The sequence below is a fragment of the Vespa crabro genome, chromosome 6, assembly GCF_910589235.1.
Source record: "Vespa crabro chromosome 6, iyVesCrab1.2, whole genome shotgun sequence".
NCBI classification, from domain to species: Eukaryota; Metazoa; Arthropoda; class Insecta; order Hymenoptera; family Vespidae; genus Vespa; species Vespa crabro.
The window spans coordinates 5,473,240-5,611,688 of record NC_060960.1 but is presented as its reverse complement, the minus strand read 5'-3'; the positions used below and the strand labels follow the sequence as shown (position 1 = coordinate 5,611,688).

The window sequence follows — 138,449 nt, the reverse complement described above, 5'->3', positions numbered from 1 at the left end:
AAATGACAGAGAAAAAAAAACAAAATCAATTTTATTGATTCATCGTACAATAAACGGAACAAGATTAGTTTAAATATAATTGAAAAATGAATCTATAATATACCATTTACGAGACGTAAAAGATTATCTTTCATATAAAATATTTTAATATAATTTACTTTAAAATATTAGAAAAAGTAGGACGCGTTAACTTACTTTTTGACACTATCCATTATAGTCATTTTTTTTTTTTACATATGAAAATTTATATTATTTTTGCATATTCATTTATTCATTGTATTATTATATATTAAATATATATATATATATATTTATACTAATTATATATGTATATATAAGTATTAAATCATTGAACATATTATTCTACTCATTTCTTTAATTTTTGTGCACAATTGTGTCGTTAACTTACTTACCGATGCGACTGTATATACATATATTATATATATACAGTGTCTGTATAGATATATATATATATATATATATATATCGTTATTATCGTGCTTTCGAATGCCTCCGCTTTTACAATTATAATCAAAGATCACATTGATTCGTTTATTGTGCTCGATATTTTAAGTGCGATCACTTGATACAACGACGACTCTTCAAATACACATGGAGACACGTCAATTTGTCCGAGATATATTCGTCTCCTAATGCACGATATATATATTATACGTTTTCTATAAGTATAATTTTATTAAGTACGAAGGGGTTAAATATGATAGTGCATCATAATCTGCAAAAACGAGAAAGAAATTACGAAAAAAAAAAAAAATATCAAACGTATCCCTTGACACATACACACATTTTAACCGACGAGAATTCCGGAGGAAGTCACACGTGACACTAGAATCGCTAGAGAAATCTCAGGAAGAGACGAGAAGAGGAGACAGCTAGTGTGTAACGTCGCTCTAAAAAACTAGGATTCTACGTGGAGAAATTCTTATTTCAGGCGAGTATCTCTTCAATCTATGTTGTTAATCTACGAGACAATTAGTATTTATTAGTTTGTAATTATTTCTTCTTTTCTTTTTCTTTTTCTTTTTCTACTATTTTTTTTCTTTCTTTTTTCTTCTTTTTTTTTTTCTTTTTTTTTTAAGTATGTTATATATTCAACATGTGCATAATAACATACATACATTTGTTTTACATAATTAATATTTATATCTCGAAGACGGTGATCGATTGTGACGTCACTTTTTTGACGTTAGATCTTTATTTTGTTCATCGTCTTGACGCTGGGATATTAATTAACACGTGGTTTTGACTCGATTGCAACGACCAATACGAGTATACTCGTCTATTTGAATTTTGCTCGTTTGGTTAAAAAAAAAAAAAAAAAAAAAACAGGGAAAAGAACGAGCATTCCCATTAATTTTATTCGTATTAAAGCTTGAAATTACGTTAATTTCATACACATGTGGCTTGCATTTTTTGCGCCAAACGTTAATTTATGTAAGATATTTATATTTCGCGCGTTATCGCGCTTTCGCGCCATTTTTCATTTGGCAGCGATAATAGCGCACGAGTTTCAACGTATTTCCGTTTTTCGAGGTTAGCGAGGAACAATGTGTTTTGCGATGACGATTTCGTTCGTAATTTTTTACGAATTTAACGTCGTCTCCGTCGATTTGTCCTGTGTATATGTTTATTTATTTATTTATTTATTCTACTTTTTTTTTTTTTTTTTTTTTTTTTATGCCTCCCCCTTCAACAGAAATGTGAGCGCATTTGACTGTTACATTACTCTGTAAACCGTCGTCGAAACGTTAAGACGTACCTTTTGTACGTTTTACGTGTTCAGTCGCGAGGTTGCAGTGAAAAGAAGAGTATAAGTGTATAAATGAGAAAAAATTAATGGAGCTGTCCGTTTTGAGAATTACCAGTCGAAGATTACTCAAGAAATGGCATATCAAAGGTGAGGCTTTGTTTGTTTGTTTTTTTTTTTCCCTTTTCAAATAAATAATTTTATATTCAACATATTTTTTAAATATTTATCTCTTTCAAGGATTGAAGAAGACCAAAGGGCATTTTTTTTTTTTTTTTTTTTTTTAAATTTCGCTTTTAGTATCGGATCATGCTGCAAAGTTTTTGTACTATTTTGTGTTGTTTTTTATTTTTATTTTTTATTTTTTTTTATTTATTTTCTTATTTTTCTCTCTATTTACTTCTCATCCTTCTCTCTACATGTACACTATCTTCTTCCCCTCGCAGTTTCTCGTATAAAATATAACAATTCGAGCTAATCATAAGTTAATCTCGGGTCGATAAAGTAGACAGTGACTTTTCCAACTTACTTCGCACATGTGCTCTCGTTTTTCATGTATTTTATAGCTATATATATATTATTATTATTATTATTATTATTATTATTATTATTATTATTATTATTATTATTATTATTATTATTATTTGTTTTTTTCCAAATAATTCAGCAACACTCATGCACTTTGCACGATGATCACTTTGCAGAAATGATACACATACACGGATACACATACACGCGGATAACACAGAGAAACACGTATTCAAGCAGCTAATCTTTTTTACCTTTCTTTTTTTTCTACCTTTCTATTTCTATTTATCTATCTATCTACCTATCTCTGTTTTTTGGCTCACTGTCTGTTGCAAGATCAAAGCAAGCAAAAGAACACGAAGAATCAAATGTGAAACAAAAGGCACACCGTGTGCGTGTTAACCGAAGGTTCTTTCTCTTTGCCGCAATATCTTTGGCTTTTGTCGATTTCAGGGATGGAGTAGGAGGTGGAGGAGGAGGAGGAGGAGGAGGAGGGGGTGGCGAAACCTTCGGAGGATTATCGGGGATGCTACGTCAGATACTCTCACCGTCGCCTTCACCCGAGACGGGAGAGGCCGGTATGACGGCGATCGGTTGTAATTTTCTCCAGGCAAATTCGATCTTTTCGAATCAATCGTCGATGATGCCATCGACCTTATCCTCAGCGACATTGCAAACGATACCATCTCATCTCTCGATGATCTATCCGGATCAAGGTGGTCTTCTGATGGATCAGTCGCAGCTCGTCCTCCCGGAGTCCCATTCCTGTCCTACCTGTGGCCTTGAGTTTCGTAGCGCTCTGAAGTTAAATTATCACGTGAAAACGAGTCACCCAAGGCCGCCGGAGTACGAGCAACAAAACGTCGAAATTACGGCGAGATACTCGTGCTCCGTCTGCCCAAGGAGTTTCTTCGTTCTTGCGCACCTAAGAATGCACGAGACGACGCACGAGATCGCACCACATTCCTCATCGGTGTTAGGTGCATCCTCGTCGAACGTGCCTACCTCTCGCGGTGCAAATTCTGCTACCGGGTTGATGTCCGGCATGTCCGTCGTTGTACCTGCCGGTGCTGCTGCTACAAGCAACGTAGAGAAAACCTTTGGCTGTGATCGTTGTCCAGCAAGTTTTCGATACCGTACACTATTGGAACGTCATAGAAGGATGCACGAACTCGGACAAGAGAAACCTTACTCTTGTCCTAGATGTCTCATGCGTTTCGAGACACGTAATCTTTACAATCATCATGCTAAAACTCACAAGCCTAGCATCGATATCAACGACAGACTCGCAGCAGACAGCAATGCCGTCTCTTTAACAGATCCTACCCTTACGGTTACCGGGACTAACCCTTCTATTGTCGGTTGTCCTCCATCTACAACGATTGTCGCTGCTAATGCCAACAAATCGTTGACAACGGCCTCTTATCCTTGCGACTCCTGTTCGAAACAATTTGCCACCATTGAATCCCTCACCAGTCATAAGGCTGTACATAGATCCAGGCCATTGGTTTGCGATGTTTGTGGAAAGGGTTTTACTCATCGCAAATATTACGTCGTTCATCAACGCATTCACACCGGCGAGAGGCCTTATTTATGCGCTATGTGTGGTAAATCATTTACTCAAGCGTCCACCCTCACGGTTCATCGTCGATATCATACTGGAGAACGACCATATACTTGTACGCTTTGTGGGAAGGGATTCGTTACGAGAACTATCATGCTCAATCATATGAAGAAACATTGAAAAGGATATTCTATCTAAAGAGTTGTTTCTCGTGATAGCTTATAATGAAAATAGCGCATTGAGGATCTCTTTATTATATATATATATATTTCTATAATATATATGTATATATTTCCATACATACATACACACACACACACACACATATATATATATATATATATATATATATATATATGTATATGTATATGTATGTATGGAAAGATAAGGAAGTTCAAGGTAAGAAAAATTAATGAAGAGATTAATTTTGAAATTATATTTAATTTGAACGTTTCTTTTATATTAATTACATATTTAAAGTACCTGGTATTATTGTTTTTTTATATAGCAATCTTAACTTTATAAGATAAAGTTATATATAGACTGTAACAGGTTGTAATAGTTGTAGTGCAAAATCGTAAAAGAATTAGATAATTATTTAATACTTAGATTATAGTGTAAATATGATCTCTGTGATATCGTTTGAGATGCCTCTATTATATTATTATACAATCGAATGAGAAATTTTTATCGTTGAAATCGAGAGGCATATATTGAAATATATGTTTAGATAAAAATGAACAACAAAAAAAAAATAACAAAACAGAAATATTAATGAAGAATGCAGAGTAATATACATTTAGGTAATTATCTCGCTCGAGTTTGTTAGTTACTCGCGAGAATGGTATTTCGTACCTGTATAGGATATTAAAATTTCATTTGTAGTTTAACGTGCCTAAGACATGTGCCTAATTTTTCTTATTAATCTTAAAACAACATGTGCATTAAAACTAAGAAATATATTGGAAGGAATACGCGTTTTATGTACGCAACTTATGAGATTAGACGAATCGGGAATTATAGTTTTAAATGCAATTTAACTTAAAACGTGCAATATATACATAAATATATAAATATATATATATACACGAATTTAAGACGTTTTTAGGTTTAAACCGCGTAGTAACATGATAGTCGAAGAAAAAAGTAAACTGTCGGCAAATTTAGGTGCTTTTCATGACTGCAAGCGGTACAGATCTTACCGCTATAATACACTAAGTGGTTACAAAATGTAAGTATAAAAATGTTTATACATTTGTACCTAATTAATTGATATTTAGCGACTGCAGGAACAAAAATGATATAATTATATGTATATAATTATTTATATATATATATATATAATCTGTGGTGAATTATCGTTAAAAACATTTTTCATCGCCAATCGATGTACCTTTTATGTCGGATTAAAGTTATCGTAAATGTTATATCGTAAATATACACGAATATGTATTATTTATTAAATTTAAGTTCGTAATATGAAGAGTTATGAATCATAAATTTTAATAATAAAAATAGAAAAGGAAGTGTTCTACTGTTAAAATGCGCGTCGGTAAAGTCACTTGCGATTATCGACTAATGGTAATCACTCGTATCTAGGATATCTACTATATCAAAGAAATGAAAAGAATTTTCGTTTTATTTCTTCAATCATCGTGTGTTATATATAGTTTTATATATTATTTAACACTATTAATAAATATTTTTCAGTTTCGTGATAATAGATGGCTAAACAGATCTAAACTACTCTTTACGATGAATAAATAAATATACAAGATAACGTAAGAGATACAATTTCTTTTCCTCGATTTGTAAATAAGTATTTTTCCATATCCTCACGACGTACACAAGTTTTAAATGCGGGAAGAGAGACACAGGTACGCACAGAGAGAAAGGAGAACTATTATTGATTAAACACAAACAAACAAAAAATGGTATAAATTATCAAAGCTTTTCATAGTCCAATGATGAAAACGATTTCGTGTATTCGGCAACCATCCTTGTAAATATCCTGCTTAAGACGTAAGACTCCCTTTAAAGAAGAAAAGTCAAAAGTACGAAAGATTGATGGAGAACGAGATCATTGATTGATTCCTATTTGTGTCTCTCTTCTTTCCAGATATTTTGACTCAAAGATCACGATACATCATCAGGCTCAGGAACAACAGCAATGCGGTATCAACGAAACAAAAAACGTCTTTAGCCCTGAAAGCAGCAACCCGTTGATCAATGATCCATTGGACGTAGCGAAGATGGAAAATGCTGAAATAATGATGACCGAGGAAACAATACTTCGATGCACTTTCTGTGGCGACGTATTCGTGGACGAGCACACTTTAGTTTTACATCTACAAAGTCATGAACAGGTACCGGACGAATCGTTCGTTTGCGAGCACTGTGGTTGCAATTATCCAACTTCACTGGCACTGATAGAACATCAGGAGGAACACGCGATACCGGAAAAGAACTATAGTTGCGAATCTTGCGATTACGTCACTTTACATCGACCTAGTCTCGTTATTCATCAAAAACGTCACGGTCCTCAGTTAAGGTATCAATGCGAGATCTGTGGCCTTGGTTTCACAACACGTAATAGTTATCAAGATCATCAACTTTTGCATTCTCGCGAAAAACCATTTCAATGTGAAATTTGTAACGCCACATTTCGATATCGTCAGGGTCTTAGATTACACGCTAAACTACATCAGCCCGATTATGTTCCACCTCAGAAGAAACATCATTGCGAATTGTGTAATAAGCGTTTCTCTAGGAAACAAGTATTATTGGTGCATATGAAGACTCATGGTAACGTAGGACCGTCCAATGAATACGTCTGTCCTATCTGTGGTAAAGCTGTCTCCAGTAAAACTTATTTGACGGTACACTTGCGTAAACATACCGGTGAGAAACCACACGTTTGTGATCTTTGTGGAAAAGGTTTTATATCACAGAACTATTTAAGTGTTCATCGACGCACGCATACGGGCGAACGACCTCACAAGTGTACGCACTGCGAAAAAAGATTCACACAACGTACCACTTTGGTCGTACATTTGCGTGGACATACCGGAGACAGACCTTATCCTTGCACTTATTGTCACAAATCCTTTGCCTCAAAGACCATGTTGAATTCCCATTTGAAGACTCATGCAAAACAAAATGCACGGCAACAACAGGAACAGCAACGAAGGGAATTGCAACAACAACAGTATCAACAACTTCAACAACATGAGCAACAACAAGCTCTGGATACTGTAACGATTTTGTTGCCGAGTTAAAATAATACTAAACGACTGGCTCGAAATCTTGTCTCATAATAATGATTAGATAAAATTTCATTATCTAAGCTTTCTCTTATTTTAACGTTATTTTTCTTTGAATCGTTACATGTTGAAAACGTAAATTTATTCGTCGGATTTTCACTGTAGGGACCACTTGAAAGTATAGTATTGATACTGATACAAAATAAGTTTAAAACATAATGTTATATATTTATATTTATTGTATTTTATTTTAAATTATTTAAAAAAAAAAAAAAAAGAAAAAAAAGCAGCAACAATTTTTACGTGCTATGAGAATCTTTAAGGAAAAAGATAAGTAGTAATCTATGTGATGATTATCATGAAGTCTATCCAAGTTATTGTCTTTTTTTTTTTATTGAAGATTATTTATTGTATTTCTTATTGCGATTAAGAAAATAATTTTGACTTGATGTTAAAACTTGGCCTATTCCAAGTGTTGAGCCGTCCATATTGTCTTTAACTTTTAATTATACAGTATTTACCTTTAATACTCAATTTTGCTTCTAGTTATCATATTAGATATAGAATCATGTGTACTCGTATTTCGTTCCTACTTCCATAGCTATTAATCAATTATTTTTCAAAGCCACTTTTTTTTATTCTATCGTCAATAGGAATGTTTGTTGAATAAATTTTTCTCCTGAAAAATGAAAAATTATAGTGCCTTATGATCGTGAATATTTATATTTATAATGTCGTACATTTTTGAATGCACGAATAGATTTAAATTAATAATATTTATTTTTATTTGACAGATAACTTCAATTGATTAAATTCATTCATAATTATTAATAATTATAATAATAATAATGAAAACGTATAAATTATTTGACAAAAAAATTTATCTTAATGTCAAAGTACACAAAATTTCGAAGTGGCGAGAAAAAAGAAACTATTAGAAAAATTTCTTTCCACAGATAAATATATATATATATATATATATATATATATATATATATATTCATATATATTTTGTATATGACCTGCTTTTATGTAAAGAAGATCATGAATAAAATTACATCCGTATTCTTTTCTATTAAATGATTATATACCAAAGAAAGTTCCTTATCAATTAAGATTTGATAATACTTTCGACAATTGAAAGTAACATGTTTTTTATAATATTTACAACAATCACAACAATCAAAAGAATCCATATTATTATTATAGTCTCTCGAAGAAATGGAAATACTCTGAAAAGGATTTAAGATTCATCATCGATTGAAGACTATTCAAATACGTCGAAGTAAGTAATAATACAAATTGTATATTAAGGATAATATACACTGACCGATATAATAATTTAACGAACCGAATAATTATCTTCTTTGAAATATACAAGAATTTTCACTCATTTTTACAGGCATCCATCTAGTGATATTTTAAGGGAAGGGGCGATGATGGGGGAGGGGAGGGAGATACAGAAATAATTAATAAAAGTAACATTTAAGGCATCGTTAAGTCAAATCAATAACTATTCCGTAATCCACTATCAATCGATTTTCTCGTCTTTACAGGTATACAAGTATTGCAACGACAGTACGAACGAGATCATCACGTCAGCAAGACGCAAAAAATGATAAATCTACGATCATTCTACAACAAGGAAACACTAACGACTCTAATTTTACGTATCAATGTGAATCCTGTAATGAGGAATTCAAGACGGAAGCGAATTTGTTGGTGCACCGAACTGAAAGATCGATACTTAGAACACGAGAAGCTTTGCGTATGGCTGAAAAGAAATACGAATGTGACAATTGTGGTGAAAAGTTTGTTAAAAAATTGTTATTGATAAAGCATCGACGTACACATTGCAAGGATATAATCGAACGAAAGAAACAAAAGAATCGAGAAAAGATAACGAAATTAAAATCGAAGCAAAGATCGATAGCCGAACCGAGTTCTGGACCGATTGAATGTAACATATGTCATAAGGTATTTAAGAAGAAAAAATATTTGAACGTACACAAGACACTTCATGGTGCACCACACATCTGTCATGTTTGTGGGGCCAAGCTTACGTCCGAGTATTATCTCAAAATTCACATCAGACGTCACAACAAGGAGTTCACTGAGTTCTGTAAGATCTGCAACAAAGGATTTTATCTGAAAGCGACCTTGAAAACTCACATGAGTGTTCACACCGACGACAAACCGTGCACTTGTGAAATCTGTCATAAATCATTCGGCAATCGAGTTTATTTAAGGAGCCACATGAAAATTCACAGTCAACCTGGTACAAGGAAGAAGTACAAGTGTGATATTTGTGGGTTCGAGACTTTCTATAGTTATTGTTATAAGGAACATCTTTGGACGCACACGGGCGAGAGTCAAATTGCTTGTGAAGTTTGTGGGAAATTGATAAGAAGACAATACATGAAGACCCACATTAGAATACACACAGGCGAGAAACCTGAGATTTGTGAATTTTGTGGGAAAGCGTTTAGTTCGAGAAAGTATTTAATCAAGCATCGACGTACTCACACCGGTGAGAGACCGTACAAATGTAAAATTTGCGAGAAAAGATTCACACAACGTGGCACTTTAAGTGCACATCTACGCAGACACGACGGCACTAAGTGATTTATAATCGATCTTATTATTAGGACAGACAATGGGAGATCTTACAATATTTAAACAAAAGATATTTCATTTATACACATTTAATTATAATTCGAAGTAAAGTAAACAAAGTATTCATCGTGTATTTGTATAAATACATGGACTTAATTAAAAACACCGACCAATTATCATACTTAAATTATAAACATATTTTTCTATGGTCTATTCAGGAAAAAAAAGAAGAAGTTTCATCATTTATATTTGTAAATCCTAGTCGATAGACCTTGTAAATAGTTTAATAATATTGATAGCAGTCTCGAATAAATTATAAACGTTATTTATAATCCATAAATGATTTCGTATTAATATTTCATTTTAACGATACGCTATTGTAAAGGACAAAGTGCAAAGAAACAAATTCTGATAACGTTTTCAAAAGGTTGGTGTATAAGTGTTATTTTGTTCTTTTTTTCTTTTCTTTTTTTTTGTTTTTTATTTTTTAATTTTTTATTTCTTAATTTTAATTCGTAACAGAGGAGACGTATCAACTCTTGAAAAAGATTTCAGCTATAAGTACAAGTTTACTTTCTAATGTCGATCATCAAGAAAGGTGGTGTTATTTATTCATTAAAATACATGTCAGAAAGAAACATCTATTATCTCTAGATGCCTGCTTTGAGAATCTAAATCGTTATTGGAAGAAACAGACAGAGAAAACGAACGGCAGGGAGAAAAAAAAGAAATTTTGAACAAGAACATGTCGACTTTTCCCTCTTTATTTTTTTTTTATTCACCACATATGTTGACGTATATTATCTATTGCAGGTGCAACAGGACAAAACACGGTGGATGTACAATGGAACTATCTAAACACGAAAACGATGAATTGGAGAATATTGAAAACGAAGAAATTATGATGAACGATCCTTTGAGATATTCAACGAAAACAAGAAAAATATATTGCAAATCGGATATACAAAGAAACGAAAGGGATACACGTTATCATAGTAAGTGTTCATCAAATCGAAAATATTCGACCATTTATCAATGTGACGTTTGTGGTAAGAAATTCCGAAAGAAGTTTCAACTTCACAAGCACAAATACGAGCATGAGAATAAATCCGAAGAAAGTATGGAGTACGATAATCGTTGCGAAGAATGTGGTAGGGTATTTCTTAACGAGAAGAAGTTACATAAACATATGATTAAGGCTCATCAACAGGAAAAACCATATCAGTGTGCTCTCTGTGGTAAATGTTTTAAAACCGAAGAATTTTTGAAGACACATTTGAAACAACACAACAAACGTTTCACTTGTGATATATGTGGTGTCTCCAAAGTATCGGGATACGATTTGCGTTTGCACAAAAAGAAACACAATCAGGAATACGTAACTCATTGTGAGATTTGTGGTAAAGGATTTTACACAAATCAAACGTTAGAGAGACATTTGTTAACTCATACCGGTGAGAAACCATTCATTTGTAAAATTTGTAATACTCCTTATGCTAGTGCGGCTTATTTGAATATGCACATCAAGTCCCATGGTCAACGGGAGAAACACAAGTGTAATATTTGCAATTTTGAAAGTTATTGGAAGGCAGCTTTGAAGGTACATCTGAAGATCCACAGTGGCGAAAATCAAATAACATGTGAGATATGTGGAAAATCGGTATCGAGTAAAACCTATTTGCAAATTCACATGCGAATACATTCCGGTGAAAAGCCGCATGTTTGCGAAGTATGTGGAAAAGCATTTAGTGTTAGGAAATATCTCGTTGTACATTTGAGAACGCACACAGGAGAAAAACCTTACGAATGTAAAGTCTGTCAGAAGAGATTCACTCAACAAGGATCATTAAATTCGCACATGAAGTCGCACAATGAGAATAAATAATAAAACCAAAGAAACAATATCGAATTAGTAGTATGTATTTTTAAATAATAAGAGACTCTGCTTCACTCATGAATGTTGTGCAAATTGTTAATGTAAAATGTTGTAATATGTTAGCACGACGAACGGTTTCTCTTACCGTCCATATTATATCGTTTATAATCGGCTTATCGCAACTAATTAGATTTGTGTATTAAAAGGCACTGTTTATTATTATTATTATTATTGTTATTATTATTATTATTATTATTATTATTATTATTATTATTATTATTATTATTATTATTATTATTATTATTATTAGTATTATTATTATATATTTTTGACAAAGTTTGATTTATTAGTTAAATTATATTTAAACAAAATAACAATTTATGGAAGTAAACTTTAGATAAGATAATGAAGTTTCTGATTATATTGTTGATTACATTGTGCCATATTAAAAAAGTACATTCAATTTTATTGTTGAAACACAGGAAATACGTTGACAAGTTCGGTTTCTTTACTACCAACATAAAATAAATTTTTTTACAAAATATTCAATTAAATCATTAGATCAATGTAAATAATTAGAATCGTAATACAAAAGAATCATACTTAAAATGAATGAAAAATTACAATTACTTTGTATGGTGCTTTATTTATATACATATATACATATATATCATTTTGTATATACATACATTATGCATCTAATGTAGATATTATAAGTCACAAATTTTATAAAAAAAATTTGTGTTCTTTAAATATTTACTTTTCTCATCCCACTCCATTTTTTTTTATATATATTCTTCGTTATTATGTGATTTGATAACGGCCTTCTATTGAAACGATCTTTTAAATAATATTTTATAAATACTCGTTTGATGCATATTGCTTTTTTTACTCGAATGCATTATATTAGAAAATATTATTATGATATTAGATAATTATATTTACCCTTATGGTGCTTTTTCTACAAGTAAAAAGAATCTATGATATGTTTTGTAATCAATAGAAGTTATGAGCGAATTATCAAAAAAAAATATATATATATACATATCTATATGTTTTTCTTCGATTTCGAAACCTCTAATCTCATTATCTCTATCCCAATTAGTATTACTCGTTGTAATCAGGTAAGTTTTTGTTGTATATATTTCAATTCGATAAAACTTTTGTAATAAAGTAATAATTATATTTTCAGATTTAGACTATGTAATAAAAGGAAGTTAACTCGTGAAACTCGATACAACATCGAAATGAAAGTTCGAAATTCTAAAAGTAAAACGAGTATCGACTGATGTAATTGATAAAAAAAAGACTGTAAATTTAATCTAAATAAAAGGTTTTACATTGTAACTTTTGATAAAGTTAATAGTTCAAAGAATACTATGTGTCCAAATGGTGACAACAGCGAGTACGATAAAGTCATAAAAAAAAAGGAGAAGAAAGAAGATATATACATACATATATTTATATATATATATATATATATATATATATATATATATATATATAAATTAAAACGTAAGAAAAAAAGTTATGTTCCCTAATCATATCCTTAAAAAAATTATATATATCCTTAATGATCATCCCAATGTTGAGTTTGACCATCCAGAATTATAAACGATCAAGAGAAAAAGAAAAAAAAAAGATATCATTATCGTTAATCGACTGACCCACGCAACTTTTATTTTTATTCCAGATGTGAAAACTTATTGGGAAAAGACGAAGATGTTGAAGAAACAACCAAAGATACATTACCATTAAAGTCCTTCATAAAGAAAGAAATGACGATAGAAGAAAACGATTGGATAATAAATAAGGATACATCGATGAAAAAGATAAATGAAGATGTAGAAGTAAGAGAAGAAGAAAAAGAAGAAATGAGTAAGGAAAATGTCGAGGATCGTACGGTTACTTCGTTGGAGGAATCAGAAAAACGTTATTATCAGTGTAACATATGTACTAAACGTTTCAAATTGAAAAATCTCTTCGAAGGACATTTAGTTGCACATAGTGATGCTAGGCCTTATCAGTGTGATGTTTGTGGTAAATCCTTTAAAAGAACTAACACTTTAGCGGTACATAAAAGAATACATACGCGTGAAAGAAATTATGTTTGTGACGTTTGTGGTCGAGCTTTCGTCCAAGCCTCACAATTGGCGACTCATCAGAGACGACACTTCGAGAGGTATACAAGATATTGTGAAATATGTAACAAGGGTTTCTTCACTAATGCTGAATTACATGGTCATATGAACGTGAGGCATGGTGCGAAGGAACACGTGTGCCATTCCTGTGGCAAATCCTTTCCCAATAATCATACGTTGGTACGGCATACGAAGGTACACGATCCTAATTTCAAGCCGGTTAAACATCAGTGCGAATTTTGTGGCAAGATATTTGCTTATAAAAACTCTTTGGTCGTACACGTTAAGTCACATACCGGGGAAAACAAATACGATTGTCATCTTTGTGGTAAATCAGTTTCATCGAAGGGTTCACTTCAAGATCATCTTCGACTTCATGGTGGTGAGAAATTACTCGTTTGCGATGTCTGCGGCAAAGCTTTTCATAAAAGGACCACTCTCGTCGTTCACAAGAGAACTCATACCGGAGAGAAGCCATACTCTTGTGACACCTGTGGCAAATCTTTCACTCAACATTCCACCTTGGTTATTCACAAGAGATATCATACTGGACAGAGGCCCTATCAGTGTAATCTCTGCAACAAATCTTTTGTCTCCAGGGCACTCTTGAATGCTCACAATAAGATACACGTGGTCAACGTTATGATTGTTCAACCAACGTAAACGTCCTAATCATTTTCACTAAAGTGATACCGAAAAAGTGTGAAACTTCGTCGAAAAGGTGATCAATCCGGATCTTCTTCTATATTTATGGATCCCGAGCGATTTCTTTCTTTTTTCCTGAACAACGTCTTGCATTACGTACAATATCATTTCTTTGATTAGGAACGTATTATCCGTCGGATAATATAAGAAGAAAATCACGAATATTCATTTTTGTAACATTCGTAAGCCCTTTTCAAATTAGAGAAAATAAATGTTTTACAATACGAAGTGTTGTTAAAAGAAAAGAAAAGAAAAAAGAACATTTTAGATTGAAAGAATTTGTTGTAAACGATTCAACGAACTTTGTAACGCGATATGACTTGGTTCCTACATTTTCTAAAAAACATTGTGGATTTCTCGATTGATGTCCACTTTAACAATTTCTATAACATTGTAACCGTAGAATAAACCCACAGCTTAGTATGATTATCTATAATCTCAGTTAAAATAGATTGTTTCATTTTGCTTGTATTAATTTGTGTCAAATAATGTCGTTCAGATGGCACGATTTCTTACGATTTGTCAGATACCAGAGAGTCGCTAAGAGAGAAACAAAAAAAACATATACAGACCATCAGATAGCGGAAAGAGATATGAGATACTGATGTGGCCATTTGAATTTTTACATTTCAGGTATCACAACCGGCTATCCTTTTCCGAAGACTATTATCCGATGGTAATGTTCGCGAAACTCGACCTGGTAAAGAAGGACGCGGAGCCCGAGAGGAGATCAACCATAGCGAAGTGTCCGGAAGAAGGTGCGAGCGAAGAAGCAGGAAATAATTTAACGATCGGTGCCATTGATGATGATGGAGAACGAAAGGTGATAAAACAGGAGGTTGACGCTGACGACGAAGAGGAGGATCTTTCTTTGACGTATAACTGCAAGTTATGCGGCGTTTTCTTTGCCAGTCAAACTCTTCTGGATAATCACGAGATCGAGCACAAGGGTAAGCGTAAAAATACTTGCGCTCAGTGTGGCCGAGTATTTCGGACTTATGTGAATCTACGAAAACACATGAAGAAGCATAACGGTCGTAAGGGGACGCGTAAATCGAGTGGCACCTCGATTGTTAGCCGATCTACGTCTTTGAAGAAGGTCAAGAAAGAAAAACCGGAGTTGGAGTTACTATGCAAGACATGTAACAAAGTTTTCCGACACAAGAGCAATTACCAAAAACACTTGTTACGACATACCGTAGGTGATCTCACTTGCAAACACTGCCCGAAAAAATTCCGCCTCTTTCGTGATCTCACTAGGCACGAGAAGACTCATTTCTATCCGAGTTACATGTGCAAACAATGCGACTACGAGACTACAGTGTTAGCCGCTCTCAGCATTCATATGTTACGGCACACGGACAAGGCCGATCTACCGTTTAAGTGTAATGAATGTGACAAACATTTCCGCAAGGCTATCGATTTGCAGGAACATTACAATATTCATTCCGGTGACAAGCCGTTTGTTTGTCAAGTCTGTGGAACGGCTTTCTATCTGAGAAGACAACTTTCAGCACATTGTCGTCGAATGCATCCAGAAATGAAGGCCAATAAGGTTACAAGCACTGCTTGTGACATATGTGGTCGTGTTCTTGCCACAAAGAGGTCATTATTCCGTCACAAGGAGAGTCACAATCCGACTAAACTCTATCTCTGCGATTACTGTGGGAAAAGTCTTAGCAGTGCTGAACATTTGAAGAAACATCGACGAATTCATACCGGCGAAAAACCTTACGTATGTGACATATGCGGAAAGGGATTCACCGATTCGGAGAATCTCAGGATGCACAGGCGCGTTCACACCGGTGAAAAACCATATAAATGCGATCAGTGTCCTAAAGCTTTTTCACAGAGATCGACTCTAACAATACATAGACGTGGCCACACTGGGGAGAGACCTTATGTCTGTCAGATCTGTCATCGTGGTTTCTCCTGTCAAGGTAATCTCACAGCACACCAGAAGTCTACTTGTGTTTAAAAATAAACAAATAAATAAATAAAATATCTATACTCGATCAATAATGACTTTTTTTGCGATGATCAATCGAATTAGATTTTTGGTGTCTCTGTCGTTATCTGACAAGTATGTATGTGTGTACGTTTGCGTATATATGCAGTTGAGTATATGTATGCGTATATGTGTTCGCTAAACAAAGTTTAATTTACTTATCGATCAAATGGATTTTCTCCAACTAATTTTGTAGTTTCGTTTTCGATTTGTATATTAATTCGTACCTGTATTCATTTTTCCTCGAGTTTCTTCACTTTTTTTTTTTTTTTTTTAATGTACGTTTCGAATTTTTGCCGTTATTTTTACTTTGTAAGACTGTGTTCCACGGCTTCCTTAATGTGTAATGTTCTATTACTCTCCTTTTGTATATTCGTCACAAATCTAACAATTATTCTTTTTTTTTTTTTTTTTTTTCAATACGTTATAAGTTCATACGTTTTTTAAAAGCGATCGAAATGAATTTGTAAATTATTTAGATATATCAATAATAATTATTTTATTATTATTATTATTATTATTATTATTATTATTATTAATATTATTATTATCATAGCTTAATAAAATAAGGATTATATATATACATATACCGAAGCAAGCGAGTATAACTTATCATCTTATAGATTTTTACTCGCACCAGAGAAAATGCTTTCATTATGAGAATAATCGATCTTCTTGAGTCTTCCTTAAGAGTGTGATTCATCGATCATTGTATATATCAGAGATCAAAGAAAATTTAAATGCAAAAGAGAAAGTGTAATGAACGAATGAATGAAAGAATGAAAGAAAGGAAGGAAGGAATAATTACGCATTTTAATCTGGGAAGAAAAGGAATTGTGTTAATTGAACTGTTTTGTGTCGAATTAGAATCCCTTTAAAATTAGCTAAGAGTAAATGGAGAATATCTCAACATGCCTTCAATCACACAACGAAGAGTCAAATGCGATACGCTTGATTATATTCAAAGAAGAACTTTGATGAAATAAATTCATACGAATCAATTGTATCATCTTATACGTCGTAATTGATTTTAATTGTTTATTAATGGATTTTATTTTTTTTCTCCTCTTAGGATATTTACGAGTTAAATAAAAATTCTCGTTCGTGATAGTAATCAGTTGAATGTGTGTTAAGAGCGAAGTGTGTATGCTTTTAGTATAGTTGATAACTCGAAGCAGTTACAAGATTTTATACCATTATATAAATTTGCGTAATGTATGATAAAAAATGTGTGGATAAAGAATGGCACTAAGGTATCGTATAAGTGAGTGAAAGTATTCGTAAATTGATATGCTTGAATGTATATACAAAAGTTTAGATTTTATCGTTAAATAGTTATGATGATTATGATTATAATGATGATGATGATAATGATGATGATGATAATGATGATGATGATAATGATGATGATGATGATGATGATGATGATGATGATGATGATGATGATGATGATGATGATGTAAGGTATGTGACAGTTAATCGAGATAAATAATAATGCAAAGTTAAATAAGTTCTTTTTCGCGCCTAAGTAAAAAAAAAAAAAAGAAAAAAAAAAGAAAAAAAGAAACCATGAATTAGTTTGCATTGTACTTAATATTATTTTATCAAAAAGAACTGTGACATTTCAAATTCGAAATAATTTGTATGATCAGCAAGTGATCGAGAAAAAAAAATTTTCTTAAAGATCAATCGTTGTCTGGTCAATTAGAGATTTTCAAATTTTTTCATTAGCTTTGTATAAAGTAAGTTATGTAAAGTATACATATATATATATATATATATATATATATATATATATATATATATATATATATATATATTGAGAGAAAGAGAAGAAAAGAAATTGTTAAATAAATTATGAAAATCTTCTCAGACCAAGCCCAGAAGGTTTATTAAAATGAACATTGATAAATCCTAGGAATAATTCCTTATAAGAGTAAGCTTCTAATCGTTCCTACGTATTGTATTACGATTGTATTCATCTTTTTTTTTTTATTTCTTTTTTTTATCCTTTTTTATTTACTAAATTGATTGGATGTTTCAGATAATCGATATTTATTGAGGACTAATGAGAAGAAATGGAGAGAAGTATGTAATCACATAATGTTACTGTAGAGAAAATAAGAAATAAAATTGAGTATCGAAAGGAATAACAATATTTTCCATTACTCGTGAAATTGTCAGGAGGAAAATAGACAAAGGAAAAAAAAGAAAAGAATAAAAATAAAATTTCTAACAATATAATGTAAAAGTATACTTCGTTTCATAAATTATAAATTATTAAAAATTTATTAGAAATAATTGAAACTATTAGATGAGAATATAGATGGACGATACAAATTTCGACATCCAAGAAAATATCCAGGCAAGAATGATTTGAATAAAAGTAAAAATGTAGTTTTCAACAATTTTCTTAACAAAATCGATTCATTCTATACTGAAGGAATAATCATAAACTGATCAAAAAAAATATTTCTATTTATTTAAATACATAAATTTATCAGAGAAGATATTTTGTTTTATAATTTTCTTCATTAATTTATATACGAAATTGAGTAATTCCTTTTATAGATTTTTGTCTGAAGTTTTTAGAGTAATAAATAGAACGGGTAGAATTTTAAAAACAAAAATGAATTTCTTCAAAGAAATGTTAATTTTTTTTTTTTTTTTCAGATACTCACATATAAAAAAAAAAGACTGGACGTAAAGGCTAAATAAAATAAATCGTACCCGTACATACACGAAATCTCGATTTCTTCTTTAATATTTTTGCATGTTGAGATGGATCTTTCTTTCTTTTTTTTCCCCCATGTAACTTGAAAACATTCATTCAATTAATGATATTCATACTTGTTTCAGAGAAAAATGTATCAGAAAGCAGAGAAAAAGAAGAAACATTAAAATAGAAGAAACATCGAAAAAGGAAGAGGAGGATGTAAAGAAAAAGGATAGGGAGGTTGTGAAGGAGGAGAAAGAGGACGATGTGAAGGAGGATGAGGAAGAGGAAATACATCAGGAAAGTACATTTGTGATTTTCCAGTTTGTTAATACCGGCGAACCGGTTACAGATTCATCGATAAAAAAAAGGACAACAACGGATCCTTCAGCGGACATTTGCAAAGAGAACGTCGAAGTTGATGTATTGGACAAAATACGGAACGTTTGTCCATTCTGTGATAAACAGTTCAGTAACGAACAAAGTGTCGAACGGCATGTTATGGTAGTCCATCAAAGACAGTACAAGTGTGACATGTGCAAGAGATCTTACAATACGCAGGCTGCTCTAGATATTCACAAGGTGATACACAGGCCGGATTATTTTTTCGAGTGTATGGAATGCCATGTGAAGTATAAAAGCGAGGGTGGTTTGAAGAGGCATTACATACGTGCCCATGATAGGAACAATCCAATTTTTATTTGCGAACAGTGCGGTAGAAGTTACAAGTTAAAGATAGATCTAACAAATCATATAAAAAAGGCTCATCCATTTGAGTTACAAATTTGTCGATATTGTGGTAAAGAAGTAAGAGATGTCAAAGGGCACGAATATATTCATCAAAGGAAGGCTCGTAAGAAGCTTTACAATTTTCCTTGTCATCTGTGTCCTCAAAAATTTTGTCATAGAAGCCGATTGGATAGACATTTGTTGCAACACGAAAATGGATTCAAGTGTACCGATTGCGGTGAGAATTTTATTGGAAGTAGAGAGCTTAAAAATCATAAACGTTTCAAACACAGCAGACCAAGTAGTTCTACATGTATCTTTTGTCAAAAAGTATTCACATGCGTTAGCAATTTTCATCAACACGTTCTAACTCATGCCGGAATTAGACCATACAAGTGTGACATCTGCGAGGAAGACTTTACGCAACGATCCAGCTTGTTGAGACATCGTAGAAACCATCCAGGACCTCTTCCACCATTGGCATTACCTAGTCCACAAATTGCTGAACTCGCAAGAAGTTACATGCAGAAGTTTCAAAACGGTCAGATAGACAAAACGATTCATTGAACGCGCATGCACGTTTGAAAGTTTTTCTCTATAGAAACGTGCTTGAATAATTTATTTTTCAGAGAAAAATATATATTTTTTACTCTACTTCTATTTAAATTTTTAATCTATATAAAATGTTCATTGTATGTGTGTAAACGCGTTCGCGCGCGTGCGTAATTGCGTTTGTATGTGTGTGTGCTACAGTGAATTGACTAATAGTGAGATAAATGGAAAAGAGAAGAGCTTTCATCTTTCCCCTTTTTCTTCTTTTTTTTTTTCAAGTCGATAGAGATTGAAATTCTTTATAATAGAAAGTTTTTTTTTTTTGTTGTTTCATAAAAATACATTTAAAGAGTTACTAATTTTTTTTTTTTTTTTTTTTTTATCCATTGAGTCAGAGATTCTTTCAAAATTGTTAATTATGCGAAGATAATCTTCAGCAATTTATAGTTATAATTACAAAAATATTTTCTGATGTACGAAAAGTAAAAAAAAAAAAATGGAATATTTTAAATCTAGCAAAACGGATAAAACATTTCGCAAGAAAATCGATTGATACAATCGAAATGATTTTTTACTAGTCTGATTAATAATTAATAAGTAACAAAAGAAATGAAATATATAATTTAATTATTTCTATTATAAAAATTGCAATGATTTTCCTTCACCACAAGTGCTTAAACGAAGATATATAGTATTAAAATGATACTAATTATCATGTATGATTATATATAGCAATGGTTATGGTTATTATATGATCTATATACTTTGATATATATATATATATATATATATATATGTGTGTGTATGTATATATAAATATTTCATAAAATTATTCTGTCCTTTAAAAGGAACATATACGTATAAGTAATTATGTATACGCGCAAAAATAAAATACGAGAATGAACGTCATAAAATGTTATTTTGTGTATGAATTATATGAATTCTATTTGTGTTATATATTGTTTAAAGATGTATACAATGAAATAAAATTAAATGTGTACGTATTTATATTATAGATTGGCGATAATACATATATGATAAAAACGTGGTGATTTTCTTACAAGCATATTACATTTCTATATGAATAATAAACCTTTTTAAACGTAAGTTATTCTATTACTACTCTGAAATTGTATAAGAGTATTATATATATATATATATATATATATATATATATATATATATATATATATATATATATATGTGTGTACACAAGTACAAGAAGTACCATATTCTACAAGAAAGTTGCAAATAGTTGTGAGTTCATTCATCGCATGGTTAAAAGAAAGAAATAATTGTGATCATTCGATTCTAATCACGTTTCATTGTTTTAGGATGACCAATAACAACGATCCCTTATACATCCAACCACGCATAACGATGACGGTGGTTAATGAGCCATTCTTCGTAGCATCTAATCAAAATGGAGTACAAAATATTGGTGATGATAATATGTTAGAGCTACCTAATGCATCGTCGAGTAATATCGCAGCTCAATCCGAAAGGTAGGAATAATTGATTTATGGTAAATTTCTTATTTTCTTTTTCTCTTTTTTTTTTTGTTTTTCTAAAGAAATAGAAAATGCAAGCTAAGATTTTTATTAATTATTGCATGCTAGATAAGATAACAATCTCTTTTAAAAGAAGTCAACACAACACAACGTAAATCAGATGGGTTCATTTTAAGGATTATCATTGATTGAAAAATTGGCTTTGAAATGTTTCTAGGTATAACTCGCTCAACTCACTCGGTCCATCTTTTCTCACAGTGAAATTGGGAGACGACTACTTTCGCATACCGAAATCTTTGAGCGTTTTTATGATGAAGGAACCAAACCCATACGAAAATGATTCAACGGACAAAAATGTAGTGAAAGAAGAGAACGGGGATAGTGCTATGCAAACGAGAAGTAAGCAAAAACTTAAGGAAGAAAAAATTAAAGAAGAAACCGATACTACGGATGATTTGGATGATACTCCTCTTGATTTTAGAAAAATGTGTGAAGAAAAGAATCCGAAAGCAAAGCCTGATAGATTACCTAGATTAAAAAAAAAGCCACATACTTGTGAGATATGTTACCTTACTTTTGATCGCAAGAGTAAACTAACAAGTCATATGTTCAAACATAGTAATTCGAGACCACACAAATGTCGAATCTGTTCGAAAGGATTCAAAACCGGTGCTTATTTATCAAGACACATGGAAATACACGACGAACCGGCACAGTTGCATGCTTGCACATTATGCGACTTCAAGGCCAGAACAAAGCCATATTTAAAAATTCATTATATTCGGAAACACACGGAAGATTACAATTACAGTTGCGAACAATGTGGAAAAATGTTTAAAGTTCAATCGGACTATACTACGCATATGAAGGATCACGATACTGAGTCTTGTGTTTGTGATATCTGTGGGTCTTCATATCCAAGCAAAAGTTCTCTTTACTTTCACAAACATTACAAACATAAGACCAAAATCAAGGAATTCGAGTGTTCTACCTGTAGGAAGAAATTCAAAAGTCAAAAGAATCTTGATAATCATGCTGAGTTACACAAGATGAAATACGTATGTGAACAATGCGGGATGGAATTTAAATTTAAATATGGCCTAACGAAACATTTGAGAACACATTCCGGGGAAAAATCTTATCTCTGCGCGATTTGTGGGAAAACGTTTGGCTGTTTGAGCTCACAAAAGATACATCTGCTCACTCACGTCGGCGAACGTCCTTATGTTTGTGACATCTGTGGGCAAAGTTTCACACAGAGATCTCCAATGATGTTGCACAGAAGGAAACATCCTGGTGCGCATCCACCTCCACCGCCGATCAAAATCACTAATCTTTTGCACGGTGTACAAGACAAGATCATCATGAATAAGAATATAAAATAAGATTTGTTATCATATCCTCTTTTCTCATATCTTTTTCAAAATGAGATAAGAGCACAAAGAAAGTTCATTGTGTATGTACGTTTAAGCTTACTTGTCTTCAAAAATTATTGTGATCGATTTATTGGCATCGTTATTGGTTGAGATTTACACGAAAAAAGAACGAACTAAAAAGAAATAACTCATCATCAATCACTCAGAAAAAAATAACTCATAATTTCAAAGTACAAGATGTTGAACTTTACTTTGAATATTTTTTATTATTATTATTATTATTATTATTATTATTATTATTATTATTATTATTATTATTATTAATATTATTATTATTATTATCGTCACAAATCTGTTTGCGCCTACACTCCAAAATTCTAATATTTTTTAACTAACTCATGAATTTAATTCATGAATTTTTATACTGCTATAAAATATATATTTTATATATATATATATATATATATATATATATATATAAAATATAATATATATATATATATATATACATACATACATACATACATATATACATATATACATACATACATACAATGCAAATTTATTTTCTCTAGCTTATAGAATAAAATGAAAAAATAAGATATATCTAAATAAAATATATTTCTCTGGGAAGATGCAATGTACAGAATAGATTTTATGTGATATGTATTCGAATTAAATGTATACATGTATGTTTTTGATAAATGAATATAATATGTATTGTTATCACAAAAATAATTCTATTATCGAAAGTCTTCATTGTTTTTTTTTTTTTTTTTGTTCTTTTAAGACGAACGTTAAATATACCTTCGTATGTAAATGATAAGTCGATATAGGATAAAATTTTTGCGGAAATTATATAATTTGTGATATTTGCTCGTACCCTGCCATCGATGATAAATTTATTGTAAATATATTGATATCTATACAAAATATAATTTTGTAAATACTCCATATCCAAACTTTTTAGTATTTAATATTTAAATTATTGTTTAGAGAAACTATAAAATATAATAGGAACTAAAATATAATAGGAACTCTTTATTTTATTATATCAAAATATTGAAACATGATTATTGTGACCTTTACAGTGCATTCGAATATATCTATATTTAATATTACAATAAGATTCAGAAAATAGAAAGACTTATTACGATTACCCAAATTGCAAGTGAGAAAAGTGTTCATGAACTTCGGGGTAATTCGAGTTGGTATATTTCTTATATCTAAAATTATTAAATTGATATAAATCCTCTAACGTAAGAGCATTTATATCTCTTTCTCTCTCTCTCTCTCTCTTCTCTCTCTATTTCACTTTCTCCCACCCTCTCTCTCTCTCCCTTTCTTTCTACAATATATATATATATATATATATATATATATATATATATATATATGTATATAATATATTAGCATATGTATATATATACACACATATATATATATATATATATATATATGTATATGTATATGTATATGTATATGTATATGTATATGTATATAATATATTAGCATATGTATATATATATACACATAAATTTATTGTATTTGTAAAAATGTTTATTTATAACTAGAATTTGTTTATCATGTATACAGATAAATTAATCGACCAATTATATATTTTTTTTTAACAAAATTGATATTAATATATCATGATTTTTTAGGTTCGCGGTGCAAGATTCCATTCGAGCAAAAGTATCCTCGTGATACACACAAAGCTGATGAATATTACTTAGTGCCAATAACGGTGAACAATCTATCAACGATTGACGGACAAGTAGTGAAATTGAAATAAATACAAATCAGTGTATAGTTTCAGATATGTTTAATCCATTTGATAATTACAACAATCTTACAAAAGTGAAAACAAAAGTGAACGATGTATTTATATTATTTTGTGATCGTTTATTGAAAAACAAGAGGACATTGAAACTTTACTGAGAAGAGATCGAAAAAAAACTGATTGCATTTTATCAGAAGATGTACCTGTTTAAAGATAAACCAAGGATGCTTAATGAAAATATTTATACTAATAAGATGGTAAACATTCCATTGTTTATTGATTGGAAACATAAGATCTTAAAAAGGGAGCCCTCATTTTAAATGAACTTTTAAAAGTTCTTTCATTCTCGATAAACATGTGCTACAATATATATTAAATTTTTTGTGCAACACGTGTGACCTAAAATCCTTTTTGGTGCACAAAACAGCACATAAATCAGATAAACTGATACGAGAAAATGCAATATTGTTGCAAAGAAAAATTTTGCTAGACCAACGACAAAAGAGAAATTAGACGATTTTGTAAAATTTAAACTGTTAACTTCAATTAAATTGCCATATAAAGATCTGATTGAATATACTATTAGATATAATTTTTTAATTATCTTGTAAAGATCATTTTTTTTATTTCTTTTTATTTTATTATTCTTTTTTTTTTTTTTTTTTTTTTTTTATTACTTTTTTATATCATATTATTTATAACTGTTCGTCGATCAAGATTATTTTATGTTATATAGTATACAGATCTTTAGCATCATTGCTTTTGTTTATCTACTAAATTTGATACTGTTGTATAAATTACACAAATACATATTTTATATGGATATCTAATTCAATACTGGATTTTGGTTTTATTCATTCGTGTGTTTACCATCAAGTATTACTTTATTAGTTATTGAAGTGAACATGAACAAACTTAGAGTAAAAATAATCGCGTTCCTCTTGTTTAGATCTAATGAAGAAGATAAAGGCAAAATAGTCGGAAGAAAAAATTTCGTTGAATGTGCCAAAATGAAAAAGAAAATAAAAACATTATGAGATGATTGAAGAAATCGTCAAGAAAATATAATCAAAGAAATGAAGATTTGGAAATTAAGAGAGAATTGATTTCTTGTGATATCTTTAAGATCGAAATATTAAAAATATATGTTGAATCATGATGATTTTCAATATGACGTTTATGCTAAGAAATTCAAACGTAAAAACAATATAGAGAAACTAAAAAGTGAGAGTACATGAGGAGGCATCGCTATTTATATCTATTAATATCATGATTTTATCACGATTATATTCTTTTATTCTTACCTGCAGGTGAGTTATTAATAAATCCCTAAACTTTCTTCTTTGCGAAGAAACAAAAGAAAAAATCTGTTAAAATCATGAAGAACTATCTACTTCTAACAAGTCAATTTGCAGGTATACTTTAGACGAATATATTTGATTGAAAATTTGCATTAAGGCTGATTATATCAAACATTTGATAACTCACAAGAAAGAAAATTTTATTTATTACTTCTGCGATATCTAACAAATTGTCATTGTATTTTCACAAGAATCAAAAGCACAAAACAAATTATTTGAAGCATCAGTGTTCTATTTGTAAGAAGAAACTTCAATATCAAAAGAATTTGGAACAGTTATCTGTGATAACAGGAACAACGATACACGTGTTAGAAATGTGTTAGAAGTGTGGATTGAAGTTTACATGAAAAACAACATTGAAGAAACGTATTAAAACATTCTAATGAGAAATTTTATTTTTATCACATCTGCAACAATGAATTTGCAAGTACAACAAGCAGAAAAGTTTATTTCTTAACTTAGTTGGGTGTCAGATCTTATTTTTATACCATTTTTGGAGGAAGGGATTTTACAAAAATTAAAAAAAGAATTAATCTGATTATTCTGAAGCTCCAACATCGGTGTTCATAAGGAACATTATAGAGATCAAGACTCAAGAACATTTAATGCATAAGAAAAAGAAATAAACTGAAGTGATCATTCTACCACAGAAGTTTTTTCAAAGAAAAGAACAATTTTTTTTACTTTTATAGTTTTTTTTTCTTTTCTCTTTTTTAAATTGCGTTTACTTGTTATACCTATGTATGAGAAAACTTCAAGATTTATATTCTGACTTTGATAGTTTAAGTATTTTAATGTGCAATTTTCGTTGTAGAAAAAAAAAATAAAGAAGAGATTAGCACATTTGATATGTTTCATTAGACCTTTACTTCTACATATACTAAACATGTACTTTATTAATTTAAGAAAGTCGACATAATTGATATTTTCAGAATATAAGAAAACGTCCTTTTAATGAGAAGACAACTGCTTATTTCAGGAAAATGATGCATTTCTAATCATATGACATAGCAATCTATTTAAAATAACGTATACTTACACTGATAATTCTTGTTTTAGGAAATCGATTCAACAATTAGACAAAAGAAGTATGGTCAAAAGAAGAAATTCAGCGATACGCTCAAGATGGAATGTTAAAAAATTCTTGGACGAATCACAAGCTTCCTACTCAAAGGATTCTCGTCTTAAAAGTATCAATTTTCGATATGAACGCAAAGCAGCGATGAAAATATTGAGGTCATCTAGTACATTGAAAAAGAGAAGTCGTGTGAAAGAAGAAACCGAAAACGATAATAAATCGCAATCAGGAAATAATGAAATTCGTACAAATCAAGAAATTCTTTACAAGAAACGAAACGATGGTAATTATACGTGTGACATTTGTCAAACGATATTCAAACAAAAAAGCAAAATATTACGACATATAATGAGTAAGCATAGCTTTCATCGGCCATTTAAATGCAATGCTTGTGGTAAATCTTTCAAGTACAAATGTGATTTGAAGGCACACAGACTGATACATCAGGATTTGGATACAAGTTTGCTTCACTGTTGCGACAAGTGTGACTATCGTACAAAAACTAAGAACAATTTGAAGTCGCATTACATAAGAAGACATACCGACGATTACAAATTCGCATGTGAACATTGTGGCAAACGTTTCAAAATGGAATGGGACTTGAAGTTTCACATTGGTACTCACAGTAGTTCACGACATATGTGTGACATTTGTGGAAAATTTTATACCAGTGATTACTCCTTGTACAAACACAGAAAGGTCGCTCATTTGAACGAATACAATTTTCAATGCGACGTCTGTAACAAAAGGCTTCTAACTCAGGAAAATCTCAACAATCATATGCGTCAACACGACAGAACATACGAGTGCAAAGAATGTGGCAAGGTCTTCGCAACGAAAAGATATTTGGCTACGCATACGACCACTCATACAGGTGTTAAACCTTACGTTTGTCAAATTTGTAAGAAGAACTTTCGTACGTCTCATATGAGGAATACACATTTATTAACACATTCAGCGGATAGACCCCATGTCTGTGATCTTTGTGGACAAGCTTTCAAAAGACGATACTACATGATCGAACATCGAAGGAAACATCCGGATTCTCATCTATCTTCGCCTCCTATGCCGTTTGCAAAAAATAGGAATACTTTCGAAGCCAAGATCGATTCTAAATCGGACATTGTAACTTAACAATTTAATAATGTTCTTCATTGATGCTGCTTCCGTCAATAATATTTATATTATTTAATGAATCGACATAGAAATGAGAATTAATGGATATATATGATAGATTTTGTAATATAAACAATACAGTTGTACATAATTACATTACATAGTTACAGTACTTTTCATATAGATATATATGTATGTATTTATATTGATGTGTGATGATACACATATAAGTTAAATATATATATATATATATATATATATATATATATATATATATATATATATATATGTATTATATGAGTATAATTTCTTAAGAATTAGTGACCGATTTTGAAAAATGATTATAACGAACAGAAACTACTTACATTTTTTTGTTAAACGATCCCATCGACAATTATTTTGCACAATTGGCTCTTATAATCGCGGAGTAAGTAATGCCTCAATATGTAATCGACATCATATAATTTCACAAGATATTAATCATTATTTTATCATTCTGTTTTAGAGACCGAAACTTTGCTATGGAGAGTTCAGAAATGGATAAACTTGGCCAATCAGTTGAAGAAAAGGATTCTCTTATATTGCTAGAACATGATTGTTCCAGCATCAAATTAGAATATCCATCTATATCAAGAACAGTGGAAAACCAAACAATGTTATCGTTGTTATCGGTGAAGAAAGAAATTGAGGAACATCGTGTTGTTGTTCAAGAAAAAACAATTATAAAGTATCATAATTGTGATCGTTGCGGAATGAAGTTTCCATTAAGAACGATGCTGAACAGACACAGATTGTCCCACAATGTGAAACATTCTATACCAAGGATCAAATGTTCAAGAGAAAAATATGGATATCCCAAAACATCGGATTTACGAAAATACAATAAATCTGTATTTGGGCAAGTTGAAAAACGCGAGTACACTTGTAATCTTTGTAATTTTGCATGTGGAAGAAGCATCACGTTGACCGTACATTTGAAAAGAAAACACAGAATAAATGAAGTTAAATCTGTTGCGAAGAATCGAAAATGTTCTTCCAACGAAAGTAATTCAACCAAACGAAGATCTACAAGAAAGAACAAAAAGATTTATCACTTTTGCGATATTTGTGATTTTGAGTGTAAAAAGGATGAAGTTCTGGCTGCACACGTGGCACAATGTCATCGAAAATCAGAGAAGAGAATAGAAAATTCATCGAGCAGATCAAACAAATGGAATTATAAAATAACAAAAGCTAAAGAAGATAAGTACGATCGCGAGGTCCAAGAAAGTGCATCAATGTTTTCTTGTTCGTGTTGTACGTTCCGTTGTAAAAAGAGATCAACTATGACGAGTCATGTTGCAAAGAAGCACAACAACAAAGTTAATCTCGAAGAACGTTGTGATATTTGCGATTTCAAATGCGCGAAAAAGAGTACACTTTATTCGCACAAACGTCAACACAAAATTGAAGCCTTGAACGAGGTTTATGCTTGCAACGAGTGTGACTTCAAGACGATCAAGAGAACGTCTCTTTATTCTCACATCAAGAGAAAACACAAAACTACGAGATCATGTACCGGTAATGATCAACCCGAATTGTTCTATTGCAGTCAATGTGATTACAAAAATAAAAATAAGTATGAACTGAAGGTTCATGTAGCCAGAAAGCATACCGACGATTTTAAATTTTCTTGTGAAACATGTGGAAAGAAATTCAAGGTCAAAGGTGATCTTACAAATCACATAAGATTCAGTCATCGAGAACAGCCGGTAATTTGCGACGTCTGTGGGAAAACTTGTTTGAATAGCAATTCTCTTTACGTCCATCAAAAGTTTGCTCACTACAAGGCAAAATACGAATGTCAAGTATGCAAGAGACGAATGGTGAGCCAGGAGAATTTAAATGAACACATGATCAGGCAACATGAGAGAAAAGAGAACGTTGTTTGTGAAGAATGTGGCAAAACATTTTCTAGAAACAGCAGATTGAAGGTTCATATGAGGATTCATACTGGAGATAAACCTTATACTTGTACTATTTGCAGCAAAGCTTTTGCACGTAGAACTGCACTGAAGCAACACCTTCTCATACACACCGGCATGAGACCATACGTGTGTGATATTTGTGGAAAGGCTTTCACTCAGAAACCTGGATTGATTAGCCATCGAAAATCTCATCCTGGATCTCATCCACCTCTACCAAGAGTTCTCATCGATCATATATTAAACGACGTTATGAACAATTGAGACTGATCTCAATTTCGATTTTTCATTAATGGAATTCAACGTGTTTCAGAATTAATACTTTTCATGTGCTTTTTCAATACAGACAAATCGCACAATTCGTGTTTCTACAATATCTCGTTATTAACCCGTTTTGAAAGACGCTGATAAAAAAGAAAAAAAAGTGTCGAAAGGGAATACGTTAACTTTATTGTCATTTGATCATTATTAATGTTTAGATAGATATACGTGTATAGATATCTTTTTACTTGAAGTGCAATGTTTAAATACTGTTAACAGGGTTCATTGGGTTTTGACTGTTATACGTTTTAACAGTTCATTTGTAATCCTTCGCAGATTTTCTATAGTAACTTTCTATCTTTATCTGTCTTACAATTTTTCTCGATTATCGATGTTCTTGGCATTAAAAAAAGTAATATTATATTTTATATCAATTATATCCGTATTCACACATTCGTAAACTGATGTATGGAATTATTGAATATGAAGAATCATTCACAAAATGATAAAAAAATAGCTGAAGAAATAATATATGTATATATATATATATATATATATATATATATATATATATATATATATATGCAGTAAACTGGCGTTTTTCACTAATTAAAACAATGATTTTTGATATACAAATATTTTTCTGGGTGTATATTTATGCATGTATTATATACCAATGAAAATTAAAACTTCTCCAAATCATTTCAGATACGAACAATTAATTTACTAGTTACTAACGAACACCTTTACCTTGGTAACTTAAATTTCATCTTTATTATTACCATTGTATTAAAATATAAGTGACTTAAATAGAAAAAATCATGAACTTTGAATATATTAAAGGTAAAAAGATCCTGTTATGATTTTAAACGTTTTTCTAATAATTCCTAAAGTAAAAGAATATTTATGCGTTATTCAAAATTTTTCTTTAATCTATTCGACGTTAGTCTGACATTGACTTATAATTTTCAGGATTCTAAACGGAGATGGACATTTTGTGTACGGCAAAGAATCGATCCAAATGCAGCCATGGCAAATCGTCGATTTGGATGGCTGTCTCTACTACGCATTTGTTCCAGCTAAACAAGAAAAGAAGTTAATTGGAAGAAAAAAAATTAATTCGAAAACTGATGAGATTAAGAAAGAACTTTTAGAGGAATCCCTACGAATATCAAACGAAAAGGATCTTTCATATACCGAAGAACTTGATACATTTTGCACAATGAAAATAAAGAAAGAAGAATTATCGGTGGACGAACAAGTAATTACAAACGATCAAGAAATTTACGAGGAGGATAACAAAATGTATGCTTGTGAAGAATGTAATATATGTTTTCCCGTAATGCAAATGTTAAAACGTCATAAAAATGCCGTACACGAACAAGCTCAGAGATACAAATGTAAGGTTTGTTTCAAGATTTGTCGTAGCTTGATAGCTTTCAAAATGCACGTAGCCTTGGAACACAAACCTGAACAAGAAGAGAACGTCGATGATCTAGAAAGCCTAACTTATACGTGTAATTATTGTAATTACGAGAGCACAAATAAATCTACTCTCTATTCTCATATTAGTAGGAAACACTCGACTCGCCGAACCGGTAGAAGAAAGACTAGTCGTGGAATACTCTCGGAACAGGAAGAATATGCTTGTGACATATGTGAGTTTAAATGTCAGACCAGAAGACGTTTGAAGGAACATCTTGAACGTAAGCACGCATCGGAATATAAATATGATTGTGAGTTTTGTGGCAAGAAGTTCAAAGTTAAAGGAGACATGAGACTGCACGTTCGTTTCAAGCATAAAGAAGGCCCTATAGTTTGCGACGTTTGTGGTAAAACTTGTTCCAATAGTAATTCCTTGTACGTCCACCAAAAGTGGGCTCATTTCAAGCCCAAATACGAATGTGAGATTTGTAAAAGAAGAATGGTAACACAAGAAAATCTTGACCAGCATATACTCCTTCAGCACGAACGACGTGAAAGTTTCGTTTGCGAAGAATGTGGAAAATCATTTTCTGAAAATCATCGATTGAAACAACATATGATGACTCATACAGGAGATAGACCCTATGATTGCCATATATGTGGGAAAGCGTTTGCTCGTCGTACTGCTTACAGACAGCATCTTCTTATACATACAGGAAAACGGCCATATATTTGTGATATTTGTGGTAAAGCCTTCACACAGAAACCTGGACTGATTTGTCATCGAAAATCTCATCCTGGTGTTCATCCACCTTTACCGGTCGTACACATCAAACACATACTTAGCGATTTTATGAAGAAGGATTGATGATTAACAAAAAAAAAAAAAATAAATAAATAAATAACGGTTCATCGTACTTAATTTTTTAAAGTTATAAATATTTGACATGGTTCTTGAAGATTGGAATGTTTAAAATAAAAAAAAAAAAGATTGAATCTATTCCAAAGCAATATGAGATTTTAACGTATTAAAAGATTTTTATCAATGACGAAAATAATTGATTTTTTAATTATATATATTATGCGATTAAAACTAATGTTTTTCTTTAGTTGTTATTTTCAGTTTCTAAGCTTTTGTCGTGTTTTATTAACTTAAAGAAATTTAAATTAAAAAGTTGTAAAAAATAAAGATACAGTATTGTTTGATCATCCAAAAACTTGATTAGGATTCATTTTGATTTCCGGATTAATTGCAATAATATTACTTGTAAATTTGACGATCTATAAAATATTTTAATTAATTCATTGTAAATTTTATGATGGCAAACAATTTTGTCATGTTAATATCGTATGTTACTATAGTAATCATAGCAAGTAATATTAAAATAAGTTGAAGATGTGTTTTTAATAAAGTACACTAATAGAAAGATTCAAAATTTACATTTTTTAACAATAAAAAAGATTAAGTTTTAACAATTTATGTCAACGGTAAGTAAAATCTATATAAATATAAATAATATTTTATTACAATTTTATAATAAAACCGATACTAATTAGTTTCAAGAATGTTACAGCTTATTTTCTTTGGCATTAAAAGTGATTGTTTCAAAATGTAAGTAACTTTTTAATATTGTATATCCATCTTAAAAACATTTAAATAATATTTTGAACAAATTTTATTTCAGAATGACCGACGGAAATAATGAATTACTTCGATGAAGATAATATTTCAAGAATTTTACGAACTATGAAAAAAAAATATGCGGATTTGAAAGACAAAACATCGCTATTATTATTGTCACGTGTAAAATAATACATTTACTTGCAATTATCTGTCGTATTTGATTTGTTTATTACCACACAAAGAAACAAAAAAATGAATGAATATTTCTTTATTTTATTAATTTAATATAATACCTAATATTTTTCAAAAAGCAGTCTCGCAGCCCTTAATTCAGGGAGTGAGATATATTCAATTATCCATATCACGATCTTCGTGAGTTATAACTATAAAAGTAAGTAATCACCGATTGTTGTTGGAATGAAACCATCATAAATATGTTATTTCTTTTCTGTTTTAGAGACACATCAAACCAGATTGATGATAATCAATCGAGAAACACAAAATTACTTCAAAGTGATATCCCAACAAGAGTTGATACTTCGCAACGTATGAAATCAGAAATAACATGTAAAAGCAAGAAATCGGAGGATATATCTAATGGTGATTGTATAATAAAGTTGAGAAACAAATGTCCTTTAAAAGAACGTAGACTGACGTTAGAGAATCACAATTACGATTTACGTCAAACAAAGGAGACTTCAAATGTCATTGACAAAATAACAAGAAATCAAGAAGCATTGACTTGCGTGACAAACGACTTCAGATGCAACAAGAGATCAACTATGATAGCTTATCTGGCGGAGAAACACAATGGGAATGGTAGAACGAGCGAAGATGGGAACTGCAAGAAAAAACGTGAATTCGTTTGTATCGTTTGTGATTTGGTATATGCAAAAAAGGAAACATTGAGATCACACTTTGTACGAAAGCATACTCAACATTATTGTTACATCTGCAAATACTGTGGCAAACAATTTAAAATCAAGAGTGATCTTACGACTCATACGAGACTGATTCATCAAGAATCACCAGTGATATGCGACGTCTGTGGAAAAACTTGCAAGAACAGTCATAGTTTGTATATTCATCAGAAACATGCTCATTACAAGGCAAAGTTTGAATGTCCAATGTGCCACAAACGTTTGGTAACCAAAGAGAATCTGGACCAACACGTTTTGACTCAACACGAGAGAAAGGAGAAGTCTGTTTGCGAAAAATGTGGCAAAACTTTCATTGAAAATTATGATCTCCGTAAACACATGAGAATTCATACAGGTGACAAACCCTACAGCTGTACTGTTTGTGGTAGAGCTTTTGCTACTCACAGTAGTCTTAGTCAACATCTTCTTCTACATACTGGCGAACGAATTTATACCTGTGATGTTTGTGGCAAGTCTTTCGCTCAAAAGGCCGGTCTTATATGCCACAGGAAGAACCATTCAGGAACTCTACCACCACTACCTGTTATACACATCGATCACATTCTAAAAGAATTTAAGAAGAAATGAAAAATCGATAGATATATCCGTTTCTTGTCTTTCGTAGACAACTTTTAGTTAATAATATTTTATCTATATTGTCAACAAATCTACTAGTATTAATATATCATATTTTTATATACTATAAACGTAATTATGTTCGTAATTATGAACATTTGTGATAGTTCGGAAATTATTCTCCGAAAGAATGCGATTTATTAAAAAAAAAAAAAAAAAAAAAAAAACGTGTTCTATGGAATGTTCCAATCATTTTTTGATAATATTTCTTTCATCATAAATAAAAATTCATGCGTTTTATCAGATTGTATGACATTAGAAGCTGATGAAAGGAATTCATGAAACCGAATTTGGTAACATGAGTTTCTTGGATTATGATTCTAGTATGAATACACCGATTCTTGTATGAAAACTAGGCGATAACACATCGACGATGTATCTTTCGATATTAAAACTTACTCACATGTGACTTCGACTCGACACGTACACCTACATAAATTAAAAAAGAAAAAAAAAACAAACAGAAAAAATAGGATAATCCCTGATATTATCACAATTAGAAAAAAAAAAACTATTATAGTTAATTTACACATTCGACATCACAAAACCTGATAATAATTGTTGTCTTCTATACTTTTATAACACATTTAATCGTCGATGTTTCAGGTATGATCACGAGCCTACTTACGACCCTCGCGGTATTTTCATCTACGATAAAGAAACTGTGGTAATGAGGAAATGGCAGATTTTAGAGTTCGATGGAAAGCCATATTATGCATTTGTACCGGAGGGTGACGTACCGTTACCAGACGAAGATATTCCTGAAGAATTGGAAGAGGTTGTAGAGAATGAGGAAGAATTGATGAAGGAGGGAAAGGAAGAGGTAAATGATTTGGTAGAAGACGAGGAAGGTAGCAAGGTACCAAAAGTTGAATGCCTTTATAGCGAAGAAAATTTACAATATGATTCGATGGATGAAAAACTTTACGAGGAAGGAAATATTTTTAATGGGAATTACGAACAAAAGGAGGAAGAGATAGACACAAAACCGATCGTACTTAACGGAAGTAATGGGGTAGACGGTAGAAACACTGTAGGAGATTTGTATCAGGTGAAACTTCAAGGTAGCATGGTGACCATAGAAAAGCTTTTTTCTACAGATATCAATGTGAAATCAAACAATAATTTTCAAAGCGAAGAAACTTATAACAATAATGCTGAAGACGAAGGAGAAGTAGAATATCTCGAAAGCGAGATCTTAGGATCTACGAACGATACCGCATCTCCAACGAAAAATCGCAAAAAGGTTTCGAATACTGCACTGAAGTGTAAACTGTGTTCAGAGATGTTCAACTCGGCAATATCCTTTCGAAAGCATGTTGCATGGACTCACAAAAAGAAAGTGTGCATACAAGAGGACGGTGCTTATATATGCGCCGTGTGTGATTATAGAACATTGAAAAAAAGCTTGTTCGCGGCACATCTTGAAAGAAAACACGAAACTTGGTCGAGAAAACGACCAAACAATTTACTCTTTCCCTGTGCCGCTTGTGGATTTGTATGTAGATCCAAACACTCGTTACAGTCTCATTTTATAAGGAAACATACGGATCGATATGAACATCAGTGTAAATTTTGTCCGAAAAAATTCAAGGTCAAAGGTGATCTCACGAATCACGTGAGATTCCATCATAAGGAGAAACCATTGAATTGTGACGTTTGTGGAAAACTCTGTCAGAATAGTGGTTCTCTTTATGTTCATCAGAAATGGGCGCATTACAAGCCAAAATATGAATGTCATATTTGTAAAAGACGAATGGTGACCCAGGAGAACTTAGATCAACATCTTTTAATGCAACATGAAAAGAGAGAAAAAATCGTATGCGCGGAGTGTGGTAAAACATTCACAAAAAAAGATTCTTTCAAGAGACACATGGCTGTTCATACCGGATGTAAACCACATTCTTGTCTGATCTGTAACAAACCTTTTGCAAGAAGATCGCAATTGAGACAGCACTTGCTAATACACACAGGAAAGCGACCATTTGTTTGCGACATTTGTGGGAAAGCTTTCACTCAAAAACCGGGTTTAATATGTCATAGAAAGACACATCCTGGCCCACATCCACCATTACCCGTGATGCCAATCGCGGACATCGTTAAGGAATTTACTGAAGGATACGTTCAAGAGATCAATGCGCGTGAAAACGACGAGAGAATAGTCGAAGAAACATAAAGTATCTTCGTTTTAGCAATTAGGATCATTTAATTATATTAGTTCGGGTTTATCAATCGAAATTTTCCATTATATCTCTTTTTATTTTTTTTTTATTTTTTTTTATTTTTTTTTTATTTTATTTTATTTTATTTTTTTTTTTTTTTTTTTTTTTTTTTTTTTTTTTTTTTTTTTTTTTTTTACAGGATAATCAAACAAGGCACATGAAAGACCTAATAAAATGATTTATTTCGAATTCAATTGATTAAAAGAAATGCTTTTTCTTTTTTTTCTTCTTTTTATATATATATATATATATATATATATATATATATATATATATATATATATATATATAAATATATTTACACGTATATATTTTAAGATTTTCAAGTAATATTTCTCTTACGATCCTTTCCTGACAACACAGTGCACAAAGAGACACGTGCTTAACAACTTTTAAGTTAGAAAAAAATCTATCAGACCTTTTAAAACGCTGTTACACTTCAGATAATAGTGAAGAATAACATTTTGTAATTGTAGTTAACATATTTGAAGATAAGTGTAAATAGATATGTAAAAGTCACAACCTACCGTATTCATTTTATAGTTCTCAAGCAGACTTTTAACTAGAATAGCAAAGCAAGTTAGATATCAACAATTTGAAAACTGTAATTGTAAGATCAGTGAACATTACCTGACGGCAACGTCGTCATTTAATCGAGTCTTGGTTTTTTTTTGTTACCGTAACATAATAATAATAATAATAATAATAATAATGATGATGATGATGATGATGATGATGATGATGATGATGATGATGATGATGATGATGATGATGATGATGATGATGATGATGATGATAATGATAATGATAATGATAATAATAATAATAATAATAATAATAATAATAATAATAATAAACGTCTTCTCCTGTTAACATAGTTACGTTTGACCAGAGTATAGTTATGTAAAAAAATAGGACATTGTTCGTTGGCATAAACGCATTGTGAGCCCAGACTTTTTTTTATTAAGGATCGCGATGATCTGAGAAAGACTTTTAATTTTCTTAACGCGACAAATAAATAGATTTTTAATGTAGAAGAAGAAGAAGAAAATGAAGAGGGGGAACAAAAGAAAAGAGAGAAAAAGCACTTTATTCTATTATAAAATAATTTTGGTGCCACGATAGCGATAAGATTACAATTTTCCAAATCATCGAATATTTACGAATGATCGAATGATAAAATGATGATAATGATGGTGATATACCTTTAATGTCATGTATGTGAAGTATGTAGACAAATTAAAGATGTTAAATTTCTAAATGTAATAATAATACATATAGCAACTCCCAAACCTTCCAAAAATCAGCGTTAACAGATAAAAAAAAAAAAAAAAATAAGAAAATAAAAATAAAAAAGAGTAAGTAAGAACTAAAGCAAGACGTTATTATCAGAGACGTGAGGATCACAAATGTCCTAAAAAAAAGATTGAGACTGTTTCGTCTGTTATAGATTCCTCATCGATCGCAAAGAATAGAAAGATACGAAATTGTTTCGTAATATAATTGAAACTAGTAATAACAAAATACTTCGCTTGTATGTTTTAGAGTATCCGATCCATTGAGCGTGGACATTAAATCCGCTCATCTGTCTTCGCTGAAACTCGAATACGACGAATGCAACGAAACAAGATCCTTGAAACGAACGGATAACGAGGATAACACTCGAAAGGAAACGTCTGTTTTCTTTGTAGATCGTTTCAAAAATGAAACGACTACATTGAATATCAAAGGGTCATCAAAAAAGAAAATAAATAAGAATGTTGAATGTGATCATTGTCAGCGAAAATTCCTGAAGAAGAGTAACTTGATAGAACATTTGAAACAACATAAACATAAATGTACCGATTGTTCGAAGACGTTTAGCCTTCGACGTTATTTAATCTCTCATACTGAGAGGATTCACCGTCGTCAGATTTACGAGTGTAGCGTTTGCGAATACAAAAGTAATAACAAAGGTACATTGAAGAATCATTATATTCGTCTACATACCAACAGTTATGATTATTCTTGCGATACTTGTGGCAAACAGTTCAAGATCAAAAAGGCTTTGAATCATCACGTTAAACAGAATCACAGTGGTGCACCACCTATCGTATGCGACGTTTGTGGACACTTTAGCAAGAACCTTCATGCGTTGAAAGCTCACATGAAGTACAGACATTATAAACCTGAGTTCGTGTGTCGTATTTGTAGACGTGGCATGACGACTCGTGAAAATCTTGAACAACATTTAGCTTGGCACGAGAACAGAGAAAAGGTTCTTTGTCCCACATGTGGAAAAAGATTCCGAGGTCGTGATCTTGATTCCCACATGCGAATACACACTGGTGTCAAGCCCTTTCCCTGTCCAGTTTGTGGTAAATCCTTTAGAAGGCAAACTGCTCAAGAACAACACGTTCTTATACACACCGGAAAGAGACCATACATTTGTGATATTTGTGGACAGGCCTTTGCACAAAAACCAGGCCTAATTTGTCATAGAAAAAGACATCCTGGTCCTTTGCCACCTCTACCAGTAGTGTCTGTTAAAAGTATAGTTACTGAGTTTACCAGGGAATATACAACAAAAAATACGATAAAGATAGAATGAACTTCATCCTTGAATTTTTATTGTGTAATCAACTTCGACTTTGATCGATTAATGCCGCCTCTTTTTTTCTTACATCGAAGAAAATAAGATTTTTTTAGAGCATATATCATAAAAATCATTTAGGATAATCATTTTTGTGAAAGTAGATTAACAATATCAGACTCGTTGATATTTTAATATTAGTGTAGATAATAAGTTCATTTTGTTACTACGCAAGATCAATAAAAAATCATTTCACGAATGTCTAGTAAGTAAATCAATTTATTTCATATTTTTATAAATAATACACCGAGCGATGTTATTGTGATTAATTCGATATACACTATTATTAATTTAAAAATATAATAATGTTTTTTTATAATAATCTTAATGAACCATATTTTCTAGTTCTTATTAATTCTATATTCAATGAAGATAGTAATTAAAAAGGTAACAATTCATACAATTTTCTCATCCATATTTAATTGGCAGGTACATATATATATATATATATATATATATATATATATATATATATATATATATATCAAATCCATTATCATTTTAATTATTGGAACAATCAAAATTATATTCAACGATGATGATGTCACATGTATATTATATGTCTCTTGTTCCAGGCAACAGAGGAAGAAATCGCGAGGTGTACACGAGTGTATCAAGTGCCGTGCACGTTTCCGTCACATGATGAAATTAGTTGAACACTTGAAGAATCTGCATGGTATTGAAAGAGCATTCAATTGCGACGAATGTGGAAAAGCCTTTCGTAGTCCAATGAATATAACACGTCACAAATTGATCCACACCGGTCAAAAGAAATTTGCTTGCGATCTTTGTAATTACGTTTCTAATCAAAAATCAAATTTGGAATCTCATCTTCGAAGACATAGAAAGGATTACGTTTATAAGTGCGAAAAGTGTCAGAAAGGATTTTTTGATAGGGCAGACTATGAGGAACATTTTAACGTACACGTCAAAGATAAATTTTATCAATGTGAATATTGTAAAAAAATGTATTCGTATAAGAAAAATCTGACTAGGCATTTGAGAACTCAACATACGAATTTGTCCTGTAACACGAATGTTTCAACTACAGCTACGAACAAACTCATTGGCAGAGTCAACTTGACCGATCAAAAGTTATTGAAAGATAAAACTTCTAAGTTGATCACAACAAAATATCTTTGTGATTTGTGCGGTAAAGCATTATCCTCGCATAAGAGACTATCTATTCATAGGCGTGTACATACTGGTGAAAAAATAGCCACTTGTGAAATATGTTCTAAGAAATTTAGTAGTAAAGAAAATTTAAAAATTCATTTGCGAATTCATACTGGAGAGAAACCGCACGTTTGTTCCGAATGCGGTAGACGTTTTACGCAAAGGACATCTTTGGTTATGCATCTTCGTTATCATTCGGGAGAAAGACCATTTAAATGTCCTGATTGTGATAAGAGTTTCATTTCCGGTACGTTTCTTAAGAATCATCGTAAGGTACATGACAAGATTTCCGCCGATAGTAAAAAAATCCTTGCAAGAGACAACAGCCATTTAGAATTGAACTCGTCAATTTCTAAAAAGAATATAATATCATCTAAATAGGGACAATTTAAATAATATTTTTACATATTAGAGACAATTACATGTATTCTTTATTTATATTAGTATTAAATATTTCCTACGATCTAACGTCTTGTTTAAATTAAATAGATATGTTTCTTTCCGTAATCAATCGACCGATTGATAAGTGAGACGACGTCTAATACACTGTAAACGTAAGTATCTACGTATCAATCGAAAGAATTCGATTAACTCTGCGATTATAATACAAATATTGTAAGTTTTATTTCTATTCATCATTAAATCCAAGCTAGCATACGATCTGATTAGAGTAAGATAATGTATAGTAATGAAGTGTTGAAGATGATACAATAGAAACTCAAAGATCCCATCCTCTAAATAACTAATGTTGCATTTTTACAGATACGAGACGAACGAGAAAGCCTGCGAATTCTGCGAACAAAAATTCCACTTCGTAACAAGACTGGTGGCTCATCTAAGGATCGTTCATGGGATTCATCGACCATTCAAATGTATGATCTGTGGGAAAAACTATCCCCAGCAATTCATGCTAAATGCTCATGTAAAAAAATGTCACACGCCGAAAACCGTACCATGTACACAATGTACTTTTATGGGGGTTGATACGAGCGACGTGGAGAGACACAAAAAGCGTCATCATCGAGAAGAAAAGTTTACCTGTGAGATATGTAGCGAAATATTTACCGAAAAAGTTGCTTTCACCTCTCATACGGCTATGCACAATTTTATGGAGTATCATCAGTGTAACGCATGCGGTGGAACATTTAACGACGTTTACAGGTATCATATTTATTTCTTTAATAAAAAATGAACAATTATTTTTTTAGAAAAAATATTTGACACATATCTGTTACTTCTTCTAAATCCAAGAGAAAGTGCGTTGTAAATTTATTGTTATCGTTCTTTCAGCTTGAAAGAACACAATCGTTTGTACCATTATGATCCCAGCAGTGTGATAGCGGATGACAATCTTCTGCAATCGGATCATCAAAGTTCAGAACATAAATGTGAAATTTGTGGAAAAATTTATAAATACAAATCCGTGTTGAAACAGCACAAAGTGAAGGCTCATGGTGATTCGTCGAATTACGAGAGACGTCGTTATCTTTGCGCTCTTTGTGGCAAGGAATTAAAAACAGCAAAAGGTCTCGAAATTCATAACAGATCGCACACAGGTGAAAAACCATACACTTGTGAAATTTGCGGCAAGTGTTTCGCTTGTGAAACTCTTTTAAGGACTCACAATGTTACACACACGGGAGAAAGAAAATATTCATGCGATCAATGCGGTAAAGCATTTACACAAAGATCCACACTTGTCGTTCATAAAAGATATCATACGGGTGAAAGGCCCTATGTATGTTCTCAGTGTGGTAAGGGTTTCGTTACTAGAACGGTTTTGAATACTCACATGAAATCGTGTCGATAAAAAATTGTATTCTTGTTGTGATATAAGAAAATTCGACTCCTCGATTTACACTTCCATGTCTATCGATTTTTATATCCACATTTACACTTGTACGATTAATTTTGATATGATAATATAAAAGTTCTTCCCAGGTGGAAACGAACGATCGAACAACGTCCATATTAATATAAAGTTTTTTTTATACATCGTGTGTGTAAAATATATATATATATATATATATATATATATATATATATTGATTTGTACTAATTAAACTAAAATATTAATTATACTTAAAGATAAAACTATAATACCAAAAAGGTAAGCAAGGTGCAATTTCTTCATAATTTTGTATAAATTGAAAAAAAAAATGAAGAATTATATAAATTTTATATATTGGATATAAAAATGATCTTTGTATAAATTGTATTAAAATTTTTTTTAGGCAACCCTTTTTATCATTAAATTATCTAAATTGAGATGGTATTTGGCTGTACTTTATTCTCTAACGTTAGAAATCGAGAGAGATGTGGATAAATAGATCGGGGATCGTTACAGAGACAACATTCAACGTGTGATTAATAGTACATAAAAAATGAAGTTGGATCTTCTATACGAAAGTCAACTTCTTGCTCGAGCATCTTATGAACATACTGATAGTTTACATCGTCCAATATCGCACGATTCCTGATATTAACGATACGTGGCTTTATGTGAATCGTACGAAAATCTATAATGAAATAACGTCTTAGTTCATAATTTCACGTAAATCAATGACAAGGATTGTACTTACAAGTTTTGCGTTCCACTTGTAAATGACAAATATCACGTAAAGTATCAAGACTCCTCATAATTCCATCATATTGCAGTCTAATTAAATTTTTACACTGAACAAGCATGGAAACAAGTAGATCATCTAATAACTCTCGATTATTCTTAAGTTGCAACATCACTTCAGCTGAAAAGAAGAAAATTAATTTCTTTTTTATTTCTTTAGAAATTTAATTAATTATTTTTATAACGCGATACCTAAGGTGTTTGTATAATGAGAAATGAGTAGTCCAACGGTGCCTCGAAAATTACGAGATCTACTTTGGTCCCAAACATATCCACTGAATAATTGAAACTTAGCAAGTGGAACACTAGGAAGCAACAGGTAGCACATGTCCTCATAATGTGAAATATTTACTGAAAATCAATCTTGAAAAACTAAATACCATATACATACGTAAACTTTAAATAATAGATTCATGTTATCTAGAAATGATAACTAAAAGATAAATACGTTCATTTATAAAAACGTATAAAAATTACGTATAAAAATGTTCATTTTATTTTACAAGATATACCTATTGTATAAGCGACTGTTAAGTTTGGGCAAGCACGTGCTAGATTATTCCAAGAACTATCGGTAACAGTATGTTGTCGAGAATCAGAATCACGGATGGATATGTGCAAAGTTTTAAGAACTTTTGGAGCTCCATTGGCCAAAGCATTTAAAGTATGATCCGATATTGCTGGATAATCCAGTTTCAATAGAGTTAATGCATGAAGACGACCTAATAGACGTAAATATCTAAAATACAAAAGTAAAACATAGTAATTTTATATATGGGTAAAAATTGTATAGATATATATTTTAATACCTAGGATTGCTATGAGGAGTTTGCCATTGTCTAAATGCACCACGAAGATCCAAAGATGCTAATCTCTCACTGCATCCTCTTGCAGCAGTTCCTAACAGACGCAAAACATCGCTTACACCAAAATTAGCATTTAGTAAACTCAAAGTTTCAAGATTATATTGGCACCTAAAGAAAGATATTCTTTTCTTAATTTCGATCAATTGATAATATTATAAAAACTCTATTACATTACCCGAGAAAATTTGCAAGAGCATATAAAAGTTTGCCCCTATCTCCCCATTTATAACTGAAAACCCAATTAGTTAATATAAGTTCTTTCAATTGCACATTTTTGGCTCGTACAACCGCAAGAAAGTCTGCGCCTGCTTCTGCCTGAATATTACGAGCAGCTCGTGTTTCTCGTGGTAAAATGTATGATCTTGACCAAGCAAGTTCTAAACTTCTCATGTGTTGTCCATATTTAACCTATAAAATCGAAAAGAAGTTCCAATAATTATTTTAAATATGCTGCTTTTGACCGACATTATCAAGTAGATAAAGAGGAAATTAAATTTAAAGTTAAATGTTGACAAAAAAGAGTATACATATACAATTACATATACATATAAATTTCATTTGAAATGATTAATAAATTTTTATAATGAATGCATATAAAGGAAATAAAAACCTAGAATTGTCATACGTACAGCCAATTCTCCCGCCAAAGGGAAATTTCCTCTAAGATCACGATCAATTAGGACTGTGACCGAACGCCATAGAACAGGCGAAGAGAGCGCTAAATTCCATGATCGACAAACTTGAGAAATACTGGCACGATCCCCCCGATCAAGATGACTGAATATTTGTATTAATATCAGCTCCGGCAGCTGATCCCACATCTCCCAGATTCAGCTTGGCCCGTCTTCATCTCTTCTAAACTAAAACGTCCACCATTGCAACTTTGTATTTTCTCGTTAGATTTCATGGCCTTCACGATCCTTTTTTAATTTTTTTCTAAACATAAGACGAACGATTCAATGATTCGTGATATATTTCAAATCGAATCAATAATAATGATATCGTTAAAGCCGTTCACTACTTTTTATTCGAAGCGTGTGTAACTTCAATGACAAATATGGACATTATATGAACTACGAATATAAGAGGTGAACGTTGCCCCAGCCATGCGTCTATCATATCGGTCTATAAACTTGTTTGGTTATTCTCCTTTCAAGCAATAATAGGTTTTGTGTGGGTAGACTAAGTATTTTAATAAACTGTGGACTCATTTTTCAGTTTCTCATAAGTATATATTTCTTTGATGGTAGGGTACGTTTCATAATGATTGACGAGCTAGGTACGCATCTGTTTCACGACAAAAGCATAAAGAATAATAAATATAATTAACACATATGACAATTAGTATATAAATTTTCGAATTAAAAGAAATTATCTTTGAAGTTAACTATATCTTATCTAATTGCTTAAAAGTATTATTGGCAATCTAAAGCATTAATACTTTGGTGTATAAACAGAATTAGATTGTAAAAATTTTGAAAATATATTGAAATATGCAGCCATTCGCTCGATATTACTAGCGTTGCGTGATTTATAGATTATTAGATTTCAATGCATCGCTAGTACTATCGATCCAGGTCTCACTACGTGGAAGTTGCTGCATGTGGAGACCCACGGACTGACGGTGACTCTACTCTAAAATCCGCGTACCACGATACCGATCCGTGATACCTTTCCGCTTCAATGCACTGGCTTCTTAACTAACAGGGTATGCGTAGTTTAGCTACTACACACCTCTTACAGATAGCTCCACCATTTGCACCGTCTGCTTCAGACATAACGAATTATTAAGCACATCTGAATTCGTGCTTTCCGAATTTCGAACAAACAAAGCGCACTCCTTATAAATACTAATCGCGTCGCGACACTCACGTGTGTGTTATAATTACGTAGATTCTACTGTTAAGCCGAAATTCGCGAAGTACCCCCATCGAAATTTCGAAGAAAACAAACGAAGTCCACGGTAGGACCTTTAATCGCGCTCGAACACCCACGCGAGTGTTAGAAAAACGATAACTCTACTTTAAATTCGCGTTTTCGATTCGAACAATCAAACGTAATATAATCGCGCCCGAGAACACCCACGCCTGTGCCCGCCGACACGCGCGCCAGTGTTCTTCCTATCCTTCCCGTATTCGCGTAAAAATCGATGATGAATCCTGCCATGCGATGTATCATCCGGCCGCTGATGAACCTATCCCTCGATGATCTATACTGTAAAAGAAAAAGATAAAGAGGAAATAAAAGAACAAAAAAATATATAAAACAAAATAATATATATATACATATACAAAATACAAATAGAAAATAAATATATATAAATAGATAAAAGACCTAGAAAAAGAAAAAAAAAAAGAGAAGCAGCATGCACAATCCCATGGGTCCTACCTAAAGCTTGTAAATTATAATTAATAAAAATAGATTAAAAACATATTTAAAAACATAAACACATAATTAAATACATAATTAGAAAGAAACGACATAAATAAATATTAAGAATACATAATTAAAAGGAAATTACATATTAATAACATAATTGAAAACATAATTAAAAATGAAAAATATGAGATAGAAACGAGAGCCGGAGAAAGAAAAAAGAGCCCCAGATAGAGAAGAATATAGAGAGCCCCAAAAAGATAAGACAAGAGAAACAGAAATTCTATATGATGCTGAGACAGCAACCCGCACAGAAGCCCTCGCCCACAGGCCCCACCCATGGGTCCCACCCGAAATACACAAAGGATAATTAATGAAAGTGAATAAGAATAAATAGAAATAACAGCAGACAAAAAAGTGTGATAGAAAAATTTCCTTCTCGTTTGGCTAAGAAATTAATGTACAATATATTTCTGTTAAATTTCTTCTTTTGAGGTATTATTAGCTATAAAATGCATATAAAATGAAAATATGTTAATGTTTAATTGGAATTAGTTTGAAAAGATACTGGAAATGTAATACAATATGCAGCCATTCGCTCGGTAATACTTGCATTTAAAAATTTACAATTAGAATTTGCAAGTATTAACGATCCAGGTCTCACCACGTGGAGGTTGCTGCATGTGGAGACCCACGAGCTAACGGTGACTCTACTTTACTCTAAAATCCGCGTTTCGCGATACCGATCCCTTATGCCTTCCGCTTCGGATATTTAGGGCGACTTAGCTAACAGGAGGTATATAGCCTCAGCTACAGGGACCCCACTTACAGAGAGCTTTACCGTTCAACACCCTCGCCTCAGGCATAACGGATTATTAAGCACATCTGTATTCGTGCTTCCGAATTTCAAACAATCAAAGCGCATTAATCGCGTTCGCGATACTCACGTTTGTTATAATTACGTAGATTCTACTGTTCTATCCAAATTCGCGAAGAAATCTAATCAAAATGTCGAAGAAATAAAACGAAGTCCCCGGTAGGACTTCCAATCACGCACGCGAACACTGACGTAGTGTTAGAAAAATGGTGACTCTAAGTTGAAATCCGAAGCGTACCCCGAATTTCAACACTAAAACGAAGTCCATGATAGGACTTTTAATCGCGCCCGGACACCCACGCAAGTGTTCGGAAAACGGTGACTCTACTCTAAATAAATTAATCGAATATTCGAGCAAACAAAACGAAGTCCCCGGTAGTACTTTTAAACGCGCACACGAACACTCACGTGAGTGTTAGAATAACGGTGACTCTAAGTTGAAATCCAAAGTGACATATGTTAACCGGTATTTAGACTTTCCATGATATTTGTCGAGATTTCCGCCCCGCTACCAAACATGAGGATTATCATAACATCGGCTAGCTATGTACAGCACTACAAGGTAAACCGTTCGCGCACCCCGAATTTCAACACTAAAACGAAGTCCATAATAGAACTTTAATCGCGCCCGGACACCCACGCAAGTGTTCGGAAAACGATGACTTTACTCTAAAAAAACGCGTTCGCGAGGTAATCTAATCGAATATTCGAGCAAATATAAACTAAGTCCCCGGTAGGACTTTTAAGTCGCTCCCGCGTTCATTCACGTGAGTGTTAGAAAAACGGTGACTCTACTCTAAATACGCGTTTTCGATACGAACAATCAAACGAAGTTTAATCGCGCCCGTGAACACCCACGCCTATGCTTGTCGACACGCGTGCGAGTGTTCTCCTATCCTGCCCGTATTCTCGCGTAAAAATCGATGATGAAATCTGCCATGCGATGTATCATCCGGCCGCAGATGACTCTATACCTCGAGGATCTATCCTGAAAAAGAAGAAGCTAAGGAGAAAATAAGAAAAAAAAAAATATATAAAATAAAACAAAATATATATATAGACTATAAATAGAAAATAAACATATATAAATAAATAAGAGAGCTAGTGAAAGATGAGAAAATAGAAGCAGCTCTGCACACTGCTGAAACAACAGTCCGCTTCATCTCATGGGTCCTACATAATGCTTAAAAATTAAAATTAATTAGAATATATTAATAACAAATCTAAAAACATAAGAACATAATTAAAAAGAAATAACATAAGTAAATATTAAAAAAACATAATTAAAAGGAAATAACATAATTAAATTCTGAAAAGACCTAATAAAAAGAAATAATATATTAATAACATAATTAAAAACATAATTAAAAACGTAATTAAAGAAGAAAAATATGAGTAATAAAAGAGAGCTGCTGTAAGATAAGAAAATAGAAGTAGCTCTGTATGCTACTGAAACAACAGTCCGCTTCATCTAATGGTTCCTATCTAAAACCTGTAAATCATAATTAATAAGAATATGTTAAAAACATAATTAAAAAGAAATAACATAATAAAAATCTGAAAAGACATAATGAAAAGAAATAACATATTAATAACATAATTAATAATATAATTAAATAAGAAAAATATTAGATAGAATAGAAAGCTGCAGAAAGATAAGAAAATAGAAGCAGCTCTACACGATGCTGAGACAACAACCCGCACAGATGCCCACACCCATGTCCCCACCCGAGACTAATAAATCATAATTAATAATAGTAAATAAGAATGAAAAATATGAAATAGAAAAGAGAGCCCTAAAAAGAGAAGAAAAGAGAAGCAGCTCTATAAGCTGCTGAGAAAGCAACCCGCACAAAGGCCCACACCCATGGGCCCCTCCCATGGGTCCCACCCGAGATATATATAAAAGATAATTAATGACAGTAAATAGGAAAAAATAGAAATGATACAAATAGTAATTATACAAACGATAAAATACTGAATTTAATTTGATTAAACTTAAGAAAAATAGAAGATTAATTAAAAAGAAATGAAATATTCTGAACACAGATATAAATAAATATTATTCTTTCTGAAAGAAATATTATATTTATTAATCGATAATATATGATAATATATGTACATGTTCTCTATAATGTTGCTAAGAATATCCTATTGTTTAAATATTAATTAATTATTCCTTCACGTGTTCGCGATCCCACGAACCGGACCTAGCTGAAAAGAAATAAAGAAAGAAAAAATAATTAGTATATATGTATATTAATCATACGAACGATAAAATGCTAAATTTAATTTGATTAAACTTAAGAAAAATAAACGATTAATATAAATAAATATTATTCTCTCTGAAAGAAATATTATTATATCTATTAATCGATAGTAAATGACAATACATATATATGATTTTTATAACGTTGCTAAGAATATCTTATTGTTTAAATATTAATTAATTATATTTTATGTATATCATACATTATTTAAATGTTAAGATAATTCTGTTTATTAATTATTCCTTCCCATGTTCGCGACCTCACAACTTAGAGCTAGCTGAAAAGAAATATGGAAAATGAAAGAATATGTATATATGTATATTAATTATACGAACGATAAAATTCTGAATTTAATTTAATTAAACTTAAAAGCTAAGAAAAAAAAATATTAATTAAAAAAGCATGAAAAATTCTGAATACTGATCTAAAGAAATATTATATTACTTTTACATTTCATATATATGTGATTTTAATATAGAACTCGATTTTATTAAAATAAAATTATGAATTGAATTGAACTTTAGAAAAAAAAATGTGCAACATTTATCAATCGACTTTAATGTAAAATTTGATTTTGTTAAACTAGAATCTTAAATGCAATTAAGTTTTAAAAAAAAGGTTAATGTTAAAAAGACATAAAATATGAAATAATCTTATTCGCGTACGCGTGGCAATGTGAGAATATTATTTACGGAAAGTTACTTCGTTTCAGTTTTTTAAATTTACACCCTTACACCCATCACCATAAGAGCATTTTAAGTGACAACATGGTAAAATTAAAGTACAGCTAAGAGTCATTCTCGAAAGTTTTTAGTGAACCTTCGAAAATAACTTAATAGCCTAATAGTTGCCCTCTTGAGCCACATGTTGTGAGGGCCTCTTCGGTATATAACCTCTTCTTTGCTTCGTGCTTCAACCTGATTGATTATCACTCTAAAACTGTAACGACAAAATTTGATTCCAAATTCTAAGATATGAAAGATAAAATCCTTACATAACCCTAATTTACCTGAAAAAAATATTTATTATTATTAAATCAGAAATTGATCATTACATTTTTGAAAGATATCTATTGGCTAAACGTAAAAAATTGAAATTAATATATTAATCGCTGAAAATCCTGAGCTAAAAATTAATTAATTTATCATCTAAGCCTACGGACTATGACTCTATAAGTCTCTTTATTTTTTAGCAATTATTCTACTCGACTTTTTTCTTTCAAAAGCAATGACTCTATCGAGACTTTTCTTTTATTAATTCAAATTGATTAAATATTTAATTCGTTATTATTTAAAAATATAAAGAAATTCCTTGAACGCTCTTTTCTTACAAACGATAGTTTTAATTATTATAAAGAAATCATGCACGGTATCGTTTGTAATCAAGAGACTATTCATCGCAAATATCTTCTTGTTCATTCTTTATTAAAACTCATGGATAACGATTCTTCGATATTATCGTGTGAGAAAAATATTTAAAAGTGAATTAAAATATTACAAATTTATAATAATTATAAAGGCGTTTGAACAAGAACGTATCCTGATCTAATAAATAAATTAAAAAATAAAAAATCATTCACGAATAAATCTCCGAAGAAATTTACTCGTGGTCACTCAATGCTCTTCTAATAATTAATTACAACCAATCACCCATGCCAATTCGGACCTTTCGTCCTCGACATGATTGAGTGATCGGAGGGACTTAAAAATTCACTCACAACTTAAGAAGTTCTGCGATGGCTCCAAAACACTCGTTCGCGGTTTAAGTCGAAATTGTTGATTAGGTAGGTCGACACCGAAGTTGATCAAAATCCTCTTCAATGATGCACTGACTCTATTACGCGATAAATAATTTTTAACGAACGGTCACTGAATTTACTTCGAGAAACTATATTGTTTTTGGTAAATACAGTCGTGAGACTCTTAAAAAATCAAAACGCTTTGCAAACAAACACTGACTCTAACGATTGCATTGCACGCAATCGATACAAATACACATGTTTAAAACGCGAAACACGAACGAACAAACACTGCTTCTGCTTTGCGATGTTCTTATTCCAGCGATACAAATATTCGATTACACTAATGCTTCGCAGGCGATTGCAATGCTGTTCTGAAACAAAAAAATAAAAACAAAATTATTAATATCACTGTATCAATAAGAAACTGTCAAATTTAATCAAAGCACCGTTTATGTTTATGTTTATATGTGTAGGCACAAGACTTACAAACCCGAGATAGAAATTTTAAAGTATTGGTAGCTTATATCAAAATTATTTTAAGTTTCTCGAGCGTATCTTTCTTTATAATCTTTAAACGAATCTACCATTGTTTAAATAATGCTTTATTGTGCTCAATGTGTGTTAAGGATTGTTTAATTAATTAAGAAATTACCGAAATTATTAATTTATAATTTCCGCGATTAGAAATAGAGAGTAACGATGTGCACTGAACGGAGTGCAAAAGAAAACTAACTCACGAATCATTAAAGTTAATCGAAGGACCTTTTATGTTTATATTGCACAAGGCCAACAACTCCGAAATTACATTTTGAAGTATCCGTATTTTATATTAAAATTATTTTAGATTTTTTTCTTTATAATATTTAAACGAATCTATCATTGTTTAAATATTTCTTTATTGTACTCAGTGTATGTAAAGAATTGTTTAATTAATTAAGAAATTACCGAAATTATTAATTTATAAGTTCCACGATTAGAAATAGAGAGTAGCGATGTGCACTGGTCGGAGTGCAAAAGAAAACTGACTCGCGAATCGTCAAAGTTAATCTAAGTACCATTTATGTTTATATAGCAGGAGGATAACAACCCGAGATAAAATTTTAAAGAACTGGAATCTTATATCAAAATTATTTTAAGTTTCCCGCTCGTTTCTTTATTTATAATGTTTAAACGAATCTGCTAATGTTTAAATATTGCTTTATTATACTCCTTGTACGTTAAAGATTGTTTAATTGATTGAGGAATTAACGAAATTATTAATTTATAAGTTGTCGCGATCCGAACTAACGAGAACCGATCTGCAGTGGTCGGAATGCAAAGGAGAACTAACTCGCGAATCGTCAAAGTTAATCGAAGGACCGTTTATGTTTATATTGCACAAGGCCAACAACTCCGAAATTACATTTTGAAGTATCCGTATTTTATATTAAAATTATTTTAGATTTTTTTCTTTATAATGTTTAAACGAATCTATCATTGTTTAAATATTGCTTTATTGTACTCAGTGTATGTAAAGAACTGTTTAATTAATTAAGAAATTACCGAAATTATTAATTTATAAGTTCCGCGATTAGAAATAGAGAGTAACGATGTGCCCTGAACGGAGTTCAAAAGAAAACTAACTAACGAATCATCAAAGTTAATCGAAGGACCGTTTATGTTTATATTGCACAAGGTCAACAACCCCGAGATTAAAATATTTCAGTTTAAATATTTTCGCAGAATAAATATATTCCTTCTCGGAATAAACATATCATCCAACATTTTTTTTTCTCTTTTGCCGCAAATTTCAAAGGGCGGTACAGTACGAAACTTCTTTTTTGCAAAAAATGTTAAAAGCAGCATTTACACCACAACAGCAACAGACGTAATTCTTGACTATTTTTTGTGGATAAGATCTTACTTTAAGTAAGAAGGTTTAATCCAGTATCTCACTTCCTCAAATTTGTAAATTAATTTTTTTATTTGTACATAAACTACTCTCGAAGTATTTTTAGCATCTTCTTTTCTCAAAAATTCCAAGAACCAGGATCCTAAATTAATCCTTCTTATTTAAAATACGATCTTTTTGATAAAATTTGATCATGAATTATATCTAATCTCACTGTTGGCGTAAACTATTAAAAACACAGTTGTAGTGAACAGTCTTAAGTACCACCTATCGGTTTAGTGTATACGACTTCAGCGACAGGTATGGACAAAATATGAACTACAAGCGCAATAGGAAAACATTGTCCCTACTAAGCTCTATTATATCGATGTATAAGATAGTGTAGATTATACTCTTCTCACGCATAACCTAACAATCGAGAAACAAGGAGAACTATAATCGAAGAAACAACATTTTTTGACACGATTTAAAAAAATAAATAATTCTTTTTCAATTGTTCGAAAAAGGCATCTCTTCTTTTATACCTTTATCTTTAAAATGAGATGTTGTTCATCAAAATCATTAGAAAACAGCACATCATTGTTGACATAACCATTATAAAACTAAAGGTGATGGAAAGCCTTATTAATTAAATACCCTATTCAAATAGTTGTTTCAATTAATTAAAAATGCAAATCTATCACTACAAGTAAAAGAAAAAATAATAAGAAAATTATTAGGTTAGAAAATAACTGATCTTATAATAAGAACATTAATTAGTATAATTCTCATCAATTAATTATTAGATAACATTTTTCAACAGTGAAAATATTGAATATATTTGAAAATATTTAATATATAAAGTTTAAAATTGATACATATGATAGCCTTGAGGTACAAAGGCCACTAAGAGCATAATAAATATGAATGCATTTTCAAATGTACTAATCAGATGGCATTCAATTGAATAGCGGGAAAATCAAATTAGCAAACGATACAATATAACATTTCTCAAGTAATTCTTTCGTGATAATGTAATAGTATAATATGTATCATCGAATTTTCTAAATTACTTTATACTCTAATATGTTACTCCTTTAATTTTATGAACCAAACGTCGTTATTATAAATGACGTAATGTTTTTGATATGAATTAAAAGTAAGAGAAATAATTATCGATTCTACTTCACGTTTATTACATAACTTGCGCTATTATAAAATCATTAAAATAAAACAAAAAATGAATAGGATCTGAAAATTTAAATAAGTTTTTCCGTTAGTCGAATATGCAATTATGTAATATCAAAAAAAGAGGGAAAATATAGAGAATAAATATATATTTGTTGTTTAAAAAAAGTAAAAAAGTTTTATAAATAACCACTTAATAAATATATATATATATGTATATATATACATATATATATACATATATATATATATATATATATATATGTATATAAAGACTATGAATACAAATGTAATTATCAAAAAAGTGTGGAAATTACGTTATGGCGCGATACTATCGGAAGAACTCCAAAATGACGCGTATAGAGAAGCAAACGGGACAATGCACGCAGGACGGAAGTGAAAGACTACTCGTTGCAAATGGCAGACGTGTGACATCTTATGCTTGTTTTCGTATTCAACGTGTTGTAAAATTATCTTAGTTTTGAAGTCTCGTACAATCGTATCTAAACAAAAAGTATCGACTTCAACAATTAAGGATAATTAAGAATAAAAGAATAAAATCTAAAGAGATAATGGCAAAATTAGTGAATGTTTGGCGGGACGATGACCCGGTCGATCTGACGCGAAGACAAATGCCGTTGATCGTTGATGAAAATCTCACGGTGAGAATATTTTACTTTAACATTTATTTCTTTACAGCTTCAATTATGAAATTCGAAAAATATAAATCCTTAGGAAACTTACGTAATGGCATTAATGATTCTATGTGTGTGACTTAACCTAAACATTGGTCGAGGAGTGCATGTTCAATTTATAAACGATTAAGTCTCATAAGACTTTTGACAAACTTGTTTTACCTTTTTTATTGTAATATTCATTTATCAGTGGTTTTACTGCTATTTCAGACTTTCTAACGATATGAACTCTACTCCAAACGGTATTACGCATTTACATTTATTCGAATTCGTTCGATTTGCTTTTGTTTTACATTTTTAAAAATGATGCATATATGTAATGAACGAGAAGTTTTATGTATTTGATGACTACAAATTATTACGTTACTATCTTTTTTATCACTTAAAAAATTTAACGAGTCAGAAATAAAAGAAAGGCATGAATTTTATTTAAAAAAGAAAAAAATAGAAAATAACTGATCTTTATTGTTATATCAGAAAAATATAATAAATCTATTTCATGTTATATGTAATGAGATTGATTTAAATGTTAGTTATTTTAAGAACATCTATTATTGTTAATAATCTATTTAGCAAAATTATATGAGATAATTATGTTTCATTTCATTTCAAATTGGGAAATTTAAAGCTTTTTTGGTATAATTACTTTTTAATAGATACAATTATATATCTATAATTGTATAATCATAAAAATATATTTGCTGTTTATAATTTTTATAATATGAATTTGTATCAACATGACATTATTTATTTCAATAGATGATCATGGATGTAAATGGCTTAGGAGCAATCTGTGCTAGTCCTCTTGTCCGTGGAAAACAATTGGATGAATTCACTAGGAAGTTGGATATGCTTACGAAAGAAGAAATTAAAGCATCTTTCGAAGTTACCTGTAAAGATATGCTAACTATTTTAGGACAAGCTGTACCATGCGTTGGTTGTAGAAGAAGGTAGTATATATATATTGAAAATATAATTACCATATATAATGTAATATAATATTATGCAATATCTATATCTAATATAATATATATAATACTATTTCTGTTTAGTGTTGAAAGATTATTTGATGATTTAATGAAATCAGGACATCCTGCACTAGATCCATTGATCATTACTCCAGATGGTTTATTATCAATAAGTGATGATATTTTGGAATCACCTCAATTACTTTGTACTATGTTACAAGGACACAGGTAATATAGTCATTTTGTTTTTAAAAATATAAATGCTGTTATTGTGTGTGTGTGTGTGTGTGTGTGTGTGTGTGTGTGTGTGTGTGTGTGTAAGTGTGAGTGTGAGTGTAAGTGTAATGTGTGTAATATATGTGTATATATATAACAAGTACTTTTTCAAAATATTTCAGTGCAAGATTGAATAATTTAGTAGAAAAACAACCAAGAAATAAAAAATCGCGAAGATGTGTTTTACATTCTTTGGAAATACAACGCATGAGACCACCTCCAAGTGCATGGAGAGAAGTTTGGGATTGCATGGAGTTACCATGTAGACAGGAACTTGCTTTGATTGAAACTGATACTCTAGATGCCACATTAGATACATATTTACGTAAACATAGGTACGTATATGTATAGAAATATGTAACCGCGTATATTTTTATTAAGTACGATCTTAACATTAATTGATATTTTAGATTTTGCGCCGAATGTCGAACAAAAGTCCTTTTGGCATCGTCTATTTTAACAACAGAACATGAACCAGCGAAAGAAACAGGTTATGTAGCTGCTTTATATTCTGGTATTAAACGATGTATACCGGACCGTCATGTTCATTTACCAACTAGTACAGATTATATCAGTACACTTATTGGTCGTGCTCAACCAGAACTTATGGGAAGGTATAATTCTATTACTTTAACAATATTTTTTTAATATAAAATAAGAAATTTCATAGTTTAATATCAAACAATGATTTATTTATATCTTAGAGAAAGACATGCGAAAACATTAGAAATTGCTCAAGAAGAAGTACTCACTTGTCTTGGAATATGTGTTGCGGAACGTTTACATAAAGTCCATCGGCGATTAAGAGAGGAAGAAACAGTTTACAAAGTATTAGCTGCAGTAGCAGTTGATGCATTGTCTAGAAATTTTCAAGTAAATGTTTCTTTCTTATTACTAATTTATTATTATTTGTTATTTGACACATTTTATTTTTCTTCTAGATGGCAGTCGAAGTGAAACAAGGAATTTCACAATTAGAACTTTTGTATGAGGAATTAACAAGAGAAGAAATAGCTAAACAACAACGACGAGAAAAATTGAGATTAAAACGAAAGAAGAAGAAGGAACGCCGTTATGAAACAGAGGAGAAAGAAAATTCATGTCATGTATGATATTATATAATTACCATTATTTGCTTCTTTTTATATATTATTAATTTTATTATATAATTATGTATCAACTTTTAGTGTTCTAATGAAAGGAGAAGTGGAAATAGTGAAACATGTTGTATTTGTATGGAAGTAAAACCTACAACACAAAATATCGATCGACATAAGGTATATGCAACATAGCAACATGTATTTAATTACATATATATTACCTATCCCTTGTTTATTCTTATAGAAATTTATTTTTCAGTTACAAGTTTTAGATCCAAAAAATAAAGGTCCACCGACATGTAAATGTCCTGATTGCTTAAAAAAAGCAAAAATACCTAGTATAATACAATCTCAAAGTCAAACACAATTACCATATTCGACTAAAAAAATTTCAAGCCCGCAAAAAAGTAGTTCCAAGAAAACAACTTCTGAATCAAAGACGAAAGTTAGTCAAAGTCAAATAGAAGAAACTAATTCAGAGATAAAACATTTTTCTGAAGAAGAATTATTTGAAAGTTGCGACTCGTGTAAGGTAACTATACTTTTATAGGACTTATTAGTCTGCTTTTAATTAAAACGAACGCAACTCTATAAAATTTAATCATTAAACGTAGGACTTCTCTGATAAAACTGAGGATGAACAGTGGCATAATCTCGATGATTGTAAAGATCCTGTGACCAAAGAATTAGTTGGTGCTTGGATAGGTGAACCAAGCAAAAGATATACGATTTGGATAGAAATGAAAAAACGCTTTGAATTATCTATGGCTGATAGAAAAAGTCGTTCATCAAGTGAACAATCATCTCAGGATTGTGGTTATTCATCTGAACATAATATTAGTAGTCCATCTATTCCTAGTACACCAGAAGGTTCTGAAGTAGCTTGCAGTGATGGTTGTTGTAATCATGAAGGTGATTGTCATGATATACGAACATCCGATAAACTTGTTCATTCCAATTCTAGTATTTCTTTGCTAAAAGAAAGAGGTGGAGGTCCAACACTTACACAAATGCTGGAGGTCAGTGTAAAAAGAAAAGAAAAATAAAAGAAAAACTTATTATCATTGATAATCATAAGCGATTGTTCATAAACATTATTTGTATACAGGATTGTTACTTATCAGATGACGAGGAAAAAGAGAGCTATATTCCTGCAGAGGAAGTTTTGGAATTTAAATCTCGAATGTGTCAAGTCCTTGAGAAACGTCAGGAACTTCGACAAACACTTAGAAAACGTTTTGCAATTCTCTGCAGCCATCATAAGCCTTTTATCATTCCTCATTAAAAATTCCTACTAGGTACAGTTACTTAATAGGATATGATCTTTCTCTTTTGTTTTTTTACATTGATTTACTGCCAGTAGAGTCGTGAATATTATAGATGTATTTTGAATAATTGTTATCATTGGAGGATCATTTTCCAATGTGAATAAAGTATCATTGGATCATACATTATAGAAATATTATATAAGATAATTTATCAAAAAAATCATTGATATATATATATTGAATTTAGTTATTTTATACACAACTAAATTCAGCTACATAAAAGACATGTGTTTATGATATAGTAAAATTATCGTCAAAAATTATCAAGCCTATGCATTGAATTCACAGTTATCTTTAATTTAGATAATGTTTAATTGACATACAGAGTTATTTGTTTTATACTTATAGCTCATAGTTAAAATCGAACGTAATGCAATATGCTTCTATAACTGGAATCAATGCAGGCATTTTATACCAGCACGCCTTGGTCATAATACATGACAAATTTAAATCTGATACACAAAAAAGAAGTGTGTTATGATATTGGGCATACATCTTATCAATTACGATACGATATACTCAGAGAGTATTTTATTTTCTTGAAGTGTTAAAATTTCAAGGAAATTGTTTTTGTTGCGATGTGATCATGATCACTCGTAATTTCGCTAATACAATGGTAGTATCATGATTAAAGATTATTGAAAACTTAATATAAAATAAATGTTGCATTCCAATATATATTTTATTATTCCAGTTTACATCTCTTTTTGTGTAATTTTAATGTAATAAGTTCTATATAAAAAAGAATCTATCCTAAATCATGTAATTTGTATATTGTATATTGTTGCATAAAATTATTTAAAATATTTAAGTTACTATAATAATTGATGATTAAGATTAGATTCATTATCGAATATTTTTTTTTTTTCTAAATTTGTTTACAGCAAATGTACAAAGGTATTTACAATGATTTTATTATTATTCCTGTATAAAATAACGCCCGCTTATCGAGCATGTACAGCATATTATGCTTTTTTAGTTTGGTAAAATGCCTAATATTTAACCTTTTTTTAAGCAATATATTCTGCAAAACAGAGACACGCATTTATTCCGCCAAAACCGAAAGCATTCTTTAGAGCTACTCGTCTTCCAGTAGCAAACCAATTTTTCTTTACATTAGGTACAAAATGTAAGCTTGTCTTTATATCCAAATTATGTAAATTTAATGTAGGTGGAATCACAGCATCTTTTATAGCTAAAATCGTAAAAGCAGCTTCTAAATTTCCTGCAGCACCTAATAAATGTCCATGCGCTCCTTTTGTACTAGATACAAACACGTTTTTACTATGTTCTCCCATAAGAGATTCTACAGCTTTTAATTCAATGGTATCACCCAATGGAGTTGAAGTAGCATGTGCATTTATATATGTAATTTCTGATATTTCTATACCAGCATCTTTTACTGCTCTATCCATTGCTAACAAAGCACCAGTACCATCTTCACTAGGTGCTGTTATGTGTGCTGCATCTCCTGAGAGTCCATATCCGAGAATTTCTGCATATATTGGAGCCTGTCTACTGAGAGCATGATTTAATTCTTCTAATACTAGTATAGCAGACCCTTCTCCCATTACAAAACCATCTCTATCTCTGTCAAATGGTCTTGATGCTTCATAGGGTGAATCATTTTTGGAAGTACTAAGTGCACGAAGACGACAAAACGCTGCAACAGCTAATGGACTGATACATGCTTCAGCTCCACCACAAACCATAACGCTAGTATCACCACCACGTATAAAACGAAATGCATCACCTAAACAATAGAATTATTTTAATTTTAGCATACACTTTATTTTTAACTAATTTAATATTGTTATTGCTTTATTTTACCAATAGCATGTGCTCCAGTTGCACAAGCAGTTGATACGCAATGATTGGGTCCTCGAAATCCATATTTAATACTAATATGACCTGCTGCCATATTTGGTAGAATTCGTGGTACGAAATAGGGACTGACTTTGCTATATCCTTTTTTTAAAGCTTCATACGTCGCACATACATCTACTAAATCAATCATTCCAATACCAACAGCTACTCCTGTATCTCTTTTATCATTTTCTTCTTCTGGTTTCCATTTCGCATCAGACAGAGCTTCTTCAGAAGATATCAATGCATAAGCTGTTGCAGAACACATTGTTCTTAATTCGCTCTTAGAAAAGTATTTGTTTATATTTAATTCGTGTGATTGATCTCCCTTAGGTATCAGAGCAGCTGTAATGGATATAAACTTTAATTTTTAATTATATATGATTATTATTTGTAATATTGAATATACTTAACTATATTTAAATTTCTTACCTACTCTACAAGGTAGTTTATCATAATCTACATCAGACAATTTGATTATTCCAGACTTAGATTCAAGAAGATTCTTCCAAGCATTCTGTACACCAACTCCAAGAGGACATACAAGCCCTAACCCGGTAATAACAACTCGTCGTTTACATCTAACGGCAGTTGTCATCGATCGGCCTCGTTTAAAATATTTAATAGGACAAAACATTTCACTTGCAAAACAAGAAAACTCAAACAAGTATCGTTTTGTAGGTTATGTTTTGTATTATATCGGTGTTTCAGTTTTTCTACAGTAAACTGCAACTCGCATCGTTTCTTGATAAATGTGTAAAATAAATTATATAGATATTTCTTTTCCGGCTTAATTGCAATTAAAAATATCTATAAATTTTTATCATTTCATGTATATATTCTACTACACGGCATGTGTATACATTTATAATAATGTGAAAGAAACATGAATCAAAATCTGTTTATTTAAATATGACAACCAATAAAAATAATTAATACGAATGGTGGACATATGTCACAAAATAATATCATTATTCAAGTATTAATGCCATTCTTAGATACACAATTCTTACATATATATATATATATATATATATATACTATAAATACATAAATGTACATAAGGCTGTTCATCACTTTTCGTTCGTAGTGTACGTGACTCCAGCGATAAGGTATAGACAAAATATGAATTACAAGCGCAATAGAGAAACTGTTTTCATTATGCATTTATTGCATTAGTATATAAGCTTATGTAGGTTACATATCTCTCATAAATAATTTAACAATCGAATTAGTGTGTATATCGCGAGATCTATTTAATTAGTCTCTAATTTTAAAATGTGAAAAAAAACTGACAGCTTTATTGTAACTCTAACGGAACCCAAAAAAGAGAAAACCTGAAATCTTTGCATAAAAAATGATTACTGCATTTTAATCGAAATATATTTATTCGTCGAAAGATCGAAAAAGGATAGGAGGAGAAACGGGAATTAGTATATTAATTACTGTAAATCCTGGATTAAAAATTAATTAATTTATTTTAGTACTTACGAGCTTTATAGCTCGTTGTAGAATTATTTTTACAAGTCTCCTTGTACTTTAGCAATGACTCTATTCGAATTTTCTCTTTTAAAAGTGATGTTTCTAAAACGTACGTATGAACGTACGAAACAAGAAGACCCTATTCTGATTTAATAAATCAAAAAATAAGGAACCATTCACGAGTAGAAGATCTCCGAAGAAATTTACTCGTGGTCACTCAATACTCTTCTATTAATTAATTACAATTAATTACTCGTGCCGATCCGTACTTTATGTCCTCAATTGAATTATCGGAGAGATTTCAGAATTAACTTATTACTTAAAAAATTCTATAATGGCTCTAAAGCACTTGTCCGCTATTTAGTTCGAAATTGAGGATGATTGATTGAGATTGTCGTTAAAAATGAGATAAATCAACATCGAAATTGGTTGAGATTCAATGATGCACTGACTCTAATATGTGATATTTATTAATAGATGATCATTAAATTTATTTCGCGAAACTCTATTGTTTGGTATAAATACAGTCTATATGACTGTTAAAAAAAAAACTTTGTTAATAAACACTGATTCTAATAACTGTATTGCACGCAGTCGATGAAAATATACTTGTTATTTAAATCGCGAAATGTAAACAAACAAGTATCGTTTCTACTTTGTCATTTTTTGGTTTTTATTTCAGCGATACAACACTCAATTATATCAAGTATATGTAATGATATTCTAGAACAAAAAAATAAAATTAAAATTATTAACATCATTGTTATAATATAAAAAATTATTGGAAATATTAAATATGGAAATATTAAATTAAAATTATTTAATATTTAATCCATATTACGACCTATATAATGTTTAAATAAATGTTCTATTGTTGATATATTAGTTTATTATACTCTATACGCATTATAAATCGTTTAAATAATCATAAATTTATCGAAAGTATGAATTATTTCAGTAGAGTTCAAAATTTACGTGTATTGAAATATTACATTGAAATTTTATATTTACGAGCTATGTAATGTTTACAAAAATGTCATAGTGTTTAAATATTGGTTTATTATATACCGTGTATATTATGTTCTTTGAATGATTATTTAAATTTGGACGTATGGAAAGAAAAAATTTCGCTGTTAAATAAAAAAATTTTTTGTTAACGATTATATAGACAATTCATATAAATTATTATAATTTAATGATTAATATTAGTAGTGTATATTAAAGTGTTATTCATATCTTAAATGAATATTGATAAATCGAATGATCTTTTTATTTTAATTTGCTACGAAATAAGAGAGCTACGATGTTCATTGCTTGAAATTTAATAGAAATGTCACATATCAAAGTCGCTTAACTCTTTCTGCTTCGTTATTGTTTACATCACTAAACGATAACGAAAACAAGAATAAAATTCGTATATTACTGAAAAGTATTAATTATTTAAGCTTACGAATAATTGACTAAATTTGAAAATTTTTATCTAGCGAAGATGGTGCCTGAGTAAAATTAAATTATTTAATATTAAATAAGTAAGAGTTATTATTTTTATAATATTTAAATAATTGTACGATTATTAATTTATATATTAATTATATTTTGTTTCTATGTATACACTTTGGATTTTTAAAATGAATATACATATAATAATTAGAAAGATTATACAAAGCTTTTTGCCTGATGATGGAATCATTACGTTTTCTTATCGATTTCTTAAGAAAATTTTGTAGAAATTAATAGTTTCGCAAAATCAATAAGAATCAAAATAAAAACGATATAAGAAAAAATGGAATAAACAGAAAAGTGAGTATTACGAAATAATGATACGATTATAAGACAAAAATACAAGGGAAAAAATTTTAACGGACCAAAACAAAAGAATTGCTTCGTATTTGTCATCATATTTAACCAGTATTAAGTATATCTGTCGGTGGATGGTCACGTGATTAAATTATCGAAGACACGATTTCTTGAAAATTCGCATAAAAAGGAATTACACAAGATGATACATGGAATGCGCTAAAAAGAAAGGACAGAGATCTTAGTAAGACATTTGCGATAAAATTGGCTATATTGTACTTTATTTTTTTAAATATATACTTTTTTTTTGTTATAAATCACCACCATCATATAATATATAATGTACTTGATTTATATAATATTTAAGTATGTGTCTTTCTTTTTTATTTCTTCTTATCATTATATTTTGATATTATATATTATTATTATAATAGAATAGTAATAATAATAATATAAAATAGATTATTCCATAGGGGAAACCACAGAAAAAATTACGTTGGTAGTTCTACTTCCATCATTTATTTCATAGAAACAAAATACACTACTCAAGTGTTTATATGAAAATCAGTAGTGGGGATATGAGTTTCTTTTCTTCTGCCGCAAAGTTCCAGTGGCGCCACTATACGAAACTTTTTTTCCACGAAAAATACCGGAAATAGCATTTACGCCAACTGTGACTTCAAATATAATTTTTGATCAATTTTGATAAACAAGATTTTATTTTAAAAATGAAGATTTAAATGAGGATATAGCTTTCTCGACTTTTTGAAAAAGTTTTATTTTTATTAACTATTCTCGTAGAAATATCATTTTATGACACAATTTTTTTCAAAAATTCAAAAAAACCATGTTCTCTTTTAAACTTTCATATTTAAAATGAAAACTTGTTCATCAAAATAAGTAAAGTATTACTGTACTCATTGTTGGCATAAACCATTACAAAACTAAGGATGAAAAGGCATAATGTTGTTTATGCATGTATGCAGCACAAGTTAAATAAAATGTTGTATTAAGTGATCATTAGTAAATTAAATGTCAGAACTAAAACAAAATGAGAATGATTTATTAGAACTAATTTTAAAATTGTGCTCTCAATGATTGTCATATTAATAAAATAAGTACATTTATCATAACTCGAGCTATTATTTTATGAGAAGATAAATTATAAAAAGAATGTAGCCTATAAATTGAATTTATTTGGTAATAATATAAAGTTTATATTTATTATAATGCTTATAATATATTTGTAAATATACAATATTTTATAGAAGTTGTTAACTACCATTAATGTAATTATTATTTTTATTTGTAATCTTCATATAACATTCCCTTCGCTACGTTAATGGCTTTTTCTTTGCTTACTAATTTTTCAACAAGAGCCAAGCCAAATGCGAAAGCTGTTGCAGGGCCTCTGCTTGTAATTAGATTGCCTGGAAAATAAAAAAATTTATTATGTTTATTTTCTAAAACAATTATAAACGAATCATGAAATTGATTTTGTTTTAGATAGATTTCTAATAAAAATAATTCATACCATCTATCACCACACGATCTTCTAAATATTCATAACCATCAGTCATTTGATCTTTCATTGCTGGATATGAAGTAATTTTCTTTCCTTTTGCAATACCATGAGCTTTTAAAGCAGTTGGAGCTGCACAGATAGCAGCTATAAGTTTATTTTCTTTTTCTTGTTTTTGCAATAGTTGACCAACTTCGGCTGACTAATTTTCATAAAGATAATTTATTATTCCTTAAGAAATATACTAAAATAAGAAAAACATTTACCTCAGCAAATGCTTTCGCGCCACCAAGTCCTCCAGGTAGTATGATAACGTCATACTTTTCCTTATCATTCACATTAGCAAGCTTAGTGTCGGCACAAATTTTTACCTCACGACTACACTTAACACATTCACTATCACCTAAACTTGCAATAGTAACGGAAACCTAAAATTAAACGTTATAATGTATATTTAAAAGGTATTTCATTCTAAAATCGTATATAATATATAGCATATGTAGCGATTTATTCTTTATTCTTATTGTGCAATTATACTTTTAAGGTTATAGCGTATTATAATTTTACATACTCCGCCACGGCGTAAAACATCTGCCGTTATTACAGCTTCCATTTCCTCAGATCCATCAGATATTAATAAAAGCGCTGTTTTCTCGGCCATTTTATTAGAATATTTTGCTGTATATCGAAAATTATATGCAGAGCTTCTCCAAACAGGTTTTGAATTCTTTAGGAATAGAGAATACAGTTGAATAGCAATCCTCATCTATATCTAGATATATATTGACTAAAAATATGGTTGAAAAGTATAGTTCTATAGATTTTAATGAACGTTCACTAACGTAAAGAGTATATTTACGAATAATATATGTTTATTATTATTAATATTAAAATATAGGAAATATTTGTTTTTAATTTTATATAAATTTATTATACATATTCAGGAATATAAAAGAATACCTTTTTGAAAAAGTTGTAAAGAAAAGAACCGTTTCCTTAGTCAAGTGAATAATCCAAGGGGGTATATTAAGCAGTGCGGAACGCGTGGAATCGGATCGCACCCCCACAAAAGAAAAACGAAACAAACGTAGTACAAGATGGCGGCGTTTGGGTGTTGTGGCTACTGATTCGTACAAGGCAACTCGAGGAGCACCTGAGACCTGATTTAACGGAGAATCATTGTTCGATTTTTTAGTCAGAAGTTAGCAATCGCACGGACAATTCAGCGCGTGCGTTGTCGCCGAAACGAGCGGCGTCACGGGAAACAATGCGAGCGCATCGTCGTTGAGGCATTTTGGAACACGGGTGAGTGAGTTTGCCTTGAAATTTTATGGCATTCCACATTATTTCGACGTGTGCTCAGGGAGGTACCTCGTGATTCTTCTTCAATTTTATATTTAAAAAATTTTGAGAAAAATATCGAACAAAAATGATCATCTTTGTGTCGGAAGCATCAAGCTGAGAAGCTCTAATAAGCTGCTTCAAAAAATTGCGAAAAGGAAAGATACACGTTTCCGCTGGCGTTCCATCCATATGATGAAATTGTGCAAATAGTTTTCTCTCTCTCTCTCTCTCTCTCATTCTCTCTTTCTCTCTCTTTCTCTCTCTTCTCTCTCTCTCTCTCTCTCTCTCTCTCTCTCTCTCTCTCTCTTTCTTTCTCTCTCGTTTTTTTTCGTTCTTTTTCATCGTGTCGTCAGATCGTGCTAATGACTCAATCAAATTTTAACCGTAGGTTATATTTTCGTAAGTTTCGTAGAAATGGTAGTAACTGCAGTAAAGAGCATAAGATTGTGTTTGTTAAAAGCTTGATCTTATGCTACTTATTGCTTTCACCGTGACTTAAGACCACTTGAAAAATCTAAGATATTTCAGGCTTTAAAATTGTTGGAATATGCAAGTTTTTTATATTATCCCATCAATCAATTTATAGGCTTGTCCATGTTTCATATTATTATAATATATTAATTGTTTTTATATAAGTAGTTATTTGTAATGTGTATTTTTTCCCAAATACATTTGAAATTATAGATTAGAACATAGCAAGGAAAATAGTAAATGTAATGATGTACATCTATTTGTATCGATGATTAAATATTTTTATAACATTTTCTGATAGGTAATTAACACGAAGCCTCAGTATACATTTAAAAAAATGTCTTTATATATGAATTACAGTCTTCGTTGAAAGATCAACATATTTTATTTTGCAAATTAATTTAAACTAATTTTTATAATATGTAATTTTAATACACATGATTGCATGAGTTTCTTTTTAATGAAATTTAAAGTCTAATATCTCTAATAAGCTTTTTTCTGTAATTGATTATATCGATGAACCAACATATTCATGTTTTTCTTCCATAATCTATTATAATTGCTAGTACTACTAGTAGTCATTACGTTCTGTTATGTCTTGCAATTTTTTTTTCAAATTGTGTTATTTATTATAAACTTATTAGAGCTTATGGAATTTAAATTTTAATAAAAATAATGCTAATATTTTGCATGAATCGTTCTGCAATTTGCTACTGATAATTGAGGTTAATTCTACAACTTTCTATTAACACATGGTTTACCTGGTGTTAAGTTGTAAATATATTATCAGTATAACAGTTTTATAGGTCTTGTAAGATTATATGAGTATCAAGATGAAAATCTATAATTTAAAATATATTCTTATAAAAAAGGTAACTCAATTAGAGTATTTTAATATGATCATTAAATTCATACTAGTTGTTGCATATTATTCAATCATTTATCTTAAAATTATATTGAAATTAATAATAATATATCACTTCAATGTAGAATGATAGTTAAAAGACAGCATGCTAAGCATAATGCACCTTCAATAATTACTGCAAATATACTGATAGAAAAAATATACGGTTCAGGGGGTGGATGATAGGAAATTACTGAAAGTCGAAGACTGAAGCCACTCGAAACACTGGAGAAAGACGGTGGAGCTTCGGAGGAGGGGGAGATGTCTGCTGGGACCCAGGGCGAGATTCGAGTTGGCCCTTCACACCAGGTTTGCCATATATCTTCAAAAACTTTTTTGCTACTTAGCTCTATTGTGCAGCGTACCTAACTCAAGGCTTGTGGTTCTCCAATGCATTATATGAGTACAAGCAAAAAAATAAATTAAATTATATTTAAAATGTATTCCATATATAAGAGAGTTAGTTAAGGAAAATATAAGCTTCAGGCAAGAAAAGGAGAGAGAAAAAGTAATAAATACATTATACATTGGCGAATGTTAGTGTATTACGTTTAATTTAAATTCACTTTTTACATATCATATTTATTCATGGTGCTCTTGCCTAAAAAATACATTATCCTTTTAAAGTAATCGTTGAATTAAATGACGATTGATTTTATAGAAATGTATGACTCATATAGTGATTAGTAAGAATTACAACTATTGGTTATATTAATTCATGTTCTATACATTTTGTGCATGGTGTGTGCTTATTAATGGAATCACTCATTGTACAAACTACATTTACATTTAAAAAATGAAATATGTAGATTTTTCTGCATTCTGTCAGATCAATTATGTAATGAATATTTATATTACATCATAGAAAATCTTTAAAATATGTGTATGTTTTATTGTTTTATGTTGATGGTTCAAATAACAGAATAGTTCTGCGCACAATATAAGTCATAAATAAATGTCATAGATAAGTGTAGTTTAGTATCCTTGTAATATATATAAAGATAAGTATGTTTTAAAAATTAACCTATTGACAAATAATTTTACATCAATCTAAATGTTAATAATTACAATTAATAAGTATACTATAATTATATAGAAAAACTTTAGGTATAAGTAAAAGTGCTAAATTTCCATAAAAAAAAAAGATATTGGAAATTACTATTAAGATATACACATATATTAATATATAGTGCGTGGAATACTTATTTATAGAATAAGAATTTATACTCAGTGCAACTTATGTGGTTTTCAGTCACGGTGAAATAATTGAAAGGTATTATGGGTAAAAAGAGGTAACACATGCTTCGTGTTAATTACATGTCTTCATTTCATAGCTGTACTTCATTGGTTACTTGAACCATCTACGCTTATAATTTAATGTATACATGAATATTTATTTAAATTGTGTTTCTAATTTCCCAGTTATTCTAATTTTCCTTGCTTGTAATTTGTTTATGGGATTTTTAGACAATGAGGATGATATATGTTGTACAATTTTTAGCTTTTTTAACAAAAATTTTGTTTTCACATATTATTTAATTTAATAAAATATCAAATTTGATATGATTTGATATGGTCAAAACTATGAATGAAAAAAGAATTATTGGTTCTATTTATTTCAAAAGACAAGCCAGAGTATAGGTGCGTATAACTAACTTGCTTTGGCATTGGTGCTAACTGCGCACAATCCCGAATTTTGGGTACAGGAATTGGTTTCTTGTCAGGCCCGTTTGCCTGAGTATCGGCCGGGTATCCCACCTGGAGAGCTGCTTCCTGATCCAGAATTCTCTAAAGAGAGAGAAGAGCTAAGATGGATTCCAGCCATGGCATTGGATGGAGATCTACTCATGTATTTGAGAGCAGCACGATCCATGGCTGCATTTGCTGGAATGTGTGACGGAGGATCCCCAGATGATGGTTGTGTTGCAGCTTCGAGAGACGATACTACTATCAATGCTTTGGATATTTTACATGATTCTGGATATGATCCTGGAAGAGCATTGCAAGCTCTTGTTAAATGTCCTGTACCTAAAGGCATCGATAAGAAATGGTCTGAAGAAGAAACTGTAAGTAAAACATAAATAAGTAATAACATGATATATTACGTCCTTTTTAATTCGTGTATGGTTTTATAATCTATAGGGAAACTTATACTCAAAATTAATCAACTATCACTTTCTCTCATAGAAACGGTTTGTCAAAGGTCTTCGACAATTTGGAAAAAATTTTTCTCGTATTAGGAAGGATCTTCTACCTCATAAAGATACGGTAAAATATATATTAATTAAATATCGATTATATTTAATGAAATAATAATTATGTAACATTTATTTTTTATAGCCGGAATTGGTCGAATTTTACTATTTGTGGAAGAAAACCCCAGGTGCAAATAACAATCGACCACATCGTAGACGACGACAAGGTTCTTTGCGAAGAATTCGAAATACACGTAATTCTAGAGCAGGCACTCCTAAAGAGGAAGTTCCTACGCCACCCAAAGATACGCCGGCTGCTAATGCTAATACAAAAGAACCCGCTTCAGAACCAGAAACTGTACCTGTTGGCACACCAGCAAGTAATAATCCTGGAGGAGAGATTAGTTCTGTAACAGAAGACGATAATTCTGAAGAGGATAGTGATTCTCGCGATACTAATACAAACGGTGCAACGCATTCTTGTCAACATTGTTTCTCAACTAATTCTAAGGATTATCAGGTTGCTGGTAAAGATAGATTATTACTTTGTACGGAATGCAGAGCACATTTAAAGAAAACGGGAGAATTACCGCCTGCTCCTCCTTATTTGTTCCGCCCTGTGCCTGCGGAGTCGCCAGATAGCCCAGGTAGAATGCGAACGCGAAATAAGGCAAAAGAAACGCCAAGACCTGCGCGACCACGACGTACCGGTGGAACAGACACCCCTGATCAAGAAAAGCAACAGCAACAACAGACACCCGATAAAAGTAAGAAAAAGTCTTCTAGTAAACCAGAAACACCAAAGAAAGCTCAAAAACGAAGCCAAGCGGATGATGCAGAGGAAGATAAGGAAGCTCAAAAACGAAAACGTGGTGACAGGCCAGAGAGTCCTTCAGAATCACTCACTACTGACAGTAATTCTCTTATGGATGAGCCTGAAAGAGAAACAGAAGGAGATACGAATGAAAATCAACCTACACCAATTGCCGTACAACCTGAGGAGCCTGTTAGTCCAGCTGTAACTACGCCAGAAGAACCTTCTGAACCTACACCAACTTCAACTCCTGTGCCAGGTCCTATACAAAGTTTACCTATATCTGTTCCTGTTATTCATACTTTAGATAAAAAACCATTATTGGAAGAACCAGTAGAAACTAAAGATCAAATAGAAGATGTACCTTTAGCCATGAATCAACCATTGAAATTAGAACCACTGCCAATAGAAACAGCTATGTCACCTTCTAACGAAGAAATGAAAGAACCAGAACAGCTGAACTTGAGTACATCACAGCCACTAAATATGAATGATATGAATCAAAATATACCTCGTAACTTGTCTCAAACAATGTCAAATGCAGTAAGTAGCATGTGTCCACCAAATGGTTCACAAAATATCCAAAGTACACAAATTATATCACCTAATCAGCAAGGATTACCATTAAACATGCAATATGCATCTAATGTTCCACCAGTTCAAAATGTGCCACAGAATTTATCTCAAAACATACAAATACCACCAAATATGCCACAAAATATGTCTACCACTCAAAATATGGGACCAACACAAAGTTTGCGCGCACATCCTGAGAATATGTCGAGTACACAAGGTTTGCCACAAAGTATTGGAGGCCCTCCGTTGAATCTCAATATATCTCAAAATATACCAGCAAGTATATCTCAGATACCTCAAATATCAAGTTCGCCACAGCCTCTTGGATTAACGGTCATGTCATCGGAAAGTAGAATGACCGAAAGAATTCCAGAAGAAAGATTATCTACAGAAAGAATGCGTGATGGAAGAATTTCTGATAGAATATCTGAAAGAGTATCCGAACGTACTGAAAGTAATGAACCAGAGAGAGCAGAACCGCCGAATATGTTCCAACCGATTCAACCAAGTGGAATTCTATCTATGGAAAAACCTTCGAGCATTTATAATTTAGCTGGAACTCCACCAATGGAACCACAAAACTTAAAAATTAAACAAGAAATTATTCCTCCTGAACCGGATCCTTTGCAAAGTTTAAAAGAAGTGAAAGTTCCTGGTTTTCAGACCGGTTTTCCTGGTCCAAGTTTGGAAAATATAAAAAAAGATCCAGATAGTACTAGTAAACCACCTACACCAAGTAAACATTCAATGCCAAGTAATCAACCAGTGCCACAGATTCAATCAGTGGCAGCATCGCCAACGCCAACGTTACCGCCTCCACCGACGTCTATTCCTCAACCCGTGATGCATCCGGCGCAACAGCCTAGTCCACATATGGCTCATCCGTTCCATCCTCATCATCCCTTGATGCATCATTCATTATTTACAGCGATGCATCCTTACCATCCACATGCTTATCCAGGATACGCACCTGTTGGTGGATATCCCTCGTTTCCACCATACTCATATGGACCAGTACCCCATGCTATTCCACCACCATCACCACAAAGAAGTCAAGAGAATACAACAATGATGACAGCTCATCACTCTAGTACAAGTTCTAGTGTGACGACCAGAGAAGAAGGAGAAAATCTTATTGCTACCCATCATCATTCTTCTAGTATGCATCAAGCGACCACCTTGCATCACGACAAACTGTTAACCATCTCCTCTCATAGTTCTCACAGTCACTCGTCATCGCATAGTTCACATAATACTCAGCGTAAACCGTCGCTCGTTTCAGCAACGTGTTTAACGTCAACTAGTTCTGTACACCATCATCATCGACCTCCTCAAGCACAACCACCTGTTGTGCAGGAACCAAAGATGGAACAGGATCTTGGTGAGCCAGAACCAGAAGAACCGCCCAGTCCACGTGGACCTTCTCCTGAGCCAAGAATTGAAGACTCCGAATGTCACAGATCACAATCTGCAATATTTTTACGACATTGGAATCGAGGTGAAAATAATTCATGTACCAGGACAGATTTGATGTTTAAACCTGTGCCTGATTCTAAGTTAGCTAGAAAGCGAGAAGAAAGATCAAGAAAACAAGCAGAGAGAGAAAGAGAAGAACGTGATAGAGTTGCTGCACAGCAGGCTAGAAAAATGACGACTCCAGAGAAACAACCTGAAACTTGTAAGCCACCTAGTCGTGGTCCACTTGAACCCGTTGTCTCACCATATGATAGGTATGGAACAAGACCAGGGTCTTATGCAGATACACCAGCTTTAAGACAACTCTCTGAATATGCAAGGCCACATGCAGCGTTTTCACCTGCTAGACATCCTGCTCCACCAGATCCGATGATCCATTATATGTATGGACCAGCTGCGAGGGAACGTTTAGAACTAGAACATTTAGAACGTGAAAAGAGAGAACGCGAAATAAGAGAGTTGCGTGAGAGAGAATTAAATGATCGTTTAAAGGAGGAACTATTAAAAGGAACACCCAGACCAATGCCGGCTCCTGTTGATCCACATTGGTTGGAAATTCATCGACGATATGCGGCTGCAGGTCTCGCCCCAGGACCATCGGGACCACCACAAGCTTTGCACCAATTTGGTCTATATGGAGCTCCGCCTGGACCAAGTCAATTAGAACGAGAACGACTAGAAAGATTAGGTAATTATTACTTTTTATCTTTTGTAATTATTTTATAGATATCTACTCGTCTCGAAATTAGCCAGTTACTTTCTATAATTATTTATAAAGATATTCTTTTGAACGGTTAAAGGAAAGTATCTTGAAGGAATGCAAAGTGTTGCAGTGACGAGTGGAATGTATATGTGAAAGATAGAAGATAGTGTAGTTGACTATTTTTACACCGTAAAACAAAAATGGTATATTTGATCGAGGCACTATCGGGTTTAGGGATACCGACTGCAGCCGGCGGGGGGCCAGCGGGTGGAGGGGCTGGCCATCCCGTAGCGGCTCATCACCATGGCCAGCTGGACGAGCGGTTGGCTCTAGCTGCTGACCCGATGGTCCGGTTGCAGATGGCTGGCATCTCGCCCGAGTATCACGCTCACACTCACGCGCATACGCATGCGCATACGCACTTGCACTTACATCCGGGACAACAGCAGGCCCAGCAACAGGCTCAGCAACAGCAGGAGGCAGCTGCGGCTGCAGCTGGATTCCCCCTGCCTGGTAGGTGCCAGAGTCAGGATGTTCTAAGTTTCTCTTAAGAGTTTCCTTTTGACAAACATCTATAACAATAAGTTTTCATATTCTATCGCTTTACTTTCTCATGCCATCATGTTCTGGCAATTAAATCTTTTGACCCTTTTTTAACTCTAGCTTATTATTCGAAGTACGAACGACAGCTGTTTCGGTCATACAGTTTTTCAGTTATTCACATTATACATATTTAGGTGCAAGTGCGAGTGTACGCGTGAGTGGTACAAAAGAGTAGTGTACATAGATATGTATGAATGGGTGTGTGTATGTGATAAAAAGTAGACAAATTAATCGTTCAATGAATATTTTTGATATATAATGTCAAAGTAACTCAAAAGTGTTACGTTTTCGATAATAAATTTTTTATCCAACATGTAATAAATATAAAAATAAGAACAATATTGAATATTCATTAAAAAGTATTGTTAACTTATTAATTATTAAATATTTTTTAACAGATTTATTGTATTCTCAATAGTGCATGCTTTTTTAAAGCATTTTTCCATATTTGTTTATATATATATATCTTATAAATATACATATATTAATTACATAAAATGATAGAACATTTGAAATACTTTCCATTTGTTTTATCGTTTGTTATTTGCATAGCTGCTGCTGGTGCTAATTATCCTCGGCCAGGTTTAATGCCTCGTGATCCAGCATTGGCTCTTCATCCAGCTGAGCTTCTTGGAAGACCATATGCGGATATGGCAGTGCATCATGAACAGTTGCAACGTCATTTGATGATGGAACGCGATCGTTTTCCTCCACATGCATCGCTTGTGGCTCATCATGAGGAATATCTGAGGTTCGTCTTTTCAAATAAATAACAATATATTCCTTCGTATGCTTTAATAAACGAATTAAATATATATTGGATTAACGAAGGATGTTTTTTAGACAACAGCGTGAGCGCGAGCTTAAAGTGCGTGCATTGGAAGAAGCTGCACGTGGATCTCGTCCTTAAATATAATTGTATTTATATCATAATGATTATCCTTTATAAATAGGGATGCAATTAATTGCACAAAACAAATATGGTACAATATATTGTGCCAGTATGGTGCAAGAACAAATGGCAACATTTGTTCATGATCGTTGATCTTGTATTTAAGATCATAAATTATTTTTACGATCTTTTAGTGACATATTGAGACTTAAAGTGTTACGTAATGTAACTTGTTAGTGTAAATAATGTAGTGAAAAATTCATCGAGAGTACTAGATTTTATTCTAGTATCGTAGAAATGAAGATTATATATAATAGTGCTTTAATGTGTATATTTCTTTTTTTATATATCTTTTTTTTCTTTCTTATAGGTATTGGAATTAATAAGTTTGATAGAAATCATTAATTGTTATTCAATTTTATCTTGATGGTGCAAATGCCAAAATGTTGAGCCAGGTAACTTTACTGATCTGGATTCGTGGATACTATGCATAAAGTACTTTCTTCTAGTTTTTTCTCTCTTTTTTCTTTTTAATCGTTTCACTAAACTTTATACATTATTGAGCCTTTACGAGTAAAGTATTATATAAAATATTAGAATAAAATTTACATTTCTATTATCGTGCCCGTTCTTGTTTATAATCACAGGGGCAATTTAGACTTCCAATATTTATCGTGTATATGGAATAATTTAAGTTGAATATTACATAATTTCTGTCACAGATATTTGTATATTTTCTATAAGTACTGCTTAAGATTAATGAGAGACTATATGGGCCTTTGGTAACAGTAGCGCGAACGCCTGGTATGTAGTGAACATTAAAACAAAGTGACCAAAGTTAAACGTTTGTAGGAAATTGTTGAGCGTAAACGCATAATGTTTAATTAATCATGATTTGCATTGTACATTAAATAACAAATCGTACAGTAAATGAAAATATTAACATCGGAAATTTTGAAGGATTCTCTATGATTTTTTGAAATATCTTCTCTATTCTAATAAACATTTGAATATGTAAATTATGCTATAATTGAATCAATGTAACTTAGTTATTTAACAAAGTAAATATTTCATACAAACGTGCAATTGAATTATATATTTTTCTCCTTTGATATATTATTAATTTGTAATATAAATATATTATTTTCGACTTAAAGAGCATAGATCGCGTTTTTCTCTTTATTGCTTATTTAGAAAAAAAAATATGTATAATTTACATTAATAATTTTTTGTGCAGTGGTTTTATTTATTACATTGTTAAGAACGTTTTTTATTTTATATGATTAATGCATTTACAAATATATAATAATATTCATGAAACGATTGTTATAGTATATAATATTTTATATAATGATAAGAAATTTTTTTATTTTTCAGCAATAGATTTTTTATGATTTAAAAAAGTATATACGTTCATATATGTTAAGTCATGTTATCAAATTATACCAATATTGAAGATTAATGAAACTTCAATAATTAAAATTTTCGTTTGCAACAGTACAATTAATATTTGCAAAATCCGTATTTAAAATGAAAGATAAAAGAAAAAGAAAAAAAAGAGAAAAATTTTATCTTCACCAAGGACTTTTTTTACAGGCACAAAAATTGAAACATGAAGTTGTTAGTAACTATCCGCCACCGTCTGGAAGCCGTATGAAAGTGTCCTAATTAGTTTTACAGATGGAATTTGTTTTCCTCGCCCTACTACCGCTCAACGACTTGTTTTTATTGAGTGTAATGTGAAACTCAGCTTCTGACCATATTACGTGGGAGTCTTGGCGCCCGCAAGTACTCGTGTATATTCCTAAGAGTTAAATATACATATTTCGTTGTTCAGATCGTTCATAGTACATACAAAAAATAAGACGATCAACTAATAGATGATTTCAAATAAATCTACACAATTAATCTTGATAACTTTTAATTATATATTTTCATCACGTATTTACTTATTTGATAATAAATTTATATTTTAAAAATTATTTTATGTATACATAAATTTATATATATATATATATAGAGTAAAGTTATATTTTTATTATTGGCCCTATTTGCCAAAAATTCGGCTTTCAAATATTCATGTTCTCTCATGTTATACGATCCTGCGGCCCTGATCCCATGCACGTGTACTTCACATATGTTCCGTTGCAGCGAGGGTCGGGGTGGGGATTGGCGGTAACGCATGAGAGGGGACTTCCATAAACTGGAGGAACTGAAGGAAATTGGAGTAACACTCATTCATAAAGACGTTCTTGCCGCGACTGGATAAGAGTTTAAAAAACGTTCTAATATCATTTCGAAATAAGTATTGAAAACAATGACTACGCGTAAAAAAGAAGAATCAAATAAACAGAGATATCAAGCTAACGCACGTGAAAGAGATAGAACTCACAGGTAAATGTAAGGCTTTAATTAAATATTTTTTCATAATAATAAGTATATAAAACATGGCAATAAATCATTAAAAAATGCTCTGTATATATGTATATATATTTATATACACATATATATATATATATATATATATATAAGTTTAGATTTATTATTAATATATAGTATATATTATTTCATAATGGTATCAGTAACATTACCGATAAAAAACAATCGGTAACGTTTCTTTCAGTGTACAGTATTTTTCAATGATTTTGTGTTAGTATGTGTTCTAGAAAGGTTTTCTCTCTCCTCTGCCTTCTTTGGGACAATTTCAAACTAAAGACTAATTATGTCTTTCAAGGAAAGCTCATGGAGAAGGAAAAAAGATATTCTTTTCTAGCACTATTTATTTGGAATAAAATCATTGAAAAACATTGTCAATAAATACAGGTTCACGATTCAAGAAAAGCAATCTTCACTGTGCAGCGTGAACACAGCTTTCAGCGCATTGAGAACATTGATTCCAACGGAGCCAGCAGATAGAAAATTATCCAAAATAGAGACTCTCAGATTAGCGAGTAGTTACATCAGTCACTTGGGCGCAGTTCTTGTTGTTGGTGCTATGGATCAACCTTGTTTACAACTAGAAGAAAGTGGTCGAGTATACTCAACAAGTGATTGGAGTGATATGCAAGCTAGACCACAAGTTTGCACTTTCTGCCTTGCTATGCATAAAAAATATGTAAGCCAGCAATACTTTTTTCAATATTTTCAATCTTTCAAACGTTTATTATATTAGAAAAGATCCTAATGGCTTCATTTATTTTCAGAATACAAATGGTAATTCAGAAATTCTTTCTGATTATCAAAGTCATAATATGACACCATATATCTTTGTTCCAGGGAATTCTACAAAGTGTATTGATTAAAATTATATATAGATATATATATTAAAGAATATATTTCTTGTAAATTTTGTGTAAATATATATTTTTTTAATAAATTTCTTGCATACAATAGTGATTCTATTACAAGAATCTATAATGGACTGGTATGCATGCTGTATTCATATAATTAATAATTTATGTGATCAAATGTTCAAAAATTTCATACATTTTTATAAGAAGAGAAATAGAAAAAAATATATATCAAATAAATATGACTATTTTGTTGAAGAAAATATAATCTGTTTTAGTAAATGATTTTGATTTATTTATTTATTGTCGGTTTTTTGAAGGGATTTATATGTATTATATGATCTAACATGTTAATATTTATGTATATGTAAGAAATATGTTATAAAACAAAGACTCGTTGCTATTGAAACGGATCATTTGTTTTTCGATAAACATTTAAGCTTCGGCGTCTGATACAACTATGATCAAAACAAAATTAAGAAGAAACATTCTGATCACATTAATAAAAATATTATTCATTTAATATATTTCATTTTGTTATAAACAATTTTTTAATTTAAAAATCGTATAATCTAAGAATTTTTTATTAATTTTGTAGGCAAAATAAGAACAATTTACGATTAAAAGAAGTACAATCATTGTTAACGTAGTAAGGCGGCGAATGTTTCAGTCTTCGAAGTCCAACAATGCAGTGAGGAGGCATATTTTAGTTTTTTCCTCCGTTCTCGTTTCTCGTTTCAATTTCAGTGTTTTTATTCGCTTGTTGATTAGAAAGTATTTGATCTGTAATCATGTTGATATTCGAAGAAAACCACTCTGGAGCGTTTAGGACAAATTAGGTAAGAATTCGATGAAATATTTATTATGATTTACTAGCACATAATGTTCAGAAGTAACCGACTACCGTTGTTATGGCGGAATAGTACCAAATAAACATCTAGATTTTTCTTTTCTATTTAACGCGATTTGTAAGAACAAATGCATCAAATCGTACTTGTTTTTCTTGTAAAAAGTAAACAAATTTTTTATTATCATAAATCGAAGTATTTTAACGTGGAATAATTTTTGACAAGTTTTCTAACCACTCGATTTATAAGTAAGTTATTTTTCTCGGTCTTACTCATTCATGGTTATATTATAAATAAATATACCTAAAATATTACTATATACGATATAAACATAATTATACTATGTATTCTTTTCTTTAATAAGATTGTAAACATATACATATGAGACATCTGAAGGCTATCAATGTAGTAAATTTGTTATAGATATTTATTAAGCATTCGTATAATAATATGTACGTAAATCAGAAATTGACTAGTAAATCTATAATTCGCTTATTGGATAGAAAGCATCGGAAATACAAGTTCTTGGTACTTCTGGCTTACTTTCAATAACACTGATAATATTTGAGTGTTCAGTCGTATGAATCAAGGTATAAAAGACAAAGAGAGGAGGGAAAAGGAAAAGCAAGAAATTCATGTAGAAATAACACTAGAAACGTTAGACATAGAACTAGTCAAAAAAATTGAAATAGAGACGATTTGGCGCGCTTCGCGGCAAGTACGGCTGCCATCTTGTAAAAGTGTCTCTGTAGTGTTTGGAAGTTCAGCGAGAAGGAACAGCAGCTTCGCCGGAGGCTGGAAGTCCTTTCAAAGCGGTCGCAACGCTCCTTGGCAGTCCCTGGGCACCCAGGTGACCCTCGAGCGAGGCCAGGGTACTCAAAAGCTGCTACGACGAAAATTAGCAAAGCCAGCGGACTCACTTTACACGCCCGACTCTCGCGAAGATGGTGAGTGACTTTAAAACGAAGACATTCTTACAACATCCCTTAAAGAATTGTACCACCTTTTGCGCTTCTCCGCACTTCTCCGATTTTTTCCTTTCGGTTTCGAAATAGAAGAGGACATGCGTCTCGGTGAAGCCTTCCTTTAATTTAGGCATCACCTCCCCCTCTTTTTTACGCGCCTTTTAATTACCACCCCCGTACAGGTGGCAATTCGTCCTACGTTCCGTACGGACCGACGTCTTCTCTTGCTTGTCAATATTTTTAGGCAGCTCTCTCGCCGACACCTCGCGTTCAATTGACGGCTGGCTTTGGCCGTGAATATCGTCTACGAACTCGCCTCATCGTCAACGATAACGCGACGCAACGACGGCCTGACAGCGACGCATAACCTGCCTCTCGACGACAGAAAGGGACCCTTCAAAGTCGTACCGGATTATATGCGTCTTTTGTTTTTCTTTCCTAGTTCGCACTTCGTCACCGTCACGATCCAAGCGGAGTCGTTAAAGCGGCTGCTTGAGACGGTCGGGTCACATGCACGTGTCTGAAGGTAGTCGTAAACTGCTGAATACCCGTCCGACAGAATTATCGTGATTTTTCCAAATATTTTTTCCAACTTTCTTTTTCACCTTCCTTTGTGTCAAAATGTATTGTCAAGTTTCGTGCCTATATGATACTCTTTTTTTTTTTTCAAATGGATTAATATATTTTGATCGTTTATCGGCTTTTTATTTCTTTCTTTTTCATTTTTTTATATTTTATATATAATTTCATTTATTGTATCATTGAATAGTCGTGTATTAGATTTAGTCTCGTATATTTTTCAATTCGAAGCATTATTATTTCTGTTTGCGATGTTATTTTCTTATACAATTTCTATTAATTGACAATACTTTTTCAATATAATTTTGTAAATAAAATAATGTTTCTATATCCTTGTTCCATTGTTTAGAGTTCGGCATCAACGGGCGGTACAGAGGAGTCCAGCCCATCTTCTAGCCCTGCTTCAGCCACAAGTCTGACCATGGCAGCTCCAAAGTATGGTACATTGGTACCTAATCGTATATTTGTTGGGGGAATCTCAGCAAGTACAAGTGAGGCAGAACTTGCAGAACTTTTTTCTCAATATGGTACTGTGAAAGCTACGAAAATAATTGCTGATCGTGCTGGAGTTTCAAAAGGCTATGGTTTTGTCACATTTGAAACTGAAGAAGAAGCTAAACGGCTTCAACAAGAGGTTTGTAATACCATTATTTATATTGATTTGTATTTTAAAATAACTTTTGTACGTAAATGTTTATCGATATTTATTAAAAATTTAGATTACAAAGATAAATTTGTGTTAATTACAGCCTGAATGTATTGTCCTAAGAGAGAGAAAACTTAATATAGCTCCTGCAATCAAGAAACAGCCCTTCAACAGATCATTCGATGGTGGTTCTGGTTCACCACCCTCTGTGCCTAGTAGTACTTATTATTATGCGAATGGTTAGTTTATTTATTAATGAAAGTTATAAAAATGTACTTATATTACAAATATCTAATTTTAACATTTTGATGATATATTTACATACATTTACATAGTATACATTTTAAGGTTTTATAAATGTGTTATGCCAATATTGATATGTAATAAAATATTAAAATCTTTTAATTTTATTTAAAAAAAACATATTTATACAGTGTATCAGTGAAAGTATGAGTATTTTGAAAATAAATTGTCTGCACAGGTATGGGTCTTACATACCAGAATGGTATGACATTCTACAATGCAGCGGCACCTGCACCAGGAACTCCTATAGCACCACCAGCAGATCCTGCGACAATTTATCAAGCTACAGGTGTTTTTGGTAAATATTTTTGAGTAAACTTATAAGTTAATATTATATAACTACAATCTTAACCAAATTTTATACAAATTTATATATTACTGATATACACGACAGTAGATATTGTTCAGTATTTCATAATTATTTCTGATTACAGGTCCTCAAGCTACTACTGGTCATCAAACTTTTGCTCCAGTTATGTATCCATGTCCAGCACCATCTTTATACATGCCACAACAGTACCAGTATCCACCCATGCCGGTAAGTAAATTATGATAGACAGTTCTTTAATTCTTTTTTTCGTAATATTAGAATTGGATCCTCCATACATCCTTGCATATTCTCAAAAGACTGTGGGTTCATGTAGCAACCATTATATTAAACGGTATATCGGTTACGGTTTGACAGACAAACGGTTTGATGGGGGAAGCCATACCACCGGCGTTTCTACCCAACCCTCAACAAATGCCTACTTACGTTCTTCTCGACGCTATACAGTATTGAGGTCTAAAGGTACATGGTCTAATGCTAAGTGAATAGCATGCAACATGTTATTTTTGTGCATTCTTTTTATTGTGCCTTCCGCATGGCCTATTGTTGCATGCCCACTTAGAGTTATCACATCATGTTTTAATACTACACCAACAATGTCATACCACTTACGTCAGTATTTATATGCAATTAATCTAATTTTTTATCCTAAAAATATCTATTTGAACAGAAAGATCCTTTCTTCTTCCTATTTTGGAGAGAACTAATATTAATATTTTTATTTAATTATAGAATTAAATATTTCAGTAAAAAGGAAAAAAATTAAGACCAAAAGAATATTTGTATTCATCATTAAAAATGTTCATAATTATTGGACTACCTAAGTACATGTAAATATAATAATAACATATGATATATACTATGCACTATAATGTTTAATTATATGATAATTGATAAATTATTTTCATTATACTGTTTGTTTTCCATTATCATATTTCATTAGATGATCTTATTTATAGAAAAAGTAATTAATTAATAAAAAAATACAGGAGTATAACAAATGTACATATGTACATTTAGTAAATAAAATATATTTTTTGAGTGATGTTCATATAAAACAAGTCAAAAAATATGTAAATATTTTACTACTTGCTTTGTTGTACTTATAACTACTTTATTTGGTAAGAATTTTATTCATGAAAGAATATAACAATAAAATATAGTCACATATTTACTAAAGTGTAAATTCATGACATTGCATACTTCAAGGTAGATTAATAATGTATCATGAACTTCAAGAAAATACTGTATATGTTTATTTCCAATAGTTCAAGTTAGTATATCAAATACTTGAGTTATAGTTCTTGAAATTCTAATAAGTATATATTTTAAATACATATATACATATAATATTTTTAACAATAGTGAACATTCGTAACTATTAAATGTGTTTATGGCTTATACTTATTATTTTTTTCATCTGGTACACATTCATTTATGTACTTACTTTCCTTATTCTACTTTCATATAGCTTCTTAATTCACCTAGCAATGATGTACAAAGTGATATGCAGATTTAAGAAGATCTTCTAAAAGCTGTAAATTTTATGCAATATCTCATTATATTATATATTTGCTTCATATAAGAAATTTGTTTTATTATCTTTTTTGTAAGTTGTAATCTTTAGAAAACAAACAACTAAGCCTAAGATATTTTGTTTGTTTAGTACGAACCATATTACGCAGGAGCAGCTGCTGCTGGAGCTTCACCATATCTATTTACTACCAGCAGTTCGCAGAGCAACACAAGTAGTGGTGGCAATAATAACAACAGTGGCAATAATGGTACAGGAGCAAATAGTCCAGCAACGGGTCCACCGCCAACGCTCCCGTCTCTTCATCCACCACCTCCTGCACACTTTTATGCTCCTGCTGCACCACCACCACATCATCATCCACCAGTGCCCACAGGACCGCCTCCGCCACAAATGGATCATCTTTATTACTCTTTTGCAGCTGGGCCACCTCCACCACCTCCTGCTCATGCACCTATTGGATTGTCTGATCATCAACTACTTGTTTACTCCCCTGATACTTCGTGTCAACAAACTACTACATCAGACAATCAAACTGCTCCGCAAGAGGTAAGTCAACATTTCAATTGCATGTATGTATCCCTGATTAAGTATTTTCATATAGATTTTTAGAAATTCTCTTATTTAATAGATAAGATTTTACTCATTGAATCACGTTAATGATCTTTCTATGGAATTTCATCGAGAAATATCGAAATACGAGAAATTTTCTATCATTTAATTAGTAATCTTCTACCACAAGAGTGTTTAGATCATAAAATATTCATTCTAAATAGTATTCCTACTATTTGTTAACATAAATCATAGGATTCACGTTCGACATCAAGCCACTCGGAGCAACCACATGGTGAATCACAAGCTGCTTCAGGATCAGCTACGCCTCTGGTATCCCTAATGCCTCTAAAATTTCCTATGTCCAGTCGTTACACCAATTACCATCCAATCGCGATACATACTACTAATTTACATAACTCACAAACATGTTTAAATGAAGTAGATGATTGCAGTGCAAATCAAATGCATTGTAGAGCTATAGTTTATCATCCTGTTTACATTCCTCATACACATCCACCACAATTTCACAATACTTCTGGTGGTGCCAGTCTTTTACCAACACCTCCATCAATTTCACAATTTGAGTCAAGTACTAAAACACATCTCAATTCCAGAGATTATACCAAATCAAGTATAACAATAACTCAAAGCAATTATGTTAAATCTCAAAATCATATAGCGGTAATCAATCCAAACACTTTTAGTAAACCTCAAAGTGTAGGAAATTCATTGCCACATAAGTATACTAATGTAGATGGAACTCATAAGTATGCAACCATTGCTATGACATCTTCTCGATTACCAGTTCAATATAGCAAACGAACTGCTGTTTCCAATGTGGGCTCTCCGGCTTGTTTTTTGACACAAAAATCTGGAAATTACACTTCGAGTCAAAATTTAAGCAAGCCTGGTAATTTTGGATCCAATATTAATTTTAATAATCAAACATACAATCCATCTAATAATAGTTCACAGAAGATTGGAAATATGAATATAAATCAAAACTTCGACTACGCGAATGGACGTAAAAATACGAACTATAATACAGATCAATATTTTGACAACACGATCGGATATAAATCAACGAACTATACCTCAGGTAGGAGGAATGCATCGAATAATTATAGAACCACAGGTTCTGTATCTGCTAATCAATTTGACAATTTGAATAGTAGCAGTCAAAGCAATGAATCTTCTACTATGAGTCAAATAGATAGTACCACCTCTTCACAGGGTTTGCAAACAACAGATTCAACAAGTTCAGATAAGCCGGCGAGTCCACCGCCAGCACCATACTCCCCCATGACTCGACCCCTTCCAACTTTATCACCACCCACCCCTCAGGTCCCGTATTATCCACCGGCTCAAAACCGTTATCAACCCTCCCTGCCATCTCAGCACCAGCAGCAACAACAGCAGCAACAATCTGGCCAACGTCGGTATACAGTAGCTCCAACATTGTCTGCAAATAGGAAGACAACTGAAAAATATTCGAGTGCTAATTCGCAAACTATGTTGCGGCAAAGCAAATATAAGGTGAATAGTATAATGCAATCAAGTGGTAAAGTATCCGAAGATAGCTTGGGAGGTGCAGGTGATGCTCCTCCTGCTGTTGGTAGAATGCCTATTACACCACCAGGTACACCCCAAACGCATCCAGCTCATTCTACAGGGGATCAGAATCAGTTGAACGATACATGCCATCAGATACAAGCTCTGACCCTCTAAGAACTTTCTTTCACATCTATGTTTGCTTTCTTATTCATTTGAAATCATATGATCTGAATGTCGGCCAAAAAAATTTGCATGATACTGCATGAGTATGCATTGTTATACAATTTCTCTTGTGATCTCAGTCCTAAATCCAAAAAGTAGACATTCAAACTGTAAATTAAATTCTTCATATATAAAATAAAAACTTTATTAAATTATTAAGCGAGCGAGCGCGTGTGGATATGTGTGCATACATATTAATAAAACAAAACAATATAATACAACAAATATACATACATACATAGATACATAGATACATATATATATATATATATATATATACGTACATACATACATACGCATATAAAAGCATTCAACACATAGATACACAGATGAAAACACAAAATTATTATTAGTATGAGACACATATACACGATATATAATATGTAAATATATACATAAATGTATTTATATGCATGCATACATGCATGTACATCTATGTATATATAACATTTAATATAATATATATATATATATATATATATTGAAGATGACAGATATAATTAGCGTTAAACTCAAAGTCAGTTATAAATTATCTTTTAAAAGAGTCAAATATTAATGATATAAACATTATATCTTAATAGATACTGATATAATTCATCATTTACATCCATATTATGCAGTATTTGACGTTATGCGTGATAGGCTCGACAAACATGAATCTCACGAGCATGGCTAGAGTAGTTAGATGGATAAGCAAAAAAAGATAGAAACAAATAATTGTTATCGTACAAAGATGAGCGATTTGTCATGTGTTCAAAAAGAAAAAACAGAGGGGTAATAGGGAGGCAAATAGAATTCATTTCACAACGGTTGCTCAAGGCACTGCCACATCTGTGTTTCTTTTTCTACCTGAAGTGGTATCGTACTTATAGTTTAATTAGAGTGACCGTGAATGTTCTCACGCCTTTTAAAATAGAGCGGACACAAATTCGTTAATTTTTTTTTCGGTAAATTTCCGCGCAAACATCGTATATTTAGCAGTTAAAAAATATTAAAGTGAAATGCCCTGTGCCCAACGAATAAGATAAAATACTAAAAAAAATAATGAATTAAAAAAATGTGTCGGCTGTGAGCTTCCAAGCAAATAACAATAATTAAATTATTATAATATAAAAAGTTAAATAATATTCTACCTAATTGTTATGAACGTAAATTTCTTTTATCTATAATGAGAAATTTGTTATCTCATATCTCGCATATTATAGCTATTATTATCTATTTAAAAACGTGAACAGGAAATGTTACACCGAAGGTTCGTACGCTGTGATGATATAGAGATATCGCGGCACGTAGAGGAAAAGTTAAAAGACATCAGACTGTATTTAGATGACACATCAAGGCCTAGAGTATGTAGAACTTGTGAGTCGTTACAAAGAAATTAATTTATTAAAAAGCAAGAGTGCCTTCTATTTGTTTTCGTAATTGTATTGTTGAACATTTGTTGCGTTACGTTCCAAGAGCCTCTAATGTTGTTATAAGAAAAAAAAGATGTTTGAAGATTGTTGTTCCTCTATTTATTTATTGATTTATGGGCTGTAAAGTCCAACAACGCTCAGCGAATTTGGAAGTGCGAAAGTATGCTGTTAGGTTGGTATTAGAGAACATTAAAAAAATGAAAAAGAAACAAGAAAAACATACTAAAATGCAACAGCCAAATTGTAGGACCCCTGATGGTCGTACGAATGATTCTAGAAAAAGAGCAGCACATTTCGGCACCTATTTCTATGTATAATACACAGAAGATATCCCAGCAATATACATATGCATATATATATATATACAAAAAAAATATTATAACATACCGAAGGTATTTAAAATAAGTGCGACAAATGCGTATCTTAAGTGTGCGTGTGCGCGAATTTGGACAGGTGGCTGTGACTACTGTGTGCAAGTACAGATTTGTATGTAAGCATTCGTGTGCTAGTGTGTCGGTTCACACACACGCATATTTCATAAATATATATATATATATATACATACATATTAAATATATATACATTATATATATATATATCTCTATGAAAATGGTATGTAAAGTGCAATTCTATGTTGAGTTTGGTACTGATAAGAAATAACGAAAATTATAATTTGATTATTGTTTAGGAGGATCTATGTACTAAAATTTGACGTAGAATAGTACTGATGTGAAATAAAGGATAATATATACTTCGTAAAGTATATAATAAATAAAAAGAATCTAAGCTGTATGCTAGTACAATATGTAGTAAATTACAAGAGTATAAAGGTATTATATGAAACATGTGAAGTATGCATTTAGAGCTGTGGAATGCTACATATTATATGCGTGTTTAAGTTAGAGACAAGTTATTTCAAAATTGCCATGTGTTTGCATGTATATATATTTTTTGTTTCTTTTTTATTGTAAACTTACAATATTCGAAAATATTAAGTGGCCTATTACAGCAAACAATTATTTACATGAATTTTTTGTATAGCAATTTTTCCAAAGCTTAAGTTTATATTATTCGTATTTGATAAGTTAAATTTTCCAATTAGTTTTAAAACATTTGATAATCGCTTTAATTAAAAAATGATTTCAAAAATTAATCGAATGTTTTGAAATTTACTGAATAAATGTTCAAGTTTTTCCAATATACATACAATATTTTCAACTTACATTTCGGTGTTACATCGTTAATGGTGCATTCCATAACTCATAAAAGTATACTCTGTGAGAAAGAAATTTATGTATTAATATAACATAAATTATACACAAAATGACATATAGGTTGTATCAAAAAATTCTGTAAGATTTAAGGACTCTATTATAATAATAATAATAATAATAATAATAATAATAATAATAATAATAATAATAATAATAATAATAATAATAATAATAATAATATTAATAATATTAATAATATTAATAATAATATTAATAATAATATTAATAATAATAATAATAATAATAATTATAATAAATATAATAATAAAATAATAATTATAATAATAATAATAATAATAATAATAATAATAATAATAATAATAATAATAATAATAATAAATATTAATAATTATAATAAAATATATTACATATAAGAAATGCATATATTTAAAACAAAATATTAGTATATATTAATAAAGTCATCTGTGCATGAATACATAGCTGGAGAAAACTAGTAAGGACAAATAGACTCAAGTAATTGTAAATTTCTCCTGCAAATAAAGAATAATATAATCTCATCGAAAACGTAAAATATACAATGCTCTAATATAAATGGTATTTTTTTAACCGGTCTTTCTTCCCACGTTTATTTAATAATATATAACTAATGCATATAAGTTTTTATAATATATAGAATTTTCTTTTTTTTCCAAATATTTAAACTACTATATTTTAAAAAAGGTAAATTGAGTAGACTATGCATTTTTATAAATAAAATGTATTTCACTTTTTCTTTTACAATATGAAATATATGAAAATCATAAAATAATTAAATCAAACATTTGATTATTATTTCATATAAAAAATTCGAAGTAATAAAAAGCTAGTAATAACTTACATATAGATCACAATGTTTAGTATATTTATGAATATCTTTTCTCTAATAATGGAACTTTTTATAAATGGCACGACCTCTTATTTTAATGTCGAAACAAGTGCCCCATAAAAGAAGCTTTCTATAAATAGTTGATAGATAATATTCCTTTAATATTATTTATTACATATTTTTTTTCAATAGTACGTTTGTTACTTGCTATTACAATAGTTATATGTAAAGTTTTAAAATCGGCAGTATGATAAGAATATTTTTATCAATATAATCTTAATATTCGTAAATAATACAAATTTATTACGTTATATATTGTTTCAGTCACAAAACGTAAAGTCACTTACGTTTGCTACTATCAACGTGACTGTTTGTATGTGTATGTGGTATGTGTATATATATATACACATATATATATGTTTTGTTATGGAATAAGTAAGTTCTAAATTTAATTCTGGTTTCTTTAAACAATAGATAGAAATATTACTTAAAAATGTTTGAAGTATTAATCAAACATATGATATATGAATATGAAAATCTAATCATCAAATAAAATTTCAGTAAAATTTATAATTCTGTAGTCATATGAGATGTTAATGCTTGTACGCGGCTTGCATTACAACTTTTACATAACACATGATCATCTAAAGGATAACAGCCACGACCTTCTGAATCAGAAGATAATACTAAACCACAATCTTCACATTTGTAACATTGAATATGAAAACTACGATCCAGAGCAACAACGCGTACCGTTTCATCTTGGCCAGGTTCCGGCATGATGGGTAATTTACACACACAACAACGAGGTGCAAATTTTCTGTAAAAATTTTAATATCTTTAGCAACATTGTAACAAAATAAAAAGAAAAAATTTATTTATACTTATAATTAACTTACTTGTGGAAACATTGAATACAATGTATCTGATTTGTAGCATCTACTGTAAAAGGTATACCATCCAAACTTTGTCCACAAACTACACATGTGAAGCAAGATGGATGATAAGGTTTCCCAGTAGCTCTTAATATTCTATCAAGTATTGGCCTAGTACATACGCAACATTTTTCCAAAGTGTTTAAGTAATCTTCTTCGCAATACGGTTTACCTTCCAATGAATAGAAAGGTTTACCCTGTAGGTTGACTTTACAGACATAACAACAAAAACAATTTATGTGAAAGACTTTATCCATTGCAGAACAACCTGTACCCTCTCCTTCGACTTTACATCCACACTGTGCACAAATACCATATATATCACTTTCTTCGCTATTATCTGACATTCCTTGAACCAACAAATCAGTTAAAACATCAACCTATAAACATACATTAATTGTTCACTTAAAAGCAATGTCAAGTATATGTAATTGTGTAAAAAACCCTATTAGTTTCTAAACTTACCTCTTTCACAGGAGACACTTTTCCTTGTGGCTGAGTTGAAGTAGCAGATCCATATCCAGAATACATTGAATAATTACAAGATAGTTGAGATGGCGGTCTAGGATTAATAGGTTCGTATATAGACTCATATGTTGAGCTAGATTGAGAACTTGGACCATAAATGTCATTTGGATAATTTCCAGCAGGAAAATCAGTTTGATAAGTTGCACGTCTCAATTCGCTATAACTGGAAGAGACAGGACTAGGTGGTGGTGGCAATTCTTCAGGGGGTGGAGGGAATGAATTTCCTGGAATGCAAGCAACATATTCTGAAGGCTCAGGAGGTGGCGGTAAATCATCTGAAAAAACACATTATTTTACAATTGCATACTTTTCATTAAAAACTAAATACATATTATTAATTTTACCACTGGTATGAGTAGACGGAAGATTACTGTAAGTATTCTCTGATTTTGGGTTCCATTGTATATTACTGTAAATGATATCTTTCTCTGTTTTTTTTGGTGCAGGAACAGAAATAGGTGCTGGAGATTCAACATTACTATATACCGCACTATTTGTAGCTCTATCATTACGATCTTCCACTGGCACTTGAGGAGCTGGTAAATTTCCAACATTTGAATAATAATTTTTCTCATCATATCCATATTTAGGTTCAAACTTTTCCTTTGTTTGATGTACATAGAAATTTTCATTGTTTTGATACAATTTCACAGTCTCTTTTCCATTAGTCAATGTAGGTATGTTAAAATCATTCTTTTCCATATTCATTGATACATATGGAGAAGGTGAATTCATGTATAAGTTTGTAGATTTTTCATTTGTTCCAGCATTATTGAGTACAGTGCTATATGATGGCGTCGGTGCTGCCTTTATTGAATAACTTTGTGGTATCTATCAAAAAGCATTAAGGGCAATTTGTAAGAAAATAATATTGATTATAAATATGTAAATGTAGCATCATAGATTATGACATTTTACCATTGGTTGTCCCAAGTCAAGACGGCGTATAAATAATCATATATTAATATCATATCATTTCCTATGATAAAAAAAATATTATACTGACCTGAGGTTGACATTTTTTTGGTTTTGGTGGTACAGCAGGGCCAACTTTCTTTCCAGATTTAACCATTTTGATTGTATTATCGCCATGATTGATTTGCAAGTTTGCAATATGTTGCTCTAAATTATTAACATTAGACATTTTTCTGTAATAGTAGAATAAAATAGACAAAGATTATAAATATATATTGCGAAAAGAAATATGCTGGTGAAAAAAGAAAATCTCTTAATATGATATATTCAAATTAATAATTTTTATAATACATATATATATATATATATATATATATATATATATATATATATACGCGGAATACACAAAAATTTAATATTTCTATAAGACTGTTTGGCTAGTAAAAATGTATTCAAATAATTAGGAAAATATTATACTTATTAGTATAATTAATAACTGTCTCTAGCATAGTTTTTACATTATTACAAAAAAGCAGTTGACCTTTTAAATATGAGATCAAATTTTTAGAGGTACTCGATTTGAAAAGCGTAATATTTCGATTCGTATGGTATTGAATTTGTTATCAGAGAAAATTATCTTTAATACTACTTTAGATTTATCTGCTAAAAGTATATTCCAAGTGGGATCATACCACTATGGAGCTTGTACCACTGAAGAAAAATGTCAACTTACCCGGTGAGTCAAAAATGTATATTTAAAAAAGAATTTAGACCAATGTTAACACTAAGTTGGAAAATATTCTATCGTTTGTAAAATTCGTCGTTGCACTATGATCACTTATATCGAACGGCTGATTCACACTTCCTTATCATGTAACCTTAGAAATTCCTTTCCAATGATTCTTATATTACCCAAAATTCAAAACTCGTGTGGCTCTGCTTGTACCACACCCAAGGCCGATTGTGTTGTTAGCCGCCTGTGTACTAGAGATATTTGGCCGCCTCTTTTAATGCGGATCGGATCGCAAGTAGCTTCATTTTAAACTTCCAATCTTATTTTTTTTACGTTTTATGTACTTTTATTGTTTTAATTTTTTTTTTGTGGGTCTATTGACATATTTCTACGAGAGTTCCATATAATTGACAAGATTAAATGAAATTTCATACAAATATTTGATATATTTATTTTAATTTTATTTGTTAAAATATCCCCGTCCTAGGGATTTGACCATTTGCGTGCATGCATGCACGCACTGCACACCCCTGTATACATCGTTAAAAAGTTCTCTCGTGGATATCGAGAAAGAACTTCATTAAAAGAACATTAGACTCATCGAGAAATTGACTGTTACTTAAAATTAGAGATACCTGATAAATTTCGATAGGTCAAAAATATTCGACTCATTTATTTTTTCTTTTATCTCCATGGGACATAGATTTTCTTTTATATTCTTTTGTATCGCGGATATGAGGAACGTACAAGGATCAATATCTCAAACAATATTGTGGAACTAGAAACGTTGATTGAATGTGGGATAAAGAAAGATTACGTATATAGTTTTGATATGCGATAGGGAAAAAAATCGAATGGAAAAAAAACCAAGACGTTGATTTTCTTTCGAGTACTACAGACTTTCGTGACTTATGAAAGATATCAAAAATAATTTATAACAAAGATAGATAACTTCAACGTCGCAGGTCATATTTTCTTCACAATCAATCAATTTGTTTCCATATTATTTATGTAAATTCACTAGCTACCTCATCAATCGAGTACATAGTTATAAATAGACAGAAACAAAAGCTATGCAGGCATGGCAACGTCAAATGAAGGAAAATTTTTCTCTAATTTTACCAGAACAAGCAAATTAGGATCGAGGAATGCATATGATCTATTAGTTGCCACCGCTTGCTCATCGCTGATCTACAATGATCTCTGATCTACTGAAATTCATTGTTTAATAAAATCTGATTCAATAAAACTAGAACGTTCATTTACATTGTTTATTTCTGCAGTTTGTTCTTTTTCTTCAAACAATCGGAAAAATTATATCTGAATAATTTTTTTTTTTGTTTTTTTTTTTTTTTTTTTTTTTTTCGAAAATTGTATTAACTTGATTAAACATACACAGGCCTGCGAATTGAATAATTGATATATAAATTACTTTCTGACAGTACAATGTACCGGCAAGTTGGTAATATAAGACACGTATTGATAATAAAACATCAATAAAACATTTTGTAATAAGTAAAAACAATACCTATCGAGGGTAATATAATATATACGGAAATATTAGTTTTATAGAAAAAAATAAGCATTATTATTTTTTTGTTTTTCATTTTGACTAAATAATTGTAAAAGTGGAAATTTATAATGGATTACGATGTCAGGCAATCAAATTATTACAATATTAATAAATTGGATCTTGTTTTGAACTCTACCATACTAAGCAAAATGTATTTATGATTGGAAATTGTTAAACAGTGTTCTACTATTACCGACAATTGTCTACTCAAATGATAAAACAGCATTTTACTACAATTGTATTTTTTACTCGGTAAGTTAAATTAATGGTCTATTACAAAATATACTTTAGCCTTGCTATGGCCTCTTGAACGAAAGGCAGAAAGAATTTGATTAATGAGACAGTGAGAGAGAGAGAGGGGGAGAGAGTATGACGCAAAATAACAGTAATGTCACTTTGGTACGATGAAATGCAACAACGTAGTTATTTTAAGCTACAAGTCGAATGCATTACAATTAAGTTATCTATTTTTTTTTAACTTTACATTTATATTAGAATATTACAGTATTCATTGTTTTCACCTGAATATTATTTCGAACTTTAACAAATCTCATGTTCCTAAAATCTTATCACGATCTTTTCATGCTCGTTATCATAATGACGCCATTATAGATTTAATGTGAATCATGGTCACATTTGATATGGTTCGATAAAGATTTCAGACTTTTGAAATAATATTTATTTATTTATTGCATCTATATAGCAACTTTCTTATAGTTTAAATTTAAAACCTTTCGTCCTTCATGAAGATCGGGTTATGGTAGTAATAATCTATCACGTAAATGCTTAAGATAAAATTTTTAATTTTTATTGGCAATGTATCTATGCTGCGAGGCACGTTTTATATTTATCAGATTAGATATAACATTAATGAATTGAAATAATAAAGTATACAAGTATATCATATTTTTTTATCTCTCTGAAGTGGATGTAAAAATATTTCAGTGAAAGAAATATACAGAAGTAATATCAACAAGCGATAAATTATCAATGAAAAGATATGGTTCTTATTTTCTCTTCAATATCTAATAAACAAAACTTTGTATTTATATAAATTCCACCCATTATTACACCGTAATTATAAAAATATAGAATTATTAAATAAAAATATTAAAGATCGTCATGTAGAGCATTTTATATAATAGTACTGTATAAAGAAACTCATAAAATATTTTATATTTTTAATCGATATTTTATCAAACATCTTCCGAAGTTATATTCGAAGTAATATTCATAAATTTTATGATGATTATAAATCATTTTTATGATTTTTAAGCATTACCGAAATAATATTAAATTTTATAATGAACAAATCTTAATATATTAATTAATGATCGTTATAGATATCGAATAACATGAGACTTATCAATAGATTATGTGTCATACGTAAAGAACATAAGTATTAAATCTTATAGCACATTTAAATATCTATAATGATAAGAGTATTGACTGATAAATATTATATCTTGTCTCTTCTTTGTCTCCTTATTATAAAGAATAGCTACTAGAAGCACTTAAATAATTAAAAATTAATTATAACTTAACTATATAAAAAGCTTATCTTATGATATCTTACGATACCTTAACATATTATTATATAGAGATAAGTATATTTATCTGTTCAAACATATTATAATCTATAATTTATCAACAAATTATAAATTATATATTTCGCGACAATTATAAATAGAATTCAATGTCATAATCGATACTTTTATAATTAGAAAATTACAAATATCTTTTTTAACTTATTGTTAAATAATGTAAAAGCACGTACATGAGGCTGTAAAATAGGAAGCGTAGGAGGAAAGCAATCATTCACCGTCGGGAATTCCCGACATATGTCTCATGTATCTATTATCTCATTATGTATATATACTTCATGTAAGAATACTACCTACGAGTAGGTTTCTTTTTACATTACTTTTCATTCTCATATGTATAGATTATACGTGCAGATCGGTGAAGAATATTTTAAAGGTGATACGTTAACTAGCTGAAAAAAAAAGAAAGAAAAATATATTCCTAATTCAGTAGTTCTTTTTTTTTACATTTAATTCTACTATTTATTTTTATTACTTAATTAAATAATATTAATTGTCGTCCATAATCGATAGTTTCTTAAATTACCAAGGATGAACAGTAAGTAATATCGTATTTTTTTGTAGTTTTATTGAAATTCAATAAGTATCTTTTGCGTTTGTTTTTTTATTCTGACAACGTAACAATCTAATATGTCTACATATATATGTACCATGACAGCAGCCTATTCGCTTCTATTGTAATCGTCGCATTATGCACAATTTGTTTCTAACTCTCCATTGTTCCATAATTTTTTTCAAAGTTCTCTTTAAATTTACATCATTAATATCTCTTCCGAAAAGAATCGAGTAAGTAGATTAAATTATATAAAAGATATTTCGTTTATTAATATGTATGCTCTTTGTGCATATATTGACATAATGTTTTTCTGGGTTATTCCGTGATCATATTCGTGATAATACTTCTTAATAAATAACATTAGTCAGATGATCATTTACGCAAACGGGACAATCCCGCTATATCATTTTAGGAAACAGTAAAATTAATTTCGTAATATTATTCCCTCAATATTTTTAAATTATTTTCGCTAATAATTTTGTTTAATATTTCACTTGTGTGAAATAAAATAGCATAATATTTATTGTGTATAATAACGAAAATATTCGAAAGATATTTGCAAAGATTTTGTTCAAATTTCTTCTTTGTAAATATCCTTTCATAAGTTTATTATTAGATACAAAATATCGAATTTTTAAATAAGATTATAAATGAAATTGTATTTGATCAAAGATTATTTGTTAAAATAGAAAAATAACGTAGTATATTTCGCAAATGGTAAATCTTGTTTCATGTATTATTATTATAAAAAATATTTAATCTCTGCGAATCTCAGAATCAATTCTTGAAGATAGAATTGTTTACGAAATTTTTATCTCTTTTTGAAAGAGCGCGCGCTCTTTCACTGCGTATGAACAATGACCAAGGGTTAGTTCTAATCGGAACATCGTTGAGTTCGGTTGTAGATTACACTTTTTCTTCAGTTATATATACTTTTTATTAAGTTCCTTTCAATATTTTTAATTTTATTTTCTTTTCATTTTTCTTTGTCTTAATATTAATATGATTATTTGATCGAAATTATGATCTTCGATATTTTTTACTTCTGAATTTTACAAGATCTATTTTTTTTTATGAATACGAATTCTTTTTTAACAATCGAAAAAATACAAGTGACTGATTTCTTTCTCACTTTGTTCGTTTACGTTTATCATAATCATATAGAATAATAAAAGAGAAACGTCGTAAGTATTTCTACGCGTTCATCTACCTATATATGTTTATTTACTTTATGTAAACAAAACTTTTCTTTTCAATGTCTATACATTATTATTTTTATCACATCTGGGTGTTATAAAGTCATTAAATAAAATTTTAGATATTTCGGAAAAATATACCATGGAAAATAAACAAAGGCATAATAATGATGAGACAACTACTGTACCCCAACAATCTACAGGGAATGTACGAAATAATGTTAAAGTCACAGAGAATACATCTTTATCGCCAAATAATAATCAAACCTATTTCGCTGATGAAAGAGTACAAATTCCTGAAATAGAAGGTGTATGTATATGTATTTATTGGTTTTTTTTTTAAACACATCTGTTACTTTAACTTTCTTATTTAATTGCATATGTGATATAAAATATATTGTAATTATATATTTTAGAAATTAAAGATATTTTTTTTTACAGACTGGTTTTAACTTCAGAAAATTATGGGCTTTTACAGGCCCTGGATTTTTAATGTCAATCGCATATTTAGATCCTGGTAACATAGAATCTGATTTGCAGTCCGGTTCAAAAGCTAATTATAAGGTATATATAATTTTTGCTTAAAAAAAAATTTTTAATACAATGTTTAAAATGATTTATATTTCTTTAGTTATTATGGGTTCTATTGGGTGCCACAATATTGGGACTTATTATGCAAAGGCTCAGCGCACGCCTAGGTGTAGTTACTGGATTACATTTAGCAGAAATGTGTTATAGACAGTACAAAAAAGTACCTCGACTTATTTTATGGATAATGATAGAAATAGCTATTATAGGTAGTGATATGCAAGAAGTAATAGGGACAGCTATTGCCTTATATTTATTAACATCTGGAAGGTAAGTTACTAATTTAAAAAAAAATAAAGAATATGTTTAATAAATACATTTAATATGTTCTTAAATATGTATTATTATACTGAGAAATTGCATGAAGACATTCACAACTGTAAAGTTTATACAAGAATTGTCAAATAGAAGAAGAGATTTATTATTGTAATTTAGGTATTATGTATTTCAGACTTCCTTTATGGGGTGGTGTACTTATTACAATAATAGATACATTTACATTTCTATTTTTGGATAAATATGGTTTACGAAAATTGGAATTTTTCTTTGGATTGTTAATTACAATTATGGGAATTACTTTCGGTTTTGAGGTAAAAGGAATTTACAATATATTTTTTATGAAATAAACGTACTGTCTTTTTTTACTTATAAATATATTTATTAATGTTTTTTTTACATTTTCAGTATATCATTTCAAAACCACCACAAGTTGAAGTTATAAAAGGAATGTTTATACCATGGAATATGGAATATGATAGTAAAATATTGCTTCAAGCTGTAGGAATTATTGGTGCTGTTATTATGCCACATAATTTATATCTTCATAGTGCTCTTGTGAAAGTAAGAAAAAATTGCAAGCTGGCATTTTAGAAATACAAAATCAAAGATATTTTAAATATTATTAAAGAAAATAGATATCTTAACACAATTTGTGATATATTATTATAAATTCTGATATTAATAACTAATAATATATGATTTCACACATTTTTTAGTCAAGAGATATAGACCGAAGACAATCTGCCAAAGTTAAAGATGCAAATATGTATTATTTTATTGAAGCAAGTATTGCACTTCTTGTTTCCTTCATTATTAATGTATTTGTGGTTTCTGTTTTTGCACATGGTCTCTACAATAAAACCAATGAAGATATTGTAAGTTTTCTATTATAATTGTTATTTACTTGAATTTATTCATTGAAACTCTTAAAATTAAATTTAATCTCTAATATTATTTTAGTATGATACCTGTAAAGCAAGTCAAATCGACATAGATAGTAACTTATTACCTGTGAGTAAAATTATTTATTGATATTAAATATTTCTTTTGATATGACATTTTATTTACTCTATCTTAGAGAAACAATATGACATTTGAAGCAGACTTATATAAGGGTGGTATATTTCTTGGTTGTTCATTCGGGATGGCAGCGATGTATATTTGGGCTGTTGGTATCTTAGCTGCTGGTCAATCTTCTACAATGACTGGAACTTATGCAGGACAATTTGCAATGGAAGGATTTTTAAACTTACAATGGGCTCGATGGAAGCGAGTACTTTTTACTCGGACGATTGCTATCGTCCCAACATTTTTAGTAGCATTCTATGCTAATATAGAAGACATGAGTGGCATGAATGATATTTTAAATGCTATTATGAGTCTGCAATTACCCTTTGCTACTTTACCAACAGTAGCCTTTACTAGTAATCCACAAATAATGGGAGAATTTACAAATGGAATGTATGTTTTAGTTAAATATAGAATATAATATTAATATTTGGTATATACATACACACGCATTATATATCGTTTTTTTTTTTTTTATTACAGACCAAATAAGATCGTTGCCACTCTTATATCTGCATTAGTAATAACAATAAATATTTATTTTGTAATAAATACTGTAGATGAGGTTCCTCATGATTGGCCAGTATGGCTTGGTATTGCTATATTTGCAGTTTTATATTTAGCTTTTTGTATATATTTAATAATTCATATGGCAGTAAATATGGGTGCTGGAACTATCAATAATCATTGGGTATGTATATCAATATATCACGTATATACACCTTTGATTATTACTTACGTTATTTCAATATATTTATATTTTAGTTCATTGCAAAATATATTTGTGGTCCCGTGGATACAAACTTTGGTCTATCTAATCCTGCTATATACGCAAGGTAAGATATACAGCATTATAATATTTTCAAATGCTGTCAAAATAATAATTGATATTAATAACTAAACCATCATTTTATATATTTCTAATCAAATTGTATATATGCTTTTAAAATGTATAATATGTATTTACTCTTTTCTATGTATAATACGATTTTATTACATTTTATATAAAAATAATAAACATTGCTTAATGGCATGCAAAAGCTTTTGGGATTAGTAATTACTAATATTTAACACAAATTTAAGAAAAATATATGACATTAAATAATGCATTTATTATAAAATATCTATCAATCTGTTATATATTAATAAAAGGATATAACAATTAAAGAAAATAGAAAATAATTTTTCTTCTTTAATGTGCCTAGTAAAATAAAGCAAATTTAATTCCACGTTATATAATTATACAAGGGTGAAGGTTATTGCTACTAACATTTTAAAGAGAAATATGTTATATATAAATTATATTTCCTTTTTTAATCCTTAAAAAATATATACTTGTATGTTTAATACAAAACATTTTTTTATAATGTTTAATATGTCTTAAAAAGAATGTTTATGAAACTAATACTAATATTAATACTAATGTAAATAAACACTTATTATTAAGATATTATTATATGTCTAATAATTCTACTATTTGATTTTCTTGCACATTGTCCATTGAACTTCTTTTTAATTTACATATTATATTAACATATCATTGTAACATTAATAATTATTAAAGATTATACTGAAGTAAATTATTTGTTGAGAAAAAATGTTATGAGAAGAATGTTAAAAATTTAACATTTTTGTTTTTAATCTCAGTTTCTTCAATACGTCGGAAACATCATTAAGTACCTAGTTCAAGCGTAATCAACTGTATGCAATGCAACGATTGATATATGTTTCATATTCATCAAATATGAATATCATTTCGAAAACTATGCTTTTATTATTGTGATATCAGCATGGCATTGTCAATGGTACGTATATGTCAAATACGTATATGTATTAACATAACGATCACACAAATTGTCCAAACATCAAGACATGTTTATTGTTTGCAAAAATAAATATCATTGCATAAAAACAATTATATTCATAAATGTCAAATTTCATATCTATAAGCTTTAATATGTTAAATTGTTTTCCTTTTTGTTTATTTGTGTTTGTTTTGGCAAAAAAAAACTTGTGTATGTATGTAAAGTAATTAACCAAATATTATTTTTATTGCACGCAAATTTTTAACCACCAAAAGTATGGGTTTGCAGCGTTGATTTTATTGTCTAGTTACGATGATAAAGGTACGAATGATTTAAAAAGTGATTTAAAAAAGAAAATATTTTCTAACAAATTATATATACTTTCCATTCATTTTATATTTATTTTATAATAACAATACTTCATTTTAGGTCAAATCCAACATTCACAATAAAAGAAGAATTAAATGAAAGCTTTGTATCTATACCACATTTCTGGTAATTATTAATAATAAATACTATTATATAACAAATTTTTAACTTAAATATAATTTTCTTAGTCATTAATATTTGTAATATAATAATATATTCTCTCTCTTTCTCTCTTTTTCCCTCCTTTTTACAATACAGTATATATATTTTCACAAATAAATAAAAAATGTATTCTTTAATTAGATATATATTTTTTCTTGTATAAATTTTGTTTGAATGACTATTATTTTATTATTATTTAATATGTTATTTATAAATAGTATTGAATATCAATTTAATTTGTAAATAATACAATACAGCCATATGATAATAAATATAATATAATAAATATAATAAATACATTTTTTTCCAATTATAGCTAATAATAATATATTATAGCTAACAATAATCGTTTATATTGAACGAAGTTCTTTTATATATTTTTATTATGCAAATAAAAATCTATAATTTCTTTTATCAAATACATATGTGACATCGTATATTTCGACGCAGTGTTATGTTAGCAATTTATGATACATTAATATTTAAAATAAAACGTTTTATTTATATACACTGAAAAGTATTTTCTTTTTTTACATTAATTTAAATAATGTACTGATAAAATTACAATACTCATTACATTTTTTATTAATAGCAAATAAAACCCCAAAACAGCTTAAGTAATACAGCATTCATTAATATCATTAATCAAAATGATAATATCCACTAAAAATTAAACATACTGTAATTCCCCTACAACATTTATAACAATACGTGAATTATGTTATGTATTACCTGCTATTTTCTCTTTAAAATTCTTTTTTTTGGTAAAACAATTTCATTTTTCCTATTTGCATGCAAGAAAAGTAACATAAATACATAAAATCAGTTTGAAGAAAAAAATATATTAATTCTTCATTCAATTAAATGCATATGAACTTAACATTTGTATGTTGTATATTAATTATATAGTATATTATATAGTAACATAATACATCAAGTTGTTACTTTTCTTGTTTACAAGTGATATATATATATATATATATATATATATATATATATATATATATATATATATATAAACAATCACCTTTGTATATACAAAGTACAGACAAAGATATTAGAAGTGATTAATACAAAGTTTATTACACATATTATTGTGTAATATTTTATCTATTATAGAAATAAAATTTTTGTTGTTATCTTCATATATAATAAAATAATTGCATTAAAAAAAACTTTACTATCTTTATCGAAACATCAATAATACATTTCTATGGCCATTTTTCACTCCGATGATAGCAAATATTCTGTATTATATTGTAATTGCAATCATTATGTATATTCTTATATAGGATCTGTTACTAATTTGAGATAATACTGATTTTGCTCACGTTTATAGTGCCGGTAAGTAAGTACAGTTACTAACGAAACTATAAAAACAAGCATCATTATTGATGTTCTCCATATTGCTGTTAAAATGTTAAAAACAGTTTAATCTTTTATAAATTATTTATAAACACATTATTATTTGTAGGAGCCACTTACCAACAAGAGTCTTTGTATTCATATCATATTCATCATTTTCCTGTTTTATCATGCACTCTTTGTGCCAATCTTCTGGTATAAAATCTTTGGTTAATTTAATAAATTTATTCAAGGGACATAAAGTAATGCAACCAGGAAGAGTTAATAGATTTGGTTCTTCTGTAGTATTTTTGTATGAAATCTATAAAAAATTAAATAACTTAACATTAAATATTAATTATAATACAGTAAATATTAAATGTTAAACTTTCTTTTCTTGGCAGTATTAGATTATAACATTTATAACAGCTTTAGAAACATATTTATATAAAACTTATACCGTGACAAAGTATTCTTTTTTAGAATTTACTCTTAATTCTATTAAAATTGTGGCTATGTATGGAGGGCAATGCGGATCAAATAAATCTAAAGTCATTAACATATTTGCCACTGTTTCATCATGTGCACTATACATCCAAACTTTTCTATCAGGTACCAAAGCATTTCTAGATTTTTTTTCCATGTGATCTATTATCTCTCCAAACAATAAACCTGTTAACAAAGAAAGAATAAAACATAAAATCACATGAAGTATAAAAACTTTACTTATGCTTATGTTAGTAAAAAGGTATACTTTACCTATCTTCAATTTTTGTAATATTTTATTGTATGCACTTATTGTAAAACTTTTTGCAGCAAGTGGTTTTAATTTATCCGGGAATACAGTTTTTGTCCATTCAGGTAAAGTTTTATTATATAAATCCTGCAATAAAAAATCTGTTATTATATCAACAACTTAAAAGAATTACTTTGGTAAAAATATTTATGTATAATTACTTCAATGTACAATGTATCATATATATGATTAACATCTTTTAAAGATGTAACATTCATTCCTGTTTTCTCTGTCAAATAATCATACAAATGCTTATTGTCTTGATTTATTTTTTTTATTTCTGGAGATTCTAATACTTTATCCAATTCAAAATTATATCTTTGGCAGTATTTTTTTCCTGATAAAACATTATCTTCTGATTCTGGTATAGTATGTATTGGAATAGGAATCCAATGGATAGCATTCCATATTTGATTTCCTTTAGGTGGATATAAACCAGCTAAATTTGTTTCAGCTGACATTAAAGTACGATCTACATCTGTACTGTGGATATAAATGTCATACGGACTGTACAAGTCACTTAAAAGATGAGAGTACCTGTTCCTAAGCCACTGGCCCATGTAAAAGTGTTGACTTTTCCCCAGCTGTACAAACAGTGTAAGAAACAATATAATACTACAATTATACCAAAATAATATAACTGATACATAAGTATGTTACATGTACAATTTATAATTTATAATTTATAATTTATAATTAATTAATTTTTTCTACTTACATTTGTTAGCTGTCCATAAGGTACTGGCCATAATGACTCATTCTTATATGGATCTGTTGGGTATGGTTCAATAGGAGTTCTATCACCATGCCTATAAAGCTTATAAAATCATAATATCATATAAGTATTTTTACTCAAATAATTCAAATAAATAACATAAATAAAATGCATAAATGATAAAATCAATCCAAAAATAAAATATATATATATTTCTTAATAAACATATATATATATATATATATATAACTTTTATATAACTTTTTACTTACGACATTTGCGAAAATAACAGTTCCCAAATTAACATTTTTATCAGCAAAACTCAATATAATGAAATTTATAAACACAGTAAATGATCCAATGAACATGGTATTCTTATTTTAATTTATCTGACGTTCTTCAATTAACTGTAAACAATTTGACTTTTAAATTAAATATACCATCTGTTATAACAATTTATTGTAATTTGTGGAATATCATGATACTTTTTAATGAAGTTTCGTATTTATGTCCAAACTATTAGTAAGTGAATGGTCAGTACTCATTGTTATCGATACAAAGAGCATTCTTATAGAGTAGAATACTCTAATCAAATAAAAAATATAGATTATTATCTATATATATATGACATTTATATATATGGAGCCACGAATTGTAATGTACACAAAGGTATCACATTACTTTTACTTTTAACATAGAAAAATGAAACTGTAGATATACGATCAATTTAAAAATGAACAGGTTTGGTTCTAGAGGGCATTGCAGATCCGATTACAACATACATTTGACATATAGTAAGAGTTTCCTTTCCGTAGACGTATAAAATACCATTTCATATCAGCCAAAACTTTCTTTGTGCTTATCACATAATGAAATTTCATAATTATGTAACGACTATATTCCTGACGATACTTAAAAATAAATATTTAATAATATCGAATACAAAGTATTATTTACTATATACAAGAATAAAAAGGTAATGTATAAATTCTATTTACTATGTAATATAAAATCATTAGATATTACATATTTATTAACACATCTTACATACAAAGTAATTTCAATATAGAATTTAATTAAATGTAAACTTTATTATTAATTTTATATGTTGCTCGCTAGTGACGTAAACAACACACCAGTGATTTCGAAGGTATCAACTCAGTCGTCCTTTGTACGTCAAAGAGTGTATGTCGTATTTTTATTTGTTCATATTTCTACACTTATAATATTTTCGATTATTTTACATTTTTTTAAAGAATATATTGTATACATTTATTATCGCTATCGATTCATCTTGAATATAAAATAATTGTTTTATTTATTGGGTAATAATATATATCAATAATGTTAAGTTTATGTTTTATATATATTAATAATAATTCATGATAAACATACAAATAACTGAAAGGAAAAATATTGCACATGCATTTACTTGTTTTTATTTCTTTTAAAAAAGAAGACAATACGTTACCTAAAATCAGTATTGAAATAAAAAGCTTTGACTTTTCCAAGAATTAGTATGTGTGTGTGTGCGTATCATCAGAAAATCATACGTTGAAATAAACACATATAAAGTTTTTTATGAATGCAGTTGTGCCAAATTCAACATTCGTGTATACGCAACAAGCAATTAAAAGAATTTTATGTCATCTACCTTGATTTTGAAAACAAATATTTTCCAAGAAATTGTATAGCTAAATTTATGTGAATCAGTAGTGCCCATAATAAATTAGTCGTAATCGAACTCGATTCCATGTGCATAATCTATACATTTATGTGCACAAATATATCTATATATTTCGGTTTCTTTTTTTATAGTCCGGTCAAACATTTTCCGTGATTTTTGATTATTATATAATTATAATACTTTATTGAAATTAATTATATATTATTAAATATTGCATATAAATAAAAAAGAATTATATTTACAAAATAAATGTATAATAAATAATAATGAATTCTTTTATTATTCGATTTATTGCTGGTCTGTTTTTTGGCGCGCAATATGGAAAATAAAAAGAAGTGTTTTATGCGTGTATGGCGGGAATTCATTGTACTTAACTATTTAATTAGAATATAGATATTTACTTCTATAATATCGATTAATAAAATTTTTCATGATTTTATCATGATTTTATATTCTTAGATTTTATATTATACGTTATTTTCTGATGGTAGATGAAAAAAATGAATATGTTTGTTGACGTGTGACGTAACAATGCACATGCGTGGCAAAAATTGTTCAACTATTTTGGCGGTAAAAAAGACGCCATATTTATTTAGTGATTACATCCTCCTCATAATTAGCATACTTTCTTTTGACGTTCACTTTTTTATAATATAGTAATCGATTCTTTAAAGCAACAAATATCTTGTTCGTTGCTTTAACAAGTCATGTTTAGAGGATATTCGTGAAAACGGGCGTTCCTTGCAAGGTTATTTATGTTAAAATAAATTTTGTGCACTTTCTTTCAATAGGTATTCAATTGATTTAATTATTAAAAGGAGTTTTCATAATCACTTTTGTGAATAGAAAGATTATTTAATAATACAATAGTACAAATAAAATTATTGTGACGAAATAAATATAAATTTTTACGCCAATTTCATTTTAATTTAAATGATATTACATTTACTATATTAACTAACATTTAACTTCGTCCATTTTTCACTAACTAGCCATAACCATTTCGCCAATTTGTCATCTTTAGCTTCCTCAGAAATGTTAACAATTTCATTATTACTAAAACAAAAACAACAAAAAAATTATAATATATTATTTTTCTCAGTATATAGGGTATCCCATTACCATTACTCTTTTACTAAAAGATAGTAAAAATAGTAAGTAAATAATAGTAGTAAGAGAGTGATAGTTTCTTAGCAGTATTTAAATTAAAATATCTCCTAAGCTAATAATTTTTCTAAATATATGAGTTAATATTTTTCTATAGACAATGTCAAGCTGTATTGATCGATGCATCAAGAACATATAATACAATTTTAAAAAATATAATTGGCCTTCATATATCCTCTATGCGTCCACAGACAATATATCAAATTATACCACATTATGTGCCCTTTGAAACCATTCAACTTTTATATCCAATATTATTTTGTATTATCAATAGTTTTGCAGATATTCAAGGGAATTAATTTAAATGAGATACCTTTTATACATACATATACACACACATACACACACACACACACACACACACACACACATATATATATATAGATCTTACAGATATATTACCTGAAATAAGAGCCTGTGATATTGTCAAGATTAGGATCTAATGCAACATGTAAAATTGTTTGAGCTCCTTGTTTGGGTGACTTTATAAAAGGCCAAATAAATGGTTTAATAAAATATTTAAACCAAAGATTTTTAAATAATGTCATGTGTCTTGTTATTTCTGTATCAACAATTCCTGGATGAACTGCATTAACTGTGACTTGTGTTCCTAAATAATATACTTGTTAATTCAAACGAATAAATGCTAGATATATTATTAAAGTTATAATACCTTTTAGTTTCTTTGCCAATTCTCTTGTAAATAAAATATTAGCTAATTTACTTTGTGCATATGCCTCATAAGGATCATAGTTTTCCATACTATTTAAATCTTTGACTTGAAGTTTTCCCTTTAAATGTGCATTACTTGAAACATTTATAATTCTAGATGGTGCAGATTGTTTTAAAACGTCTAATAATAAATTTGTAAGTAAAAAGTGTCCCATATGATTTACTCCTAGTTGCATTTCAATGCCTTCTTTTGTATAACTTTTTGGACACCGCATTACACCACCATTATTAACAAGTATATCAAGTTGAGAATTTTCTGTATCATCAATACGAATATTAAAATTGATATGCCGTAATAGGTAATTAAAATATTTGACTATTACCATTTTTAAATCGAGTAACAAAGGTCCGTATACTTTCTTGAGATGCCAAGTCACATTTTCTACAGTAAACAAGTTTATTTTTGGTTTCAATGACAATTTCTTTGCGTGCCTAAAATAATAAGATAAATTAATAAACTTTTTATCAAAACTAATATATAATACATATAATAACATTTACAATTTATGAATACCTGTTCACATCTATCTTTATTTCTACAAGCTAAGATAACTTTCGCATTCCGTGCAGCAAATGCACGAGCTGTTTCTTTCCCAATACCAGAATTAGCACCGGTAACAATGATAACTTTACCTTCTAAATTCTCTTTTCCTTCATACTTTTTCCCACCAAAATAATCTCTATAAATAAAAAAAAAAAAATTTATATAATACTTGTAAAATCATTTAATGAATATCTTAAAAAAAAATTATTAACAGTCAAATTGAATAAATTTTTCAAATACAACATAATGATATTCAAGATAAAATTATATAAAAATCTATTACTTCGTTAGATATACTGCACCAACTGTAGTTGCAATCATTGATGCATAATAAACTGGTTTCGAAATTGACCATCGCATTATTAAATGTTAGAAATAATGAAAACAATTTTTCTTATATTATATTATATATTTCTTATATTATATTTTTATCTTTAACTCGTGCAATCACCACCGAACACATATATATATATACAAATATATATGCGATCATACACGAATCTGGATAAATTATAAGAATTACAACAAATTAATTGGATAAATTTGCTTTATTTGATAAAAACACACAATATTCTTTAAATAACAATCAGTATATTATATTTTCACCGGATACAATATAAAATTATAATTGTAGATAATAAAAATTCCATCAGATGGCAGTTAATTCGTTTCATAGTAACATGAGCCATTACTCCATATCTTAAAATTTGTTTGTTATTGAATGGTAGAAGAGTGTCTTTTGTTGTTAACATTCAGTATATAAAACTGATTAACTATGAAGCCGACTCTTGTGGCAGATGAAATGTTTCCGGAAGGTGCAGGATCGTACATAGAACTTGAAGAGGTAATTATATTATAACAATATAATTTATGATGTTCAAAATGTTAATAATTATAATTTATTATATTTTATGATATGTATGTATATATATATATAAACATAAAAAATAATTATATGATTGTATGCAATTACTTTTTATCACACATATTTTATTTCATAAAATTATAACATATTTTTAGGTTGGTGGTAGTCGTTTATTAGTAGACCTTACAACCAGTGAGAAGGCGGTACATGCAGACTTTTTTAATGGTATGAACATGAAGTATTTTTAAACACATCTAATGTTTTCTTGTAATAAATTAAATTTTAATTCATAAATTTATTATAATTTCAGAGTTCGATGATCTCTTTGATGATGATGATTTAGATTAAAGGACTTTAAAAATTACCTAATCATTGTATACAGTAGATAAAAAGTTTAATGTTATAAAACTTATTCAGTTATTGATTAACATCACCTGCTTCTTCAAGTCAATTTTTTATTGACAATGGAGAATATATTCTTGTAAGTTAGAAGAGTAAGTTATTGTTATTTTAATGTAATAAACATTAAGTTCATATATTTTCATTTCTTGTTTTAAAGATTATAGTTTTGACAAACTATATAACAATTTTATAATAAAACTAATCATATTTTATATCTTGTAACTAATAATATATATAGAATTGTTTTTGTTTTTTTTTGTGATAGAATAATTATTAAGTCAAAATTATAAATTATCAATACATGTCTATATATTTAGAAACCTTTCATTTGCACCTGATTCCAATTGTATATTACAATCAATTGTGTCAATGTCATTACTTTAAGTTACTTGGACAGGTAACCTTATGAATAAACATTTACACTAAAAATTAATAAAAAATAGAACAATAGCATTATGACAATTTATTTATACTTCAAAATCGAGTCAGACGTATTCGCATTTAGCATACTGGACTTCACCGTGTATCACTGATGATAATTATTATAAACGTGCCATAAGAAAATGAGTACTGGTCTTAATATTTTATACACATATTAATGTAGGTATAAGGCTAAGATTATAATTTATTATACATAGGTGCTAGTCATATAAATCTGCAAATCAATGCACAGTCAATGGTTTTTGATATTATATATGTTTTCAAAATTAGAATCACTTCTTGTGCATTGAACTGGTTTCCTAATATGAAAAGAGCCTTGCTGATATATTTAGGCGAAGTAATTATGTATTACTTTTTTCCATTTGCCTCCAATCGATGTATTTTCCTCTTGACCATTCTCATTTACTTTATCAGATTATATGTATCGATGATAGTAAGGATTAATTAAAAATCCTTGATTACTATTATACACCTACATAATCTTGATCGACATGGTGAAGACTCTGGTGATTGGGGCGGTAACGACGATGTCAGTGGTGATATTGATAATGATCACGTTGACACCACTGAAGAAAATAATGAATATCCTGAAATTATAATTATCTGTATCTATAAATTAAATGAGCACATTTCGGGTGAGATGTACATATTTTTTAAAAATAACAATGAGTCATAACTTCTTAATAGAACTAAATATTATATTACAAATAAAATTATGGATAACAATGAAGTCTAGAATAATAATTATTTATGTTAAATATGGACTCATTGTAGTATACTATGTTAGATTAAAATATTCAAAGTTATTTACATAATGACGTAACGAACCCTGAGTCCAGCCTTGGGAAGTTTGATCCAGGTGCTAGTTAACTTCTAGATCACTATCAGCTTGATCATCCTGATCGCTCTCTTCTTCATCATCTTCTTCTTCTGAATAATATTGAGACGGTGGTGAAAGAGCATCTTCAGATAACGAAGTATGTGATGAAGAAGGTGGCCTAGAACCTTCTAATTTAACTTCTAGGTCTTCCATAGAAGTACTAGGACCAGGTATAGTGACTGGGATGAATTTTTCCAGATCACCTGATGCTAATTCTGAAATAATAAAATTTGTACAATGTTGAAATAATTCATTTATTTGTTATCTCACTTTAAAATACGTACGTTCCACATATTTTTCAAGCGATTTAGGAACCATCAATTTTGCAGTCCGTAAATTCTCCTCGGAACAGTTACCTTTTTCTAGGCCTAAAAATATAAATTTTTGTTGATAGTAAATATTTATAAATAATATAATTTAATATATAATTACTTAATATTTTATAATTACCAAAGGCCAAACCCATTTGTTTTAAAACCTCAATGTCATCATGAATTTCAAACTTATCATTAAAATTAAACAGGTACTCAGTTCTGCAACAATAAAATATAAAGAGATAATATAATCTCTTGGATTTTGTAAATGCAATAAAAAGTTTAAAAATATTATTATAAGCATAATGTAAGGTTAGTGAAATATACTTGTCGTTTGAAATGCTGCAATCTATGACAGTCTTTTTGCTGGTATTCACTATGAGGAATGGCAGCTGTATGGCAGAATTAGGTTTTGGTGGTCCGCGAAGACTTTCATTTAAACGATTACGTTCTACCAGATTTTTAAATGAAATGTGTGAAAGAATGAGTTGATGAAGTTGTTGTGTCTTTGCTTTAATTTTTTCAATTTTCTTTTTCTTATCTTTTTCTAGTGCTAAACACTCTTGTAATGAATTAGTTGGTAAACCTAACCACCGAATTTCTTTCTTTTCTTTGGAAATAATATTCATTGCCATTAATACATTTAAAGCATCATATACACGTCTCCTTATATTTTTTTGATCATATTGCTGGAAAAAAAAAAAAAAAAAAAACAAAATTATAATTATATTATTTATTTAAAAAAAATTATTCATTATATATATACCTAGTGTCATAAAAATTTACCTGATCTGTTAATGAGTTTATATGTGCAGGATTAGTAAATTCTCCTACTAATTCATCCGCCACTTCATTATACGACGTGGTGCCTTTTTTTTTTACTTTTTCACATACTTTCATCGAAAAATGGCGTAGACCTTTCCCTACTTTTTCCGTTTTCCTTCTTTTGCTAGAAACATAATTACGAAATAATTTTAGCAAATAATATTACTTCTGACAATAAAATACACACAGAAATTATTTTAGATAAAAATATTAATGTAAGTAATACAGTACTCAGGCACAAAATCACTTTCTGTATCTTGTCGTTTTCTAGAACCACTATGATCCAATATTGGACTAATAAATGTTTTCCCTGATACATCCTTAACAAGCTGTTGATTACTACTTTGCTGTTGTTGAGATACTATTGCCTGTTTTATATCACTCTGAAACAAAATTACAATTATTACAGAAAATGATAATAATATTCATATGAAGATGTTTATATTATATGAATTGGATAGATATATTTATATCATTTGAAATATTATATAAGTAATTCTTTTATGAAATTCTCAGGGAATATTATGAGATATCAACAGAGAAAAAAAAGCATAAAAACTAAGACTTTTATGAATGTAAGAATATTTAGAGATATTGTTTACCATTTGAGCCGATGTTAACTGTATTGTTTTTGTTACTACAGGATCTCCAGGTTTAGTAGTATTTAACTTTGTATTTTGCAAAGGTATTGTCACCAATCCTACAAAGAATAATATAAATTAGTAATGAAAATTAAATAATCGTTGCTCTAATGACGAATTAAACTTGCTCACTCTGACCAGGGGTTGAAGAACTTTGTAGACTAATAGTTCTGAGGACTTGTGCATTTGGTGACAGAACCTGATAATTATATACGTTTAAACAAAATGTATACAATATATACAACATATATATTACATTCGAAATAGAAAAATAAAATAATGTTAATAAAATTATAAATAAATATAACATAAAGTATGTATCAATTATTATTTACCTGTGGTTCTTGACTTGGTGTTTTAAAAACTTTAAAACTACCAGTATTCGCTGTGCTGATAATACCACTTAATGATTTATTGGGTGTACTTTGTACAACCTTTATCACCTGTGGATGGCCTGAAAGAGTTTTTAATATTACAATTTTTTTCATTTTATTAACCTATTTATATCATAGATATTTTCATAAAGATTGACTCAAAATAAACAAATAATTGATAAAATAAGGGATAGGAAATAATGTATAATCGAAGATTAAATTATGTTCTGTGAAACGTACTTTAATTTGCTTTTTAAAATAATTGTATATATATATATGTGTGCGTTGCTCTATTGCGTTACTTTATTAATAATATTAAGTCAATCAGATTAAATAAAATTTTAAAATATGCATTTCTATATAATATTCTTTCTAATGAAAGTAATAAAGATTATTTAACAAAAAGTGTACTATTGAAAGATATATACTCAGTTTATTTAATATTAAGAATATCAAATCATAATAATGAAATAATATAATCTCTATAAATACAATAAACAAATAAACTATGTATACAAAGAAACATATAATGCAAAGAAACAGAACTAGAATATTTTTTTTTTGGTATGGTGATACTAACTCGCTTATTCTTTATTAGATTAAACTAAACTACATAAAATCTGCAAATTTGATAAAATTAACTTTCCTTTTATTAAGTAAAATTAAATGTATGTAATTTCTAATTAGAATTAACTTAAAGGAACTATTTGATTTGGTGTATCTTACTTATATCAAGTTGCAAAGATAAAATTATTTCGATTGATACTCATTTTATTTTTTTATTTACCTTTGTATGAAAAAGGAATATATTCATATAAAAAGCATTTACACAATTTCTTGAGGACTTATATATGCTTTATTGTTTGCAAGGAGAAAATGAATGTACAGACTATCACTAGTCTAAAATAACTCGTACGTTTGTACATATATTTATCATTGATCAGATTTTTTACCATATATATTTTCACAGTATATATCATGTACATTATTAGGAAAGCCAGGCTTAACGTTTATTTGAAGAAATGAATTTTGAATTTTATTTTAATACAAGAAAAAGTAAGGAAATGTACAATCTTATAATGTGCATAAAGAAAGGAAAGACAATAGAAAATATTCCATATGACTCGGATATAAATATACGTTTGGGAAAGACTTCAAATCATTAGAAGTGCACGTTGATCAAGAACTAGGAATATCTTCCAATATTAAAAATTAGTGCAACGTGTTGTGTAGTATATCGAAAAACACATGCCGACTGTCGGCGCATTCTTAGATAACTTACCATTGGCGTCATGTATTAAGAAATTCATCGTTTTATTTTGTTGTGTCATCTCTATAATTACTGCGTTCGTTCGACGTCGGAAACGATCCCACAGATCGCCCAAATACTAAGCCAAAATAAAAAGATCATAGGTACACTTGCAGGCTTAGCTTGCCGTATCACCAAAATGGCGACACTTGTGACACAAATCTTAGAATGCTATCGAGGATAAATTGAATCCTACGCACGAAATATTACAGTTGGCTGATTGTTGTATATTATAAATTATCCATCCCTTTTAATATTCTACTGCTGCATAGTAAAGTAATTGGAAGTTGCAGATTCGCATGCACATAGGACCACGGACGTCAGACGAGCTTGGCTTGGCGGCAGGACAATGTTAAACAGCTGATTGGTTGTCGATGATCACATGGTTTTACCTTCCCCCACCAAACTACCTTAGAAGAGCACATGCGACCGCGCCGAAAGGCGCTTCATCGATGTAATGCGCGTCACGTAGTCACTTCTTACGAACATGAGTGCGCTAAACTGAAGAAACTTTTAATAGGATAATAAATATGTTTTCATTTTCATATTGATTAGTTAAAATAAGTACTTTTTTAGTAGTTTATTCGAGTCTTTTGTTATATTACATATTAAAGGCCTTCACACAATCATCAACATAAGATAATACGTAAACCGTCAGGAAATCCACCAATCAGAATTGACTATTTCCCTCTACATTTTTCGACGCAAGACATAAACCGTAACGTTGAAAAATTTCGTGAAGATCTTTGCAGTGGCATCGACATAAGACGTAAACCGTAAGCCGTAGTACGTAAACGGTATCGCATACGATTGTCATAAGTTATAAACTTCGACCAATTACAGTTATCGTCGAAGAAATTGCGCGAAAATATAATTCTTAAGTGTGCTGCCTGGTATTATTTTCATTTTTGTATTGTGTTTATGTTTTGTTAAAGCATAAAACACAATGCTCTTGATAATTTCAATCTCAATTTATGAATACACAACATTATAATCCGTGTATTATTCATATTCATAAAATTTCAAATGTAGAGTTTAATTGCGGGAAAGAATGTGATTGGTTGAACATAAGACGTAATTTGTAAAAAGTTCATCCTTACGAAAACCTCTATAATTTATATCTTGTCTTGAAAAATGTAAAGAGGAATAATTGACTCTGATTGGTGAATTTCCTCACGGCTTACGTTTTACATTGGTACGTGTGTGAAAGGCCTTAAGGTCCTTAACAGCAAATTCCATCAAAGAAACGGTAATGTATTAGGTGCTTTATTTTATGATGAAAAAATGTATATGTTTTTGAAACGGTATTCTTTAATATAAATGTATAGTATTTGCGACTGGGAAAGTTTACGTTTTCCATTGTACTGATTTATGTTTGATAACGTCGGAAAATATATGTACTTCCTAAAAATATCGATTAAGAAAAAAACAAAATAGATAAATATTATATGATATATATTGATTGAAAAGATAGTCTATCATATTTAATTATAATTTTATATTAATTGATAATGTATATTAATCATTTTTTTAATACGAATTATGTTCTGTATTGCAGTTGGATAATATAGAAAAAAAAAAAAATAAAATAAAAGATGTGTAGATATTACACATGAATAAAGAATGCTGTTAATAAAATACATTAATAAATATTTAATTACAACAATTATTAAATGGAATACGATTTCGATGAACGAAGATTCATTTTAAAGATAAAGGTTTAAGCAAAGAGATGATCTTTTCTAATTTTTGAAAAAGTTTTTTTTATAAAAAAATTAAAATAGTGTCAAATGATGATATTTCTTTTCAATTTCAAAAGGTAAACATTGAAATTCTTATTATCATATGATTACATTTAAACAATTAATACTTTCACTTATTATCGATTTTTTTTTTAACATTATACATATGATAAAAATAAAATAATTTAAGTTTAATATTTCCATAGGCATAAATTTTGAAATCGGAGTTATTGCATCATAAAGTCAATAAAATTGGTCTTTTGATTGACTTTGATAGTTCAATATTTTAATGTACTCACATGGCTGTTTCCTTCGGGATACACGAGTAAGTATTTGTAAGTGCAATAGGATTTAATTTTGGGTTTCGACGTAATTGTCACGAAAGCACGATTTGTCGTATTCAATTAGTGATAGGAGTTTGCGATGTTGCGATGGTGAGTTATGCGTAAGCCGAATATACGGTTATGCTCGGATTTGTAATTTTATCATTTGAGACCTGATTTTTCGTGAAATGACGATCATCCCGTTGCTTTGATTTTTTAATAATAGTAGTAGTAATAGTAATAGTAGTAATAATAATAGTAATAATATAAAAAGTAGTGTCACCATTAGCCCGTGGGTTTCCATGCAGTAACCTCCACGTGGTGAGGTCGGTAGTGCTTCCTATATATCGAAATCTTATGACATGCAAGTACTGCCAAGCAAATGCTTGCATACTTCAAGAATATTATTTCAATCTAATTCTAATTAAACATTAAAGTACTTATTTACATTAAACATTAAAGTACTATTTTACATTGTAAATCATACTTCAATAGATAAATGGATTGGATATATTAGAATTTTAAAATAATTTCTTAAAGAAACGCACAGAAAATTTTTCTATCTTACTCATGCTCGCCATTTTTTCTATTTATCTACTCTTATTAATTATTATATATAAGTATCGGGTGGGATCCATGGGTGGAATCCTTGGAGGGGTCTTGGGTGGGTTTCCTTCTTTCTGTTAGAAAAATCGAGCTCAATTTTTGGTACTCTGATTTCGGTTGGAATACCATTTCAAGTATTGAAACGCTAATTCAATATATCCACCTCTCATTCTGAGTTCTATCATTTTCATGTGCGAGCATGTTTCGGTTTTATTTTCTACTTTTTCTCTTCTTCTCTTCCTCTTCTTTTTTAATTTCGATTCTAGAGGTCCAGATTCTCGTGGTTTGGTTTTTGACCAGTGTGGATTCGGTTCGGTTCATCATCAAAGATTTTACACGCGAATACAGGTAAAATAGGGAGAATACTCGCGCTTGCGTCGGCTGATGTAAGCATGAATATTCGCGAGCGCGATTAAAAGCCGTACGATGATGGGCTTCGTTTGATTGCTTGTTCGAATCGGTCGTGTTAGAGAATAATATATATATTGTAGCTGCTGATGTTGCGACGGTCCTGTTATCTGTAAGCAGGGACTGACCCTCCTTCAGATAATGTTGGGAGCTAGAATTCTCTGGGTAGCTCATTCATCCCGAGAACGCGGATTTTAGAGTAGTCACCGTTATTATAAAACTCACGTAAGTGTCCGCGAGCGATTAAAGATCCTACTGTGGGCTCTCTCTTATTGTTCGAAATTTTGATTAGAAAATCGCGAACGTGGATCTTAAATTGTTTCTGTGGTTGTCGTAGTGGTTGTTTTTTAGTTGTTGTGGTTGTTGTAGTTATTGTAGTAGTTGTTTTTATGATTGCTTTTATGGTTGTTGTAATGGTTGTTTATTAGTTGTTGTGGTTGTTGTAGTGGTTGTTTTTTCCTCTAGAAAAAGAGGGAAGAGGAGGAGTGGCGCGCAGGGAAGAAAGAAGAGGAGGCAAAGGGAAAGAGAAGTCGCTGGAATTTCCCTATTTTGTATCGAGGAGACGACATACAGAGATACATTCCTCCGGGCCAGGGAGAACATCAACATAAAGAACCTGGGGATCGATAGCATGTTGTGCAGAAGAGGCCTCACAGGTGCCTTTATATGGTAGGTACGAGGCAAAGAGGCAAATGAGAAGGCCGACCGGTTAGCGGAGGTCTTGAGGAGTGCCGTCCCAGGAGCAAAAGTTACTCACCCTTTGCGCACGAGTACCATAAGGTTGGTGGGACTGGATATGGCCGCTAATGTGACCGTCATCAGGAACGCGCTGGTGGAGGTGCAGTCCGGAATGGACCCCAACCTCATTAAGGTAGGAGAAATCAGGATTGGTAGGGCTAGACTGGGTGTCCGTCATCCGGGTGGCCCTGGAGAGAGGCAGGATAAACGTGGATTGGACATCAGCGTGGGTGCATGGACTCAGGCAGCGGTCCCTCAGATGCCACCGGTGCCTGGCGCGAGGACATGTTGCAATGTGCCCTTCTACAAAGCCTGGGACTGACTTATACTATGTATGTGGGAAGCCGGGCCACCTGGTCAAGACATGCACGGATAAACCACCGTGCCGGTTCTTGGGAGTGCCCGGTAGTGCCTCCTAGGAAATGGATAGATGGGGTTTTCGGAAGGGCACCAAATGCTTGCCCTGAAACAATCCTTAAAGACCCGTATAAGGTTGCTGAAAAAACTGCAGTGAAGATAGTGAGAGTGACCGAGAAGAGGGGAGTGCATGAAGACATGGAGGTGGAACAAGGTGTACCGGACACCTTAATAGGTGTAGAAGCAGCACAAGGCCCATAGACAATGACTTCTGCTGTTTTATAGATAAACATGAACCATGCACGCCGTCTGCAGGACTTGCTGGCACAGCGCATGCGCGAGGGTAGAGATTGCGGTCATTTCGGAGCCGTGGTGGGTTTCTTCTGGGGATGAGAGGTGGTTCTCATCCCTGGGAAGGACATCACTCTCTGCGGTGCTTGTGGGCGAAAGTGGAAGACTCTGTAGCCTGGTGCATCGGGGCTTTTTTTACGTAGCCGTTAAATGGGAGGATTCGCTGGTAGTTTCAGTCTACTTTCCTCCCAGCGAGAACATTAACATGTTTTGCAGACTCCTTGATGAGCTCGAAGAGCTCTTAGGAACATTCCCCGCTCTCCCGGCGCTGGTGGTTGGCGACTTTAATGCCCGGTTCAGCAGATAGGACCCGGAAGGCAGGAGAAACCGTAGGGGTAAAAACAACCACTACAACAACCACAACAACTAAAAAACTCTAAACTAGAGTTACCGTTAGTCCATGGGTCTCTAAGTGCAACAACTTCCACGTGATGAGACCTGGGTCAGTATTTTTTGGAATATATTGAAATCTATATCTAGATTATATAATGCAAGTACTACCGGATGGCTGTATATACGAATCACAAAGTTGACACATATAAAACTTTATTATCATTTTAGCCACATCGAGATTTATGAAATATATTTTATACATATATAAAATAAAATGTTTGGTATACACTGTTTGACATTTTTATCGTAAATGAACATCGATTGTGCGCGCGAACATCATGTTATTGGCGTACTTTGTAACATACCATAGCAAATGAAAGTGACGAACGCATTATCTAAAAAAATAAAAAAGCATAAGACATTTTCATAATTTATAAATATTATTTTTCTTACCTTTGTAAACATTTCGTGTGACGCTACAATAATTCCACTCATAGAAAAAGTTGATGGTTTCAGACTCGCAACCATAAGCAAGAGCAACATCTTTCGCGTTTTTATAGATAATGCATCAAATGGAATTTCACAACTTGGTAGGATGTTTATATATATTTAATGATATGGAAAAGAAAATGCGTACGAATGGTAAATTTTTAAAAGACTTACCATTTCGTTAATAAACCGGTGCTATTGTTTATCAACTTTTGTCCGAGGTAGCAATAAATGTATATTATAAGTAAATTCGCAGAAATGTAAATGGAACGTTTCAATGTATCGTGTATGTTTTCTGTCAAAGGTAAGAACTCGAATAACTGCAAAACAAATGTTTCAATTTCTAAATCATAATAGAAAAAAATAACGTAATATTTTTTGTTTTTGTAATAATATGTCTAGATTATTTCAGGTTTACTTACTAATATTACTTACATAAAGATAATCTATGATAATGAATCCCATTGCAAGCAATATTTCGATGAAATATATTCTAATGTACATCAATTTTAATAAGGCGACGAAACTTCAAGAGCGAAAGAACACGTATTATAAGATTAAAAATTTACATTTAATAATAATATAAATTTGTTATCGTAGAAAATACAAACTTGATGGCATTACAATGCCATTTTATGGCATCTACAATCCAATCATATTCTTTTTCACAAGTATTAAAAGGATAAATATACAAAAAACTATACTGACTTTTTTGAAATGGTCTCTCTAGCTTTATACTGTAACGATTGATTAAATAAAATATTCTAAATTTATTGGTGAAGATTTCAATTTTTTAAGGTAATGACGTTAAAAATTATTATTATATTTACCTAACGATATTGAATAAAGCGCAGGCATGTTGCGTGAATGATATAAACATTGAATAATTTGCAACACCCACAGTACATATGATAGTTGCTGCTATGAATTCGTACAAAAGAACAATATAGTAAAACGTACTGCTTTTTAGAAAATATTCAACGTGAAGTGGTAATTTTAATTTCATATCATCGATGACGTCGAAGATGTAGAGTAGACCGTATAAAATGAATGGAATCATTAGAAAAACTATATAAAGATAACAGACGACTGAAATGGCAAGAGCAAAAGCTTAATTGCAAAATAAAGTTATTATAAACATTCAATGTTAATAAGAAAAGAAAAAGAAAAAAAAAACATTATGTATTTTTGGTGTACCAACGTGCGATTGACGTCAACAATAGTTTGCTTTCATTGGCGTACTTTCGCATTATTGTTAATTCTTGTTGTTCTGTTAAATCATTCAAATCGTATCTAATACGATGAAAAATAGTTCTTAGCTGAAAGACAAACGTTATTTCATTTTCTCTTTATTTTTTTATATATCGTCATAACGAATGCAATCCACAACGAATGCATAATTAATGCAAGAAATTCATCAAGGACAAATAATTAATTAAATATACGAACTCTGGTGGAATTGTAGATCATATTACAATAACACAGGAAGAAAGTTGAGGTGGGCAAAAATGTTTGCAACAATTCAATAATCAAATCCATTTTCAACTCCATTGTGAGAAATATGACAGTCTAAAGTTAATGATAAATTTTTCTCTTACGATTTTTTAAAAATGAAGATCATTTATTATTAATGGTAATATAATAATTCGAACATCTTTTTCAATAGACTATACTTATAACATTTAAAATTTTAATATCTCTCAGATTAATGTAAAATATATCGACGTGAAATGAAACAAATTGCATGATAATTTATGTGCACGTTTGCAACGTCAAGATTTACCTGAGATAAAATGCTTATAGTTAAGATGAAAATTACGAAAGTAACACGTAACAATCGTTTCGATAATTTCTGATAAGGCCATAAACCAATAAGCGCGAACAATCGATGATTGTAAAGGCAACAATATTTTCTGAAACGATCTGAAGCTCTCAAAGTCATATTCGCATCTGTTCAATGATTAAAAAATTTACAGTCGCGCATGACTGCAATCCCCTTAGAGTTGTTTCGTTAAATATTCCATAATAATCGTCATTAAGAATTTATTTGTAGGGGAGGATAGGATAAAAGTTACACGGAAATGAAGGAAACAATACTCCTTTACTTGATATAACTGACATTGATCCATAATTTTTCTCCCCTAATATCGATATCCCTTAGCCATACTTTTAATACTAGTAGATTTAGCATTAGTAAGAAACAGATGTACTTTCTCAGTAATTAAATGATTTGCTATAATACATTTATACTTTTCGATATTCTTTCTCTTTTAGAAGAGACATGAGCGTTAGATTAAAAGTATTGTTTATTGGCCTCCAGTATATCTTTGCATGTCGAAGTGAACGTATAATCACGGAAGGAAATTTAACAAGTGCTTAATTATTATGATATTAACAATTGTGTATGTATTATTTTTCTATATAACGTAATATAATACAAAAATTATAATATATCGGGTATTTATAAAAATGAAGCTTTACAAATTTTTATCATAAAAAGACGACAGTTTCGAGAAAAATTGCTTTGACAAGAGTTATTTGATTTCAAGGCGGTAAATGTTAATGATATTCATTATTTCTTATTTAGTGAAAGGTTTCAAGTGGAACACTTATTTTTACTTTTCTTTTTTTTTTTTTTTTAAATTAAATACACTCGATACACTCGACAAAGCACGCATTTACTGTTATGTATATAATAATTATTTCAACACACAAAATCGAGAGAATCAAATAGTAACGCGTTTTATTTTTTCACAAATATTCAATGCGAAGTGGCGATACTAATTGATACCAGCTCTATTCGTTACATTAGGATCGTATAAAATTTCGTATAGTATGTACGGAAATAATAAAAAAACAATATGAAGATAAAAGATGATTAAAATGTAATATAATTATAAGAATAGATATTATACATAAATTTGCTATAAATAGAATTTATTTTCTTATTCTTACACGCGATCGTTAATGTATGCAATCAACTCTCTTTAGTATATTTTTGCATGATCATCATTGCATTCTCTAATTTGATTCAAGCATATTTAATACGTTCCAACACTTTTCTTGAACGATAATTAATATAAAATCACATTTTGAACGATAATTAATATAAAAGCAAAGAAATAATTAATTTAAAGGGGATACGAACTTCCACGATATTGTACTTTAGTTCAAATGGAAATAACAAGACGAGAAATATAAAATTGGCTCGAATGTCTGAATCAATTTGATAAACAAGTTCATTTTAAAATCTGATCGCGACGTAATGAACGAGCATATCTTATGGTAAGTAAACGAAAAATCTTGATCGCTAAATTAGAGTATAAAAGAAACGAAGTTCGTCTTCAATTTAACCGTATCAATTTAAAAATTTTTCCATTTAATTTCTTTTATTAGCAAATTAAATATGAAAGAGAGTAATGTGTACAGTTTATTAATTAATGGGTTAAATTGATATTAAAAAAATAGGTAGGAGAAAAAACACTAGAAGGATGCATTGTTAAATTTTTTAAATTATCCATAAAATATATCAATTAATTATTAATTATATCAAGATCTGTAGTGATCACGGTGAATGGCTTGTTTTTTCATATAGTCAGCATATATTTATTCTTATAAAAAAAAAAAAAAAAATTTAAACAGATTTTTCATCAATTTTTAAATTATTCCATTCATAATTTTTTGCACTTATTAAAAAAAAATAAACGATAAAGGATATTAAGATAAACATAAATAAAGATTTTCGATATCTATGCAACGGCTTTGTGATATTTGAGAGAAAAAAAAAATGATAAAAACTTAAAACATCAGAGGCGTGTTTCATCCCCTTTTAAACTTACCCTTCACTCATATCATTAATCAATTTATTTAGATATTTTTTTTAAAAATGCATTCTTCTTTGTATCCATCAATTGATTAGCATTGACATCGTTAATGAACTTTTTCTTGAGAATAGAATGTACTGCTTTTGCTGCTTGAATGTTAGCATTTCACGTTTTCTGAATCCTTCTTTTTGCAATCCATTTTTTAAGCTTGAAATTAAAAAAAGAAGAAAAAGAAAAAAATATTATTGAACATCGAAGATGTTCCTATTGAACGTTCAAATAAATATTCCATTAATAAATATATCGAATATCTTTCTGTTAAGGCTTTCGTAATATACAGCTAAATATAATGGTAGAATGTTAAAATATTACTAAGAATTTTTACTATATTAAATCTCTGATATCTTAGAAATATTATATAACAGTATATACATATACAAATAATTTTGATACATGAAGATCTACGTAGAATGTTTAAAATACGTGACGTTTTTGACTTTTTGACTAAAACAAACAAGTTTTAGTTTTTAAGTATATTTGTTTAAAAAGAAATATAAAAAATGTAGGTACTCCTTGACAATACTATTATAGGAGAACTATATTAAACTCCAACCAGGCAACAAATATTGTTATATTTTTTTATTCAACAAATTCTGATATATTTTCTTAATGATCAAAATCACATGTATTAATTAAAAATCAAATTTCTCATTGACTCTCATTATTTTCAATAATTTTTTGTTCCATTCATAAAAAGATTTCGCAAACAGGTTGTGATCGGTGAAATAAATGACAGACATCAGTGTAATTAAATAAGAGATCTGCATTTTACAAAGCAATAAGTTACACGAGAGTTCTTACACGAAATCAAAGATCCGACTCGAGTCGTGGCTTTTTTGTTTGTTTCTTTTTTTCTTTCTATACAAACGAAACACGGTAAAAAACGCGATCCATATTTGCAATCTCGCGATTTGCAATCATGCGGAAAGCATGTAGGGATATACATATATATTTATATATAAATATATATATATATATATATATATTTGTGTGTATGCATATATATATACATATATATATATATATATATATATATATATATATATATATGTATGTATATATTTATTTTCTGGATGGAAGTAAGGCTTTTCTTTCGTGTGACGATTATTTTCTAGTTCAAAGGGTGCTCTGAGGTATATATTCTTTAAAATTCCATGTACTTTGCCATTTGACAATAGTATTAAGAGTCTCAGAAATTAAAAGTTATTTGATTTCGCTTGGAAGACTGAAGGAACGATATCGTTCGTTCGTGTAGAAGACTATAGTCGGGCAAAGTAGCACCAATTATGCGCGAACAAGAAGAAAGAAAGAAAGAAAGAAAGAAAGAAAGAAAGAAAGAAAGAAAAAAATAAGAAGATAGAGAGAAAGAGAGAGAAAACAGAGAGGAGAGAAAATGAAAAGAAGAAGAAGACACGTTCAACCACGACGTCGAAGCATTACGGGTATTATACATTTTTATTAGTTTAGCACCTACTTACTCGCTGCTATCTTTTTTGGATAAGCCGCGAGAAAAGCCGCGAGAGAAATCGTGAAAATTGTTGACTCTTGTTCGCGTACAATTATCAGGAGACTTTTTTCGCAGCTTAATTGTTAACGATACGAATTTTCCTTTCTCTCTTTGTATCTTAATTATTATAATAAGACGAATCACCGTTTCGAGTGGTTCGCCTTCTTTGATTCCCTTTCGATAATTTTTTATTTGCTATTACGACGAAAATAATACTTCAGACACTTTTATGCGACCAATCGACTTTTTCCTAGTCACAACATGTCAACGTAGAAAACACGAATATATGTATATATATATGTATGTGTGTACGTGTGTAATGTGTAACGATCGATGAACGTTTCATTTCTTTGATATTTTATTTTTCCATCTATAACGGGATTCGGTTCATTCGCAACTGGTCTTCGTTCGTGTGTCCAAAAATTTTATACGACGATCTTCTTCGATCGGTGTCTCATTAGATAATGATGCATCGTCAGAACATCGAGCCGATCCTTTTCGATCGATCGGTTCTTCTTCGTCTGCTTCGGACTCTAAGTCCGATGTTGCTCCGGATCAATCACTGAAAAAAAAAAAAATAAAAAAATAAATAAATAAATAAATGAATATACAAAGATAATGAAGGATAGAAAATTTTTCTATATAGATTGTTCTGTTTTAATCGATCCAAATGAATTATATTGAAATCATTAACGACACCAGACAATTCAAAATCTTTATATTTATAATCTAACAATCTATTCACCTTCGTTCAAATATTTTCACATAAATATTCTACTTGGATCAGATTAAAATAAAATGCCCTATATATACATATTTTTTTCCTCCATCAAATCCAACCTGTCGCTATTTTCACTAGTCGCTTCTTCGCTACAATCTAAGTCGAGTTCACCCTGTATAGCACTTTGCAAATCGTCTATTCTTTGAAGTGCTAATCTTAGATCGTCCCGAGCGACCTTAGTTTCAGCTTCAGCAGCCTCCAAAGATTTCTCTAATTCGCGTCGTGCGCGTGTCGCTTCTTGTTCGCGAGCTAACGCAGAACTCGCTTCTTCACGAGCATCGCGCAATGATCTCTGTAATCTTCTTGCCGTGTCTTGTGCCGTTTGTTCCTTTGTTCTAAGTAAAGCTGTCTCAGTTTGAAGCTTTTCGACACTCTCCTTAAGTCGTGCTATTTGGGTCTGAAAAAAAAAGAAAAATACGATATTAATAAATTTTTAAATATTAAATCAATTCTTTATTTTGTTTCATTGAGAAACGATTAAGAAAATTTTTACTTCGAGACGAGCTCTTGTTGTTTGTTCCAGTTCCAATTTACTTTCCAACTCCTTTGTGCGAAACTCTAATCGTCTCGTAGCAAGACTATTAGCAGTTGGATCACCGAGTTGTTCTACGGATTCCAATCGTTGACTCAATTCTGATAATTGATCTTTTAATGACGACTTTTCTGCTTCGAGTGCCGCGATTTGCACCTGAGCTTCTTGTAATTGTGCTTGTTCTGCTGAAACTTGTTGAACAGCAGCTCGATACTTTTTCAATACCTTAAAAAAAAAAAAAAAAAAAAGTCAAATCAAATCAAATCAAAATCAATAAATATTTTTACAATTTACTATTTATAAATGTTAAATTACACTGTTTTTATTCTTAAGTATTAAATGTTAAATAATATGTAATTAAAAGTTAATACATGCAAGGTAACTTACTTCGGCAAGTTCTTCTTCATTTTCTTCGAGCTGAGAGAGGAGTTCCGATCGTTCACGATTAGCAGCATTAGCACGATCCTCGGCTTCGGAACGTAGTCTCGTAGCTTCCTCCAAAGTAGCTTGCGTCTCATTCAATTCTTGTTCCAAAGCTTGTTTAGCTTTGACAGCTGCTGCTCTGGCACATTCAGCGTCTTCCAATTGGTTTTTCAATTGTCTCAAAGCTGCTTTACCAGTCGAATCACCTTTCGATCTTTCTAGCATTGTTTGGGCATCCCTCAGCAATGCTCTTGTTCTTTTTAGATCTCTTTTTAATCTTTAACATTTCAAGAATAAAAAACAAATTGAAATAATATACATATAATATTCAAATGAAAAAGATTTAAATAAAACGCTATTTAAATATAACTAAAAATAATTTTTAAACAAAACGAACCTTTGTGTTGTTTCAGCATCTACAGCACGATCAGCCCTATCCTGTTCTTCTATGGCTACCAATCTTCGTTCGAATTCGTGTTTTTCTCGAAGAAGTATCGTTCGTTCCTCATGTTCGTTTTCCAATTGAGATTCCAAAGCTTTTACCTTTTTAAGGGCATTTCCACGTACATCTTCCAGTTCTTCGTCACGTTGCTGCATCTCCTTTCGCATCTCTTTACGTTGTTGTTCAATACTCATCTCGAGTCTTAATTTTGCCTGTTCAAGCAGTTGCACCTGTCCAGCCAAATCATCTAGTTCTTCTTCTTGATCCTTTGCACGTTTTTCCAACTCGTGTTTCGCTTTCTTCAATTGAGCAACTTCTTCTTCTGTTTTACCACCGAACGTTAATTCTTCCAATTCTTGACTCAACGTACGAAGTCGTTCTTCTTTCAATTCAATTTCTAATTTTGCATCCTACAAAAGGACGACGTATTCAATTGATTTTTATTTCATACATACATTATTTATTTAATACCAGTACTTTTTGTTGGTATGATACTTACACTCAAGTTTTGTTCTATCGTAAACTTCTCAGCAATCGTAATCTCTTTTTCCCGCGCTAATCTCTCTCGTTGTGCTTTTTCTTGCCTGAGATCGTTCATCAAATTTTGCGTTTCCGAATCAAACCTGAAAAAAATTAAGATTGCCGTTAGTCATTTAACAGATTTTTTTCAGATTTTAACATACAAAATTATTTTTTTATTAATTAATATCTGCCCACATCTATGTCTTTATATTCTTAAAATTTCTTGTAGCTCTATCACCTGATCATCCTATATCGTATACAAAATCCCTATTAAATTCATCGATATTAACAGTGAAGTCGAAAATACTAAAGGCGGAAATAGGACATGTATGTCAAAGTATTAAACAACAATGAATGAACGTGATACAAATGGTAACAAGATAAAAGTACTCAAAGATGAAGAAAAATGATTCGGGGAATATAATATCTTCGAATTTACGTTAATCATAGTATCCAACTATTTTTACTATCACCCATCGCGATTTATAGCCAAGCTGGATACGATCTCAAAGTCTGGCAGGGGTGCCCTCGCGGTGCTATTGGCCTGGCGCCAAGCCAGAAACACTTGTTGCTACGGAAGAAATGAGAATAGAGCGAGCCACCTCCCAATACTAGTCGTCTTTCGTCAAAGTATTAACAGAGAACGGAACGCATCAGCGGAAAACCCAGATACGATCTTCTGCAAGTTCTTTATTTTTCTCGGCTTTCCAACTTCGTGGAAATTCTACAAAGTAGAATCGGGACAATTTACGAGCTGTTAAGTTCCTGTGTTATAACTGACATCAGAGTGCTTTTACTATTATTATAATCGTTACAGCTATTGTACTAATCGTTATTGCCCAGCCGCGCACGATCATTTTCGTGAATTCAAACAAACCAATAACTAATACGTTAAAAGCATCGCTTTTAGATTGTTCAGAAACATGGAAATCAGGTTCTAACTCACTTGCGTTGTTTCTTCTCCAAAAGATTATTTCTAGCGGTTTGTTCTTCCAACAGCAATCTTAGGTCATGCATTTCACCGTTTAACTTTTGAACTCGGCGTTTCCATTGACCTACGACCTGACGTTGTTCTTCGACTTCTTCATAGGCATCGGCTAGCTGAGGATATAAGTAACAAGACTCGATAAGACACATACAACTATTATCTTGATTGAATGTTTCTTTAGTTGAAGTCATGAAAGATGAGAAAACGTACCTTCTTCTCCAATTGCTTCTTTAGACCAACCAATTGTTCGAGATCGTCTTCGTGCTGTTGAGCCATCTTTCTCTTGGTAAATTCGAGTTCACGAATAGCATGTTCGTAGCGTTGCCTATAGATACCACCATCTTCGCCATCTTCACCATCTGACGCGACGCCGTTCAAATCAGCTGCTCTCGCGTACAATAATTCCATTTCGAGTCTTTCAGTAGTCTGCTGGAGATTCTTATTGGCCTCGGTAACATCTTGGAGTTCTCGTTCTAATCTTAAACGTTCCGATGTTTCTGCATCGATCCTCTCGGCTGCTAACGTAGAGGTTGAGTGTTCTTCCGCGAAGTCAGCCGTCATTTCGCTCAACTGAAATAAAAAGAAATATTCGTATATTACATTCGTATATTACAATGTAAAAAAAATATACTCTTACGTATAAAAAAATATATGATAATTATCTTCATCCGATATTCATATAATCGCAAAGACTTATTTCGATATGATAGTAATTCCAAATTAAATCAGAGTTTACATTTGAAGAAATATTCATTTTTAACAATTGACTTGGGCTGTTCAAAGGTACCTCATTCCCAGGACCATCTGACAGTGTCCTATCTTCCGAAGCTCTAGAAATACTCCGTCTTGATGAGGGACTCTTAGTCATACTGGAAGACCTACTGAAGTATTGATACCCTTTGATCATGATATTCGTAGCACTCTGACTTCTTCCCATGTACGTTCTCGAGTTGTTTCGTGAATTATTGGAGATGGATATACAACTCTCATCCAAATCTTCCTTATGACCAAGACTTCGCCATTCGTCCATAATATGATCGGTACGTTTAAGAAATTGCGATATTCTATTAGAAAGATAAGAGGAAGCTGTGGCAGGTTCAAGATGAGAGGCCGTAGGTCTGAAGGATTGTCTGACTCGTTGCTTATCACAGCCCAGAACGAAGTTAAGACTAGCATCAAAGACGACAGGTGCTTGCTCTTTCGAGGCAACATCCTCGTTGGGCAAGGAAGCTACGCTGTTTTCACGTGGAAACGTTCGACGTGGTGGTACGGAAAGTGACGTTGAACAATCCAAGCGAGAATAAGCTCTGGAGGAAGTTAATGAAGGTGATCTGGTGGACGATCTAGCGCGATAGGATAGACTAGAAGAGAGACTATTAGAAGGTGACGGACTTCTCGTAATCGAATTTAAAGTACTAGCAATGTGTAATCTACTACTTGGTCTTTTGGTATGATTGACGATAGGTGGTAAGGGTGGTCTCTTTGCTAAGTTCCCAAGACATTTACTGGTACTCGGAGAATTTATCAAGTTTCTTTCAATCGATTCATCTTTCTTATCCTCCGATATACCATCGACGTTAGATTCGAGCAGATTGTGACTGTTTGATGTCATGCTTTCCGAGAATGTTGACGATGGTACCGACGGCATTTTGACAAACCGTTTTTCCTCTTTTTTTCCAAATTAGCTAATCGTTTAAATAAGATCACAATGAATCTTGCCGTTTACGTTCGATCTTTGTGTTTGCATGTTGCTCTAAGTGAGAACTCTTCCTTTTCTTGCAGAGAGCTCTCATTTGAACGGCACTCGATCGTTCGATTACGTGTCGAAGAGTCGCATCTCGTTTGCCGGATTGCGTAACGTCGAACAACTACACGCCCGTATCGAGAAAGCGTCACGGTGCGACTGGCCTCTTCCTGGGTCAGCCGATCCGCAAAGAGAGAAAGAGAGAAAGAGAGAGAAGATACGCGTCCAGGGTGTCTGTGTGAGGACGTAGCGAGGGAGGAGGAGAAGGAGGAGGAGGCGGTCACCTCCGAGTTATTCTAAGTGAAAGAGCGAGCGAGTGAGCAAGCAAACGAACGAACGAACGAACGAGCAAACGTGGAGGCAAGGAAGAAGAGGATGAAAACGTGCGACCAGCCGAATCTCTGGCTATTCGCCAACTTCTCTTCGGGGATTCGTGAGAAAAGAATCTGAACGTCGATCGTTCGAGCTGACCCACGTTCAACGTTAAGTCTTAAAAAAATATTCAAATAACATGGCAAATAAGTGGGCATTACCAATTGATTCGCAGTTGATTAACATACTTCCAAGATATATTAAGAATTTATTATCGACAGTATATCATTTATAAAAGTTCTCTATGATTCTATTTAAATTCATGGGTGCCCATAGTTGGTCTGATTTATCGAATAAAAACATTGACTGTGATACTGCTCTAGTTACATATTCATTATAAACATTCAAATTGCCACATGTCCTAATGTTGGCACCCATATTAATAGGTCTAACTGTACGATTTTTCACGGATCGTTTGATTTTATCCCAGATATCCTGAATAAACGGACTATGCTCTATTGGTTTCTCTCGACATACATCTGCTCGACTACAACCAACTAGTGTAGCAAATGCGCAACATTATACAAACTTTATATCCTCGAGTGTAGGCGTTTAACGATGCGGAACATATGCTTCCGTTTATAAAAATTTGTTTCATTTTTGAAGTAATAAAAGCATCTACTTCGATTTTAATTTCGTCACAAGATTCCTGTGTTAAAATTTTCAATGTTCTATAATCGAAGAACGAATAGACTTTGAATTAGACATGACTATGTGATTAAAGAATCGTCGTTAGGTCCTCCTATCTAAAATTCTCAACATTTTGTAATCGAAGAACAAATAGACTTTGAATTAAGTGAGACTATGTGAACCAACTATCCTCATTGGATTCTCTCTTATCTAATCGATGTATTATATATTAGATGCATAATCAAGATGGACGTTAGTTTCCAAAATTGTGTGCTAAACACATCCGATGAGTCACTATAACGATATTATAATTTCGACGTGTAGGTTTATGTGGGTCATAACCGAGTCGTACCGATTCGTTATGTACCTCATTTACTTGGACTTTTAATCCAATCCGTGAGGCTGGTATATTGTGGTACGCATCGGAGCGTACAATTAACCTAATTATACGATTCGCATGTAATGAACGGCTGAACGGCAGACAGTTTTCACTAACCTAAACCTAAACCAGTAATATGAAGAGAACTCGTTACTACTTCGACATATCGCTAACATCTTCATTAACAATTGCTTGATATTAACCAAGGAGTTGAGAAAGTGAAAATCTTGATTAGCATGTGTAGTAACAATTATTACCTTCGAGTATATTCCTGATGAGAGTAAGACAAATGATTTATCAAGATCAGGCTTAGAAAATCTTACTCACCTTTGCCTCGAGTTTATCATTATCATGCTTAAGATGATTCCGTTCCTGTTCGAGCCTCTCAACTTTCGCCCGAAGTACTTCAAGTTCTTCCTGTTAGCAAGAATATAAAAAAAAAATATGAGAAATCTATGCGAATAATATTTTTATCGTGGTAAAACGTCTAAATGAAATTAAATGAAATTCAATGATTATTAGGGTAATTGAAAACACAATACAAGCATATATCTATGTATATACTTGTTTATGTATGTTTGCGAAGGAGACATTGCTAAATGGAGATGTTGGAGGGATAAGTTTACTCATATACACACATGATTAACATTTTTTCTCACCGTTCTCGCCTTTAACTGATCCTCGGTCCGATGAACATTTAAGAGAGGCGCGACTTTCACGTACAATCTCCACCATGGCCATTCTCGCACCGACATCAGCTTCCTCACGTTCCTTTGAATACATCTCACCGCGAGGTCTTGCAGCTGTGAGAAGATAAACAACATTTTATTACATATTATGTAAATGAAAAATCGTTGAATGTTGCAAACGTATATGATTCTCGATCAGTTATGGGTCAAGATCAACAACATCCAGTACTATACGTCAATGTATTAAATTATGGATATGAGAAAAAAAAGGAAAAGAAAAATGAATAAAAATGAAAATATAGGAAAAAAAGATGAGTAACTGAAATATCTTTGCGATAATTAGCTTACTTAAGCAATTAAAAAATTTATGTAATTTGGTTATCTTTCACGAATCTATATATTGAATATCTGCATATATATATATATATATATATATATATATATATATATAAAATAAATAATGTAAGTTTTGTTAATTACTTTTATATCAAATTTGCCGATTACTAAACGGAAATTATTTTTTTCATAAATAGAAACATTTGTAGCTTTTTGTTAACATGATATTTAATTACATTGTTTTACTAATAATAATGAAATACTTAAGTAAAGATTATTATTAGAAACAGGACTTAATAGGATTTTGTTATTGAAAGTGCAGTAGAAAAGTTATGACAAAATACTATATCAAACTCGTTAAAAATTATCGATTACCTTCAATGTGTTAAGTTTTCGGCGAGCAAGGTATCCTCTGCATCGAGCTTGAAGGAGGATAATATGTCCAGTGAGCTTCTCGTCTCTCTGAGCTTCTAATCTTTCTAAGGTTCCCGATCTGAAGAATATCTGTATAAAAAATAAAAAAAGATTAAAAAATAATGTCGTTAGATACTAGTAAATCACTGTAAACTATTGGATAATAAACGTTCAATAAGACTTGCTTTTACGACAATTTGGCAAATTGATAATGATTAGAAAACGAGATTAAATTGTAGAAAATTATATAATTGTAATTTTACTATTGGCACGATGGATCAGTATTAAATAAACACTTACGTAGTTTTATATTAACAGATTCAAAATATTAAGAGATAATTTATTTTGAAGTTTCAATAACGTATTAAGCGAGCAAAACAAATTGAAAGACATCTGGCATTTCGTCAAAAGAGACATCTCGTGATACAAAATAACTTGTTATAACTATAGGAGAATTAATAAGTATTCATTATTCATAGCGAAGATCATTCGATGTAAAAACAATACGATGTAAAAACAATACGATGTAAGAACTTTATGCCAGTTGTAATATGATATTTCCTGATAAGAAAAAAAAAATATCGTTAATTTCGTGATGCAACGATCATCCTCGTTAGTGAATTGATAATTAAATTTAAACATTTAAAATCGATTTAAACGTTAAACGCTAATTCAAATCTTTCGAGTTAATCAACGAGTGCTATTTGACACAATTGATTTTACGATGACAAACCGACAATTCGATAATATCGATTGTTAAGCAACCCTGGACAGACCTGTCTACCAACGTTGGAACCAGTCGAATGTGCAGATCTGGGAGTTTTCCAAGAATCTCTAGATACTTCGTATCCATTGATAGCTTTGGAAACGTCCTCTCTGCAACTATCGATGCTACTAGCTTCGCTGGATGCCGAAGGATTATTTTTGGTAACCATAACGATCTCCTTTTTTTCCGAACGAACGAATCTGCGTACGACATGGGAAGATGAATCAAAAACACCGATAGTACGATCTTCCTCGTTACGTGGTATTTCCTCAAAGAATGATCCTCGTTCTTTCTCAAAGCTACCACGGAGTTGTTCACTCTGACCACCATCTTTCCACTCAACTTCATTTTCGTTACTAATGTGTCCGCTATCTTCTGAACAATTACCATCCGACACGTAACCGTTACTGTACTCATTGGCATTCTTCGATTCTTTATTATTTTTTTTCAAGTTCGACTCTATCGAGGAATAACCCGGTACTAAGTTGTTCTTTGTTTTGATCCATGGATCCCGGGAGTTCTCGTTTGTCGTTGACGAAGATTCAGCGTTTTTACAATTAAAGAAATTAACCAAATGTTCGATCTCCTTCGTTCTCTTCCCTAAGAGCTTTTTTTTATTATCTAATGTATCATTCGAGATTACGATTTTCTTGATTTCTTGTTTTTCTTCTTTGATATCCCTTGATTGTCGTTCCCAATTACACCTGAGTTCCTTTATATTTCCAGTGCTTTCCTTTTCGATCGTCGTTTTATCCATTTTCTTCTTATCACTATCGGATAATTTCATTTCGTTACTTACCGGAATTTCTCGATTCTTTGACGATTTTTCGCTGTTTTCGAGATCGACACCGTCAACTCGATCGACGGAATCGATCATTTCTTTTATCTCTCCTTTGTCAGTTCTGTCCATGGTCGTTGGCCCGTTATCATTATCATCATCATCCAATTCAGCCATCAAACGAGCTGCTCGTTCCTCGAGATTTGTTCCAATTCGAGACGAGGACTCTTCCTTATCTAAAACTCTTTCACCAATTGCCTCTCGACAATTCTCATAAATTCGTTCGTCGATGGAACGATCGAGATCTGGCTCGATAACGTTCACGACGTTCGTTTTTGCAAGCCGAAAAAGCGTCGACTCACCACTCCGATCTACCTGCGATAGATCGGCGAGAGATCGACCCAAGTTAGATATTCTACCAGCCAATAGTGGTATTTTACTTGGTCTTGAGCACAACATTGTACTTAATGGCATATTCCTCTTGGACTGATTATTACTATAAACTTCCATCTTCGAAGACGATTGGACGTTCCACATGCTGATCGATCTGTTCATACTCTGTCTCTTTTTCGTCAGTTCATCTTTTTTATTCTTCTCATTAGGGATCTGAACAACCAAGGAATTCGTCTCTTTCGGTACGTTCATTAAACTGATCGAACGATCAAGATTCTTCCTTAGGGCTTCCGGCTTTTTCGGTAATTTTGCAGGTGCATAAGTTAGTCCCTTTTTCAGGAGACTTCTGTCCTCCAGTATGGTACAAGATGATGATATTGATGATGATGATGATGATGATACGGTTGATTTGACGGGTGCCTTTTTTTTATCATTTTTCTGTGAGCACGTTATTTTTATTGGACTTTCCGAAATCGCTCGTCGATTCTTGCTCAATATCTGTCCTCTTGTTTTCGATATATCGACGTTCGGTGATGTAGCAACTCGAACTGTAGTTGTTTGTTCACCTTTTCCAGGTGTCCTTGAAGTCGAACGGTTAACACGAGACGTTGTCTTATTGTTGTTATTTATCGTAGTTGATTCGTTCAACCGAGACGGATTTTTCGATCGTGAATTTACTTCCTTGCTGTTGCTCGGTGACATCTTAGAAATATTCGGACTACTCTTGGCTTTGAGCAAACGCGAGCTCCCGCTACTCATCCATTTTGTAGCGTTGTCTAACATCTTTAAGGAGGCAATGTTAAAAAGATTAAAAAGATTAAAAAAAAAAAAAAAAGAAAGAAAAAAAAAGAAAAATAGAAAAAAAAGAAAAAGAAGAAAAAAAAAGAAAGAAAAAAAAAGAAAAGAAATAGAACTCTTGTAAGGGGATCCTCGTGTTTTCGATCAACCTTTTACTTATACTTTTTTTTTCCTTGTTGTTGTCACTGATAAACCGGTCTTATTCTTAACTCGTCGAATTCCATTGCTCACTTTTTTTCCCCGAATTTATCTTCTCCAACATGGTCCATTTATCACATCGGATTATTCCTTATCTCTTTCTATTTCTTTATATTTATACTAGTTTTTCAAAATGTTCGTCCTTTTGAAAGAATCGATCTGAGAGAATGAGAGATTCTTCTACGAACGAGCTGAGACTAACTTAAGTGCCGTAAAAGCTGCATAAAGGTGAGCTCGATGAGAAACGGAGACGTAACGGAAGGAGATATGCGATATAGAGAGAAAGGGAAATAAGAGAGGGAGGGGCGAGAGAGAGAGAGAGAGAAAGAGAAAAGAGATAGAGAGAGAGAGAGAGAGAGAGAGAGAGAGAGAGAGAGAATGATTATCTTCAAGCCGGTTGCAGGGATCTTCGCGCTTGGCAAGATGCGGCCAGGCATCGTTTCAATACCCGCTTATCATTTTC

At 30.8% G+C, this 138,449-nt stretch overlaps 27 protein-coding genes and 2 long non-coding RNA genes across 71 annotated transcripts in view; 21 read left to right on the top strand and 8 right to left on the bottom strand.

Moving 5' to 3' along the window:
* Positions 1-10,079, top strand: part of LOC124424848 (zinc finger protein 557-like) — a 15,136-nt gene extending 5,057 nt beyond the window's left edge. The window contains exon 5 of one of the 2 annotated variants that reach the window (XM_046964386.1): positions 8,680-10,079. In XM_046964386.1, coding sequence (XP_046820342.1) covers positions 8,680-9,748 — 1,069 coding nt within the window. In that variant the 3' untranslated portion in view covers positions 9,749-10,079. Of the gene's footprint in view, positions 1-5,979; positions 7,868-8,679 lie in introns of those variants that run through there. The other variant, XM_046964385.1, reaches the window with a different exon arrangement.
* A 186-nt stretch (positions 10,080-10,265) lies between these two features.
* LOC124424857 (zinc finger protein OZF-like) lies at positions 10,266-12,456 on the top strand. The gene is made up of 2 exons (XM_046964403.1): positions 10,266-10,337; positions 10,553-12,456. Exon 2 carries the CDS (start codon positions 10,584-10,586, stop codon positions 11,622-11,624), a length of 1,041 nt encoding a protein of 346 aa, XP_046820359.1. The 5' UTR covers positions 10,266-10,337; positions 10,553-10,583; the 3' UTR covers positions 11,625-12,456.
* A 982-nt stretch (positions 12,457-13,438) lies between these two features.
* LOC124424805 (zinc finger protein OZF-like) lies at positions 13,439-14,419 on the top strand. The gene has a single exon (XM_046964309.1). It carries the CDS (start codon positions 13,439-13,441, stop codon positions 14,417-14,419), a length of 981 nt encoding a protein of 326 aa, XP_046820265.1.
* LOC124424850 (zinc finger protein 501-like) lies at positions 14,350-17,976 on the top strand. Its single transcript, XM_046964389.1, has 2 exons — positions 14,350-14,477; positions 15,095-17,976. The coding sequence occupies exon 2, from the start codon at positions 15,135-15,137 to the stop codon at positions 16,437-16,439; it is 1,305 nt and encodes a 434-aa protein (XP_046820345.1). The 5' UTR covers positions 14,350-14,477; positions 15,095-15,134; the 3' UTR covers positions 16,440-17,976.
* An 819-nt stretch (positions 17,977-18,795) lies between these two features.
* LOC124424804 (zinc finger protein 525-like) lies at positions 18,796-20,481 on the top strand. The gene is made up of 2 exons (XM_046964308.1): positions 18,796-18,834; positions 19,510-20,481. Exons 1-2 carry the CDS (start codon positions 18,796-18,798, stop codon positions 20,479-20,481), a joined length of 1,011 nt encoding a protein of 336 aa, XP_046820264.1.
* Positions 20,482-22,245: 1,764 nt separating this feature from the next.
* On the top strand, positions 22,246-23,770 carry LOC124424856 (oocyte zinc finger protein XlCOF19-like). Its single transcript, XM_046964402.1, has 2 exons — positions 22,246-22,376; positions 22,459-23,770. The coding sequence occupies exon 2, from the start codon at positions 22,463-22,465 to the stop codon at positions 23,360-23,362; it is 900 nt and encodes a 299-aa protein (XP_046820358.1). The 5' UTR covers positions 22,246-22,376; positions 22,459-22,462; the 3' UTR covers positions 23,363-23,770.
* A 1,168-nt stretch (positions 23,771-24,938) lies between these two features.
* Positions 24,939-27,166, top strand: LOC124424859. The gene is made up of 2 exons (XR_006942384.1): positions 24,939-26,446; positions 26,552-27,166. It is a non-coding gene; the product is annotated as an uncharacterized LOC124424859 (long non-coding RNA).
* A 757-nt stretch (positions 27,167-27,923) lies between these two features.
* On the top strand, positions 27,924-28,709 carry LOC124424803 (gastrula zinc finger protein XlCGF62.1-like). Its single transcript, XM_046964307.1, has one exon. It carries the CDS (start codon positions 27,924-27,926, stop codon positions 28,707-28,709), a length of 786 nt encoding a protein of 261 aa, XP_046820263.1.
* Positions 28,710-29,006: 297 nt separating this feature from the next.
* On the top strand, positions 29,007-31,016 carry LOC124424849 (zinc finger protein OZF-like). The gene is made up of 2 exons (XM_046964388.1): positions 29,007-29,118; positions 29,197-31,016. The coding sequence occupies exon 2, from the start codon at positions 29,213-29,215 to the stop codon at positions 30,917-30,919; it is 1,707 nt and encodes a 568-aa protein (XP_046820344.1). The 5' UTR covers positions 29,007-29,118; positions 29,197-29,212; the 3' UTR covers positions 30,920-31,016.
* Positions 31,017-31,520: 504 nt separating this feature from the next.
* LOC124424852 (zinc finger protein 135-like) lies at positions 31,521-33,770 on the top strand. Its single transcript, XM_046964392.1, has 2 exons — positions 31,521-31,759; positions 31,889-33,770. The coding sequence occupies exon 2, from the start codon at positions 31,938-31,940 to the stop codon at positions 33,207-33,209; it is 1,272 nt and encodes a 423-aa protein (XP_046820348.1). The 5' UTR covers positions 31,521-31,759; positions 31,889-31,937; the 3' UTR covers positions 33,210-33,770.
* Positions 33,771-33,852: 82 nt separating this feature from the next.
* On the top strand, positions 33,853-35,930 carry LOC124424854 (zinc finger protein 525-like). Its single transcript, XM_046964399.1, has 3 exons — positions 33,853-33,953; positions 34,027-34,356; positions 34,423-35,930. The coding sequence occupies exon 3, from the start codon at positions 34,514-34,516 to the stop codon at positions 35,471-35,473; it is 960 nt and encodes a 319-aa protein (XP_046820355.1). The 5' UTR covers positions 33,853-33,953; positions 34,027-34,356; positions 34,423-34,513; the 3' UTR covers positions 35,474-35,930.
* Positions 35,931-36,191: 261 nt separating this feature from the next.
* Positions 36,192-37,697, top strand: LOC124424802 (zinc finger protein 454-like). Its single transcript, XM_046964306.1, has one exon. The coding sequence runs from the start codon at positions 36,192-36,194 to the stop codon at positions 37,695-37,697; it is 1,506 nt and encodes a 501-aa protein (XP_046820262.1).
* Positions 37,698-38,958: 1,261 nt separating this feature from the next.
* LOC124424801 (zinc finger protein 525-like) lies at positions 38,959-40,333 on the top strand. Its single transcript, XM_046964305.1, has 2 exons — positions 38,959-38,969; positions 39,289-40,333. Exons 1-2 carry the CDS (start codon positions 38,959-38,961, stop codon positions 40,331-40,333), a joined length of 1,056 nt encoding a protein of 351 aa, XP_046820261.1.
* Positions 40,334-40,340: 7 nt separating this feature from the next.
* LOC124424855 (zinc finger protein 724-like) lies at positions 40,341-42,019 on the top strand. 2 transcript variants are annotated; one of them, XM_046964401.1, is made up of 2 exons: positions 40,341-40,580; positions 40,951-42,019. In XM_046964401.1, the coding sequence occupies exon 2, from the start codon at positions 41,015-41,017 to the stop codon at positions 41,930-41,932; it is 918 nt and encodes a 305-aa protein (XP_046820357.1). In that variant the 5' UTR covers positions 40,341-40,580; positions 40,951-41,014; the 3' UTR covers positions 41,933-42,019. The 2 variants fall into 2 exon arrangements, with proteins under 2 accessions (XP_046820357.1, XP_046820356.1); XM_046964400.1 differs by lacking the exon at positions 40,341-40,580 and adding an exon at positions 40,739-40,762.
* A 439-nt stretch (positions 42,020-42,458) lies between these two features.
* LOC124424800 (gastrula zinc finger protein XlCGF67.1-like) lies at positions 42,459-43,361 on the top strand. The gene is made up of 2 exons (XM_046964304.1): positions 42,459-42,712; positions 42,842-43,361. Exons 1-2 carry the CDS (start codon positions 42,459-42,461, stop codon positions 43,359-43,361), a joined length of 774 nt encoding a protein of 257 aa, XP_046820260.1.
* Positions 43,362-43,815: 454 nt separating this feature from the next.
* LOC124424851 (F-box only protein 39-like) lies at positions 43,816-46,974 on the bottom strand. 2 transcript variants are annotated; one of them, XM_046964391.1, is made up of 8 exons: positions 46,065-46,974; positions 45,673-45,979; positions 45,219-45,451; positions 44,987-45,151; positions 44,690-44,916; positions 44,370-44,528; positions 44,134-44,298; positions 43,816-44,070 (listed from the first exon to the last, which is right to left on the bottom strand). In XM_046964391.1, the coding sequence occupies exons 2-8, from the start codon at positions 45,862-45,864 to the stop codon at positions 43,919-43,921; spliced, it is 1,293 nt and encodes a 430-aa protein (XP_046820347.1). In that variant the 5' UTR covers positions 45,865-45,979; positions 46,065-46,974; the 3' UTR covers positions 43,816-43,918. The 2 variants fall into 2 exon arrangements, with proteins under 2 accessions (XP_046820347.1, XP_046820346.1); XM_046964390.1 differs by having other exon boundaries at positions 45,673-46,974.
* An 8,760-nt stretch (positions 46,975-55,734) lies between these two features.
* LOC124424876 (gametogenetin-binding protein 2-like) lies at positions 55,735-59,853 on the top strand. Its single transcript, XM_046964433.1, has 11 exons — positions 55,735-56,027; positions 56,820-57,010; positions 57,113-57,256; positions 57,427-57,639; positions 57,715-57,918; positions 58,009-58,177; positions 58,246-58,410; positions 58,492-58,581; positions 58,664-58,936; positions 59,019-59,423; positions 59,513-59,853. The coding sequence occupies exons 1-11, from the start codon at positions 55,938-55,940 to the stop codon at positions 59,687-59,689; spliced, it is 2,121 nt and encodes a 706-aa protein (XP_046820389.1). The 5' UTR covers positions 55,735-55,937; the 3' UTR covers positions 59,690-59,853.
* A 716-nt stretch (positions 59,854-60,569) lies between these two features.
* Positions 60,570-63,828, bottom strand: LOC124424878 (3-oxoacyl-[acyl-carrier-protein] synthase, mitochondrial). Its single transcript, XM_046964434.1, has 3 exons — positions 62,031-63,828; positions 61,563-61,943; positions 60,570-61,485 (listed from the first exon to the last, which is right to left on the bottom strand). Exons 1-3 carry the CDS (start codon positions 62,233-62,235, stop codon positions 60,743-60,745), a joined length of 1,329 nt encoding a protein of 442 aa, XP_046820390.1. The 5' UTR covers positions 62,236-63,828; the 3' UTR covers positions 60,570-60,742.
* A 2,269-nt stretch (positions 63,829-66,097) lies between these two features.
* LOC124424743 (protein dj-1beta-like) lies at positions 66,098-67,501 on the bottom strand. Of its 3 annotated transcripts, none has more exons than XM_046964206.1 (5): positions 67,360-67,501; positions 66,971-67,186; positions 66,666-66,827; positions 66,412-66,601; positions 66,098-66,307 (listed from the first exon to the last, which is right to left on the bottom strand). In XM_046964206.1, exons 2-5 carry the CDS (start codon positions 67,163-67,165, stop codon positions 66,180-66,182), a joined length of 675 nt encoding a protein of 224 aa, XP_046820162.1. In that variant the 5' UTR covers positions 67,166-67,186; positions 67,360-67,501; the 3' UTR covers positions 66,098-66,179. The 3 variants fall into 3 exon arrangements, with proteins under 3 accessions (XP_046820162.1, XP_046820164.1, XP_046820163.1); XM_046964208.1 differs by having other exon boundaries at positions 66,971-67,126; XM_046964207.1 differs by having other exon boundaries at positions 66,971-67,171; positions 67,360-67,495.
* Positions 67,502-67,566: 65 nt separating this feature from the next.
* LOC124424742 (arginine-glutamic acid dipeptide repeats protein) lies at positions 67,567-77,460 on the top strand. 6 transcript variants are annotated; one of them, XM_046964201.1, is made up of 8 exons: positions 67,567-67,704; positions 69,291-69,427; positions 70,843-71,184; positions 71,306-71,386; positions 71,459-74,867; positions 75,117-75,395; positions 76,038-76,236; positions 76,317-77,460. In XM_046964201.1, exons 2-8 carry the CDS (start codon positions 69,380-69,382, stop codon positions 76,393-76,395), a joined length of 4,437 nt encoding a protein of 1,478 aa, XP_046820157.1. In that variant the 5' UTR covers positions 67,567-67,704; positions 69,291-69,379; the 3' UTR covers positions 76,396-77,460. The 6 variants fall into 6 exon arrangements, with proteins under 6 accessions (XP_046820157.1, XP_046820156.1, XP_046820155.1 ...); XM_046964200.1 differs by having other exon boundaries at positions 70,825-71,184; positions 76,329-77,460; XM_046964199.1 differs by having other exon boundaries at positions 70,825-71,184.
* Positions 77,461-77,709: 249 nt separating this feature from the next.
* Positions 77,710-81,143, top strand: LOC124425268 (basic helix-loop-helix transcription factor scleraxis-like). 3 transcript variants are annotated; one of them, XM_046965468.1, is made up of 3 exons: positions 77,710-78,777; positions 79,201-79,492; positions 79,581-81,143. In XM_046965468.1, coding segments are annotated over exons 1-3 (393 nt in total). In that variant the 5' UTR covers positions 77,710-78,775; the 3' UTR covers positions 79,680-81,143. The 3 variants fall into 3 exon arrangements, with proteins under 3 accessions (XP_046821424.1, XP_046821423.1, XP_046821422.1); XM_046965467.1 differs by having other exon boundaries at positions 77,711-78,771; positions 79,237-79,492; XM_046965466.1 differs by having other exon boundaries at positions 77,714-78,771.
* LOC124425263 (atrophin-1-like) lies at positions 80,336-93,081 on the top strand. Of its 10 annotated transcripts, none has more exons than XR_006942462.1 (12): positions 81,065-81,462; positions 82,409-82,693; positions 82,809-82,944; positions 83,187-83,306; positions 83,443-83,546; positions 85,003-85,419; positions 85,678-86,961; positions 92,128-92,226; positions 92,299-92,445; positions 92,539-92,551; positions 92,626-92,718; positions 92,947-93,081. XR_006942462.1 is itself a non-coding variant. In XM_046965448.1 (8 exons), the coding sequence occupies exons 2-8, from the start codon at positions 81,460-81,462 to the stop codon at positions 87,151-87,153; spliced, it is 2,541 nt and encodes an 846-aa protein (XP_046821404.1). In that variant the 5' UTR covers positions 80,336-80,506; positions 81,268-81,459; the 3' UTR covers positions 87,154-88,981. The 10 variants fall into 10 exon arrangements, 4 of the variants coding, with proteins under 4 accessions (XP_046821404.1, XP_046821407.1, XP_046821405.1 ...); XR_006942460.1 differs by having other exon boundaries at positions 92,929-93,081; XR_006942461.1 differs by having other exon boundaries at positions 92,299-92,551; positions 92,929-93,081.
* Positions 90,593-95,101, bottom strand: LOC124425266 (lipoma-preferred partner homolog). Of its 7 annotated transcripts, none has more exons than XM_046965459.1 (6): positions 93,636-95,101; positions 93,186-93,327; positions 92,524-93,010; positions 92,117-92,454; positions 91,616-92,031; positions 90,593-91,536 (listed from the first exon to the last, which is right to left on the bottom strand). In XM_046965459.1, the coding sequence occupies exons 2-6, from the start codon at positions 93,321-93,323 to the stop codon at positions 91,284-91,286; spliced, it is 1,632 nt and encodes a 543-aa protein (XP_046821415.1). In that variant the 5' UTR covers positions 93,324-93,327; positions 93,636-95,101; the 3' UTR covers positions 90,593-91,283. The 7 variants fall into 7 exon arrangements, with proteins under 7 accessions (XP_046821415.1, XP_046821416.1, XP_046821417.1 ...); XM_046965460.1 differs by having other exon boundaries at positions 93,744-95,101; XM_046965461.1 differs by having other exon boundaries at positions 92,524-92,986; positions 93,828-95,101.
* Positions 95,102-97,392: 2,291 nt separating this feature from the next.
* LOC124425265 (protein Malvolio) lies at positions 97,393-103,026 on the top strand. 7 transcript variants are annotated; one of them, XR_006942463.1, is made up of 14 exons: positions 97,393-97,542; positions 98,879-99,066; positions 99,198-99,320; positions 99,388-99,614; positions 99,796-99,934; positions 100,029-100,184; positions 100,340-100,498; positions 100,584-100,634; positions 100,702-101,084; positions 101,175-101,382; positions 101,457-101,527; positions 102,339-102,496; positions 102,772-102,817; positions 102,926-103,026. XR_006942463.1 is itself a non-coding variant. In XM_046965456.1 (13 exons), the coding sequence occupies exons 1-12, from the start codon at positions 97,536-97,538 to the stop codon at positions 102,788-102,790; spliced, it is 1,731 nt and encodes a 576-aa protein (XP_046821412.1). In that variant the 5' UTR covers positions 97,393-97,535; the 3' UTR covers positions 102,791-102,817; positions 102,926-103,026. The 7 variants fall into 7 exon arrangements, 6 of the variants coding, with proteins under 6 accessions (XP_046821412.1, XP_046821408.1, XP_046821411.1 ...); XM_046965456.1 differs by lacking the exon at positions 102,339-102,496; XM_046965452.1 differs by lacking the exons at positions 102,339-102,496; positions 102,772-102,817.
* Positions 103,027-104,062: 1,036 nt separating this feature from the next.
* Positions 104,063-106,598, bottom strand: LOC124424746 (prostatic acid phosphatase-like). Of its 3 annotated transcripts, XM_046964216.1 has the most exons (8): positions 106,368-106,598; positions 106,155-106,289; positions 105,886-105,984; positions 105,329-105,751; positions 105,131-105,254; positions 104,832-105,043; positions 104,513-104,693; positions 104,064-104,436 (listed from the first exon to the last, which is right to left on the bottom strand). In XM_046964216.1, the coding sequence occupies exons 2-8, from the start codon at positions 106,248-106,250 to the stop codon at positions 104,312-104,314; spliced, it is 1,260 nt and encodes a 419-aa protein (XP_046820172.1). In that variant the 5' UTR covers positions 106,251-106,289; positions 106,368-106,598; the 3' UTR covers positions 104,064-104,311. The 3 variants fall into 3 exon arrangements, with proteins under 3 accessions (XP_046820173.1, XP_046820172.1, XP_046820171.1); XM_046964217.1 differs by having other exon boundaries at positions 104,063-104,436; positions 105,886-105,976; positions 106,155-106,598; XM_046964215.1 differs by having other exon boundaries at positions 106,155-106,598.
* A 1,753-nt stretch (positions 106,599-108,351) lies between these two features.
* LOC124424747 (retinol dehydrogenase 13-like) lies at positions 108,352-110,621 on the bottom strand. The gene is made up of 6 exons (XM_046964218.1): positions 110,296-110,621; positions 109,983-110,148; positions 109,792-109,900; positions 109,410-109,724; positions 109,139-109,346; positions 108,352-108,625 (listed from the first exon to the last, which is right to left on the bottom strand). Exons 1-6 carry the CDS (start codon positions 110,370-110,372, stop codon positions 108,523-108,525), a joined length of 978 nt encoding a protein of 325 aa, XP_046820174.1. The 5' UTR covers positions 110,373-110,621; the 3' UTR covers positions 108,352-108,522.
* Positions 110,622-111,563: 942 nt separating this feature from the next.
* Positions 111,564-116,401, bottom strand: LOC124424745 (transcription factor Dp-1). 3 transcript variants are annotated; one of them, XR_006942366.1, is made up of 12 exons: positions 116,264-116,400; positions 116,037-116,142; positions 114,716-114,834; positions 114,513-114,579; positions 114,342-114,439; positions 113,971-114,122; positions 113,701-113,863; positions 113,242-113,603; positions 113,051-113,133; positions 112,885-112,968; positions 112,532-112,815; positions 111,564-112,307 (listed from the first exon to the last, which is right to left on the bottom strand). XR_006942366.1 is itself a non-coding variant. In XM_046964214.1 (11 exons), the coding sequence occupies exons 1-10, from the start codon at positions 116,083-116,085 to the stop codon at positions 112,583-112,585; spliced, it is 1,410 nt and encodes a 469-aa protein (XP_046820170.1). In that variant the 5' UTR covers positions 116,086-116,400; the 3' UTR covers positions 111,564-112,307; positions 112,549-112,582. The 3 variants fall into 3 exon arrangements, 1 of the variants encoding a protein (XP_046820170.1); XR_006942367.1 differs by having other exon boundaries at positions 114,519-114,579; positions 116,037-116,401; XM_046964214.1 differs by having other exon boundaries at positions 112,549-112,815; positions 116,037-116,400.
* A 9,636-nt stretch (positions 116,402-126,037) lies between these two features.
* The window catches only part of LOC124425083 (unconventional myosin-XVIIIa), a 71,391-nt gene continuing 58,979 nt past the window's right edge, over positions 126,038-138,449 (bottom strand). For 3 of the 6 annotated variants that reach the window (XM_046964902.1, XM_046964903.1, XM_046964904.1), the window contains 11 exons: positions 135,015-135,143; positions 134,274-134,417; positions 133,942-134,031; positions 130,700-131,059; positions 130,448-130,602; positions 129,479-129,602; positions 128,935-129,389; positions 128,502-128,814; positions 128,076-128,339; positions 127,642-127,979; positions 126,038-127,363 (listed from right to left, as the gene is read on the bottom strand). In XM_046964902.1, coding sequence (XP_046820858.1) covers positions 127,357-127,363; positions 127,642-127,979; positions 128,076-128,339; positions 128,502-128,814; positions 128,935-129,389; positions 129,479-129,602; positions 130,448-130,602; positions 130,700-131,059; positions 133,942-134,031; positions 134,274-134,417; positions 135,015-135,143 — 2,379 coding nt within the window. In that variant the 3' untranslated portion in view covers positions 126,038-127,356. Of the gene's footprint in view, positions 127,364-127,641; positions 127,980-128,075; positions 128,340-128,501; positions 128,815-128,934; positions 129,390-129,478; positions 129,603-130,447; positions 130,603-130,699; positions 131,060-131,276; positions 132,277-133,941; positions 134,032-134,273; positions 134,418-135,014; positions 135,144-135,829; positions 137,774-137,937; positions 138,205-138,449 lie in introns of those variants that run through there. The other 3 variants (XM_046964907.1, XM_046964906.1, XM_046964908.1) reach the window with 3 other exon arrangements.
* Positions 129,613-132,917, top strand: LOC124425095. Its single transcript, XR_006942423.1, has 2 exons — positions 129,613-130,257; positions 132,272-132,917. It is a non-coding gene; the product is annotated as an uncharacterized LOC124425095 (long non-coding RNA).

What these genes read in the sequence shown, in the direction of transcription:
- LOC124424851 (XM_046964390.1), bottom strand. Translation starts at nt 45,864, where the DNA reads ATGTGGGATCAGCTGCCGGAGCTGATATTAATACAAATATTCAGTCAT. An exon ending in CTTTGGCGGGAGAATTGGCT is followed by an intron (nt 45,452 to 45,672) that starts GTACGTATGACA and finishes TCGATTTTATAG; the next exon opens with GTTAAATATGGACAACACAT. An exon ending in GCTCTTGCAAATTTTCTCGG is followed by an intron (nt 45,152 to 45,218) that starts GTAATGTAATAG and finishes ATCTTTCTTTAG; the next exon opens with GTGCCAATATAATCTTGAAA.
- LOC124425263 (XM_046965448.1), top strand. An exon ending in TCAAGCTACAGGTGTTTTTG is followed by an intron (nt 83,307 to 83,442) that starts GTAAATATTTTT and finishes TTCTGATTACAG; the next exon opens with GTCCTCAAGCTACTACTGGT. An exon ending in ACCAGTATCCACCCATGCCG is followed by an intron (nt 83,547 to 85,002) that starts GTAAGTAAATTA and finishes TTGTTTGTTTAG; the next exon opens with TACGAACCATATTACGCAGG.
- LOC124424743 (XM_046964206.1), bottom strand. Translation starts at nt 67,165, where the DNA reads ATGAGGATTGCTATTCAACTGTATTCTCTATTCCTAAAGAATTCAAAA. An exon ending in GCGCGAAAGCATTTGCTGAG is followed by an intron (nt 66,602 to 66,665) that starts GTAAATGTTTTT and finishes TATGAAAATTAG; the next exon opens with TCAGCCGAAGTTGGTCAACT. An exon ending in AGATCGTGTGGTGATAGATG is followed by an intron (nt 66,308 to 66,411) that starts GTATGAATTATT and finishes TTTATTTTCCAG; the next exon opens with GCAATCTAATTACAAGCAGA.
- LOC124424857 (XM_046964403.1), top strand. Translation starts at nt 10,584, where the DNA reads ATGGAACTATCTAAACACGAAAACGATGAATTGGAGAATATTGAAAAC.
- LOC124424876 (XM_046964433.1), top strand. Translation starts at nt 55,938, where the DNA reads ATGGCAAAATTAGTGAATGTTTGGCGGGACGATGACCCGGTCGATCTG. An exon ending in ACATATTTACGTAAACATAG is followed by an intron (nt 57,640 to 57,714) that starts GTACGTATATGT and finishes TTGATATTTTAG; the next exon opens with ATTTTGCGCCGAATGTCGAA. An exon ending in CAACCAGAACTTATGGGAAG is followed by an intron (nt 57,919 to 58,008) that starts GTATAATTCTAT and finishes TTTATATCTTAG; the next exon opens with AGAAAGACATGCGAAAACAT.
- LOC124425268 (XM_046965466.1), top strand. Translation starts at nt 78,695, where the DNA reads ATGACTACGCGTAAAAAAGAAGAATCAAATAAACAGAGATATCAAGCT. An exon ending in GAAAGAGATAGAACTCACAG is followed by an intron (nt 78,772 to 79,200) that starts GTAAATGTAAGG and finishes CAATAAATACAG; the next exon opens with GTTCACGATTCAAGAAAAGC. An exon ending in TTGCTATGCATAAAAAATAT is followed by an intron (nt 79,493 to 79,580) that starts GTAAGCCAGCAA and finishes ATTTATTTTCAG; the next exon opens with AATACAAATGGTAATTCAGA.
- LOC124424850 (XM_046964389.1), top strand. Translation starts at nt 15,135, where the DNA reads ATGGTAATGTTCGCGAAACTCGACCTGGTAAAGAAGGACGCGGAGCCC.
- LOC124424855 (XM_046964401.1), top strand. Translation starts at nt 41,015, where the DNA reads ATGATGAAATTAGTTGAACACTTGAAGAATCTGCATGGTATTGAAAGA.
- LOC124424746 (XM_046964215.1), bottom strand. Translation starts at nt 106,250, where the DNA reads ATGTTCATTGGATCATTTACTGTGTTTATAAATTTCATTATATTGAGT. An exon ending in CTTATGGACAGCTAACAAAT is followed by an intron (nt 105,752 to 105,885) that starts GTAAGTAGAAAA and finishes CTGTTTGTACAG; the next exon opens with CTGGGGAAAAGTCAACACTT. An exon ending in AAAAAGAATACTTTGTCACG is followed by an intron (nt 104,694 to 104,831) that starts GTATAAGTTTTA and finishes AATTTTTTATAG; the next exon opens with ATTTCATACAAAAATACTAC.
- LOC124424804 (XM_046964308.1), top strand. Translation starts at nt 18,796, where the DNA reads ATGGACGATACAAATTTCGACATCCAAGAAAATATCCAG. An exon ending in ACATCCAAGAAAATATCCAG is followed by an intron (nt 18,835 to 19,509) that starts GCAAGAATGATT and finishes GTGATTTTCCAG; the next exon opens with TTTGTTAATACCGGCGAACC.
- LOC124425265 (XM_046965452.1), top strand. An exon ending in GTTCAAAAGCTAATTATAAG is followed by an intron (nt 99,321 to 99,387) that starts GTATATATAATT and finishes ATATTTCTTTAG; the next exon opens with TTATTATGGGTTCTATTGGG. An exon ending in TATTTATTAACATCTGGAAG is followed by an intron (nt 99,615 to 99,795) that starts GTAAGTTACTAA and finishes TATGTATTTCAG; the next exon opens with ACTTCCTTTATGGGGTGGTG.
- LOC124424803 (XM_046964307.1), top strand. Translation starts at nt 27,924, where the DNA reads ATGAGTAAGCATAGCTTTCATCGGCCATTTAAATGCAATGCTTGTGGT.
- LOC124424747 (XM_046964218.1), bottom strand. Translation starts at nt 110,372, where the DNA reads ATGCGATGGTCAATTTCGAAACCAGTTTATTATGCATCAATGATTGCA. An exon ending in TGTTACTCGATTTAAAAATG is followed by an intron (nt 109,725 to 109,791) that starts GTAATAGTCAAA and finishes TTGATGATACAG; the next exon opens with AAAATTCTCAACTTGATATA. An exon ending in ATCACAGGCTCTTATTTCAG is followed by an intron (nt 108,626 to 109,138) that starts GTAATATATCTG and finishes TTTTTGTTTTAG; the next exon opens with TAATAATGAAATTGTTAACA.
- LOC124424800 (XM_046964304.1), top strand. Translation starts at nt 42,459, where the DNA reads ATGCTAAATGCTCATGTAAAAAAATGTCACACGCCGAAAACCGTACCA. An exon ending in ACATTTAACGACGTTTACAG is followed by an intron (nt 42,713 to 42,841) that starts GTATCATATTTA and finishes TCGTTCTTTCAG; the next exon opens with CTTGAAAGAACACAATCGTT.
- LOC124424742 (XM_046964199.1), top strand. Translation starts at nt 69,380, where the DNA reads ATGTCTGCTGGGACCCAGGGCGAGATTCGAGTTGGCCCTTCACACCAG. An exon ending in AGCTGGATTCCCCCTGCCTG is followed by an intron (nt 75,396 to 76,037) that starts GTAGGTGCCAGA and finishes TTATTTGCATAG; the next exon opens with CTGCTGCTGGTGCTAATTAT. An exon ending in CATCATGAGGAATATCTGAG is followed by an intron (nt 76,237 to 76,316) that starts GTTCGTCTTTTC and finishes GGATTAACGAAG; the next exon opens with GATGTTTTTTAGACAACAGC.
- LOC124424849 (XM_046964388.1), top strand. Translation starts at nt 29,213, where the DNA reads ATGGAGAGTTCAGAAATGGATAAACTTGGCCAATCAGTTGAAGAAAAG.
- LOC124424854 (XM_046964399.1), top strand. Translation starts at nt 34,514, where the DNA reads ATGAAATCAGAAATAACATGTAAAAGCAAGAAATCGGAGGATATATCT.
- LOC124424805 (XM_046964309.1), top strand. Translation starts at nt 13,439, where the DNA reads ATGAAAAAGATAAATGAAGATGTAGAAGTAAGAGAAGAAGAAAAAGAA.
- LOC124424802 (XM_046964306.1), top strand. Translation starts at nt 36,192, where the DNA reads ATGAGGAAATGGCAGATTTTAGAGTTCGATGGAAAGCCATATTATGCA.
- LOC124424852 (XM_046964392.1), top strand. Translation starts at nt 31,938, where the DNA reads ATGCAGCCATGGCAAATCGTCGATTTGGATGGCTGTCTCTACTACGCA.
- LOC124424856 (XM_046964402.1), top strand. Translation starts at nt 22,463, where the DNA reads ATGTGTGAAGAAAAGAATCCGAAAGCAAAGCCTGATAGATTACCTAGA.
- LOC124425266 (XM_046965459.1), bottom strand. Translation starts at nt 93,323, where the DNA reads ATGTCTAATGTTAATAATTTAGAGCAACATATTGCAAACTTGCAAATC. An exon ending in AAGTGTCTCCTGTGAAAGAG is followed by an intron (nt 92,032 to 92,116) that starts GTAAGTTTAGAA and finishes GTATGTTTATAG; the next exon opens with GTTGATGTTTTAACTGATTT. An exon ending in TGTATTCAATGTTTCCACAA is followed by an intron (nt 91,537 to 91,615) that starts GTAAGTTAATTA and finishes AAATTTTTACAG; the next exon opens with AAAATTTGCACCTCGTTGTT.
- LOC124424878 (XM_046964434.1), bottom strand. Translation starts at nt 62,235, where the DNA reads ATGTTTTGTCCTATTAAATATTTTAAACGAGGCCGATCGATGACAACT. An exon ending in TAAACTACCTTGTAGAGTAG is followed by an intron (nt 61,944 to 62,030) that starts GTAAGAAATTTA and finishes TATCCATTACAG; the next exon opens with CTGCTCTGATACCTAAGGGA. An exon ending in AACTGGAGCACATGCTATTG is followed by an intron (nt 61,486 to 61,562) that starts GTAAAATAAAGC and finishes TCTATTGTTTAG; the next exon opens with GTGATGCATTTCGTTTTATA.
- LOC124424745 (XM_046964214.1), bottom strand. Translation starts at nt 116,085, where the DNA reads ATGACACAACAAAATAAAACGATGAATTTCTTAATACATGACGCCAAT. An exon ending in TGCAGCATTTCAAACGACAA is followed by an intron (nt 113,134 to 113,241) that starts GTATATTTCACT and finishes TTATTGTTGCAG; the next exon opens with AACTGAGTACCTGTTTAATT. An exon ending in ACAAATGGGTTTGGCCTTTG is followed by an intron (nt 112,969 to 113,050) that starts GTAATTATAAAA and finishes TTATATTTTTAG; the next exon opens with GCCTAGAAAAAGGTAACTGT.